This window comes from Callospermophilus lateralis, chromosome 2 (genome assembly GCF_048772815.1).
Source record: "Callospermophilus lateralis isolate mCalLat2 chromosome 2, mCalLat2.hap1, whole genome shotgun sequence".
Taxonomy (NCBI): domain Eukaryota; kingdom Metazoa; phylum Chordata; class Mammalia; order Rodentia; family Sciuridae; genus Callospermophilus; species Callospermophilus lateralis.
In genome coordinates this window covers 130,208,720-130,332,236 of record NC_135306.1, presented here as the reverse complement: position 1 = coordinate 130,332,236, position 123,517 = coordinate 130,208,720, and the positions used below count along the sequence as shown (strand labels likewise).

General features: G+C 36.4%; 1 protein-coding gene and 1 non-coding gene across 2 annotated transcripts; both read right to left on the bottom strand.

Annotated features, from left to right (window-relative positions):
• Positions 1–33,582: 33,582 nt before the first annotated feature.
• Positions 33,583–33,688, bottom strand: LOC143393340 (U6 spliceosomal RNA). Its single transcript, XR_013090627.1, has one exon. It is a non-coding gene; the product is annotated as a U6 spliceosomal RNA (small nuclear RNA).
• A 17,118-nt stretch (positions 33,689–50,806) lies between these two features.
• On the bottom strand, positions 50,807–116,916 carry Sesn3 (sestrin 3). Its single transcript, XM_076846508.2, has 10 exons — positions 116,599–116,916; positions 80,801–80,866; positions 77,837–78,034; positions 76,068–76,250; positions 72,122–72,358; positions 70,602–70,776; positions 64,337–64,455; positions 63,384–63,574; positions 60,586–60,730; positions 50,807–58,835 (listed from the first exon to the last, which is right to left on the bottom strand). Exons 1-10 carry the CDS (start codon positions 116,674–116,676, stop codon positions 58,749–58,751), a joined length of 1,479 nt encoding a protein of 492 aa, XP_076702623.1. The 5' UTR covers positions 116,677–116,916; the 3' UTR covers positions 50,807–58,748.
• Between the last annotated feature and the right edge of the window lie 6,601 nt (positions 116,917–123,517).

Sequence of the window (123,517 nt, the reverse complement as noted above, 5' to 3'; positions counted from 1 at the left end):
TTATGTAGCAAACATGTATTTAGTTATCAAGACTGTAGAGATTCATAATGCATGGATTACATCATTAAGGAGTTCAAATATGGTGGGAAGAATGCATGCTACAAACCATATTTGTGAAATATCTTGCTAAGTGCTACATTAAAGCTACTAGCAGCATGCCCCCTAGAGCACAGGAGGAAAAACTATAAAACCATGAAACTTAAGGAGAACTTTTCAGAGAGTATGATAGAAGTAACCTGACATTTTCAAGCTGTGTTCAATGCTGTACATCTTTCAGATGCTCAATAAAGTAACTATTGGTAACTCATTAGCAGTTCTGAAAGAAGAGAATCTAAATGGTTGAAATGAGGTTTGGGGATTATCTTCTGATTTTCAAATATTTTTGATCCATATTAACTCAAGCAATTCCTAGTCACATCTAGCTTTGTTCATTTTTAAAAACTATTGAGTCATACATGAGAAATAGAAGTTTTAATCAGTGAAACAGGGCTTAGAGCTACTTTTCAATGTTATTTGTGTCTTTCACAAATAAAGACCAAAGGCTTATTGCTTCATTGAGTCTGAATCACATAGAAGAGTATAGAAACACTCTAATTTATTGTATTTCCATTAAAAATCTCCCACAGTGTGAGAAATTACAAGCAGTCTCTGAAGGGAGGGCTGGTCGTCTTTGTCTTTGTGGCTTTTAGTGGGTGCCCCCTCTGGGTGAAGATGGCAGTAATTCCTGGCTGCCTGTCAGGTAAGTGTGTGTGAGCCATGTGGTGTTCAGCATTCTGCCTAAGTTCACCACCTATGTGTGTTTTTCCCAACAGCACACGGTAAGCAATAGCATGACCTGCTTGCCCTTCATAAGTGAGTTCTCAGGCTTCTCATTGGCTCTTTCTATAGGTATTTTCCTCAGATCATTGTTTGATCTCTAACAGTTTACACTCTAAACCAATTTTTAAGCTTCAATTTCAACAAAGAAAGCACTCATGCCCACTTGTCATTGATCCTTGGCTTATCGAGTGGGAGTACATAGTGAGCTGTTCTTAGGACGTGGACTTCCCAGAAGGTCACTCCTGGAGGCCAGTATTGCCTAATGGTTAAGAGCCCAAATCCCAGAGTCAAAACTACATAGGCTAGAATCCTGGCTTCCCAACTTAATAATTGCGGTCTCAGGATAGTTACTTACCTTGGCTTCTTTACCTATAAAATGGGACTATTTATGAATAATTTATCAGGAGGGTTGTTGTGAACATTAAAGGAGTTAATGAATAGAAAGTTTTCATTACTCTACCTGGTCCATGGAATTGATCAGCACATGGCAATTGTTATAGTCTAGCTGTTGTTGGCAGTAACATCCACATAGCTTGGGTGAAATTGGTTGAAAGTTGCCATAAAGGCCAGGATTTTCTAGATCAAAGCTAGAAGGGCCAGGGTCAAAGTACAGTCTGGGAGTCAAGGTCATGGATGAAAATGAAGGAAGCCAGGGCCTCATCAGAGTGTGGGTGACTTGGAGGATCAGGTGAGTGTTGGACCCTGGAGTCTGGGAAAAAGAGTGTCAGAACACAGGAGTGTAACGTGGTTCTGGCACTGCAGAGTAGAAGACATTTTCCCTTCAGGCTCCTGCTGCACTGAGTCCACACTTTTCTAAGTTCTGGCTTCCTCAGAACCCTATTACTTACAAGGGAGTGAACTATACATACAGTGTATATATATATATATTAGCTGCTAAAAAGGATGGTAGCTCTCATCGTAAATAGTCATTATTTTTCAGTCTCTTTGAGTTAAGGCTTTATGATTTATATCCCCAAAGATTAATTGATCCTGAAAAATTGATAACAGAGTATTTCTGGACCCCTATATTGGGACCCCTAGACCTATACTTGCATGATCACCTGCTTTCCCCACACCAATATGCACTCACCGGGTACAGTCTCCAAAAGGCTCTTCCTCTTCCTCAGTGTTGTGTCTTTCCACACACAGTGTCTACATCCACAGCATGTGCTAACAACATGTTGGAACATTGGAGGCCTGGGTTTGATACAAAACTACATGGAATCTCTGCAAATTTCATAATAACATGTCATTTTTAATGAGAAATTATTTTGTTTGATGAAGAAGAACCTTGACCTTTCAAGACTAGTCTTGCCTGTTTTATCTTGATAGAGTTACTACTCCCTAAAAAGATCATTTGATCATTTTTTCAATCCTGAGCCCCTTTCCATAGGGAAAGCTGCTCAGGCAGCCCCATCCATGAATGGTCTTACCTCACAAGCACCTTAAGCCCTCAGAAAGCTCTGGACAAGGGTAAAAAATTACAAGAGTAATAAGACTTTATCTATGCAACCACCTAAAGTTAAACTTAATGGTTTTAAAGGTATAGGAAAATGCATGTCATGTTTAGTGAGAGGGCTTATGAGAATTAATACAATAATTTGATGGGAGTTAAGAAGATGCCTGATGTCATGAATCAGCTCTCATTAGTTCTCATGTGTCTGTGAGCCCTTCCTAAATACAAACATATTGGACATTCCTTGCTCATTTAAAAAAGTATATTGATTTCCTTTTCATCTGAAGATGGCAGTCTCATCCACATAGAGTTTGCAAAAGTACTTGTACCTACAGGGTTTCATCTGATTTTTCCAACATTGCATAGAATGCAGTATTGGCTAACGCACTTATATCCATTCAGACTTTGACAGTAGGAGTCTAGAATTTGATTCTCTTTTGTGTAGGAAAAGGGCACACTTGCTAAGATAGACCAATGTGCAATAAAAAAATGGATTTCTAAAAAAAGTTTATGAATGCAAAGAGAAGTTCTGCCTAGTCCTCTGTTGATCAATACGACTTCCAATTTGGAGCATTACTATTTAGACCATCCTGTAAATCAGGAGAGGCCATTCCCCTAACAAAACCTTCCAGAATTTCTGGTATCTTTGGTAGGACAAAAAGGAGCTCAAAATCAAATTTGACATGTGTTCTGTACTAAGATGCTTGTATAAAGAACTATGGTATAGAGTTGGGGGTTTTGTTTTGTCTGTCTGTCTGTTTGTTCTTGAGCCCATATTTTGTATTCTGCAGTTTTAGTTCACTTAAGACACCTTTGGGAATCTCTAAACCTTTGCAACGTTTCTAGTTTCTATAAACTTATCTATAAAATAGGGCTAATAAAAATATCAACCTCATAGGGTTTTATAAAGATCAAATAATCTGCATTAAAACATGATAAAATATCACATAAATGTAAAGGTTCAATATTCTAGGAGACTCCAGGGTTTGTCCTATTTATTTAAAAATTGATGCAAAGTTCATTTTTTAAAAGGTGGTCAGATACCAGTGAAAAATATTTGTCCCAAAACCATAAAATGGCTTAGCCAAACATTGGATTTAACAATAAATGTTGAACATTAATGCCTTGAGAAGGCTCTAACTTAAGGTCCTGAGAATTCTGCCTCTTATCTATCCTTAAGTCTTTCTTTCTTAAAACTCAAAAAATTTCCCTCTGTGGTAAACTACTCCACACACTTCATGCCCATTTGCTGCTCTGCATGAGTCACCCAAGTCCCTTTCACTTACTTGAAATGAAAGACACCATATGAGTCATATAATAATAAGAGCTGCACAAGAAACAAGTGCCAGAGAATGCAAAGTCACAGGTGACTTTCAGAACTGGCAGAAGCCACCAGACTTCCTAGCAACCCATAAACTGCAGGCCAACGCAGGCCTGCCCCTGAGAACACCATACAGTAACTCCTGGGAGCATGTTCTGAAGGTGGTAGCAAGTGTGTGTTTCCCTAAGATAGTTGCTGATTAGGCCTATTCGGGCATATCCTGTTCACTGCATCCAGAAATAAAATTCCAGAAAAGTATGAGTCCCCAAAGTGAGTAATTAACAGACTGGTGGAAAGGGGAGGGTTCTGTTGGGAAACAGGATACCTGATTTTGCTTTCTGTGAATGGCTGCACCTTTTCCAGGGAACACTATTGGTATATTTACAAAAAAATAAGAGAGGATCAAGCAAGATCATCTCTAGGGCCTTGGAAAATTGTAGATAAAGAATTTTTCAATAAACATTTTCATATCATTGGGCCACAGAGATTCTGATTGAGCTTTATCCACTTATCTCCTATCTGAGGCTTACCAAAAGTCAGAGAAATCCCCTGGGACATTATTGGGAAAGACAATGACAGATTAGTTTTGGAAATATCATCACCATCATCATTATTATTATTATGGGTATTTCTTCTCTCCTGACTTACAGAATTAATTAGCAAGGTAATGTGAGCATTTAACCTGAGGGTATTTCAGAAATTCTGGTAATACTCCTTACTCCCCAATAACTCCCCCAGCAGCCTGCAGTGTTGCCAGAAATCTCACCACTTGGCACTCTTCCGGGAGGCTATGAAAACAAATAGAATGAGGAGAGTTAATATATTGTGTCAATACTAGCCACTTAGAGTAAATGATTTATTATGAAATCCTTCCCACTAGCTGGGAACAACTCCTACACACAAGCAATTGCTCTGAGAGGTAAGAGGTGTGGTGGGAACACTGCACTGAGATACAGGAGGTGCCTCTCTTAGATCAGCATCCCATGATTGTACATGGAATCTTCCTTACTAAGGCAAGCCTTTTATTAGGAGGGCTGGGAACCAAGTGTGAGGCCTTCTAATATCTTAGAATTAAGGCCACCAAATTGCCCTCTAAATGTCAAATATAAGATCATCCTCTAATGGACACACCTGAAAGAAACAGCAAGGCCGGAGTCACAGACAATAGTGCGCTGATAAATATTGAGCAACCAGCTTTCTGAGAGATGGGAAAAGCCTCAATTTGTAATATTGGCCAATTTCTGTTGTGTAAATGCTCCCACCATGGCTGATTTCAAGCTCCCAGTGTGGAATCACTGAAAGCAGAATTGGGATGATCTGTGAGCAATCTGGGTTCCTGAGCTGGTGGGAATTCCTGGGAATTGGCTTCCCCAACAATGACTTCATAATCCAATTGAGTATATTTAGATATAGATATATCAAAAATTTCCATTAGAAAGGAGTTGAAAAGCTAAAGTATAGCAAAGGAAGGAAAATCACTGAGAACCTTGCCACACCAATGAGAAATAATATTCAGAAGTGGGGTGTTTGGGGCAATTTGTTTTGAATATTTTCAAACTTGAAGGCTTCATCAGCTCTCCTATAAAAGGAATGCATCAATTTATTTTGGCTCAATGACATTAAATCACTATTTATCTAACACTTCTTTTAAAATCTATTCCAACCAATCATTTAACCATGACCTGGCTTTCTCTGTTGATTTGCTCTTATGCAGAGAGTACATTAAACACACAGATTTTAAACCTCCTTGACAATGCTTTATTACAGCAAAATTGAACAAAGTAGATTTTTATTGTGTTTCAACTTCCCACAGAGTGTAAGAACGTAATGTACTTAAAATGCTAATGAGAGTGTTCCTGTCTGTATATCAGTTATAATTTCCAATTTAAACTAATATCATTATAGCATTGCCTTCCATCTCTCATGGGTTTAGTCTAAATTTGTTTCTCAGAGCAGTTTCATTTCTTTGAAAGTTCATTAGAGTCCACATTTGAACTTTTGAATCTAAAAAGTACTATGTCATGGTGTCCAAATCAATAGAGAATTCTGTACACCCTTGGCTAACTTTCTCTTTCTCCATCTATCTTTCTCTACTGCCACATTTCTACCTCCCAAATCAGAACTTCTTCCTGGGAATCAGATATCATGAAAACTCTGCTGCCATTATATTTCAAGGTAATAGAATGCATTAATCAAGATTCTTTTGGATGCATGCAATAGAAATCCATCTCCCTCTAATCTAATTTGACATTTACTGGATCATTTAACAAATGCTTGGAAAGGCCCTGTTCGTATCAGGGACTCAAATGATCACAGAACCCTCTCCCCAACCCTGACCCAGTGTCAGGGTTGGGGAGAGGGTTCTGTGATCGTGCGGCCCGGTTTCAATCCTCCGCACCACATACAAACAAAGATGTTGTGTACAAACAAAGATGTTGTGTCTGCCGAAAAACTAAAAATATAAATATTAAAATTCTCTCTCTCTCCCCCGCCCCCCCCCCCCCCCGCCTCTCTCTTTCTTTAAACCATACTCTCCTTCCACTGGAAGCTTTATTTAATGCACTGGAGCTGAGTGGGCAAGGTGAGCACTCTGCAGTTTGTCATAGTCACCATCATGTCTCTGTTACTTCTCTGACCTAACCCACTTTGCTCATTTAATTTATTCCTATGGCTATTTGGACTTGCTGATTCCCAACATGATCTCATTCCTTTCACATGTGTCACTAATTGTCCCACTTTACATTTTAAACAAAGATTCAGAGACTCAACTGACCATCCTAGGTTGACATCCTAGGTGACACTCAGAAGCCAGATCTTAGAGATTGAGGCTGTTGTGTCCCACTGCACAAGGCTGTGCAGATCGTGCACAGGTTTCATGCTGTCTTCTGTGTGAACAGAGCCCTCCAGGGTTGTCTGATCAGCACTGTACCTGGAATCCCTGAGGCAATTTTTCCTTGCATTTCACTGTAGTTATAATATGGTCACAAATTTGGTTGAAATAATGCAATTCCTTCAAAATTCACTGTAGAAAAATGCTCGTGATTAAATGAAGCAATGAATGATCAAGTTGGAAAAATACCTCAGTTATTATGTCAGTAAATCCTACCATAGAGCTAGATATTTCCCCTGACTTATGGACAAGATACACTTAAATCTGCTATGAATAACTCACTCTCTAATGGCCACAATTATTGTAGTGGTAATTTCATTGTCTTGAAATTGCCCTTGCTCCACAAGTAATCCTAATCTCTCAGTTTCCATGATTAAAATGAGAGTTTTTGTCTTCAGCTTTTCTGTTAAGACAGTGATATTTAATCCTGGCTACATATTAGAATCACCAGGGAGATTTATTTTTAAATTGCTGTTTAGGCTTTATCTCCAGATTTTTGAATAGAAACTTTGCCAAAGAAGATATACACATAACAAAACAAACAAACAAACACACCTGTAAAGATGACCAGTATCATTAGTCATTAGGAAATTACAAATTCAAGTCACTATGAAATATAGTATTCCCTCATACACCTAAGAGTGGCAAGGATCTGGATCTCTCATTTACTGTTGGTGAAAATGTAAAATGTCACAACCCTTTGAAAAACTGGCACTCTACTTTTAGGTTTTTAACTCCAAAGAAAAGAAAGCATGCATCCATACAAACACTTGCATATTTAGAGCAGTTTTGTTTATGATAGCCCCCAAATAGATATAACTCAAATGTCCAGCAACAGGAGACAAACTATGGTGCATCCACACAATGGAATACTATTTAGTAATAAAAAGGAATTGACACATACAACCACACAGGTAAATCTTAAAGCAATTATGCCCATTAAAGAAGTTAGACAAGGGGCTGGGGATGTGGCTCAAGCAGTAGCACACTCGCCTGGCATGTGTAGGGCACTGGGTTCGATCCTCAGCACCACATACAAACAAAGATGTTGTGTCCACCGAAAACTAAAAAATAAATATTAAAAAAATTCTCTCTCTCTTAAAAAAAAGAAGTTAGACAAAAGAAAAACATACTTAAATTCTACAAAATGTAAATTAATTTATAGTTCAGAAATCAGATCAATGTTTGCCTGGTGGTAGGGATGGAGGATGTAGAAAAGGATTAAAAAGGGCAGAAGGAAACTTTTAGGACTGTATTCTATATGTTCATTATCTTTTTTTTTTTTTTTAAAAATAACCTATTGAAAAAAAAGTGAAACTATTTCTATCCTAGAAAATTTTAAAAAATTTAAATCTTATTCAGTATCTTGATTATAGTTATAAAGTAGGATGTATACTTTTGTTATCATTCATCAAATTGATTGTTAAATATGTGGAGTTTGATGCATACAGGTGTACCTCAATACAGATATAAAGAAATACTGATGCCAGGATCTCTCAGCCCCAAAGATTCTGATTTAATTGGTCTGGATTGGGCCCTAGAATCAGTGTGTGTATGTTAAAACATCACATATTATTTTTTTGGACAGACTGGGTTAGTTCTATAATTTTTAGATCTTACAGTTGCGCTGGGCTGGGTGGTTTGGGAAAGCCTTCCTACTTCGTGGATTAGAGCAGAAAGGAATGGCTCCACAACAGCTTGTCTTTATGAAAAAGTGTGTAAAATGTTCAAATCCATCACTCTCATGTCCAGTGGCTAGGTCTGGCTGCCTGAAAGCTGGGGCTACGTTTTGGCCTTTCATAAAACAGAAGCAACCTCCACCCTTGATACCTATTCATCTACTCCCGAAGGCCTGAGGCTTTCTTAAGACTTCACTGTCATTTCAAAACTGCCTTTCATGCATGTTGATGATATTTATCTAAAGACTTTAGTTGAAGGGCTCGAATATGTAGAAACAGTGTGACTTAATCCATTCAAACGATGTCAGTACAACCTTGGTCATGATGAGAAGCTGACATCAGATGATCAGGTTTCATAGCTAAGACAGCACACTATTCATCCATAATCCTTAAAGTTAGAGGAGAAATACTCCCAGGCCCAATTCTTCCTACGATGCCAGCAAAACCTGACCAATGTCACTGACCTTGGACCATGGCAGTCAGGAACTCCAATTGGAGGCTGCTCCTTTTTGCCAAAACTCTTTCTACTCAGCCCAGGGACATAAAAGATTCTGTTCCAAGTTTCACCCTGCCTCTTACTACTTTGAAAAAGTCAACCTCTCTTTGCTTTCATTTCCTCAGCTATAAAATTGAGATACCAAGATTATCTCTACTTACTGCAGCAAGGTTATTGTGAGGATCAAATAAAAAAAATGGATGTGATTATGATTTATAAATAGAAAGGCATTATTATTTACCTAGATTATGCCAATGTTTAATAGAAAGGAAATGGAAAGGCATAGGTTGGTAGGAAACTGGATGAGCCTCATGGGTCTGCAGGGGCCTAAGGAGTTCCTTCATTGCACAGTCTCTAGAAAACTGGACTTGCTGGGGTAATGACAATCAGAATGATAATAATAATAACAACAATGGCTATAATGTATTAAGAACTTATGTTCTAGACATTGTACTGAAATGAATATCTATTTTACTGAGTTTACAAAGTAAGGCATTGAGGCATCCCCTGGTATGAAACACCCCTTGTTGCAGACAGGTGTTCAATTCCCGGCTTCTCTGAGTATTCCAGACCCCATTTGAGTTGTTCAATCTCAGAAGCCTGTGAAGAGCTGTTTCCAGGAAAGTGAAGATCGAATAATGCTCATCACAAGTACTGTGCAAATCCTGAAAATACTGCATCTGGATGCCCTCTGAGAGAGGATTTGCCCAGGTAGCCTCAGAGGGTTTTATAGCCTTAGCAGTCTGACAGAAAAACAGTCTGGGAAAACTGTACAGTTTCTTGCTGAGACTGTTCCCAGTAGAGATCTAATCTTCCTGTGAGAAGGACCAGAACTTTGGCTTAGGTGGCAGCCTGAACTGCTTCCTGAAGCTCCTCTTGCTCACTTCAGCCTTGAGGCAGTTCAACCAACTGCCCAGAACCTGTCAGCTGAGCATACCCATATGTTGTTCTGCAGAGAGAAAATTGAGTTGGATAAAGCAGTCGTCCTTGAGGAACCTGTGATCAGGTCCCTCTGGTGAGTCAGTTTGTTTATTGTCCCTGCCTTTTAGCTTGCTTACTCTCACATTCCCAGAACAATGCAACCCCAGAGAATTGTGCATTTATGACTAGTTAGTTCATTATGTGGTGAGAAGTGAGAGGATATATGAAAAGTGCTTAGTTCATGACTGGATACATAAAAAGTGCTTCCTAAATAGCTGATGTCATACCAGCAGTTATTAGTGACCATCACCCTCCTTCCTGATTCCACTAGCAGCCTGTCCATGCAGGATGTGAAGTCCAGCTGCAGATTTCTGACACTGTCATGAATGCTCACGTCCCATAGCCCTTGGAGAAGAGTTGAACACTGCTCCAGCTCCAAGCTGTTGGGTTGGACAAGGAAGACAAGGAAGATGATCTGATCACCAATATACATTTCTCTCTAGTGCATTTACAAAAGGATTGAATCTCAGAATTACTCATGCTGAGAAATTAGATATTGTAGGTATTGTCTCTAAATGATAATATTATGCAAGGACATGACATTACTATTTTCACAAGGCAAAGGGAAAACAGTTTTCCATGTTAGCTCAGGTTGAGTCTTGTGAAAAGAGCACAGAAGTGATCAACCGTTAAATAATGAGAAATATGTCCATCTGCACTGAAGGAGACAGTGTTTGTATATAATAAAAACATAACTGATCAATGAAATGAAACTCAGGATCTATCTGGATTTTTCTAATTACTAAAAAATAAAAAATAAGTAGACCTTATACCTGGAATCTCTTTTATCCCTGACTTTCATCAGACAAATACCCTTTATCTCGAACCAATAGCATAATCAATCACTTGGACAATGTCCAAACACCGAGGGTTAGCTGGATGTAGGCAAATACTGTGAACATGGCTAAACTTAATCCCACTAATTAAATGACTTGAATAAAATTATAGAGCTCTCCTAAGGGCCTAAGTAAGTGATTTCCCAAAGCTGTGAGGTTCTGAGTGGACCTGCTGCTCTGACCTCAAAGCTTTGACCTGGGACCTGAGAAGCTGACTAGAACTTTTGATGTGGTTTCTCCTCCCTGCCCATAAAAGCACAGAAGCCTGACATGCTGCTGTTCTGATGGCTACTCTGCTGCCCTCAGCAATGTTGCATCTGAAGTATCGCTTGTCACGAGTGCTAATGAGTACTTTGGATCCAGTAACACATATCCCTAAAAGCAGCAGAAGCTCAGCATGGGATAAAGGTTGTGGACCACCATGTGAGCTGATGTTGGTATGAACTGCCTCAACCACTAAGCTGGCAAAGGAGGAAGCAGAAGATGATGGGGATTTGCCTGTGGGTTATAAAATGGGTGGGACACAGATGGACTCCTTTCAGATCAAGGCCAATAGAAGAAAGAATGGAGGCCTGTCCTTCCACAGGCATTCTCACCAGGACTCTGTGGATCCCTCTTTCTCTAGGAAGGCTGTCATGGTTTCCCAGGAGTGCTCAGCAAAACACCTCAGAGCCATCTTCTTGTGAAAGGTGGATCACAATCCTCTAGACACATGTTAATCCCAATGGGTTCCTGACTGTTTAGAAGCAGTGCAAAGTATGGGAGCACATCAACTCTTTACAGATGCACCTCTCCCTCAGAAAGCTGATCATGGCTTCCCGGGTCCACTGGACCTTCTCAAACTCTCTAGACACATCTTGAACCAGAAGGACTCCTTAGACACCTCCTTGTGACCCAGGAGAACCCGTCATGATTTCTCATCTTAGCTTCCAACATCTATCACTTTTCTAGTGAGATACTAGAAAGAGCCTCCAGCAAGTCTTTAAAGCAATGGAAGAGTGCCCAATGCTCCCATCAGTCACTCCCAAAGGAAAGCAAAGATAATTTGGACTGTCTTTGCCATGACAAAATAAGCAAGCAAAATCCCATTCTGGAGGTAAGACTACCTTCAGCATGACTTCAAAGGCTCTTTCCCCAGCCTTAGGAAATTTCAGAGAAGCTCTTCATCTAGGATCATACCTTGTACTCTACTTACTACAGAGAGCAGGTGTCTGATCAGACTCATCTCTTTGAGGAAAATACCTTGGTCATGGAGCTCTGATTCTGAAAATAGAGGACCAACTCTTTTGATTCCAGTCTGATCCCTTGCTAAATGGGTCAAGTTCCTGGAAATAAGGCTGATCTTAAGCCTTCTGGGGCCTAGACCGGGTTGGTATTGAGAGAACCTTGGAAGCTTAAGTGAGACAAAAGAAAAAAATGTCAAAACCATATTTTTAAGATAAATCTAGTCATATAAGGAACTTGGAATACGATTTTTTGGAGCAAAAGAGAAAAGCAGAGAAGTAGAGAAGTCTGCCCAGTGGGGAAAGGGGCTGGACCAGAACCAGTCAGAACAACAGAGTGTAAAGATGCAGAAGCTACCAGGCTGCTATGCTATTGAACACCTGAATGGAATGCTTAGAGAACTAGTGAAGGAGAGAGGGGGAGATCATGTGATTGAATACGTTAAGAAGAATAAGCCTAAGGAGAAGAGAGATATGAAGGTAAGGCCTCCTTGCAGTGGCCTGGCACCTCCTTCCAACAGACTCAATATCTGGCTGACCTATCACCAGGATGGAGTAAAAAGATCCAGTGTATTTGAGCCAAAGCATTGTGCAGACTTGCAGGCAAGAAGCAATGGAAGAAAATGCTGGAGTGTTGACTTTGGGTATGGTCATAGAGGGTTAGACATTCAGCTGCCACATCTGCCTTGGCTAACAATTGGGGTTCACCCAGACCAGCAGCAACTTGTTGGTCTTTGATGCTAGAAGAATTTGGAGCTGGAATTTCTACCTGAATTTCTCAGCTATTCCAATATAAAGGAAAATTGATTTTTCAGTAATCTTAGGACATCTAAAATTTGTTATGTTTAAGGTTTTTCTTTTTACTTTTAAAAATAATCAAATATCCACATTTATCAGAAAAGCAAAAAAGTCCCTGAACTTGTACTTCCAGCATTAAGAAGAGGGTAGATGTGAGACCACACTGGGAGAGAGGATTGTTTTCCTCCCTAGAGAGCAACCAGCAGCACAGACTGCATCTCTGGCAGTTGGCCGCAAAGACCATTGACATCAACAAGTTTTTATGTTTTATGAACAATAACTTGGGCTCATACAAATTCAAGTTTATAAAAACAATACCAAATTTGGCTCAGATAGAAGCCAAAAGAACTGAAGTCCAGCTAGTACTGAACAAGGTCAAGGTGGAGAAGGAGAAGTGAATGAAAATCAACTCTTTTAGGCTATAAAATAACCAAGCAGAGAAATTTGGAGACAAAGTGCAGAGCTTCTTTTTCTTCCAGATAGATCATTTAGAGATTTCTATGGGCACCAGGTACTGCCATTGCTTTATAGATGCATAGGAAAAGAGAACTGAACCCCTGAATAGGTGTTTAGAGTACCCACTAATGACCACAGAGTCCTACAAGATCATCATCTTGAAGGTGTGGAGCAGAGAGGCTGATGAGAAGTTTTGGACATTCTGGAACAGTTTTCCTCCAGTTCCATTTAAGAGGTAGGAGCTACTGCCGGATTTCCTGGTGTGAAGCAGTTCTACTCCTACTCATAAATAATTTCCCCCCTTGGCCAGCACTGCCCTGAATTTTACCTTCATCTTTGCAGGTGGTCCTGTACTCTCAGGCCCCTGGCCAATTCTGTTGCTTTTTCAGCTCTCCAGGTCTATTCCTGACACCAGAAATTTACCACCAAGTTCTGAGGTCTACTTTTTTTTGGGGGGGGGTGGGGGGTATCAGGCACTGGACCACTGAGCCACATGCCCAGAGGTATTTTGTATTTTATTTAGAGACAGGGTCTCACTGAGTTGCTTAGTGCCTTGCTTTTGCTGAGGCTGACTTTGAACCCGCGATCCTCCTGTCTCAGCCTTACAAACTGCTGGGATTACCTGAGGTCTACTCTTGGCTCCTGGGGTTCACCCTCTATCCGCTGGTGTTCACACCCTGGTCCAGAAGTCCATCCACCAACCACTGCAGTGCTCCTTAGACCACACAGGTCCTTAGCTTCTGGAATTCACTGCAACTTCTTAGTATCCCACCTACCCAAGAGTGCGTACCAATTCTCATCTCCCCAGTGAGGAGTTCTGGAACTTCAGAGGCCCCCACTTAACCTCTATAGCAGTTCCTGGAAACATTCCTCCCTCTTCCAAATAAAAGCTCTGTCCTTTCCCCGCCAAGTTTTTTGTTTGTTTTCTAATTTTCCATACTTTCTTCCGTAGAAAAGCTTTGTTGATTTTCTACAGGGAACTTCTTTATCTCTAGAAGTGAACAAATAAATTCTCCCTCCTCCTTCATGATACGACTATATGGTAACAATGAAAATGATAACAAATTGCTTAATGAAGAAGCCCTGTACTGTTTCATATAAACTATCATTACAGGCACCCAGAGAAACATGAACAGAAAAAAAACAAGAGAGAAAATTTTCAAATAAGAAGAGCATTAAAAAGGAAAAGAGATCCGACTTGTAGTTAAAGGAAAACTATAGAACAATGAAACAAACTTCTGTTGATTGGTGTGAACTTAGTCTGCTGGCAGCACCTTGTGAGTGATGGCTGGAACTCCTTAGTGGTCAGTTAGGCTGAGAATAAAGGGCCCATTCAGATGGAGCCTCCCTCTGCTCTGGGGTAACATCCTCTGTTTCTCAAAAGAAGCAAAGAACTTTCTCAAATGTAACACAGAGTTTAGGATCATCACTGAAGTTAAAATTCTAACCCCTATTTTTGTGTGAAACTCATGGTCTGTGAATCAAATTTAAAGATAATTTTAAGAAACTATAAAACAAGGCTCTGTGTGGGAAACAGTGATAGCCCGTAAACTGTAGCAGCTGTTAACCCTTGGCTGTAATGAACTCAAAGTGAACTCTTCAGGGTTTTTTAAAAAGCTGGTTTCACCTGCCTTTTAAAACCCCAGCCTATTAAAAACTTAAGTAGAGTCAGCTGGGAAACTTGAGAAACAAGCTTCTGCTGTTAATTTTCCTTGATGTAGTTGTTTGAAATAAAGTTGAATTAAAGGAATCTCTAGCATTTTTCTGAACCCATATATATCAGAGTACATTTTTGTGTTTGTGTATGTGGTATTCTTTCTTTCTTTCTTTTTCTTGTCCTTTTCCTTCTTCTTGTTTTGTTTGGGTTGTTCTAGGTGCTGAGGGGCTTGATGAATGAATTAACAATGATGAATTAACAAGACCTGGGAAGAGCTCTGAGGACACCAGAAACTGGTTGGCACTTGAGCAGAGATGAATAAATAGGTGACTTCAGGATATGGAAAAAGTAGCCCCAGAACTGTCACTCAAAATTCAGGTTAATACACAGGAAATATATCAGTAGTCTTCAGAGCACAGTAAGTTGAATAATCACAGCTGGCCCAACGTAAAATGACTCACTCCATTCCATGCTAGGGAAGTGTCTCTCTTCTCTGCATTCCTCTCTTGCTGCACATATAACTCCGTGCAGTAACTGTCCATATGTTTGCCTTGGCACTGGCCTGTGTCTTACTCATTTTTGTGTTCCACTTCTCGGCATTGCCATCTACCATACTTCCTGGCACAGAAAAGATATTGGTAAATAGTTGTGGGATTAAAGAAATAGTCAAGAAGGAATGTCATCACTGGGTGCAAGATTAAACTAGAAGAGCTCCAAAATTTTTTCCTACCTGGAGATTCTATAATTATATAAAGATCTGGCATGAGGCAGGTGTCCGTTAAATATTGAATAGAAGATGCTTCATTTGAGGGATTTTATACCTGTATTTTATTTTCTCCTCATAAAAATAGTTTACTTTTTTCAACAAGGGCAGTAATTAATTTGCATCTATCATCTCATTTAATTTTCACAACAACCCTAGGAGAAGGTAGGTTTTTTTCCTTTTTTTTTTTTTTTTTTTTTTTTTGTACTGGGAATTGAACTCAGGAGCACTTTATCCCCAAGCCACATCCCCAGCCCTATTTTGTATTTTATTTAGAGACAGGGTCTCAATGAGTTGCTTAGCACCTCACTGATTTTTTTTTTCCTGAGGCTGGCTCTGAACTGGCAATCCTCCTGCCTCAGCCATCTGAGCTGCTGGGATTACAGGTGTGCAGCACCGTGACCAGTGGAGATGGTGTTTTGGTTTGTATAACAAACCACCCTATAACTTAATGGCTCAAAACCAGTTTGTTGTCTGTCTTGGTTTGAGCCCATGGGCTCATCTAGATCATTTATAGGGGTCTTGTGGTATTACAGTTAAATGTTGGCTGAGGTCATAGTCATCTGAAGGCAATAAGGGGTTTGATGTTCAAGAGGGCTCACTTGCTTGGCTGGCAATTGATTCTGGCTGTCGACCGGCACTATTAACCACAGCACTTACACATGGTGTCACTGAGTGCTTAGATTGCTCAGAGCATGGTAGCTAGGTTACAGGAAGTAACCTAAAAGACCCAGACAAGGTCACTTACTTTGCGTTGGAAGACCTAGAACATTATTTCTGCCACATACCAATGGTCAAGCAAATCACTGGGGCTAGCCCAGACACAAGGGGGAGAGGGGAGAACTGGACTCCATCTATTGATGGAAAAATAGCAAGTTTATTTCTGAAGAGCAGCTGAGATGGGAAGAATTCTAAAGGCATTTATGGAAAATGCCATCTGCCACAAGTATCAATATCTCTACAGGTAAGAAAATTTCAAAATGACTTAGTTATGTTATATGGTTAATTTTCTTAATGGTTGTAACTATTATACTTTATGTAGGAGGATTGTATTCTAAAACTTTGACAGCAAAGGAGTCACCCTTTCCAAAGGTGCAACATTTTCAAGAATGTAAAAACCATAAATTATGGTAAAAATTGTGAAGTAGATATATAAATTTTAATAGCACTGGTTATGTTCAAGAAATATCATTGAAGGAGGAACCAGAACTGCTTCAGTGGTCCAGGTACTTGTATACTATATGTAAACTTGTTTAATCCTCACAAAAATCTTTTACCCCAGATGAAAATTCATACTTAGAAGAATTAAATAACTTACATCAAATCACATAGCCACTAAGCAACAGAGCTTGGATTTGAACCAAGCCTGTCTCAGTCCAGTCTGTGCACTTTACACCTAGCTCTATGTTGCTGGTGGGGATTCCTGGGAATCACTCTGAAATGAGATTAATATTAGGAGAAGTTAGTAGAAGTTTACAGAGTGCTTAGGGGTAAGTAACATCTCTGAGCAAGAAAAAGACACAGGTAAGTGGTAGGAGCCTGCTGGCTATTAAGACAGTGAGCTGTGATGCAGTCAAGCAAAGTACTCAGGAGACTTTTGGAAGCTCTGAACCTGGGGCAGCCCTTCAGAGTTGTCCCATGGCAGGCGCCACAGCAAATGCTTGCTGAATAAACAAGTGCATCAAGTGGCTGCTGGGGGTTGATTATAAAGGGATACAGCATTACAGAAAAGAGGCACCGTGACATGAAAAGCAGCCAGTCATAGCCCTGGCCAAGGACAGTCTTTCCTGCTGGAGACTAAAATAGTCAGAGCCCTAACTCCCAGACAATCCTCAAAAGGTGAAGTCAGGTCTCTCAGTCCTAATAAATAACTAAGATAAATGCTACAACTGCCTCCTTGCAACAGGCCCAAGGAGTCCTCAGCACAGTCTGGTTCATTTTTAATGCGTTGAATTCCAACATGGGCACCAAATTGAATCAACTTACAGTATCGAATTTGTTTACTCTCAGATTCCAAATGGTGACCAGACACCCAACGAATTCCAAAAAGTAAATAATTCAGGAGTGATTCACTCATAGAGGTAGGTAGTAGGAGCCTAATGGCTATTAAGACTGTAACAACCAATCACTGAAGTTATCTTCCAAAGGTCGAGTCCCAAGTAAGTGGAATAAAAGAAAGGAGACAGACCTTTTCCAGAACCCATTCTTCACGTCTGTGCCTGATCCCCCTTACCTTCAGCCTCTGGAGAACAGGAAGAAGCATAACAGATTTAGAAATCAACAGGGACGCAGGAAAAATGAAAAAGCTAATGGAAATGGAACTAATTTGTTGAATATGTGTTGGCTCACTTAATCCTTATTATAACTCTATGAATTGCTGTGATTGCAAATTTTCCAGGAAACTGAGATTCAAAAAGACTTATGGAGATCCCATGGGTATGGGAAGAAACAGGGAAGGGAAGAAAAACGGTTGAAAGGAGATGAGTCTGGGGCACATTGGTCAGAAAAGTGAACAATTTTTTAAATATTACTATAACACCATGCCCCAGAATGTGGGAAACCCAGAGGGAAATGAGCCCCTGGACACTCAGCCCTCATTCTCCTCTCTAAATATTTCCAGATCCTGCATGAGGTGACTAAAGACCTTTGACAGGCAGTCTTTCCAGGGGTTTCTAGATAACATGATCACAAAAGTCATTCCTGCCTTCATTTCTAATAGAATTTCAGCACTGAGATGAACATTTACTGAGCACTTCTTATACATCATGAACTTATATATTTCTGTTTTTGTGGAAGATGAATCTGAAGGTCAGAGAGGAAGAGTATATGGTCCTAAATCACACAGTATCAGAACCACTGATTTAAATCAGGTTGCAGCCTGCATACTTCTCACTTGCTCCTCAGGCCTCAAGGCTACTGAGGTTATGAGCCCCATAGACACTGCTCTGGCCTTGATTTTGGTTGACCTGAACATTCAAAGCCAAACAGGAATTACAAATTCTGCTCAATTGCTGAGTTAGCCAGTACTGGGAATTTAGTTTCTATTTAATTGTGTGTGTGTATGTGTTTGTGTATGTGGTTGTTGGTATCCATATATCATGCAGGCCTCCTTCAAATTAACTTCCATGTATTGAGCCATTTCACAAGCAGCAGCAGCCCACGGGCATAATAGGAGCAGCGCAGGAAAAGAGAGAAGAGGGAAAAGAATTTTGTAACATGAAGCTGTGAGTCCAAGTATCCCAAATTACCAATACCCCCATGCTGATATTCCTTCAAGAAGTAATTCAGTCACGTTGGTTTATGTTCCCCTGGTTATTTCACAACCAGCATCTACTGCCCTGAGCCCTAAGCAGTCATACTTGCACTGGAACCAGCTCTTGCCTATATGGATATTTATAGATGTTAATAGTCCTCAGAGTTGGTACCATTATCCATAGCACCCCTAAATTTCTGCAGGACAGATGGGAATGTCTGGACCTTCTCAAGTCCTGGAAGTAGGGCAGAAAGATTTTCCAGAGCATTGACAGAAGGCAGGTGAACCAGACCCTGAAAGGGAGGGACCATTCTACAAGCACATCCCTTCCAATCCCAGCACAGAGGAAAAGGGCATATGGGATCTGGCCCCAAAACACTCCAACTGGGATCCCAAAGGCTACCAAGCAACCAAGTTGGTGGGTGACAGATTGGCTGGGAAGATGCTATTTACTGTGGCACATGAAAGAACTGGAGCCAAGAAATACTAGCTACAGCTTTTGGAGGGGTGGTGGTGTTGGGAGGGTGGATTTGGGACAATGATGGGTTGGGGGCAATGTCTAAATGTGTCGACTTTGAATGGTGGAAAATGTCTGTCTGTCTGTCTATCTATTTATCATCTATCTATCATCTTCTCCAATTCAGACAGTGCTGGGTTTGTGACCCCCTCTGTCAATCACTGATTGCAGGACCTTGCACAAGATACATAATGTAACATAATGTAATGAGGGCCTGTCCCTTCTGGGAGGGCTACCAGGAAGGATTCCAGTGCTGGCACAAAATCAAAGTGCAGAAGTTCATCTCTTCTCTTCTCCTCCCTCAGGGGGTTAGAAAGAGAGACCTCAAAGAGGAGGGAGGCTTGTGGCTATCTTTGGAATCCTCTAGGGGGAAGGAGTCCCAGCACTGGAGGGGCGGGACCAGCCATGGCAGAGTTGAGGACAAAGGAACATTGTTTCTGGGGGCCCTGCTGCCGGATTGGGCGTGGGCGTTTGAGAGAAGTCCTTCATATTGGCCCAAGATGACCAATCCCAAACAATAGTTTTATCAAAATTCAAGAATGCAGGAGAATGTCAGCAACTGTCCCCCGGCCCACCCCCCCACTCCCTGGGTAGATGGGGAGAAAGCAGCTCTTTTTCCTGGTCTGGATGGAGTCAGCCCCACCTGTGGTGTGGTTTGTTGTGTGGAGTTGGGAGGACTTCAGGAAACTGCCAGGTGGCAGCACCGCCCCTTCCTCTTTAACTATGCCTCCAGCCTCTCTTAATTTGCGTCCTCTGTGCCCAAATTGCAGATGTTGATGGAGGTCAGAAATGAAAGGAGGATGAAAGAAATACCATGATAGACCTGGCACAGAGCAGGCCCGCCTCAAATGCAAGCTCTCCTCCTCGTTTCTCCCTGAATCCCACGCCCAGTACCGGGAGTGAGTGGATGCTCAGTTCCAAAAGTTAAGCTAGCAATCCTGTCATTGCAACAGCGTCAGGTGTCCATCTACAAAGAAACCTGGTAACTCCTTTGACAAACTACTCTGGGGTTCCAGGATGGGGGTGGTGCAAGACAGATTCTCAGCTTGGATACTAGCGACTGCCTCTTGGGTCCTCAGTGGGTGTCTGGGCCTCTCTTTCCAGGGCTCTGGCCCCAGAGCTCAGGGAAGGGGATGTTGAAACCTGGTGAGAGAATCAAGGTTTTCCAGTAGGTTTCCTGGGGGTCAGTGCATGCCCCCCAGCAGCTGGCCCTGGGCTGGCAAGGTCTGCTTATCAAACGGAAGTGGCCCTCACCTCTGTTCTGACACCTATGTCTCCCCCTGCCCCCCCTCCCCCGCATCTCTGGTGACTCTTGCTGCAGTGGAGACAGACTAAAGAGTAGACAGAGGTCGGGCAGGGTAGCCAAGGCTCCTTCCTGCTGGGTGGGTCTTTGTTCATCCTCCAGATGGGAGGCTTAGAGAATGGAGGGAAACCTTGAATCTGTCCAGAAAAAGAGATCTTTATCTACCTCGTCTCTGGCATTATCTTGTGGGGCTCTGGACCTGCTGAAGACTCTAGTGGGCCAGATCCCACCTGGAGGCCTCTGGGTTGGTTCACTCTCTCCTGTCCCTACTGGGGCAAGTGTGTGGGCAGGTCCAGGTAGTGCCAGGTAGCAGCAGATCTCAGAGGCCTCCCCCTGTGATTCCGGCTGCAGAATGGTCCCTTCTCTAGAAGCAAGCCCAGGGGTGGGAGGTGAGGGGACCCAGAGCAGAAGAAGTTGCGGGAAGACAGCCCACTCAGAGTAGAGCTAGTCAGATGTAGAGCTAGTCAGATGAATCCAAGGTGCTCCAACAGCCTGTTGCTGTATCTCAAGGTAACAAGCTGTGAGCTCCACAGGGCCCTCCTTTTTTGACGTATTATAAGGCATACCCCCTCTTTTGACGTATTATAATCAATGTTATAAATTTATTTTTGATGACAAATCATCATCTGTTAATAAATGCGATCACATTACAGTTTAGGCGACTATCTTGGCACACAGGTCTGTCTCTGCACTCTTCCTCTGGGAGCTCATTTCATAGCTTCACCTGTAGAGGGCAACCTTATTCCAAGTTCTTGAGCATCTCATCTCTCCCTACCTAACTGGTGCAGTGGGACTCAAGGATCTTTCCGATGCCAGGCCTTTCCTTCTCAGGGTTTCTCTCTCCTCCCGGTCTTAGGCATTGGATATATAAACCCAGTAGGTTGGGCTTCTCCTACACCCACATGAAGGTTTAGGGGAGAAAGTACTGCACTTTCTGACTCTGCAGAGCCAGTGTGAATGGAACTGGCTCTGTGAAGGTGATGTTCTTTCTTTTATCCCTCCTCCTGAAAATGGTTGTTTTAAGAAGCTGAAGAGTATGCATCATAAAGAAGTGAGCCCTGAGGGCTGGGATTGTGGCTCAGTGGCAGAGTGCTTAGAGTGCTTGCCTCATACATGTGAGGCACTGGGTTCGATCCTCAACACCACATAAAAATAAACAAAGATATTGTGTCAAAGTAAAACTAAAATAATATATATTTTTAAAAGAAGTGAGTTATGAAAAAACAGTGTGTGTGTGTGTGTGTGTGTGTGTGTGTGTGTGTGTGTGTTGTGTGCATATGGAGCACCTCTGAGCCTGGCACACTTTTATAGTTTTTTAATGGAACTCTGGGTTTGCAGCTGTAAGAACTAGTTGGAATTCTAGCTCTTCCATATGAATTTCCCTTTAGTTTCCTCTTATAGCAGTACATCCTTTTCATAGCAATTGAATGCTTATATAATCATTTATCATTTAATATATATTTATACAGTACCTACTATGTGCCATTAAGTTAACCTTTAATTGTCTAAGCAGACACATGTCTGGAGAGGGCTGGGCAGGAAATAGAAAAGTGAGGTTGACAGGGTACAAACAGACTAAAAACCATGGGACTGGAACAACTATTTAGAGAATGAGCAGAGACACAGGAGTCTAAGCCTGGAGCCCTGGGACCTCTTCTGCTGGACCACAATTCACATGATCCTCTCTCATTCACAGCTACATCTCAGTACCTGCTCAGAGAACATTAAATGAACAAATCCAACTTCTCTAACTTGTACTTTTGTTATATGAAAAATGAATATCAACTTGATCCCTTATAAGGTTGCTGTCAGGAGAAGTTAAATGAGGTAATGAAACTGAAAATGCATTATAAATAGTAGGCACTTGGTATGTTTCTAAAATATTGATTGGATTATCTCATTCTCTGCTCCCTTTTTTATACCTCAAACTTATTTGAACTCTACGGTTTATGTTACTTGATTATATCTCCATGGTTTCTGATGCGTGCATGGAAAACACTGTTATTCTCATATTATAGGTGAGAAAAGTAGGCTCAGTGAGGTAAAATAACTTCTTCTTTATTTATTTTTTTATTGGTTGTTCAAAACATTACAAAGCTCATGACATATCATCTTTCATACATTTGACTCAATTGGGTTATGAACTCCCATTTTTACCCCAAATACAAATTGCAGAATCATATTGGTTACACACTCACATTTTTACATAATGGCATATTAGTGACTACTGTATTCTGCTACCTTTCCTATCCCCTACTATCCCCCCTCCCCTCCCCTCCCATCTTCCCTCTCTACCTCATCTGCTGTTGTTCAATTCTCTCCCTTGTTTCCCGCCCCCTTTCCCCTCACAACCTCTTATATATAATTTTGTGTAACATTGAGGGTCTCCTACCATTTCCATATGCTTTCCCTTCTCTCTCCCTTTCTCTCCCCCCACTCATCTTTGTTTAATGTTAATCTTTTCCTCATGCTGTTCCTCCCTGTTCTGTTCTTAGTTGCTCTCTTTATATCAAAGAAGACATTTGGCATTTGTTTTTTAAGGATTGGCTAGCTTCGCTTAGCATAATCTGCTCTAATGCCATCCATTTCCCTGCAAATTCTATGATTTTGTCATTTTTTAGTGCTGCGTAATACTCCATGGTGTATAGATGCCACATTTTTTTTTATCCATTCATCTATTGAAGGGCATCTAGGTTGGTTCCACAGTCTAGCTATTGTGAATTGTGCCGCTATGATCATTGATGTGGCAGTATCCCTATAGTATGCTCTTTTAAGATCCTCAGGGAATAGTCCAAGAAGGGCGATAGCTGGGTCAAATGGTGGATCCATTCCCAGATTTCCCAGGAATCTCCATACTGCTTTCCAAATTGGCCTCATCAATTTGCAGTCCCACCAGCAGTGTACAAGTGTACCCTTTTCCCCACATCCTCGCCAACACTTATTGTTGTTTGACTTCATAATGGCTGCCAATCTGACTGGAGTGAGATGGTATCTTAGGGTGGTTTTGATTTGAATTTCTCTAACTGCTAGAGATGGTGAGCATTTTTTCATGTACTTGTTAATTGATTGTATGTCCTCCTCTGTGAAGTGTCTGTTCAGGTCCTTGGCCCATTTGTTGATAGGGTTATTTGTTATCTTATTGTTTAATTTTTTGAGTTCCTTGTATATTCTGGATATTAGGGCGCTATCTGAAGTGTGAGGGGTAAAAATTTGTTCCCAGAATGTAGGCTCCCTATTTACCTCTCTTATTGTTTCTCTTGCTGTGAAAAAAACTTTTTAGTTTAAGTAAGTCCCATTTGTTTATTCTTGTTATTAACTCTTGGGCTATGGGCGTCCTATTAAGGAATTTGGAGCCCGACCCCACAGTATGTAGATCGTAGCCAACTTTTTCTTCTATCAGACGCTGTGTCTCTGATTTGATATCTAGCTCCTTGATCCATTTTGAGTTAACTTTTGTGCATGGCGAGAGAAAGGGATTCAGTTTCATTTTGTTGCATATGGATTTCCAATTTTCCCAGCACCATTTGTTGAAGATGCTATCTGCCGCAGTCTGGCTGGGCACAATTCAGGAGCCACTTGTCAAAAGAAACTAACTTTATTTTTAGAACCACACACGATAAACAAAACAGCTCCTCAGGAAAAAACCCTCAGAGCCCAACTGCCACCACCGGCTTCCCACAAGCCACACACCCCAACAACCTCTTCCTCCCACAATCCTCCTGCTCTTGAGGCCGATTGGCTGGGTCGCATGGGCGGAGCCAAAAAAGTCCTCCAATGAGCAGCTCCGTGGTCTGAAAGGGCAGGGAAACAGCCCAATGAGCATCACCGCAGAGGAGCCAATCAGCTAGATGTTGCTGGGGCCGCTGTGAGCCAATCATCAGCTGGCAGTCTGAAAGTTTGCTGGGGCCCCTTCAGCTCATCAGCTGGCAGTCTGAAAGTTTGCTGGGGCCCCTTCGGCTGTGGCTCTCAACATCTCCCCCTCTCTGTTTAAACAACAAGCATGTGGCTTAGGGACCGTGCCTGCCTTAGGTTGTCCAATAGTACATATGGTCCTTACCCGTTATTGGATGAGCTGACCTCAAGGCGTCAGCCTCCTGTCTTAGGTTGGTACCATAGTAATTGGATCTTACCCGTCATTGACTACCAGTCCAGTATACAGCCACACCTGTGTAGAGGTCTTCGTACCAGCGGGGGGGTGAGGTTCTTTGCCTCACCTCTGTTGGCCCCCAAATTTTAGCTGAACGATCATGACAAACAGAAGGGAGGAAGATACACCAAGCCAGCTGACGGCTCCTTTTGGAAAAATTGTACCACCGATGACACCATCAGCATAAATACCCCAACACTACCAGAAGTTGCTGCACCAACAGATAGTTCACAATGCATACAAGTGAGTTCACAATGCATATAAGTGATACATAGTCCAGGCAAGTTCTGCAAGCAGTTCAGTGATGGCTATTGCAGAAGCTGTAGATTGGTTTTATCTTTGTCTTCATGCACTGGGATGAAGATAGGAATTCTGGCAATAATGGCTAAAGAAAAATTATATAACATTATATAACATTCCAGAAGGCACTAAAAGAAAACAATTTTCTTAACAATTTACATTGTCTTCACTGAAGATAGGAATTCTGGCAATAATGGCTAAAGAAAAAATTATGTAACATTCCAGAAGGCACTAAAAGAAAACAATTTTCTTAACAATTTACATTGTCTTCACCGGCACTGGGATGAAGATAGGAATTTTGGCAATAATGGCTAAAGAAAAAATTATGTAACGTTCCAGAAGGCATTAAAAGAAAACAATTTTCTTAACAATTTACATTATCTTTAAGAGAATTATTAAATATAATGAAAAGGAAAGGTGAAAGTAAACAAACTGATCTGTTAACCTCCTTTTTTGTTCACATTTTAAAACAATCTTCAACAGCTGTTTACCCAATTTAAATTAAACCATTTAAATCACGTGAATAAAAAAAAAATTATTTGGATCCATTTTTTCATGAGCGCTCATCATATATGACATATGGACATACGTACATTCAAACACAAAACACAAGTGTGCACACATAATACATACGACACATAACATAATAGTAAAGGCCTTAACTTTTTACAGGTGAAATCTCCATTGCAATGTTTAAAAACTCTATAGTCAAAAAATAGAACTGATCAGCAAAACATTAACCTAGGTCTGTATCAGCTCAAAAAAAATATGGGAAAGGGCAATAATAAAATAGATATTGAAAAAAGCATTCTGGTTCTGTCGCAGATGTAAGAATAACCAAACTGGAGTTCTGGATATCACATCTTCTTTTTGGTCTGTAGAAATCGCTTTAGTTAATCTGTCTGGAATCCAAATCAGCTGCTGTTCTCCCTGTGGAAACACATAAACAGACCCCCGATTCCAGGCAATCACTGGGTCAGGACCTTAGTTAATCTCTCTGGAATCCAAATCGGCTGCTGTTCTCCCTGTGGAAACACACAAACAGACCCCCGACTCCAGACAATTACTGGGTCAGGACCTTTCCATTGTCCTGTTAGAATATCCTTCCAAAGTACCTTGGGCTTATGTACATTTTTTGGACACATATGCCTTTCCGCAGCACTAAGCCCAGATGAATCCAAATTTAAAATGTTTAGAGTAAAAAGGGTTATTTTAAGTTTATCTTTGGGGAATATATACCCCTTCCCAATTCCTTCTTTTTGCTTTAATATGTACATTTTAATAGTTTGATGAGCTCTTTCAACTATGCCTTGTCCCTGTGGATTGTATGGGATTCCTGTTATATGAGTAATGCCAAATGATGAGCAAAATTGTTTAAAAGAGGTAGAAGTATAACCAGGGGCATTATCTGTTTTTAACTGTTTTGGAACGCCCACAGTGGCAAAATTTTGTAAGCAATGAGCTATAACATCTTTAGTTTTTTCTCCGGCATGAAGGGAGCCCATCAAAAATCCAGAAGAAGTATCAACTGTAACATGCAAATATTTTAATTTTCCAAATTCTGGCAAGTGTGTGACGTCCATCTGACAAATATGGTTAGGTATCAATCCTTTAGGATTGACTCCAAGATTAACTTGTGGTAAAAAGGTCACACAATTTTGACATTGTTTTATTATTTGTCTAGCTTGTTCCTTAGTTATTTTAAAATGCTTTTGTAAAGTATTAGCATTGACATGGAACTTTTTATGAAAATTTATAGCTTCTTCTAGTGTAGAGAAAATATGTATGTCATGTGTAGTTTTATCTGCTAAATCATTGCCCAAACTAAGGGCTCCAGGCAATCCTGTATGTGCCCTGATATGTCCTATAAAGAATGGATCTTTTCTGTCCCAGATTAGACTTTGTATAGTGGAAAGCAAAAAGAAAATAGTAGAGGAAGGGGAAATCCTACCAGCATCTTCAAGGGATACTATAGCATTAACTATATACTGACTATCGGAAAATAAATTAAATACAGAATTTTTAAACATCACAAAAGCCTGTAATACTGTCTTAAGCTCTACCTTTTGAGCTGATTGTTTGGGTACTAAAAATGTAAAAGATTGATCAGGTGTAACTATTGCTGCTGTACCATTATTTGATCCATCAGTGAATATATTTGGAGCATTCCCGATAGGTGTTTTTCTTGTCATTTTTGGAAAAATTACAGGATGCGATGACCAAAAAGACAATAAAGGATTAGATGGTAAGTGGTTATCAAATGAAACATTAGATTTGCACATGATTATTGCCCAAGTATTTAACTCATTAGCTAACTCATCAATTTGATTCATAGTATATGGAATAATAATTTTATTGGGAGAAATTCCAAACACTCCCTTTGCTGCTTTTATTCCTTTGAGTATTAATTGTCCTACAGCCTAAGGATACCTAGTAAGAATAGTGTTAGGAGAATAAGATAAATGTATCCATAATAATGGGCCTTCTTGCCAAAATACTCCTGTAGGAATATTTTTTGTTGGTAGTACAATAAATAATAAAGGCAAACTTATATCAATTCTATCCAAATGCATATTTTCCATATATGTTTCAATGATTTTTAATGCCTTTCTTGCTTCAGGCATTAACATTTGGGGTGAATTTGGATCTGATGGACCTTTTAGGATATCAAATAAAGGTCCCAACTCTCCTGTTGGTATACCTAGATAAGGCCTCATCCAATTTATGTCTCCTAATAACTTTTGAAAGTCATTAAGTGATTTGAGTTGATCTACTCGTATTTGAATTTTTGGTGGACGGACCATGGTTGAGGATAATAGTACTCCTAAATAATTAATTGGAAAATTTAATTGTAATTTATCTATTGCTCTCTAGATTATAATTTTTTAATAAGTTTGTAAGTGTGGCATAACAGTCTAGCAATGTGTTTTTAGCTTTGTGTGCTAATAATACATCATCCATATAGTGAAATATTTGTAGTTCAGGATTTTGATTTCTAAGTGGCTGGATTGCTTTGTTAACATAAATTTGACACATAGTTGGGCTGTTAGCCATCCCTTGAGGGAGTACTTTCCATTCATATCTCTGATCAGGACCTTCATGATTCAGTGCAGGGATAGTAAATGCAAAACGTGGACTATCCTCAGGATGAATTGGAATTGAAATAAAGCAATCTTTAATATCTATAACTAAAACATACCAAGTTTTTGGCAAAGCAGACAATTGAGGAATCCCCGATTGAGCAGGTCCCATAATAACCATCTCATTATTAATGGCTCTTAAATCTTGCAATAATCTCCATTTACCAGATTTCTTTTTGATGACAAAAATGGGAGTATTATGGGGAGATACAGAAGGTTGTATATGTCCTTCTGCTAATTGTTGTTTGACCAGATCATGGGCTGCTAGTATCTTTTCTTTATTCAGGGGCCACTGAGGAACCCATACTGGTCTTTCTGATTTCCAAGTAATTTTTATTGTCTCAGTGGCCCTTTCTGAAAATCCAACCCATGTCTGTCTGTTCCTTGATCTATTTGTATCAGTGCTGCTATACCTTGTTCTTGTTTTCCTAATCTTTTTCCTTTCCTAAAACCTTGTCTAGTCATAATAGTGGGTGCATTTTGGTTGATGTTATTTGTTAATGTCAAACCTAATTGATCTAGGACATCTCGTCCCCATAAATTTATAGGAAGATGATCCAATACATATGGCTGTATAGTTCCTTCACATCCTTCAGGATCCTTCCAATCTAATACCATTGCACTTCTATGGGGATTAGTCGCCACTCCTAGGCCTCGAAGCGTTTGAGTGGCTTGTTGTAATGGCCAATGTTTTGGCCATTCTTGACGAGAGATGATGCTAAGGTCTGCACCTGTATCCAGTAGCCCATTAAATTCATGTCCTTGAATATTTAGTTTTAGCATGGGGCGAGAATCTAAATTTAAAGACAGCATAGCCCATTCTACACCTGTGGAGCCTAATCCCTTGGAACCTCTTTCTATAGCACGACTGGAAAATTTATCATGTAGGCTTGGTATTATTAGTAACTGTGCTATTCTATCTCCTGGTGAAATTACTGATATACCATTTGGATAACTGGCTATAATTTTTATTTCACCTTCATAATCGGGATCAATTACCCCAGGACTTATCATAAGTCCTTTTAGAGTAGAAGAGCTGCGTCCCAATAATAAGCCTACTGTTCCTTTGGGAAGAGATCCTTTCACCCCTGTGGGAATGATTTGAACTCCCATCTCTGGAGTTAGTACTGATCTGGCGGAGGCGCAGATGTCCAACCCTGCGTTCCCTCTGTTTTGTCTGATGAGGGATCTGATGGACAATGTGTCCTGGGCACTACCCTGATGGGGTTGCTGGGTTCCTCCAGTGCTCCGTATATTTGTGGTTTTGGGCCCCAGAGCATTGGGCCCCCCTGTCCATTTTTTGGCAATGGAGCCCAATGCCTTTCTCCACGATATCGTGGATAAACACTTGGTCCTTGTTCGTTTTTTGATAATGGAGTACCCTCTATGGTGGTTTGAGAACAGCATTCATTAGCCCAATGTCTCCCTCTATGGCATCGTGGGCAAATACCCGGTATTCTACTCCTTTGATACCTAGTTTTGTTAAACCCTCCTCCTATGGGGCAATTCCTTTTAAAATGTCCTGTTTGTTCACAATTGTAGCATGTTCTTGGCCTGGAATCTAAAGCCTGTTTTACTGCAGCTGCCACAATTTTCCCTTGTTCATTAATGTCTCTGGCATCTAAAGCCTGTTTTATTGCAGCTGCCACAATTTTCCCTTGTTCATTAATGTCTCTGGCATCTAAAGCCTGTTTTACTGCAGCTGCCATGACTTGCTCTTGTTCATTAATGTCTCTACATAATTTAATATATGTGTTTAAATCTTCATGTTTCCATGGTCTAATGATATCTCTGCACCAACGATTCGCTTGGTCCTAAGCCAGTTGTTTTATTAATGGCATTGCTTGTTCTGTATTCCCCAAAACTCTGGTAGCTGTTTGAATAAGCCTATCTACAAATTCAGCATAAGATTCATTAGCTCCTTGTATTATCTTAGATAATTGACCTTGTAAACCTCCATGTCCTTGTAAAGTCTTCCATGCCTTAACTGCATCTACAGCAATTTGTAAATATACACCAGGATCATATGCAATTTGTTGCTGCTGATCCTCATAAGGTCCCTTTCCTAACAACATATCTAGATTTCTCTGAGGATAACCAGCTGCTGCATTTCGCCTAGCCGTCTCCTTGCAAAATTCCTCATTGGCAACCTTCCATAACAGGTATTGTCCTCCATTTAGCACAGCTTTACACATATTAGCCCAATCTGCTGGCGTCATGTTCAAGTTGGTAATGGATTCGACCAAGCTTACAGTGAAGGGTGCTTGAGGACCATAGGTTGTTACAGCCTCTTTTAGCTGCTTCACTGTTTTGAAATTTAAAGTATGATAAATTCGTTGCCCTCCTACCTCAAATACAGGGCATGTTAATACTTGAGATCCTGTCTCAGGATCTGAACTATCCACTGCGGGGGTTGGGGGCCTCTCAGCATATGGAGGTGGCCTTGTCAGTTGGACACTTACGTCCTCTGGTAATAGAAAGGTGTTAGTAGCAGTCTCCTGTTGAGGTGGTGCTGTTGGTTGGACACTTAAGCCCTCTGGTGATAGAAAGTTTTTAGTAGCAGTCTCCTTTTGTAACTTTCCCCCTGATGGCTTTTTCTGCTCTAAACGTTCTTTCTCTGTCTGATTAGCTCGAAAGACCTCTTTTACTTGAATCTTTTCCTCTTTCTGACTAACTTGAGAGACCTCCTCTTTTACTTGAATCAATATGTCTTCTCCTTCCTCTACCTTTGTCTGAATTGAAGGCTTTGGACTAAGAAAACCAGATACCAATGCCCACAATGCCAATGTGCCAGCTGGCAGAGTTCCTGGGCTGTTCTTTTCTATTCTTTTTAAATCTTCACCATGATGGTTCCATTGTGATATATTTAACAACTCCTCCTTAAAAAGCCATGGGCTACATTTTTGTATTGTATCAACGTATGCCCTGACTGTTCTTGATTTTACTGAGATGCCTTCTTCCTCTAACAATTTACTTAACACTCTTTCAGTTTGTTTTTTACTAGTTTCTGATCCCGTATTTCTACTATAATACAACCCAACAAGATAACACCAAACAAAACCGAGACAGAATGAAATAAAAATGGAACAACAAAAATTCATTATAGCCTTTCTATCCTCCTTACATGTGCATCCGTCCTTTCTCCCTATCTGTTCCTCAGACGTAAATAGTTTTTCCTCAGAAGTGAGCGGTTTTTCTTCCTTCTCACTCATCTCCAGGGACAGGCAACTTAAAACAAAAATGAAGCAAAACAAAAGAGGAATCTTAAAATGGCTCCCCATCCTCTCACCCTGCCCTCAGGGGCGAGCGGTTTACTTACCCTCAGTCGCTCCCCATGCGAGCCACCAAATGCCGCAGTCTGGCTGGGCACAATTCAGGAGCCACTTGTCAAAAGAAACTAACTTTATTTTTAGAACCACACACGATAAACAAAACAGCTCCTCAGGAAAAAACCCTCAGAGCCCAACTGCCACCACCGGCTTCCCACAAGCCACACACCCCAACAACCTCTTCCTCCCACAATCCTCCTGCTCTTGAGGCTGATTGGCTGGGTCGCATGGGCGGAGCCAAAAAAGTCCCCCAATGAGCAGCTCCGTGGTCTGAAAGGGCAGGGAAACAGCCCAATGAGCATCACCGCAGAGGAGCCAATCAGCTAGATGTTGCTGGGGCCACTGTGAGCCAATCATCAGCTGGCAGTCTGAAAGTTTGCTGGGGCCCCTTCGGCTGTGGCTCTCAACAGCTATCCTTCCTCCATTGCATGTTTTCAGCCCCTTTATCAAATATAAGAAAGTTGTAATTTTGTGGATTGGTCTCTGTGTCCTCTATTCTGTACCATTGGTCCTCCTGCCTGTTTTGGTACCAGTACCACGCTGTTTTTGTTACTATTGCTTTGTAGTACAGTTTGAACTCTGGTGTCACTATACCTCCAGATTCACACTTCCTGCTTAGAATTGCTTTTGCTATTCTGGGTCTTTTGTTTTTCCATATGAATTTCCATATGAATTTCATTTCCATATGAATTTTAAGAACGTTGCAGCTCTTGTTTGGTGCATACCAATTGATAATTGTTATGTCTTGTTGGTGGATGGTTCCTTTTAACAGTATATAGTGTCCTTCTTTATCCCTTTTGATTAACTTAGGTTTGAAGTTGATTTTATTCGATATGAGTATGGCCACTCCTGCTTGCTTCCGAGGGCCATGTGAGTGGTATGATTTTTCCCAATCTTTTACCTTCAGCCTGTGTATGTCTTTCCTATCATATGAGTCTCCTGAAGGCAGCATATTGTTGGATTTGTTTTTTTGATCCAGGTTACTAGCCTATGTCTCTTGATTGGTGAGTTTAGGCCATTAACATTTAAGGTTACAATTGAAATATGATTTGTACTTCCAGTCATATTTATTTATTTATTTATTTTAGTTTGGCTAGTTTTTACTTTTTGGTTATTTTCCTCCCTCTTTACTGAGATACCTCCCGCTGTTAGTTTTGGGCACTATTTTTCAATTCCTCTTCTTGCAGTATTTTGCTCAAAATGTTTTGCAGTGCTGGTTTTCTGGCTGCGAATTCTTTTAGCTTTTGTTTATCGTGAAAGATTTTAATTTCATTGTCAATCTGAAGCTCAATTTTGCTGGATACAGTATTCTTGGTTGGAATCCATTATTTTTCAGCGTTTGAAATACATTGTTCCAGGATCTTCTTGCTTTCAAGGTGTGTGATGAAAAATCAGTCGTTAACCTAATTGGTTTACCCCTGAATGTAATCTGCCTCCTTTCTCTTGCAGCTTTTAATATTCTCTCCTTGTTCTGTATGTTGGCTATCTTCATAATTATATATCTTGGAGTTGGTCTATTATGGTTTTGAATGTTTGGGGTCCTGTAGGCTTCCGGGATTTGGCAATCCATTCCATCTTTCATCTCTGGGAAGTTTTCTAGAATTATTTCATTTAATATATTGTCCATTCCTTTGGTTTGAATCTCTATGCCTTATTCTATCCCGATGACTCTCAAATTTTTTTTTTATGACATCCCATATCTCTTGAATAGATTGCTCGTGGGATTTAAGCATCTTTTCTGTGTTCACTATATTCTTTTCAAGTTGATAAACTTTGTCTTCATTATCTGATGTTCTGACTTCTACTTGATCTAGTCTATTTGTAATATTCTCGTTTGAGTTTTAACTTGGTTTATAGTTTCCTGCATTTCTAGGATTACTGTTTGATTTTTTTTAAGATCTCTATCTCCTGGTACAGCTCGTTCTTTGCCGTTTGAATTTGTTTGTTTAATTCATTTTCAAAATATACTTTGATTGCTTGGACTTGCTGTCTCATGTCTTCTCTAATATTCCTGTCCATCTGAATTAGGTATGCCTTGAGTTCTTTCCCTATCCATGTTTCTGATGCTTCTAGGTCCTCCTGTAGTATTAATTTGTCCTGCATTGTTTGTACTCCTTTTTTCCCTTGTTTTTTCATGATGTTCACGTTACTTTCCATCTCTATTTGATTGCTGTGTTTCTGCTCTCTTCTATAGATTTGTTTTGGTTTTGTATATCTCAAAAATATGGAACGCTTCACGAATTTGTGTGTCATCCTTGCTCAGGGCCATGCTAATCTTCTCTGTATCGTTCCAATTTTAGTATATGTGCTGCCGAAGCGAGCACTAAAATAACTTGTTGAAGGTGCATATCTAATGGTATATCAGTGACTAGCCTACACGAGCATATCTGTCAGGCATCATGTTAACGATTTTGCTTGTGTTATCTTGTGGCAATACTCTTTGGTGGTGGGCATTATTATCAGCACTTGCAAATTAAGCAATAAAAGCTTAGGGTGGCTGGTTTACTCAGCCACGGTTCTACAGTGGGTGGATGGCAGAACCTGGCTCATGAAGCATACATAGCTCCTCATCCTGACTTGAATGTTCTTTTCCTGACCTCATAGCTTCTCTTCCTCATTCTCCTGCTGGACTCCTGCCAGGACTGGGCCTCATCATTTTTTGTCTTGAAGTTGGCATTTTTTTTTTCTCTCCTCACACTTCCTTTCTATCAAGCCTACTGCAGGGTCCAAAAATTCAGTCACCCCTTGAGAACTTCCTGGAGCAAACTAGGTGAAAACATTTTAGATTGACGTTCCTTCCCTCTGGCATGCTCTTTCCTTTCTTCTCTGCTTGGCTAGCTCCTGTGTATTTTACCAAATCCTGGTAAACTTCTATGTGTCTTTCCAAATCCAATTCATATGTCAATTCATATGTGAAGCCTCCCCTGACAGCTTAGTTCACATGACACTTTGTACCTCTACAACAAGAAAAGGACCATTTTCTATGGATTTGACAGATGCCCCTGTACAACTGTTATATCTCCTAGGAAAGGTTTTTTTTACTGTTTTCATATCTTTGTATCCACTATGGTATTAAGTGACTTGCTCAAAGTCACTCAACTGATTAAATACTGAAGTCTGAGCTTCACAGAGGTAAGGAGATTGTATCTTATGAAATTTCCTGATAATTGGTGAAGCCCAGAGACTTCAAGCTTCAGTTTCCTCCTTTTTCCTCTGCCAACCAGGGTCCTGGAACCCTCCCTAAAATGATCCAGCAGGTGGCAATAGAGGCCAAGGAAGATGAAGAATTCTGTGGGGATCTCCAGGATGGGATATGAGAGGATGAGCCCCATAAAGACAGGGTCAAGGTGACTTAAAAAATTCAGGAAAGAGTGGAGTATTTTATGCATCTATCGTTTGTAACTAGAAAGAAACTCTTTAGATGTTTTAGTATGAGCACTGGTCTTTAAGTCAACATGAGGGAAAGAAAAGGCAGTCAACAGAAAAGGAGAGCAAGTAGCAAAATGCCTCATCTATGGATAGAAAAGCTACTGAATGTCCCAAATCACTGACTTAGAAAGTAGTAGGAATCTATCTTAGGGCCCACTGTATCTCTTGTCTGCAGAGCACAGAGGAAACAAGGTTAAGATATTGGTGCATTAGGTTGGACCTGGTGGGGTTTATTCTTGGGCTGATGGCTACTTGGAGGGTCAGAACTTCTAGCTTACTATGGGGCTTTATCCCCAGTCTGTCCTAATAGATATTTTTTTAGTGAAGCTCACTAAAAAAAAAAACAAACAAACAAACAAACAAAAAAAAACAGTGGAAAGGTCAGTACAGTTGCCAAGGACAGGAAGCTCTGAGTACTTGCAGTTGCCCATGCAGAAGTACATGGAATTGTACAAGGTCAAGCCCTGTGAGTCTGTGGGGAAATGGAAAAAGGTAGTATATGTTCAAAATAATTGGACAAGGCTAGCAAATAAGAGGCATGACTTAGGAGTGTGAGAAAAAGAATGGGGTTGGGCTTTTATTACAATCACTAACCTCTGTAAGGCATTTTTATCAACTCTTTATTCCTCACAACATACCAGTGGTGGTCATGGGGAAACCGTTCCCTAATTTGTGAATTGCACCTCTGTAATTCCAGAGTTACTTCTCTTTTTTTGGTAACAACTTGCATGTTCTGCCCATTCTTTTCCTTCAGAGCATCTCTCCCATACAAAAGCTATCCCCTCATTAGAGGAGTGCACCCCTCTTGTTCTGTAGCTACTGCACATTTTCTTCGTTTGATCTTACCCTAACTTTCCTCCCATTCAGTTATTTTATGTCACATGAATTAAGTTGCCAGATTTAGCAAAAAATAAAAACAGCATGCTCAGTTAAATTCAAATTTAGGAAAACAACAAGTTTTATAGTATGAGACATATTTATGTTGAAAATTATCTGTTGCTTGTACAAAACTTAAATTTTACTGGGTATCCTGTATTTTATATGGTAGCCCTGTATATCAGTAACTGTTCTGAGATATTTCCATCATGCTAAAAACATCCAGTAGTTTCTTGTCACTTATAAGGCTAGGGCCACATAATCAAATTCTTACAAGTAGGTAACATAAGTGTGTTGATTGGGTGATCAATAGGAAAAGTGGGCCAAAAGGTAAATTGGAAATTGAAGAGCAGATGTTTCCCCAGCCAGAAATCCAAATTTAGATTTCAAAAATAAATAATTAATGTAATGAAAGCAAACACACATTTGCGCATGCACACATGCTGTGGCTTCTAGTCTGAAGCCTGGGCTAAGCCAAACAACATGGTCCGGAATAAGAGGCCCCAGGTTGGACTTTCTGCTCTTGACACTTGCTGTGTCCCAACATGTGCTCTGTCCTCCCCTGCTCTCATTCTTCCTCCACTGTCTAATCATGGCCCAGTTCGCTATGGACATCTTCCCACCAGGCCAATCTCACTGCTCCTCAGATTCACAGTGGTATTTCCCTTCCTGTAGTCTATCTCTAGACGCCACATCATTTTTCTTTCCAATGGTCCTAAGAGAAGACAAGAAATGACATTGAGAGGCTCTTACCATGTGTTAAATGGGATTGTATGTGAGTTATACTATACTGCACCAAGTCCTCTGTGCAGATCTTTGCTTATTTTTCTCCCTTCTCTTCTTAGTGATTTGGCGAATTACTCATATACCTTCAAATGCCATAGTGAGTGTTGCTATAAAACACATGCTCAGTGTGTACTTAACCAGCAGGTCTAAGAATGTACAGATGCATGAACTCAATAACTGCAGACTGAAAGCAAAATCACAGGCCCGTGCTTCCCCTACCCCCACACTTCCTCACCACACCTCTGTCACCTCCCAGATAGATCTTCCTTCCAAGCATTTTTCAAGGCTGAGGCTTTAGCCCAAGTTTAAGCTTTGCCTTAAATAATCTATTTTTTACAGAAGTGAGTGGAACCTGAATTTGGAAGATGGTCTTTTTTTGACCTGTCTTGCTGGGTAGATTTGCTTTATTAGAAAATTAGAAATAGCACCTACAAAGCCCTCCTCTGGTGCATGTTGAACTAAGCTAGATGTTGAGCTTTAAAAAGAATGTCTTTTAATCTTGGCAAAATCCCACCTTTTATTTCTAAGGAAGAAAATGCCCAAGGAACACAGATGACTTGGGGATCATTTGTACCTAGGCCTGATTCACTGTTGATGGGGAGTCAGAATCTTATAAATACAGAGATTACACACTAGCTATGACGGAAGAAACAAGTACTGACCAGGAAACCTTCAGTTTTGATGACTCCAAAGATTTTTAAAATATCATACCCCTCTTCTGATTCCTTGGCCTGCCCAGCTATATTCTGGCTGAGATGTGGTGGGTGGGAGTGGGATGCTGGCTCTGGGTCTGGTTTGTAGCCAGCTGTGCCTTCAAAGAATCCTTCTTCAAGACTCCAACTTCAGATTCTACAGTTGCTTCCATGAGCTGTGGTTCCAGGGACAGACCTTCTAAAAGTCCCATTGTTTTTGAACTCTGTTATTCAAAAGGTCTCTTTCTTTCAGTGGGAAAAGGTGTCATAACAAATTCATGTCTCTGTTTTACCACTGGGCTCCAAACTTCTGCAAGGGAAAAGTGTGTGTGTGTGTGTGTGTGTGTGTGTGTGTGTGTGTAGTTTAATTGAATAAACTAGAAGTTCTTTATTATTCCTTAACTTCAAAGACACTACACTAGGCTCCTTGGACAGTACTACAGAGCAGAATTTCCCAATCGGAAATTATGACCAGAAACATGCAGAGACCATTTGAGGGACTTTTACTGAATTAGTGGTTTTCCTTAATTATCTAGTTAGTGTTTGGGAGGAGAGGAGGTTGAGTGTGCTTGTGTGCCAGGTGCTGGCAGTGCTGCAAGCTGGAGATGTAGAAATGGGTAAAATATAATCCCTGGCTCTCCCCATCTGGTAGGGGAGATAGAGTCAGCATCCTGTGAACAGGAGTAAGCAGTTTGGTGCAGTGGTTAGGAGCTCTTGTCTGGAGTCAGAGGGCATGGTTTGTGTACTGGCTGTGCCACTTATGGGCTGTGTGGCATTGAACATATTACTCAACTTCTCTTTGCCTTCTGTTTTGCATCCTAAAATGGTGTTAATTTTAAAACCCATGTTACAAGGTTCTTGTGATGATTTAGTGAATTAACATATTAAGCAAAGAATTTGGCACTTGCAAGTGTTTATCACTATCATTAAGGAGGTGTGGAGGAAGTGTGTGGGGGCACAGAGTAGGTGCAACTGGCTGCTTGGATGAGGCAAAGGAGGCTTCAAAGAGGAAGTGACCTTTGATTTGTACTCTGAAAGATGAGTAGGAGTAGACATGGGTGATATGAGGGAATCCAGGCACTGGGTGTGCGTTCAAAGGCAGAGGGGAGGAATGGCTATCAGGAGTGTCAGAGAGGCCCATATGGCTGTAGCCAGGGACATGGACTTGGCTGGGGAAGAGGAGTGAAAGCTTAAACTTGGAATCTGGCAGGGTGATTTCAGGGTAGATTGGGAATGACTTTGTGCCTTCTCACAATATTTAAGGCTGCTGCCTTAAAACAGTGCTTCCCATTTGCTTAGTTAAGTATATAAGAATTATACTATACTGTTTACTCTTTAAGAAATAAAATAAAGGAACCTAATAAAGCAGTGTGACATGGACTAAATACCATAGAATAAATACCAAATCTTAGGCTGGGGAATATTTCCTGAATGTATTAGGCTGGGATGTATTTTCTGGGTAGAAAATTCTCTGGCTGTATCCCCAAGGTTCAAGCCCCAGAAGTGTAGCCATCTGACAGGCTGGTGCCCCAGCACAAAAAAAAAAAAAAAAAAAAAAAAAAAAGAAAAGAAAAAAAAATCGCCATGGCAACCCCAGCTAGTATTTCTTTGGAGTCCACTTGGCTATGTGAGTGTTACCCAACACTTTCTAGGTAGCTTTGCTTTAACCAAGGCATCATTCCCTTAGGGGCCAGTCACAGACCAGGTTGAGCAGCTCTTCAGGCCTCAGAGAAGTGTCGAAACACCCTCCAACTGGACCAGGGTCTGTGATACCTCCTCTCCAACCCCCTCATGGGCTGAGCTTTTTTTTTGCCTGAGTGGATTCTGCAGCAACTCTCTCCTTGCTTCAGGAGACATTCACTGGTCAAAGCATTTAGTCCTGCACCTCCTGGAAGGTTTTGGGAAGGGAAGATCAAGGCCCCAGTAGGAAAGCAAACACAGGCGGTTCCTCCTGGAATTCCCCTTTCATAAACACTTCCCAGTTATTGTGTATTGGTGTCTTCAAGCCAGAGTTTAAGAAATCACATGGGCCCCCTGGGGCAGCTGTCCCTAATTAGCATCCCAGTGCAGACTGGCTGATCTGCAGAGAGCTCTTTCCTGACTCACAATTTATTCTTATTCCTTGACTTTCCCTTTGCTCCAATTTATAATTATTATAATTTTGTGGTTTTCTTACTTACTGTCTACCGACTTCACACCTTTCCCTGACCGTAAGCTCTATGCAGGCAGGGGCCACATGTATTTTATTTCCTGCTGTAGACAGCTCTGAAGGCAGGCTGGCATGTGTCTTTTCTCTGCATCATTTAACAATTTCATATCAGTCTTTTCACTGGTTCAGGGCATCCTCCTCCTCCTGACCTTTAAGTAGAGTTCCTCAAGACTGGCTCTTAGGTTACTTTCATCTCTCACTCTTTAGCCATTTCACCCATGTATAGAGCTTTAATTAGTCTACTTGACAAATCTGTATTTCTTAAATGCATCTCAAATTCCCAGCTACTAAGGCAACACACATTATCTTCTCACTAGAACTTGGAGTCTTTCCAGTGGGTTCTCTGAGTAAACAGTTTCACCAGACAGCAAAATGGGCAAGCCAAAAACTTAGGAGTCATCCTGATACCTCTGCAGTGTTTATCCTCCCCCAAGTCAATTACTCAGACACAGATTTTTTTTTTACCTCTTATACATCTCTCAAACCCAACTACTTCTCCCTATCTTTGTACTAACCACCTCTTTACCTGATTGGCTTACAACATAACTTCTTGCTTTATTCTGGTCCCCCCACCCCATGGTCCAGTCAGAGTGTCCTTGAAATGCAAATTTGATCATGTCACTATCATTACAGGGCATCTCCTCACCCCACCCCTGGGTGCACGCATGATTTAAAAGTCTTCTACAGCTTCCATTGCTCTTATGATAAAATCCAACATCTTTGCATGGATATTAAAGCCCTGAATAGTCTAAACCATACTGAATTGGAAGACATATGCTTTGGTGAATCTCCTGTGCTTCCCCCAGCCTTTGGCCTTTGTGTGCCTGTGTGTTGGGGGCCGGTGTCCCTTCAACAGGGCTCCACCTGATTACCTTCCAGGCCAAGGGTAGCCTCTCTTGGCCAACAGAAGGCTCAAACATTCTTGCTGTGCCAAATATTGAAGGGACAGTGGTTCTTGCTGCAGTGCTATTTTGAACAGGACCTGCCACTATGGGCAGCTTGTGCCACAGTTTGGCCTGTGTGCTTTCTTTTAGATCGAAGTTTTCCCCGATCCCTTGACCTTGGCCCACTCTTTTTGACCTCTTACCCTCTCATTCATACCCTGTACATATCGGGACATTAGCTCAGCTTCAGTCTACAGAGGTTTCTTCTGTAAGGGAAGACTCTGAAAGGCACCCCCAACCCTGGATGGAAGCAGGGGAGACCTCAGTGCTGCCACACTCTGGCCAGGTGGGACAGCCAAGCTTCTCAATCCCTTTGCTGCCATTAAGTAGTGAGAGTACTTACTTTCTTGCTCAGAAGCCCCTTGGCTGTCTTGGCCTTACCCCTCACTAAGTCTTGGTTTAGCAGGAGAGTATTCCTGCCTCATCTCATCAAAGCCAGCAATGAATGAATTAATGAAGAAGATGCAGTTTATCACAGTGTTGTGACTACAGAGGGGCAGCCTATGCACCTTGAAAGGGGTATAAATTGATACAGTCTTTCTGGAAAGTGACACAGAAGTATGTATCAAGAGCATTAAATGTGTTTTTGCCTTTTTGTTGAGAAATTCCATTTTAGGTATCTTCATTACAGAAGCAGTGTCTAATAGAGTCTTGTAATGGAGTTTATTTTCACCATGGGGAATGCATCTTTGATACTGCTTCTTTTGGTTTCTATTTGATTTGCTGTTTTAATAACATTTAAAACTTCTTCACTTTCACAGTTATATATGGAGCAAAGAGGGGAGGTGCAGGCAGTCAAGGTGAATTTAAAGCCATGTAACTCTGGATAATCTCATCTGAGAGATGATTCCCAAAAGACCTAGGGTTCCCAAAAGGTGACTAGCATGGTGCTGAGTGTGTAATACTTGTGGGGGAGCTAGTAGAAAGGAAACTGTGTGAGTCCTGCACCTCCCATTCTGATTCAGTGAGTCACAGTGATTTTCAGGAATTTCTGCTTTTAACAAGCTTTCCTCATTTTGATTCTCAGACAGAAGGTCTGATAGTCACAGTTTAGATTGTAATCTACCATAGTCCATTTAGGTTTTAAGGAATTCCCCTAGATCCTACTTCATTGAATATTGTGTGTCACCTGGGATCTATGCATTCACAAACTGTCTGCAATATCAGAGAAGGATTCTAGCATTCTTACCACAAAGTTAAGGGAGAAGTGTAATTATAAATAACAACAACAACAACAAAAATAATATAACCCATATACCACACTCATCCGTGCACACAATGCATATAGATATAGAGAAATCTAGAACGACTACAGTATGCACAAGTATTCTGCTCACTAGCAAGCAGGGGCACTTGATTTTTTTCTTCTAAGGGTCCTAGGAAATGGGTTTATTTCTCTTTCACCGTCCCAGCATTCCTGAGACTTCACCATAAGTAAATGGATGGTCTTAGAAAGAGCTGAAAATATTTTTGTATCTGTCTAAATCCAACTGTCTGTTCTCCATTTTGCCTGCAGGTTAGTTTGGTAAACTAGAGCTGTAAGTCTTTCTACTGTTAGGAAAATGTTTATTTGATGGGATTAATAGCTTAATTTTTACCAGTGGTTTTAAAAAATGTGCTGTACGTTAGAATCACCAGGAGAGCTTCTAAAAACCACATGTCCTAGATATACCTCAGAGGAAGTACATCAGTTCTCAAGGTGGGTGTAAGTTCTCAGTGTCAGTATTTTTAAAGTCCTCAGCTAGTTAGTTCTAGATGCAGCAAGGTTGGCAGCTATTAATTTGACCTACAGTCTATTTGAGGTAGCAATAAAAGTACAACAGATCCTTCATTGAAAAGTCAGGATAAAAAGATCTCTTTTCTTTGTGTTCTATATCCATTTATGACTTCATGATGACTTGGGTGTCTTGATGTGTCTGCTTGTCTTCTGTGCTTTTTTCTGGTTTGCTTTTTTTCCTCTTCACACCCTTCCATTGTCACTGTGTGTACCTGTACTGAAGTTTTATTATATTTAGGACTGGAAAACTCTATGATCTACCATTTTCCCTCAAAGCCTGATCATGTATCCCCCAATTACCCAGGATGCTTTTTAAAAGCAGAGGATCCTATACTCACCAAATCAGAATTTCTGCAGGTGCTTCTGTATATCTGAATTTTTTGATAAGTTCCTTAGTGTTTTAGTCAGTGTTGTTCAGAGAGGAAGAACTGATAGTGTGTGTAGAGAGATATGAAGGATCTATTAGAATAATTATCTCACTTGAATATAGAAGTTCAGAAGTTCTATGATTGGCCATCTGTGGAGGGGTCTGCTGGTGGTACTCCCAGTGTCCAAGTCCAGAGAACTTGGAGTTGTGATGTTCCAGGATAGAAGAAAAAGGGTAGCCCATCTCCAGAAGATAGAGCAAGAATTCTTCCTTCTTCTACTTTTTTGTCTTATGAGGACTCTCAGCTGATTGGATGGTACCCATCATAATGAAAGTGGATCTTCTTCATTTAAATTCTAATCAACTTAAATGCTAATCAATCTCAAGAAACACCCCAGAGATACACATGGGGTAGCCCAATCATTCTAATCAAATAACAAACCACCTGGATTTACCTTTTAGCAGAAGAGACTAGGGCTTAGTGCCCACTGAAGCATTGTGAATAATTCATGCTTTACCAGCTATCTGGGCAACACTTAATCCTGCCAAATTGACACCCCAAAGCACCATCATACTGTTGATACTTACATTCTAATGTTTCAGTGTTTATACTCTAAACTCATCAGTATGGAAACACTGATATGTAGAGACAAAAACATTGAGGATGAAGATCTATGAAGAAGCTTAACAGGGCTGTGATATATTTTAACCCTGTAAAGATGGACATTCTGAGGACAAGGAAAAACAAGGGCCTGATCATTAGTTACTAACTATATTGTCTCTGATTTAAGACTATTCAAGGCTGCTCCTCTTGCTAGACTGTGATATAAGGAAGAAATTTCCCAATCTAGATTCTTTAGATGAAGTATTGGCCACCTCCATCATTTACATTATATCAGTTATCTATTGCTACAGCAATACAATATGGCCTACAACCAGAAACCCCCAGTAGAGCATGAGTTTTGCTCATGTCGTGAGCTTGTGGGTCGGCTGGGTGTTTTAGCTGATTAGCACAGGGCACCTTCATGAGTTTTGCAGTCAGCTGTATGTAGGCTGGTTGACTTTACTGGTCTTGGATGGGCTTTCTCATATGTCTAAGATCTTGGACAGAACATCTAGGATAACTCAGTTACTTGAGGTGGCTAATTCTGTAGTGGATTTATTTAGATATGTCGAGGGGTATGTGTGTGTGTGTGTGTGTGTGAGAGAGAGAGAGAGAGAGAGAGAGAGGAAGAGAGAACGTGCAAACAAGTTATTTTAGAACCTAGATCGTAAAATGCTACTTCTGCTGCATTTTATTGGCCAACTCAAGACATAGGATGAGCCCAGATTCCAGGGAGTGAGAAAGAGAATACCTTTTGGCAAGAGAAGTTGTAAAGTGTAAGTAATATTCCATGGGTTGTGGATGCAGGAAGGACAATGATTGGAGCTATTTATGCAAACAATCATTGGGGTTATTTATTAAAACCATCAACTGCATCTATTAAAATTTATCTATTTTCTGAAGGCTGCCATATTGGTCCTGAGCATCAAAAGAGTTTAAAGTTGTATGTCAACTTAGAGTAAGAATCTTATACTTTCCCAATAATAGGCTTGTGTATATCACCAAGGGGGATGTTAAAAAGTAATCCGGAAAATTTTCAAGATATTCAGGAAATTCCCCTGTGCCTAAAGAAGGAATCGTGGCTACCTTGCAGATCTTGTTTGATTGCTGTCCTGAAATTCTTATCAGATTCTAATTATCAAGGAAATGCTATTCTTTCAAAATGGGACACATAATTGTATGAAAGACTCATTTAAATGACTTTCATGAATCTGTCTCAATCTGGATTTTACCTCCTTTTTAAAAAAGAATAAAAAAAATTTAACCCATAATCTTTTAGACCCTACAATCTGTCCAAATCACACTTTCTAAATTTATCTTCTGATGTAAAATCCCACACATATGCTCTCAATATCAAACGGTGAGTTTCTATTCCTTCTGTCCCTTCTACCTACAATATAATAGTCCAGAGTCTCTTCACATTTAAATCTTAGTAATCCTGTAAGTACTTGTTTAAATATTACTTGTTTTGAAAGCCTTCACTAACAACAACAAAGATGCACCATTTTCCTCTTTATGTGGAATAAAGGAAAAAGTATAGCAATGAAAGTCAGACAGACCTGAGTACAGTTCTGCCATTCACTTATTGCTTGACCTTAAACAAAGTGCTTAATTTTGCTAAGCTTATTTTTCTTAACTTTCCAAAGTGGGAATAATACTCACTTCCATAGTGATTATAATAAAATACTCTATTTAAACTTTCTAACATTTAGCAGGTTCTTGATAAGTGAGGGCTGTTTTTTTTTTTTTTAATCCTGTGTACAAACCATTACCTTATTATTTTCTTTGGTGTATGATACTTATCTCTCCTACCTGTACTTCCTCATTCTTAAGGACGAGGGTTATGTATGTCCTCTTTCTTATTACTGTCCTCCACATTTTATAGATGAGGCAACTGAGGAGTCACAAGATTAAGTAACTTGTTCAAGGCCAGATAATTAGCAAATGTAGACTTGAGATTTGAATTTATTCTAGGCTCTGTTTTTTAACCCCCTACCCTTACTGCTTTGTGTTAGTCTGAGGTCCCTGGCAAATGAAACCCAAGATCCAGGTTTATTTGGAGCCAAAAGGACAGGAGTGGAGGACAAGGGAGTGAAACTGGAATATGAAAGGAATGAAAATCTTAAGAATTGGACTGCTTTTCCATCCCACCAGGCCCTCTGAGTTCAAACTGTGGTTTAGGGGATGAAAGAAAGTAGTACTGTCATGGGATAATAAGTGTTAACTGCCTGTACTTTCAGTTGTGCATGCTTGGTGGAAAGACAGTACCCTCTGACATCCTACCACATGCAGGAAAGCCCAAGGCAGGAACCAAAAGTAAGCAATTCAGGGACATAAGAACTGTACTTGTGACAATATGACCTAAGCTGATGGGAGCTGGTTGCCACAGTACTGGAGAAGGAGGTAGAAATGGGCCATGGTGACTGGTAAGTGGCACACAGAAGGTATGTGCTACATGCATTTTAGTTAGTAAAGAAGAGAGTCAATGTGTGTAGAAAAGTACTGTAGCCACTTTTCTTGAATTTCAACATTGATGTGAAAATGACAGAATTGTTTAATTTTATGTTAGGAGTAGTTTAGTGAAAGAGGGAGCATTAAGAATTCTTGCCTCAAAAATTCAGAGTTTCATGGAAAATTTGATATTGATCTATAGTTTTCATCATTTGTTGTGCTCTTGTCAGGTTTTGGTAACAGTAACTCTGGCTCCATGCAATGAGTTTGGAAGGGTTCCCTTTCTTCTGATTCTATGGAATAGTGTGAAAAGCATTGGTACTAATTCCTCTAAAGAAGTTTGGTAAAATTTAGCAGTGAAGCCATGTGACTCTGGGCTTTTTTTGTTGTTGTTGGTAGATTTTTTATTGCTGATTCAATATCATTACTTGTTATTGATGTACTCAGGTTTTTTGCATCATCTTGGTGGTTCAGTTTTGATAGATCAAATATGTTTAGAAATTTTTCTACTTTTTCTACATTTTCTAACTGGTTAGCAAATAGTTTTCCAACTTAATCCTTTGAATTTCTTTGTTATCAGTGATAATATCTCACTTCTCACCTGTAATTTTATTTTTTTGTTTGTTTTTGGTTGATCTAGCTAAAGATTTATCCATTTTTTGACCTTTTCAAAGAAACAATTCTGTTTCATTGATCTGTTATATTATTTTTTAGACTATTTCATTTCTTTGTGCTTTGATCTTTATTATTTCTTTTCTTCTATTTTAAGGTATAGTTCTTTTCTAAGACTTTGATCTACATCATTACATTGTTTATTTGAGATCTATTTTTTTTTGATGTAGGCACTAGTTGCTATAAACTTCCCTTTTATTATTGCTTTTTCTGTATCCCAAGGGTTTGTTGTCTTTCCATTTCCTTTCGTTTTGAGGAATTTTTAAATTTCTCTCTTGACTTCCTTAATAACCTACTGTTCACTCAAAAGTGTGTTGTTTAGTATCCATCTGTTTATATAATTTCTAAAGTTGTTTTTGCTTTTGGTTTCTAGTTTCATTCTATTGTGCTCAGAAAGTATACAAGATATGATTTCATCTCTTTAAAAATTTTGTTGAGACATTTTGTGGCCTAATAAATGATCTACAATAGAGAAAGTTCCATGCACTGATTTATGTGTATTCTGTAGTTGATGGGTGGAATGTTCTGTAAATGTTAAGTCCATTTGATCTATTGTGTAGTTTAACTGTGAGTTTCTTTGTTGATTTTTGTCTGGATGATCTACCCATTGGTGGGAGTGGAATACCAAAATCTCCCTCTATTATTGTGTTAAAACTTATCTTTCCTTTTAGGTCTAGGAGTGCTTGTTTTATAAAACTGGATGCTCTGACATTAGGTAAATACAAATTTATAATTATTGGAGCTTCTTGATAGGTTGATCCCCTGATTATTATATAGTGACCTTCTTTTCTGTTCTCACTGTCTTTGTCTTAAAGTCTATTTTGTCAGATGTAACTATAGCCATATCTTCTTGTTTTCAGATTCCATTCTCTTGGAATATCATTTTCCATCCTTTCCCTGTCAGCCTATATATGTCCTTACTGATTATATGAATTTCTTGTAGGCAGGATATTTTTGAATAAATCCATTCAGCTGGCTTATGCCTTTAAATTTTATCATTAATGAAAAGTATGAAAATGCCTATTATGCTAATTATCTCCTAGTTGTTTTGAATATTTTTTATTCCTCTTTTATTCATTTTTTGTGGTTTGATGATTTACGGCATTGGTAATATTTATTTTCTATTTGTCATTTGTGTATCTATTCTTTTAGGGTGGTATATACTTTTATATGCTAGCATGATTATAGCTATCTTTCTTCAAATTCTGGATGCATAACTCTCTTAAGTATCTTTTGTGACACTGGCCAGGTAGTTATGACTACACGTAGTTTTTGCTTATCTTTGAAGGTGTTTATTTCTTCAATTCCGAATAGCTTTGTTGGATATAATAATAAGAATGTTGGTTGATAGTATCTTCTTTTAGAACTTGAACTACATCATTCCATGCCCTCACAGTATATAGGATTTCTTCTGAGAAATCTTCTATTAGTGTAATGGAATTGCCCTTAGTGAGTAGGCAATTTTGCAGATTTTAAAATTCTTTGTCCTGTACTTTGGACAGTTTTATAATATATCATGAGGAGGATCTTTTCTGAACATGTCTATTTGGGGTTCTATAAGCCTTGTGTACTTGAATGTTCATGTCTTTCCCAAGATTAGAGAAGTTTTCTGGTATTATTTCATTGAATATATTTTCTATACCCTCAATCTTTATTTCCTCTCCTTCAGGTATGCCAATGATGCAGACATTTGATCTTTTAATGGTGTCCCAAAGAGCTTATATTTTCTCTATTTTTATATTCTATCTGAATGTGATATTTTGAAAGACCTTGAGTTCCATTCTTTCTTCTGTGTCATCTACTATGTTCTTGAGGCTTTTAATTGAATTTTTATCTGACTTAAGCTTTCCATTATTAAGATTTCTGAAAAAATTTAATAAGATCTCTATTCTCTTTGATGAATTTCTCTTCTATGTGCTGCATTGTCTTCCTAATTTCATTTAAGTGATCTGTATTAACTTGGATGTCATTGAGCTTTTTAAAAATCATTCTTTTGAATTCATTTTTATACATTTTGATATCTTTGGAATATGTTACTACAGAGTTGTGATCTTTAAAAGGTGTTATATTGTCATATTTTTTCATATTTCTGTGTTTCTATGTTGAGATTTGTGCATCTAATGGAATGAATGGTTCTATCACTTATGAAATATACTTCCTAATGACTTTCTCCTAAAGATGTGTCTTGGGTATCAGTTTCTTGTGTAATGTTGAGTTTATTTACAGCTGTATTCTGTAGTGTATTCTCCCAGTAGCTTCTTTGGCTGTGATTAGTGAGTTTGACACAGTGTTTACCATATTGGAGTCAGAGAGATCCACTATCTCTATGGGTCAGCCAGTTGTTTGGACACTGTAGCTGTGAAGGCAGAGAGGCTGTAGACCACAGTATGTGGAATGCACAATGGGAGTTGTCAATAGACAATTGAGTGATGAGAGTTTCCTCAGGCACTGTTGATGTTGGCTCTGTTGCTTGGGAAGTTCTCTGGTACTAGGTGAAGCACTTATCCTGATTTGACACTAGTGTAGATCCAGGTGTTTCCTGGGAAGAGGTGGCTGATGGTATCACAATGTTCCCTCTGTGGCATTTACACTCATTCTTCTCTACAGTGCATGATCAGACAAGGGGTGAATGATGCAGGGGATCCATCATACAACAGCAAAATTGTGTTATTACTCTCTGTTGCTGCTGTGAACTTGCTTCCCCAGGATCAGGACTTCAGGACTCCTCCTTCCATTATGTGCATACTTGGGGATGGGGCTTTTCTTTCCGGTATTATCCAAACCATAGTGTCCACCAAGGATCAAGAAGTTCTATCACTTATGATAGTATGGGTCAGGGAAAATAGAACACAGTGAAATTCCTCTCAGCTGAGGCACTTATAGGAGTGGACAGGAGCAGAACACAGCTGGTGCCCATCAAATTTTCTTTCTGGACCTTCTTAGGCTGCATGCCAAGGTACAGATTGATGGTCTGTGGATTTTCTCCCCGTGATTTTTTTCAGTTGTAGTACCCATTAGGGTTGGTGCAAGAATGGATCACATCTAAAACAGCAAAATTCCACTTGGCAGAGGTACCTAGGGGAGTGAGTGGGAAAAGAACATGGCCAGCACCAGGCAAATTATCTCTAGACCCTCTCAGGCTTTGTGCCCTGGGGGTGGGGCAATGGTTGCCACCTCCCACTCCCCTTTGATTTTCTTAGTAGTAGTACCTGGCAGGGATCAAGTGGGAGTGGGTCATGTCTGGAGCCAGGCAAAATTCCTCTCAGTTGAGTGAGAGTGGAATGTGGCCAAACAGGGCAAGGTATCTCTCCAGTCTTCCTAGACTGTTCCCTGGGGCAGGCTATAGCTGGAGCTGCAATGGTATTGCTCCATCACACCTCTCTGTATGGGCAGAACAAACAGTAGAACCTTAGTTCTTTCTCTGCCTTTTTAGTGACAGGCACCCATGCATAACTCTGGGAAGTGTTAGAAGTGGCAGGAACCGTGGGGCAACTGCCCACTGTCCTGGCACTGTATGAAACCACAGGCAACTGGTCATACCCCTGGTCTTAGAGGCAGGTTTCTGATCCCCCAGTTCTTGAGGGCAGCACCTACTACTCCCATGTGTCACACCTCCCGAGTAGCACTCCACTGAGCCAGCTATCAGTTGAGTCACTGCTGTAGAAGGTCTGAGGGATCCCAGAGGTGGGAATATGAAGTAGCTGATGCCTGGAGCAGTCCAAATTCAGACAATAGGTTCTTTCTTAAGATGCCTCCTGGTTCCAGCCCTCTGGAAGTTCTATGGGAGTTGAAAGTGAATTCCTATTTTAGTCAGATGACTGTGAAGATTTCAGGCATTCTGTGTATTTAGGCTGTAAGTCTGTAAAGACCATGAAACTTCCTAATAGCTAAGATTGCCACTATCTCTGCTGTTAGAGGTTGCTAGGACTCTTTTTATCTTTGCCCCTCCTGAGGGGAGACTTCCCTTCCCTTCCGCTGTAGAAATAGGTAGTAGGTAATGGAATATTTTGTTTTTCTAGGCTCCTGTCCCAGGTTTCTGGATATTACAAGATTTCCATTCTTCTACTGTTGAATTCTGGTATTCTCTCAAGGTCATTGGACCTCCCCAGGTCATCCACCTGTTTGATTTTTCTTTGTTAAGAAGCAGGGGTGCTGGGTGCATCTATTCAAACCACCTTCTGACGCTACATAATTAATATATAAAGGAAACAATAATTAGTTTTTGAACTATAATAGTCCACTAATGCAATATCTAGTGATTTTTTAAAATGTCATAAGAAGCCAGGCGTAGTGGTGCACACCTATAAATCCAGCCACTGGGGAGGCTGAGACAGGAGAATATTGAGTTCAAAGCCAGACTCAGCAACTGCAAGGTGCTAAGCAACTCAGTGAGACTCTATCTCTGAGTAAAACACAAAATAGGACTGAGATGTGGCTCAGTGGTTGAGTGCCCCCGAATTCAATCACTTGTACTAAAAAAAAAAAGAAATGTCATAAGAAAAGTGTGGGTCAGGGAAAATAATGAGTCCTACAATTCTGATGTCTTTCAGAAGGCATGTTTCAATGATCAAGGAGAAACAAATCTAGGTGAAAATGCTACTTTAATAATATAAAGAAAGAAAGAAAATAATTGGGTTCAGTTTTGCCAATTTTATTGAACCAATAAAATTCCTACTAATAACAATGAAATAAATTTCTGCAAGTATAAATGTGATACAGTTTAACAAAACCCATTGTTCTGTACCTATAAATAGATTTTCAAAATGTCATAAAAAGTGCAGTTATGAATTGTTAACATGTTAATACACAATTCCTTTATTTCAAATGTGTTTGTCTTGACTCACTAACAGTTCCTTCCACATCTGTTCAAATAATATTACCCATCCCTCCAAAAACAAAAAATAAAAAAAACAAAAAGAGCCATTAAAGCACTAGAATATTATAAACTGACCCATTCAGGTCAGCTTTAGTCAGAACTGTAAAATCAGCAACATAAAAAAAATAAAACCTAGTTATACATACAAAAAGCTTTCATGGGTTCTAAAATCTCCTTAACTGCTGACTCATGTGGCATTTAAGAGTTGAAAAGGCTTATATGGTTAACTACCTTAGACTATATCTACAGCAGGGTCTGGTTTGCCAGAACAAGTTTAAAGTGGCTGTTTTATTAAATTTTCTATTTTCAGAATTGAAACTATAAATATAAGACTGCCATTTGACACTGAAACTTGCATGAATCCTAAACTGCATCAATGATCTATTTGATAAAAGCTTATTCTAATTTAAATCCTTATAGAGTAAGAGACTGATATATATATGTGTGTATATATATATTAGCAGTCTTAAAGATCATATCATCCGCCTTAACATTAGTCCAAAGTCACGTGCTTCGTAGAAAAAAAATTACAGTAACAAAGCACAGGACTACAAAGGCAAAACATCACAGCTTTTGATTACACTGAATAAAAAGTACCAAGGAACGCAAAGGATAATTCTGTATTAATACTGATGAATTAAAGAACTATAATAGACGTTTCACAGCATGCTACATATATCGCTCACAACTTAAGGATAAAATGATGCCTATAATTGAAAAGTCAAGAAGTTGGCAATCTGATTTCATGTGCAATTCAGCTACAAAGTCTTAATATATACATTCATTATGTAGCTCCCTTGCAAAATCAGGATTAATAAAAAGAGTTTTCAAGTTCAAATTCTATTTCATAAGTTAAAGGATACATCCAGTTCTTCCATGACCAGGAAAGTTGTTTTCAGGTTTGAAGGAACTAATCCAAGTGGCAAGGCCACATTCCAAGGTGACCTGACAGGGTTCTTGTTTACCTTGCTCAGACTGTGTGTGGATGTGTATATTCTATAAGCAGTGAGAAGATGCCAAACTGGCTTGTGATTTGCTTTCACTGTCTATCTTATTTGGGGTTAAAAGAGTTAATGTGAAGAGAAAGAGGAAGGGAAAAATTGTACTTTCTCTCCAGAGAAGACATATGAATGCAAAGGAAATATTTGCACTAGAAATAGAGTTTGGATCACTTTCCTTGGCGAACAAGGGTACCGTTTAACTCAGTTTTTATTTTAGAGAACCAGTAAAATTCATAAAGGAGAAAATAGTTTCTCAACTTTACAAAAGAAAATCCTTGGCCACCTAACTGATATATTTCCTTTATTCTATCTTTTGATTCTTATCAGAGTTGGGAGATCCAGTTGAAAATGGTGAAGATTGATTAAGAAAGAAATGTGTAATTAGTTTTATTCTATATCATAATGTATACACTTAATGATTTGGGATCCATGAAGAATATTTGAACATTAAAGACTGGAGATCCTCTCTCCTTCTTTAATAGTCTTTCTGTAGAAATTATACATTCATTTTTTTTAAGAGGCTAACTTGAGGGGTGCAAGAAAATAGACTGTTTTTAGCAAAATTTTACATACCAAAATTATATTTTATCATATTTAAGACTTACTAATGCTTGATGATGTCCTATGACTATAAAATGGAGTCTCTGTTCTAAAGGTTATTTTATGTTATACAATGCATTATTTTAGAGTGTTCCACAAGCACTCAAAAGAACTAGGTACTCTATTTTCCCCCCTATATAATTTTTTCTTTTTCAGTTCTGTACTTCATGGTGGTACAGTCATAGTTAGGTTAAAGCTAGAATGAACACTTTATGACACATGATTTAACAACTCTATCAGTCTCCAAGTTGTACTAGGTCACCAGTTCCCTCCTGGGTCCTTAGGGCATTTATTGGACACTGCTTCCAGGTTGGGCTATTTATGATTGAGATGGAAAACATCAAATACCACAAGAGAACATAATAATCTACACTTTCAAATAGGGTTCATCTTCAGATGAGATAAGCATCTGTAGATACACATGCCCCATGTTAGAAACTTGTTTCCTATATGTTAGAAACACACATTTTATAGTGTGAGCCATACTGAATGTACATGAACGGGAGGAGAATTTTCAGTTTCCTCCTCTCTGCATTTCCTCTTTTTTAAATTATATTATGAGAATTTGTATTTTCCCTCTCTCTGCATTTCCTCTTTTTTAAATGATAGGAATGGGGGATAGGATTAACGTAACCCAGTAAGTCCTGGTCAAACCCTCATGTGTCCAGTCTTGTGGGATTTTATCCACATTAAATCAAATGGTCTTCTGTGTTCCACTCAGACTGTATAAATACCTCTTTTCATATGTCCTTTTATGACAAATGTGTAAAGGCCCAAACACCACCAATAAAACAAATGTCTGAAAAACCACCCTATTTGTATGCCAGAAATTTCCTGTTCCACTAAAGGGTTACAGGTCAGTCTGGATTGCTAGATAATTTTAACTTTACATTCAAATAACTTGGACTAACATCAGTATTCATTATCTAATATAGATCCAAGTTTAGGATGGCAATTCGATCACTTTAAAATCCTGCTAAATGCTAAATTCTGCATGGTAGAAATAGTTCAATTTCTGTATCATGTATAAATATAAAGATTCCTACTCTGATAGAAGGCAAAAGTCTTTTATGATTTATTTAAAATATGGAAGTAGTATTACTGAACAACAGAGAGTGAACCCATGAAAAGGTTGGATACTCTAAATTTATAGGCTCTTTGGGGATGAGGTAGAGGAGAGCAAGATAGTTTGGCAGCTGGGAAAAGGGTAGAAACAGTATGGGTGGACAAGATTACACTTGATGCTGCATAACATCTGGTAGGGCATCTAGGGCAAAAGTTGGCCCAAGTATATATAGATGGATGGATGAGGGATTTAGAGGGAACTGAGACAGAGCCATTTTCTTGATGAATGAAGAAAAGTAACTCAGAAAAGTAAATGCTGGTGACTATCAGCAGGTGGCTGGTGATGTTTGGTTTGGATTGTGAAAGGCATTCAGACCAAGATAGGCTGAGGAGAGGGGAGCAGAGTGCATGTACAGAGGTTGAGGCACTTGGAGGATGAGAAAGCAGGCAGGAAAGGGTGGGCTAAATGCAGGTAGGAGCTCCATGTGGGAAATGTTTCCTTTGTATTAGGTACACAACACTGAGGACAGCCACAGTGTCAGCTTTATGTTCCATGTGATCTTTGAAAGCTATTCATTCCTCACAGGGTTCTGCCTCGACATATACCTCTCCCTCATAATCTACTTTGCCCCCGCTATTTTTGTTCTAGGTATCACCTGAGCAGATACTGCTGACTATGCCAAATTAGCACTGAAGTAAGCTCCACATACAGTGGGCATTTAAATTCTGTTGACTGAGATAAATACATTCAGGTTACAGTACTGCTTTGAGGAAAGACTACTTAATTTGATTCTCAGTCTCCACACAGGTATATTAGGGAAACACAGTTTAGGATGATGGCCACCTACAGTGGGTTCTGATTATACAAATTACATAATTTCAAACTCAATCTGGGGTGTGTGGCTCAGCAATAGAGTGCTTGCCTAGCCATATATGAGGTCCTGGGTTCAATCCCCAGCATCACAAAAACAAAAAAACAAAAATCCAAGATCAAAATCTTTAATCTAGGTCTAGGGATGTAGCTTCATGATAGGATACTTGTCTAGCATGTGCAAGTCAATGGTTCAATCCTCAGTAATAAAAAATTTTTTAAAAAAGCAGAAAACTTGATTTGAACAGGGAGCAGAGTAATCACATGTCTTTCAGTTTGGTGTTGAACTATGCTATTTGTACAGCATTACTATTGTGTGCTTTTTACTCCATGTAAGACCATTTCTTTGCATTTAAGATGAAAAAGACCTATGAGATAAAAAGAAGAATTTAAACTCTTGCTTTTTAGAAAAATTATATAGAATTCTTTTTAAAGCAATATAACACAAAACAAAAAGCCTCATATGCACTGAAATTTGTGATTTTCCCTGATGAATTGTCTTTAGTGTTTAAAAAGAATCTCACCATATTTGCATAGCACTTTCCACTAAAAATGGTGAACTATTTTAAGTTCAGATCTTTGTTTGCTGATAAATTTATTTTGCTGTGGCACCGAAATCTAAGTTTTTCATTTAAAAAACTTCACAATGTGGGAAAGGAAAAAGTTGCCCTACTAATATTAATTAGATTTTAGATGTATTTAAAGTCTTTAGGAGACATTAAAGCACAGATAAAATAGGGGCTCTGGTTCAAATTTTATATGATATTTTAAATAAACTTTACATTTGAGTTTTCTGTTCTAAAAACAGTCCTGTGTTGCTCTGCCATTATTTGGGTTTAAAACTGTAATTAAAAGCCAAGGAATTGTCCCAGATTCCTTGTTTGCCAACTTTGATTTAAAGAGTAGCCTATGTGGGACAAATTCTTCCTGAGATTGAGACAATATACTTAGCTCATAAAGGTGAAGCAGTCCCATCTCTAAAACCCATTTCCCTTTTATTGTCACAAGCCCACCTGAGGAAACCTAACCTGAAGGTTCTGAGGCACATGCCTGGACCTTTCCATAGTCAAGGGGTTAAATAACAGGTTTAATTTCACATGGGTGGAGGAGGGGGGCATTTTAATATTTCCTAAGGTGATCTGAAAAATTAAGAGTTACCATCAAAGCTGGAAAACTTGGAATTCCAAAGTAGATATTACTCAAGCACACACGAGTGGATTATTAGACTGATTTTAACATAATAAGCATGTAATTAAAGAATTCACATTCATATGTGCTTTTTTTCACATATATTTGCACATTTAAGTTTGGCACAATGTGAGCCCAAGGTGTAGATTAGCATATCAGATAATCACTTCGTTATACCAATTGAACCAGATATCTTTTTAAAAATATCACATTTTTAATATAAAAACTACACTATAAATTACTACATAGTAAATTCAATACTTTGAAAAAATACCACCCTGCAAAACCGCATCAGAATTTCAAGTTTGCAATGGATAAAGAGATGGACAGCAAACTCCTGGTCAGATGGGAGCCAAGCCTGGAATGCTGTGCATGCTGCATCCTAACAGGTGCTTTGGCACCTTCACTAGCCAATTCCTCTAGGCTGGTTCTTTGAGGTTTATTAATATATTATCTTATTTCTGTTTATAGTTCCAAGTCAACTTATTTTCCTGATTATTAATAAGACAGATCAATGTTGAGCTAAAAAGAAACTTTGCTAGGAAAAAGATCTATTAAAGGCACTAATATTTCTATAACCCAACCTCTAACTACTTATATTTCTGGGGAAAAAGTAAAAAGGAAAAATTAAGTGGCCATTTCAGTTATTTAAACTTTGTTTCCCCTTTTGGTCTAAAGCTCATCTGGTGTCCTGTGAGAATTTCTCTTTCTATTCAATACATAAAAATCATTTTTCTTCCTGTAATACAATTCACCTGCACAAAAATATAGGGCTATTATTTGAAAAGATTCTAAAAAGAAAACAAACACAAGAATAAAATATATCCTCAACTTGAAAATTCTAAGGTAAGGGAAATCTAATGAACATTTATGCTGCCATCTGTGTTTTGCCATTCTCCTATATACTTTCCTTGCAGCTAATATGTATCTATATAATTTGATATTGAAGAAAATCAACATATGGTATATGCAATAAACAAAACACAAGAGATCTGGTGTGAGTTCTTTGAATAGTCTCTTTAAATAAACCACCCTGTCTTCAAAAATATTAGTAACTTTTTTTCCTCACATGGAAGATTTCAAATAAGATCCTGGAATCCAAAAATGCAAACTATCTTATATGTTAACAGGTGTATAGTCATCTTTGTTGTCTTATCTGGAACAAAAGCTAAAGCAAAGCAACTTAATGTACTATACCAGAGAAGGATGGCAAATGGAATGGGAAAGTGACTTAACAAAACACTACCCCATGATCCTTTCGTGAAAGAAAAAAGTAGGTCCTATATAATAAGTAAGTATATATAAACTGAAATCTTTGTGGGAAATATAACGGAAAATTTTAGCTATATTATTTACTATTAAAAATGAATATGTTTTTTTAAAAACTAATATGTATGTGTAAAATTCAAGTCACCCTTAATTAACCAAAAAGTGTTTAAGCAGTGCAGTTGTGTCCTACTGGATAGTTGTAAGCATCTCTTTAGGCACTTCACTGGTTCATTAACATAATACAAATTAAAGCTATAAACACATAATGTTGTGCTCTCTGAAGATAGTCTAATAAGCAACATAAACCAATGCAAAAATGTGACTTTTTGGCTGCTTATTCCTCCCCTATGACTTGACATCTTTTTTTAACCAGTTGTCCAAAGAGATTTTTCTGGGGAAGAGAAATGCTTTGGCATTATGAAAAGAACATTTTGAACCCCAGTAAGGTAAAATTGAAAAAAGCCTAGTTCAATAAAGAAATTTACACAAAATTTCTTTATGGCTCTGTTTAAAAGGACACTTCTGCAGTGACTTAATAGGGGGAAGTTGAGTATTTCTTAGAACATATTGCACTCATTTTTTGTTGTTGTTTAATCACATTAATGCATAGAAACACAATTTTTAACCTTTGAATAATAATATGTTTAATCTATTATAGGAAGAAAATCATGGAAACAATTTCTAAAAGCCTAATTGGAAAAATATAGGCATGTAACCTTCTTTTGCTTACCATAATATAGAAAAAACTATAAGAAAGGAAAATGTGCAAAGAAAATTTTTGGTCAGTCTTGTGTGGGTACAGGTTTATATGTGCCAACTGAAAGAACTGTGAGTAGCACTGTGAGCACTGATTATTTAAGGTGACTGAGAAGTACTGTCAGTGATAGGAAGGATTGTGTATAATTCTGCTTTTCATATATACATCTGATATGGAAAACTGAAACTTCCGGTTTAGAAGAGAAAGAAAATTGCTAAATTTGGCATTTCAGTAGCATGCGATAGAATTCATCATGATTAACTTCACATTAAATTATGGACAATGGCTGTATCACATTTCACGTTATCGCCAATAGCAGGAGAAAAAAAAAAAAAACCAAACCCCAAAACAAACAAACAAATAAACAAAAACACAGTGCCTGACAAATAATTTCCTGGGGACACAAATTTGTGTCCATTGAGCAGCTTGGTTCAACAGCGCATGCTTTTCCTCCACCAGACTTAGGACCCAACATGAAAATTTTAGAATGGCCAGAGGTCATTCTTTGCTGAATTCCAATATCTGAAAAAAAATTAGCTTGACCAGATTGTAAGCGCTTTTCCTTATTTAAAATAATGGGGGGCAAAGAAAAAAGTATACATACACACAAACCCCTAAGCATTGAAGTTAAGCATTAACAAACCAGGTTCATGATTTATGATCAGTATCCAAAAATCCAACTATAAACAATGCAAAGTAGTGCTCCTCAGTATTATTTTTGCAATTGTTAGTAATGTTAAGCATCAAGAAAAATAAAACACATCATTGCACATTACAGCCGGAAAAAGAAAAACAACATCAACAACAACAACAACAAAAAAAAAAAACCAACGACTAATCTTTGACACTAGAGAATTGGATAATTTTTGATGCTATATCACAAATAGTTTCTGATGTAAATCATATGTGAAAAGGTCTTTACACACATGCCATTCTCCCTGGTCAATGGTTCAGGTCAAATGCCGAGTTATAGCCCGAAGGGCATAAAGCAGTTCAGCTTGCATCCTTGCTTCCATTAAAAGTAGATTTACGTGAACCTGGAAAGGAAAATGTTATCAGGTTAGTGAACATAATACACAAAGGGAAAATCTTTAAGGTTTTTCCCACATATAACATTTACAAACATTCTTTATGTGTATAGAGATTATATACAAACATACATGCCTGGGTATATCTATGCATATACAAATGTAACATTCAAATGTGTATTTATAAAGATAGTTCTGCAAGTTGTAAAAACAACCCATAATGTCTACAAAATTCTATAATCTTGTTAAGACTATACATTATGTAAAGCCAATTAACCTTTTCAATTGCAAAACTAATTTTTATAAATTATAATTTTCCTACAAATTATACTTCCTAGTCATAAAATTTGACATGGCTAAAAATTAACCCTACATTTCTCACATCATATATCTATCTATATATATGATGTTTGTACATATTATATATGCATATATATATATATTTATACACACACATACACACAAACACACACACACCATGAAAAGCTTTTCAAAATTTTACTAGTATTTACTTTTAAAGTGAAACTATGATGCTGGACACTTTTTCTATGTAATGTCTGTTATTTATTAGCTATGCATAGTTTCCTTAGAGTCTTTCAGGTAAAATTGTGAAAAACACTTTTTTTTAGGAATACTTGTCAGCTGACAGTTAAAATGAATACATGCAAGTTTTCAAAATGTACTATAAGAAAATATAATGTTTTGATATCTTTCTACCAGTTGAATATATTGTTGGATATAGTTTCCTGATGAGTAAAGAAAATTTCTAGATAGAATCTAGAAAAGGAGAAAAAGCTATTGCAAACATATAAACAGGGCATAAAGATCCACCAAGAGATGCTGAAGATAAAATGGGCAATTAACTGAGTGTGACTGGCTTTATGACTTCAAAAAAATCTGTCAGATACTGAGATCATAGCATTTCTTTGCCAACGTCATAACAGCTAATTAGTGTCTGTTGGAACCCTAGAAATATTTCTTATTCTCAAGCGTAGATATAAATGAGACTCTTGGATTTAAGGATTAAAAGGCCTAATACTTACAGCTAGCTTTTTATATTTTAATGTTGGTTAAAAATCCTTAACATTTATTAGCTTTTAACTTAAATATGATTCCTATATATTTCCTGCAAAAAATATTCTTATATAATAATATATTTGTCTAAAAGGTCCTATATTATATTATCAAAACACCAGATTATATGGGCTGGGATGTAGCTCAGTGGTAGAGTGCTTGCCTAGCATGTGTGAGGCACTGGGTTCGATTCTCAGCACAACATATAAATAAATAAAAAATAAATAAGGGTCTATCTGTAACTTAAATACCAGTTATTAAATTGAGATGATAAACTATTGTTCTAATAATTCTTGTGGCTAGCTAAAGAATCTTTAAATGGATATGCTTTTGAGTCAAGATACAATTATACCACTAAAACTTATTAGTAGGTTTGGTTTTTATTGAAAGTTAGAATGGTAGATAGTTTCTCATATTTTAAAGACATTAAAGACACTATTTGAAAGACACTCTATCACAGACTGATGCTAACATTTACTTTAGACACTATGATAGACAAAGCATACAATTAAAATTTAGTTAATAGTCAATAACTCTGAATTTAAAAACATAAAATGCTAGATAATTCCACTTCAATTTCAAAAGCACAAATTTATTAGTACAGCACTTGCATCATTTTTTCATAATCATTACTTATTATACTGAATATCTGTCTATGGTATAATGCTTTGTCATGAAACTTTACCTTTTCTGAGTGTTTGAACTGCCGCCAGTAACTATCATACATGCGCTTTGTAGTTCTCTCAGGATAGCAGGTTACTGTCTTAATGTAAACCTTCAGGCTTCGTTCAAGTAATTGGTTAACTTCCCCATAGTCATAATCATCATACCTATGAGCAACAGGACAACAGCTTTATTATGATACAATTAAAATTTTTAATTTCCAATGTTGTAGAAAGATTGTCTAATAACTATTTACCACTAAGCTCATTAATTAATTAATTCAACAAATATTTGCCGAGTGACTTCTATATGCCCTGCACCTTTCTAGGTACTGGGGATTCGCTGATGAACGTAGAAAAAAATCAATCAAAGATCAATCCCTGATCTCATTGACTTTAAATTCTACATGGAGGAAAAAATTTAAAAGATAAAGTATGTAGTATACAGATGGTGATAACTGCTAGGCAGAGAAAATGAAATCTGTGGTCTAGGAGGAAAGAAGTTATGATTTTAAATAGGGTGGCCAGGATGGCTTCTCTGAGAGATTGACATTTGAACAAATACCATAAGGTGGAGAAGGAGCAAGCATAAAGGCCCTAAGGCTGGAGTCAAGTGTTTTAAGGATGACAGAGTCATCATGTATCTAATATGCTGCTGAACAATCAGATAAATAATAATTGCAGACTGACCACGGGAAGTAGCTAGCAGAAGTTATTGGTAACCTCAATAAGCACAGTTTTGTAGGCATGGTAGGAGAAAAAGCCTAACTTTGTAAGTTCAAGAGAGAATGAGATATGAGAAAATGGTGACAGTAAATGCAATTTTTTTTTCAAAGAAATCTGCTATGCATAGGAGTAGAAAAATGAGGTAGCAGCCAGAAGGAAAAGGAGGATGAAAGAATTTTCTTTAGTGATGGGAGAAATAATAGCATGTTCCATACTGCTGGAAAAGATACAGGAAAGTAAAGCTGACTATGTGGGAGAGAGGAGGGAGAAGTGAGGACAGAGATCTTCAGAAGTGAGAGGATGTGGGAGTTTGTGTCTAAGTGCACAGCAGCATAGACAGGTCATCCAGAAGAGAGAGAGCAGAAAGAATAGGCACAGGCACAGATAGGAGGGGGTCTGTGGTCCTGGAAGCTTTTGCAATTTATCTCCTATATTTTTAAATCCAAAGTATTGCTTTAAATAAATGATATCTTGATGATTTCATAAAAACTTTATTTAGTAGCATCTAATGGATTAAATATGATTACAACATTTGTTACTTATTTCCTTGTATACTATCAATATTTACTGGGCTTAAATTTTATTAGTGTTTATTTTTCTTAACTGTGTAACTATAATGTGTGTGTGTGTGTATGTATGTTTTATATAACATCAATAATCATTGGAGATAGGATAGAATTAAGACTAAATTTGAGAATCCTTCCTGGAAAATGGATTAGTTAAAAAAAAAAGTATATTGTGCCCCTTTATATATTACATATGCTTTATATACACATATTATGTGTGTATATATATAAATTATATACACTATATGTATATATATATACACTATACTCTTCCACATAATAGTGTACATTATATATACACTATAGTATATTTTTATATGTGTGTGTGTGTGTGTGTATATATATATATATATATATATATATATATGATATATGTTTAAACATACGATAATTCTTTGATAATTTATTGTTCAGGATAGTCAATGGACAAATAGCATAATTATTATATACCATCATAATGCAGGATGAGAATCTCTGCTCCAAAATGACTGGGATCAGAAATGTTTCAGAGTTCTAAGTTTTTTAGATGTTGATATACTTGCATAGACTTTATCAAACATTCCTAATCAGAAAATCTGAAATCTCAATTTCTCTAAAACCCCCCAAATTTTAATAAGATGAAAAGTTTAGGATTTTAAAGTATTTTGATGTCAAATTTTCAGATTTAGGATGCTCAACCTGTAGTGGTTTTCTTTTGTTTGTTTGTTTGTTTACATAGAATGTTTCATTATTAGTTGATTAATCGGGAAATTTTGTGATCCTTTAGCTAAAATTACAGAAAATACTCTGCTTAACAAATTGAATTCTAATTTCATTCCATAAAGGCTTTCACATAATATATAAGAAAAGATACACTATACAGTCAAGTTAAATGTATTCATAACTGCAATTTTTTTCTGCAAATCTATTCCATAAAAAGCCTTCCAAACTCAGCCCCCAAAAGCACTTCTCCAAAAAAGAGCTTTCTTGATTAGCCCATTCAATCTCCTTTCCTCATTTACTCACTATCTTCTCAATGCTAATTTCCTAAACTTAGAAGCCTTAATTTATATTGACTGATGTTTCATTTCAGTATTCTTATGTGAGCTTACATAAGCTTTATGAGGACAGAATCTATTCTAGTTTTGCTTATCCCCAATTACCATTCCTTCAAAAATAAATTAAAAAAAACAGAATTTATTACAGTGATCTAAAGGGACACAATACACATTTTTTAAAAAACTAATCAATTTTCCAGGAAGGATTCTCAACAAGGATTCTGATTCCATCCTATCCCAGTGATTACTGATGCTGTTTCTCCTTTCCTCAGTAAATTCTTCCTGCTGCTCTTATATGTACATCATTGTTAAGATTTGCAACACTTAAATGAAGAAAAATGCTCTCTATAAAACAGAATTTTTTTTAAATCAGAAGTTCACATATATTATTCTCTCCCCAGAATCCTATAATTACAAAGTGGGATATAAAAAAGACTCATGTCAGAATTTTCACTTAAAAATAGTATAAAACTGTATGCACATAGAACATACCTGATTCCAAACATACAGTGAACATAGTTAAATAAAGCTCTGCGCAGTGTGGTTGTGTCAACATCCTCATGGGTGGCCATAGTGTTATAGGTGAGATTGTAGACCATTCTAAACTTCTCATCAAGAAGATGTCCAATGTCTGAATAAAGTCTGTTCACCAGGGAGAACCCATGATTTTCCCAGGTGTAGTCCTAAGTGAACAAAATGTATCCAATATGTTTTTATTGAATTAAACTACTGAAGCTAGTAGCATACTTCTAATTCAGTTCTAAGTTTGCAGCTTCACTATGGCTTTAACAAGAACCCTTCACAACGGTTTACAGATTGGAGTGCCAGAATGTTTGCCCAGTGTTTGAAATGTTAGTAATGAACTCTGGCCACCTCTGATGATCAGGTACTATGCACACTTTACCTGAATCTGAAAGGAACCTTGAAGATCTCGGAATATCCCTATGTCACCAAACTGTTACATGGACTGTTAGCATAGAAATCATCTAAAATAGGCATAAAAGAATCTGTGTAATTCAAACCTACACTCTCTTTAGGACTCACCTAACTATAGTTGGCTACATTTTCAGGAGTGGGAGGGTGCCCTTAAGCCCATGCCTGCTGGTATATGATCTTATTACAAAATACCTTTTTACATATAAACATGACCATACCATTTGATTTCCTTTCTGCTTCCTTTAGAAAAACACATGAACAATGTACAACTACCATGTAATAATAAAAGTAACTAAATAAAGCAGATAGTTTCCTTTTGCCTTCTTAGGGGGGAAATGCTAAAATAACTATTCACTTATTGGGATACCAAATTATATGAGACTGAAAAGGAGGATAAATGCCAAGATTTATAGATACTATCAAATGACCAATTTATTTAGAAGTCAATTTATTTATATTTCAATAGTTAATAGTTAAAGTGGCTTCTCTGAATTAAAGACATCTTATACCTGAGCTCGGAATGTTGGCAAATGTTCTTCTCCTCGTCTCGCAAAGTCTTCATACCCAAAACCAGGGTCTTCAATGTATCGTGAGACATCAGATGTTACAATCATGTCATCTTCAAAATCTAGAGAAAATAATGAACAATCCAGTTCATAACGATATTGTACCTGGATAAGATAATAAAACTGAACCCCATTTTCCACTACTTTTTAGCTTTATCATTAATTTATGATGTAACAATATTGACTATGTGGCTTAAATTCATATAAAATATCTGTTGCTGAAGTTTTGAATATAATTTAATTTCTAAATTCTGGGAATTAAATTTAACTCTAGTTATCCAGACAAAAAATCGACTAAATTTAAAAAGTCTAAACAATAGTAGCAAAAGACTAATACGCTAATTTTACTAATTAAGAAATGGAAGATAGGATGGGCCTGTGAATATAAAGTTTAAACATCCGTTTGTTCTCTCCAGGTGATAAAGGGGATGTGACGAAGGAGAGGAGATGAATGTACAAGACCATTTTAGATTTAAGATAAACTGTGCTTAAATTACATATTGTTTCATCTTGACCTATTCACAGTAAAAATCAGTTTAATAAAGTTTGTTTTTAAGCTTACAATGTGGTATGTTATAAGGAAAAGGGTCAGGAAAGAAGCTCCAGGGAGGGGAGAGTGGACTTTTGAATGACACTATCATTCTTTTTATTCAAATGGGTGCTAAACAGGAGGGGTTCAGTTTGTGAACATTCATTGAGTTTGACACGTAATGTGTGTTCATTTTTCTGAGCACATGAAAATAAAAACATACATGCGAAGTAAACAACTTGCTAATAAGACTGTGAGTAGACTAATACCAAACTGGCAGTCAGAAAGATAGAAAGACAATAATAACATTTTAAGACAGGTGACAACTACATAGTTGATGATATTAAAAATTTACCACTGGAAAAATTTAAATGTTCAATGCATATTAATTTAGCTTGAAGATAATTATCTTCTAATTCACTGTTTTTTTAAATATTTATTTTTCAGTTTTCGGTGGACACAACATCTTTATTTTATTTTATGTGGTCTGAGGATCAAACCCAGCGCCCCACACATGCCAGGCAAGTGTGTTACTGCTTGAGCCACATCCCCAGTCCCTAATTCACTGTTTTTTTTTTTTTTTTTTTTTACTTTAGTCTGTATTTTTAATTACTTTTTCCTGATTTCAACCATTAAAATGGAATGCATGAGCTTCATTTTCTTCTTTTTGCTCTAGAAAATAAATATATATTTCCCCAAATTAAAGAAAAAAAATTAGCTCCTATGTAAGCATATATTCTTAAATAGTATTTTAATTAATATTAAATATTTTTCGTATGTAATAAGTAATAAATTTTAAATACAGTTAATAAAAAGTTTTGAAGCATAGTAAAAACAAAGTTTTGAAGCATAGTAAAAACTATAACTCTTATCTAGTCAAAATTTGGGGAAGTTTAAAAAATAAGTGCAATTATAGTAATTCTTCTGAAACATTGTTAGACTAATGAATAGGACACTTCATTATGTTTAATATTTGCTATTTCACAACAATCCCAACAATAAGTATTCTTTCTTCCTAAGTTTTTAACTTTCTTTAGGTTGCTGTCATAGAATTATTGGAGTTCTTTTTTTTTTTTTTTTTTTCCACTAAGGAATGAACCCAGGAGCTCTTTACCCCTCTGGGCTACATCCCCAGTCCTTTTTACTCTTTATTTTGAGATAAGGATTCACAAAGTTGCTGAGGCTTGGCCTTGACCTTGCAATTTTCCTGTCTCGGCTTCCCAAATTGCTGGGATTACAGGTGTGCACCACCACCATGCCCAGCCAGTGTGTTTCATAATAGTAGGAAAGGCTATTCAACTTTAGATATATCTTGTTAAAAAGGACTTATAATCAGCACACTATGGTGACATGACCCCATCCATGTTTATAGCAGCTCAATTCACAATAGCTAAGCTATGGAACCAACTTAGGTGTCTGCCTTTCAACAGATAAATGAATTAAAACTTTTTTTTGGCATATATACACAATGGAGTACTGCTCAGTCATAAAGAAGAAGGACATTATGGCATTTGCTGGTGAATGGATGGAACTGGAGACTATCATGCTAAGTGAAATAAGCCAATCCCAAAAAACCAAAGGCCGAATGTTTCTCTGACATGTGGATACTAACACATGGGGGGTGGGGGGGAATAGAAGATTACTGGATTAAACAAAGGGGAATGAGGAAAGGGGAATGACGAAAGGGAGAGGCCTGTGAATAGAAAAGACAATAGAATGACTTGGACATAACTTTCCTATGTTCACATATGAATACACACCAGTATCAAACTCCACAATCATGTACAACCATAAGAATGAGAAGTTACACTCCATGTATGTATAATATGTCAAAATACAGTCTATGTCTGTAAATCTCAAAAGGACAAATAAAAAAATTTAATGCCAAAAAATTCTCATTAAAATAAGAATTTTAAAACTTCTTTATTACACATAAAGAGAATAAACTTTGTTGAGTAATTACTAGAATGCCAGTTATTATACTATACTCTTAATACCTATTTTTGCTTCATTAATACAAAAACAAATGTCAACTAAAGAAATGAATAAATTTATTCATAATAAACTTACTATAAGTTGTTAATAATCCTGTTAATACTAAATGTGAGAAATTCAATGTGAATTAGTATATGATGATGTGGAAAAGTAGTTTAATGTCTAAACTTAAACTACTTAAATTGACCTGAAGTTTTTAAGTGGCTTTCAGTTCTCTAAAAAGAAATTTTAGGCTTATTCCCACCCCAAACCCATAACCACTTTGTATTCTCCTTGTGCTTCAGCACTCTGTTAAAATGAATAGAAACACTACCAATAGCATTTTCAATGCATTATCTCTTAATGTAAAAGTCTCTTATTTTTCCAAGTAAATTTCATAATTGCATTTTTTATTTCTATAAGGAATGACGTTGGGATTTTAATTGGAATCAGATTGAATCTGTATAGTGCTTTGGGTAGTATGGCCATTTTGACAGTATTAATTTTGGCTATCCAAAAGCATGGGAGATCTTTTCATCTTCTAAGGCCTTCTTCAATTTCTTTAATGTTCTGTAGCTTTCATTGTAGAGATCTTTCACCTCTTTTGTTGATTCCCAAGTATGTTTTTAAGGCTATTTTAAATAGGATTAGTTTTCCTAATTTCTCTTTCAGCAGATTCATCACTGATGTATAGAAATGTATTTGATTTATGGGTACTGATTTTATATCCTAATTTTTTGTTTTGTTTTGTTTGTTTTTTTATTGGTTATTCAAAACATTACAAAACTCTTGACATATCATTTTTCATACATTCGATTCAAGTGGGTTTTATATCCTAATTAATTCAGCTACTTTGCTGAATTAATTCTAGAAGTTTTCTGGTGGAGTTTTTTGGATCCTCTAAGTATAGAATCATGTCATTAGCAAATAATGATAGTTTCAGTTCTTTTTTTCCTATGTGTATCCCTTTAATTTCTTTCATCTATCTAACTGCTCTGGCTAAAGTTTCAAGGACTATGTTGAATAGAAATGGTGAAAGAGGGCATCCCTGTTTTGTTCCAGTTTTTAGAGGGAATGCTTCCAATTTTTTGCCATTTAGAATGATGTTGGCCTTGGGTAAGCTCTAGTTATCTTAAAGAAGTTCTTAAAAACTAATGTCTGAAAGCAAACAGATATTACTAATCTTAATAAGAATGTTTACATTTCAAAATACTGGCTTATCAGAAGGTTCATCCCAACTTCATTATTTTCCTTTGTCTCTGCTTGTTCTCCCTGGATTTCTATAATCAACTTTGATTTTAGCCCTGAGTTATATGCTGATAATTTCCAAAAATTCTCATGAAGGTTGTAACCCTCTCCTCATCTCCTGTGCTATTTCAAGTGCAGTTTACAGACTGGTAGCACTGACATCACTCCCGGGCTTCATGGAAATGTGGTCTCTTGGGCCACCCAGACTGACTGAAAACATCTGCAACCCAAAGATACCCAGTGACTCTTGAGCACACTGCAGTTGAAGAAACACTGCTGGATGTCTCTAGAGTGGATGTTTTACAAACATGTCAGGTCAAAATGTCCAAACATGAAAGCTTACATGCTCAAGATTAGAAAGGCCATTATGATAAGGCTGATATCTACCTAACCAACTTCCTCTTCTTACTGCCTACCTCATGATTTATGTCCTAAAAATATAAAAGTACTGTTCCCATATGCTGCATCCTGTTTCCTTATCATCATGCCTTTCCTCAGGTCTGGATGTTATTGACCTCAGGGGTCCTCTTGTGCCCCTGCCACACTCAGCCACTGCTTGGCTTCCTCACACTCAACTCCCTAAGACATCTAAGAGTCAAGAGAACTACTACTCTTTCTCCTCTAGATTCTCATTAGTCCATGCCCTTTCCCTACCATGTTTGGGTTCATCGCTCTCTTCTATGCCCAGATTTTTCACATTCTACTATGTATTATAATTATTTCTCCTTTTCTCACTAGCACAAAAGTTCCCTGAGGCAGGAATCATGTCTTATTTAGTCTTAAAACCTTAGTTCCTACCATAGCACTGAGACTATGTGGGGTACTCAACAAATAAATATTAAACCAAAACAATAGGTTTCTTTTTTGGGGATTTCCTGTTGAGTAAAGGTCTGATTTACAGTTATAGTAGTCTTCAATGGAGTAAATGAATTAAAATGGCTATCCAATAGGGTAGATAAAAATATCTCATGAAAAAAGATCATTAGTGTTTTTTTTTGTTTGTTTGTTTGTTTGTTTGTTTAACACTAGGGAACGAATCCAGGAATATTCTACTCCTGAACTTTTTTTTTTTTTTTTTTTAGGGGAAATGATGAAAAGGGTTCTTGTTCTTTCTGTAAACTTTTCAAAGTTATTGATCAATGCTATTTTTGGCAGTAACAAGTTAAAGCCAAAACAATTCTCCAAAATTAAGATTGACAAGCCTAGCCTTAACACAGTAATTTCTATTTTAAAAAGAAATGTTATGAAGAATGATAACTTCAAAGAGTTTCAGCTTTGGGTTGAGAGTTTATGGTATTTTAATAAAATTTACTATGTGGTGTTCAATATCCTTTGGAGTTAAAATTGAAAAGTTTCCTTTCTATTTCAAAGTCTCATAGAGTATTAGAAAAAGTGCATTTTTAAGACTGAAATTCTAGCTTTCAATACAAAATGAATATTTTTTCAATACAAAGTGCATTTTTAAGACAGGAATTCTAGCTTTCAATACAAAATAAATTCTTCCAAATTCAATATAAGACAATGACCTAAAAAATACATTTTTAAAAAATTCCAAAGAATGCAAGTATAATGTAATTTTAGAACTAATCTGGAAAAGTAACTGATAGAATGATCCTCCCCCACATATGCCACCCACAAAAATGGCAATGAATTTTTAAAACATTTACCTATTAAAACAGAATTTCATTTATTTTTTTAAGTCACAAAAGTACAATGAATTAAATATTCCTATCTAACTTTATAAATGATTGGTTTGCTTTAAATAATATTTTATCCAAGATAGAATGCAGACAACAAGCCTAGAAGTTTGTCCCAACTGAATCTGAAATATAGTCCCAATGCTTCATGGTAAGATTTTTGTCAAGGATGTATTACATTTACAAAGGTGACACCATAAGATTATAATGGAGCTGACTGCCTTTTGATATAGTTATGGCAATACTGGAGTGCATTTCTGACGTTTGTGGTGATGCTGATGTAAACAAATCCACTGTACTGCCAGTCATATAAAAGTACAGCAAATACACAATTATGTATGGGTTATACACTACACTGTGTTTTTTGTTACTTTTGAGTATACTCCTACTTGTAAAAAGAACTTACTACAAAACAGTATGCCATGTTATGCTGGTAGTAACTTCATACATTTCATGTTTACTGTTATGACTTGTTTGCATTAAGAGGCCATCTCAAGGGACTGACCTACACCACCTAGGTTTACGTAGGTATACTCTACAATGTTCCCTCAATGCATATCAAAACATATTGTCATTCTAAAGTGATACATAACTATACATTCAAAGATGCACCGCCTAAAAGGGCAAAGAATAGGCAAAGTAGAAGAGCAAAAGATGGTAACAGTTATTTTTACATACTCATATGAAAAATACTAAAGATCATTCAGTAAGGTTCTACAAACAACTAAAAATAAAAGACAGTGGTGGTGGGGAGAAGCACCTGAATGAGGAAATGAATGAAAAGTATCTCCAGAGACCACAAAAAGACTTTCTTTCTTCTCCTTCTCAAATCGCGTGGTCATTTCTTCCTGAGATGCCTCTTCATCTTCCCTTTCTTCTTGAAGCCTTTTCATCCTTTCCATTAAGGCTTCTAGCTCACTTAGAGAATCCACAATCTGGAACCACATAAGATAATGTCAGATGCTATTAATATGAAAAATTGTTCTGGTAAACATCTTCAACTTCCAGTCACTCTATTATGTGTAGTGGGTCAGGCACACTTATTAAGATTGTAGGAGAGATGTTTGTCAAATTATAAGTAATCACAGTTAGATACATTTTTAAAAGTGTGTCTAGAATTGGAAAATATGTAGTGACAGAATATAGATAAGTAGTTGCCAGGGGCTCAGAATTAGGGAAGGATGGGACAGAGGAGAGAAATGGGATATGACTACTAATGGTTATGGAATTTCTTTTTTATTTTTTATTTGTTCTAATTAGTTACACATGACAGCAGAATGCATTTTGATTTACTGTACATAAATGGAGCACAACTTTTCATTTCTCTGGCTGTACATGATGTAGAATCGCACCATAAGAGTAGCCATACATTTTCTAAGGGTAATGATGTTCATCTCATTCTACCATCTCTCCTGCCCCCATGACCCCTCCCCTTCCTTCCCTCCCCTGGAATTTCTTTTTTATGTTATAGTAATATTCTAAAATTTATTATGGTGGTGGATGTACAACTCTAATCACACTAAGCCCTACTGGATTACTTTAAATAGGTGAAATGGATGATATATGAATTATTTTTTATTAAAATTATTTTTAAAAAGTCATAAGTGAGTTTTTCACTAACTACAAAGAGAAACACATGACGGATTCAGTTAAAAAGTTTACAAGTACATATATACATGTGCATATGGATATATATTTTTAAATGTAGAATTATAGCATTTGGTATATATGAAATTATATTATAATTTATTGAAAAATGAGGCATCCTTAAATTTTCTACTTTCTGCTCTCATATATTTACTGTTAACTGTTCCAGCATCTTATAGAAACAGATACATTGTTTTGAAATTGGGCATGTAAAGGATCTAAATTAAAAGCCTGTGATTAGGGGCTGGGGTTGTGGCTCAGTGGTGGAGTGCTTGCCTAACATGTGTGAGGCACTGGGTTCAATCCTCAGCACCACATACAAATAAATAAATACATAAATAAAATAAAGGTGATGTGTCCATCTACAACTAAAGATATTTTTTTAAAAAGCCTATAATCTCTAGAATTCATCAGTGTTTAGTTTTTATGATTTTTAATCTTATCTATTTGCTTTAAAAAGGCTCTTGAAGACAAATCAGAACTTTAGGTATTAAAGTTTTATAGTAATAAAATTTATGCAAAAATATTTCAAGTATATGATATCCTATTTAGTCAGAAAATATCTCTAGATATTTTTAACATTAAAAAAATTTAAAGCAAAAATGGTAAAGAAACGTAATTAAGAAAACTAACCCCAAAGTTGTTGCCTGTAAGGGATGCGTTTTCTATGTTGTTGTCATTAGCAAGATCACAAACACAGAAATTGTTGACTGATATTAGCCTGAATCCATTGGAGATTTCTGGATCTCTTTCTGGATTGATGCCACTACCAAAAACAAAGCTTGCCAAAGCATGATAATGTGCCAATAGGACCACAGCATGTACCAGCTCAGGCAGAGACCAATTATTTTCTCCAGTTTTGACAAGTTTCTGAAATGAGAAAGCAAATCAGAGTAAATATGAAAATTATAGAATGCTACAAAGCAATTTTAAAAAGCACAGACAATCTAACAGGTTTCATATACCTATTTATAGTAATATATTTAAAACTCAATTTAAAAATTTTCACAGGCTCTAGATTCAGCTTTGGTCAAACAATGTTACATTAATAACTATCGTACATAATAATATAATTATGTTGTAGCTTCTTCTAAATGCCTTATTACATGATGCATCTACTGCTTCCAAAGCCTTTTATACCTATATTATTTTAATGAGATATTTCAGGGAATCAAAGAACATTACAGTTAGAAGAAACTTTAAAGATCTTATAGCAAAACCATTCACTTTTTGAGGTTTTGGAAACTATATCCCACAAAATCACCTGAAAAATCCAACTTAGCAAGTCAGCTTTTAGATATCCTTTGGATACCCTCCAATAAAGATTCTATAGCCAATGATAGACTGTAGAATACTCCCTTACATTTGAATAAGAGCATATGCTTTTTTACTCAATGCTCCACCTGAATGATAAATTAAAGCCATTAAAAATAGTAATTCCTTTCCCCCGCTCATTTTCTCTAGGAATGAATTCCATCAGTAAATCCACCAGGGATTCTTTCCCATCAGTTCACCCATTCACTCACATGTATGCCTCCTCCCACCCCGTGTGTGTGTGTTTGTGTGGGTTTCCTTTTCCTTTCTTTCACTTTCATTTGGCTCATTTCACTGCTAAATCAGAAAAAAAAAAAAAACAAAACAAAAAAAAAAAAAACAAAAACTGCTTTCTTTTGCTTTGCTCTCTATTGTTCAACAAAATACACACATACACACACACACACACATGATTTAATATATTATTAAAAGCTCAGGAGAAATGGAAAAGATCAGTTAAATTCTTAAAATTCTACCAAACTTTTACTTTTTTAAAAGTCATTATTAAAGTTAAAACTATAAACATCTATTTCTATGCTTTTCAAATCTGATATTTTGACATGTTGATTTTTCATGGAGCTACAATGTCATATGAGTTTTTAAGTCTATGCCTACATGATACATGAAAACATATACATGACTATTTCTCCATTCCTGTACTATTAGTTAAATTGCTTCAATTTTTTTCTATAATAAATAGTTTCCTCATGCTACACTTTTGTTCATGTTTTGGAAACATTTCCTAATAGGATTTTTAGGATAAAGAGTATTAATATTTTTATGATATTTTTATAATACTGCCAAGAACTTTCGAAAATCACTGGTAGAATTTACAGTGCTTTGGCCAATCTTTGCAGGATTATCATTAAACCAGAAAAAATAGCCAACATTCATCATCTGTAATTTCTCACTTCCTCACATTCATTTCTATTTTATAAATTCACTATAATCTGATTTTTTTCCAACAAACTTCTAAAATTACATTTACTAAAGTCATACATGATGACCTTTCAAATGGCCCAATCTATTTCATTTTAGTCTGTGCCCTGTTTGGTCTTTGCAGAGTTTACTTTGTTCACTTCCTCCCTTCCTGAAATTCATCTCCTGACTACAATAATTATACCTTTTCTACCCTGAGATGGATCTTTCTCTCACTCACAGCCAGCCCTCATTGTTATTACTTGCCTTCAAAATGTTGGCTTGCCCTGGTCCATCCACAATCTTCTTTCCTTGTACAGTATCTTAAGACCTGAATGGACAGTTCATAACTATTGGATTTTACTTCTAATCCACCCTTTTTTATCTTGAACTATAGACCTGTATTTCCTTTACTAACTGGACATGACCTTGTGGGTGTTAATAATCTTCTCGGTCCTATAAATGCTCATTTCATGAACCTCAGAGTCATTTTCCTCCCCTACCCCCTTCCTCCATCTTCATATTCTGCCAGTTACCAGGTCTTGCTTATTTTCATGTAGAATAATTACTACAGTCTTGTTCCTTCTCTTTATCTTAACATGTCTTTTTTTAAAAAAAGTCAGCTCTTAAGTATAGTACTGAGTAGTCAGCTTCTAGTCTGTTACCACCTGTAATTTACCTTCTACATCACCAGATAAATTTATATTATAACTTGGAACAAATACCTTTAATGATCTCAATTGTCTAATACAGTGATCTCTTTTGATCATATACATTTCTGACAGTGACAATTAAAGGGTCCAACCCCTAATTTTATATATAAATATATACTTATAAATTATATTTTATTTGGAACAGATACATATATGCACTGTAATAATAGTACAAAATACACAGTGACATCTTTTAAAGATAACAATATATGCACACACATATTTTCTAATATTTTGAAGGATTGTCTCCCTACCCCATGAGGTACTGTAACATAACTTTGAAGACCATAACTTTCTGAGGATAAAAACACAAATTCTATAATAATATAGAATTTACTGGGTCATACAATATTACCCCAATTCTTCCCATTTCCCATCCCTTACTTTACATATATATCCCTATACTTCAGTAACCTGAATGTATTAGCTATTCTTCTCACAAATCATACATGCATACTCTACTTGAAAACCTCCACTTTTTTGAGACCTAGCTCAAATGTCACCTATTTTAAGAAACATTCTGATCCTATTCTCTTTATCCATATATTTGAACATGATTTTGGTAAGATTATTGTCATTACCCTCTGACTCTTCTCCCCTGGACTCCAAGCACATCCAGGGGCAAAGTCTTTATCTTCTTAGCCCTCCAAAGTATTTCACACAAAGTAAGATATAACATAAGAACAATGGTTAATTAATTTCCTAACGTGCTATCAAATCAGAACATAAACCTTAGGATAGCATTGTGTTCACAGATTCCCAGAAAGATCCTCAGAATCTAAGAGTACACAGATTGACATACGCTACATTTGGTTAAATAACTGGGCAAATAACCAATAAAAATATGGTTCAATAGAATAACACACACAAAAAGAACATTTTAATGCATTAGAAACAGGGGTTTAAATAACTAATGCTTCTACTGCTAATAATTTAAATGACAACTCCTATTTATTGAATAATTACCATGTACCAAGCATAGTGCTAAATATACTGTATAATGACCTCACCCTGTTGGCCTTTGATGGAAGCTCCTTTTGAAATTCAAGTGCTCTTATTCAATCACAACAACTCTATTTCTCATCTAGGCTCTAGTTTCTGGAGGCATTTAAGTATTCACACACCAGCTGGCAAATCATTTTTTATTTGCAAAATTATTTTTTGTGAATCTTAAAATGATGAAATGTTACTACTACTAGAAAGAATTTAGAATTATTTAATCTAGACCCCTCACATTACCAAAAGGGGAGAACTGAGGTCTATAGAAATTGCTAAAGGGTATAAACTTATGAATAACAAAGACCCTAGAACCCAGGCATCCTGTCATGATTCTATAGTTTCTTTGTTCTATCTACTGCTTGAAAATACAGCCAACTTTTCTCCTACTGCTCACCAAAGTTCTAGTACAAGCTAATTAGTCACTACTTAAGGAGGATAAGTATTCATTTGTACTTAAAGTAAACCCACTGACTTCCTAAATTTACCACTGCTTCACAGATTAATTTATTGGGGTTTTTCTTTTCAAGTTCCTAATATGCAAGTGTTAAAATTAAGTCTTAAGAAAAAACTCAACCAAAAAATTAACTCAGAATCATTAGTAAACTTCCTTTTTATTTCAAAGAAATGCTCAGTACCTGAATGTGCTCTTTTGTGATCAGCCAGGGTCGGTGTGCTAGCAGCTTATTTATCTCATTAAGATTTTTCAGTCTTTGTGGTACATATTCCAAACCATTCAACCATTCAGCAATACCTCCAGTCTTTAAAAATTCATCCACATGCATGTTTATTAAGTAAGAACACTGATGTCTAGCTGCAGCCTAAAGCACAAAGAAAAGAATTTGATGTTAAAAAAAATCAAAATAGAGTCTCATTCAACTATTTATGAACAACTCAGATGGAGTTAATGGTTTTTATAGCTAACAACTCTTTTATTACAGAATCTTCTTTCAGAATGTTTATCATACTGCTGCAATAGATTCTTGAATCAATACATGAAGCTGATATGTACTTGTAAAAGCAAATAATTATCACATGAAGCCAATTACTTCTTCATCTAGAAGTTTATATAGATTAACCCAGAGCCCACTTTCTAGCTATTTTAAGGAAATACATACCCATTTCAGTATAAGCATATACTGTATTCTTATTTAAAACACCATAACATTTTATTAACTTATATTCTAAAAATTCAGAATTCATACTAATTGAGTACTTCTCTTATTCACTTTATGATAACTGTGAGCTAAGCGCAGTGGTGCATGCTTACAGTCCCAGCTATTTGGGAGTCTAAGGCAGGAGGGCTGGTTGAACCAAGGAGTTTTGAAACTAGCCTATATAAGACAGTGCTCAAGTCAGAAAACACACACACACACACACACACACACACACACACAGCTATAATATCAGTCACATCTATCTACACTGTCCTACTCAGATGACACTGAACTTGCTGATTGTTTCCTTTCTATGTAGTCAAAATCAGTCTCAGTGGCCACCAACTTAGTATAATTCATGTAAATCAGACTTTTGACTTCTCTTTGCCTTAGGGCTACTTCTCAGTAAAATAGTATTTTTTTTTTTTTTTTAGTATTGTTTTTTTCTTTCCATTTTCTATGTCTGGGTTCTCTCTTAGTTTGTGAGTATTCTAAGTCTGCTTTTTCAGCCTTAATGTCACCAAAGCTGAAAAATTAAAATTATCATCTTAGTCAAGTTCATTATTCAATAAAACACAGAATGCTTTTTGTTATTGTTCAAAACTTCAGTGAGAATATAAAAAAGATAATCAAATCAAACTTGGTAAACACTAATCTACTAAATCCTGGCTAGCTCTGCTATTTCTGTCAGCCCAGCTGTTCCCCTAACCTCTCCAAACATATAAAACTTGCATTATGTTCTCCTTTTTCTCCATTAGCAGTCCAACTATAGATTATTCTTTCTACTTTTCTCATTCTTAATGCTTGTCATCCAAATTTATAATTCTCTTCCATGACACCCATCACCTGCCAATAACATTAGCTAGTTAACTAGTGTATAACAAGAACTATAGAAGTGTCATCATTCATTTAAAAACAAAACTTATGAGATATTATTTTAGACTCTAGGAACATCTTGAACAATAAGAGATTAAATATGTAAAATAATTTTACTGAAAATTAAATGAAAAACATTCAATATATTAAGTGGTTTAAAGTACCCCAAATGTATCCAAAGGACGTGGTGTTCAGAAAGCAATAGGCATCTTCAATTTTTATGTTCATAAAGTTATATTTAGTTTTCTGCATATATATGAAGTGTGTACACTCATGCACATGTACACACAAACACAGATATGCTTTTAGAAGGTAGGAAGAAAAGGGGAAGATGTCACATGAAAATAGGAAAAACCAGGAAAATGGGCACTTACCATTATGGCGATGTAGTGCCTGTATGGTAGAGGAAGGGGACCATCCATGCGCAACATGTAAAACTGGCTCCGCAAGAAAGACTCCAGGTACTGAGTGTGTAAACTCATGACCTGAGTAATGTTGTCCAAACGACCAGATGTAGAATATTCTTCCACAAGAAAGTTTGTTCGTTCATCCACTGTGTTTGCTTGGACAACCTATAACAAAGAAAACCACAAAACAAAATAGCTATTGTGATGTAAACACGTCCTTGGTTTATATAAATTTTTCCACTATTGAAGCAAATGAATATTCATTTACTATTTTCAGACAGAAAAATTATGCAGTTGCTCATCATAGCATTTTTTTAAAAGTTCCATTCATTTTTGGCTCTGGTGCCACAATTTATTAAACAACAAATGTTAAATCATCAAACATTAAATACACAGCTATAAAATTGAAGAAAAAGCTTCCATCTGCTTTGCTAGGCATATATTAGGCAGATTTTCAGAGCCCACTTGCCTGGCCATTATCACACCAATTTATGGTGAGGCAAAGGGAGCAGCATTTGACTACATAAATTTATAATTTAATTTCATCAGCTTGTGAAGACAATTACATTATTATTTTTTGTGTGTGTGTTGGGGGGTGGGTAACCAGGGATTAAACTCAGAGTTACTCAACCACTGAGACACATCCCCAGCTCTATTTTGCATTTATTTAGAGATAGGGTCTCACTGAATTGTTTAGTGCCTTGCTGTTGCTCAGGCTGGCTTTGTACTAGCAATCCTCCTGTCTCCACACTCCGAGCAGCAGGGACCCTGCTTACTTTTAAACAAATGATTTTAAATCATTCTTTGCTTGTTTTTGTTATTTAACATTTTAAAAGTTTTCTGAAGTCTTTTAGGGGCATAAAAACATATGATAATTTCTAGGAAAGTGTTAATAAAAGTTAGTAAGGTCATAAGAATTCTCTTGTTGGTAGTTTGAGCCTAAAATATTAATTACTAAAAACAAGTTTAAGTTAGTAAAATGGACATCCTTTATCTTAATGAATCCAAAGAGCTTTCTGAAAAGTAGATTACTTATATATAGTTTTATACACAATAACAGTTTGGGCATTACACCAAGAACTGGCTCTGAAGGCATGAATAGCTTATTAATACCTTGTGGAAAGATGACTCATTCTCAGAACTGATGAATATATAATGCATAATTCTAGTATTGGTTCATTGTTTATATGTATTTAGAATTACAGTTCTAGACTTTTTCTAGACTTAAGATGAATATGTTTCTTATTTTAGAGATAAGGAAACAGAGTCTAGATGAAATTCAAGTTCATGCACCTAGTTAAAAGCAAAATCTGGTTTGGAATCTAGGTCTCCTAGAGATCAAAATAATAGTCTTTTCAAAGATTCACACTGTTATCAAGAAACTCTGCTTACTCTTCAGAGCTAGCTTCACATAATTTTTTCTTAAAAATAAGAACAAATTATACGGAGGTACTAATGACTGAGGGAAATTAAAAATCAAAGGACTGTGTTTGAAAAGTACTAATTTACTATGTTAAAAAAAAAAAGGCAGTTTCACTGAAGCTCAGTTAACCTTCAACTGCCCACTTTCTCCTACTCTGTCAACTACAGGAATCAAGATGATAGTTAAAAATGTAAAAAGATCTAGATGAACCATAAATAGTTAGGGATAGAATATTTGTTTTTTAGTTTGCTTTCTCCAGTAGACATTTCTTAAGTCTAACTGGATGCCTAAGATACATTAATAATTTGATGTGATGCAATAGATCCTGAAAAACCAGAATAGCTTCAAATATATACTGTGAAAATGTGCTTTGGAAGCATTTTATATGTATTAAGCAATCTTTGGACATGAGGAAAACAGGAATACACATGGCAGCCTGGCCAATCTAGGTGGTAGCCAACCTATAGACAAGGCTGGCTACCACCTAGATTGGCTATTGTCACCAAGCTCTGGAAAGTTTACTGTTACTTTAAATTTTCATTCAATGAGAAGGTCACTAAAAAAGTGAGAAGAAGATAAAGAACTGCTGACTCTGGCAATGATCTGGTTTTATTTTAATTCTATTCGTCTCTTTAAAACAATTTCTGGCATATAATAGGTACTCCTTATTTGTTGACTAATTTCAGAACAATAAAGGAATAATCCTATTGCTTTAAGATAAAATATGTCTATGCAAATAATAAACAGTGAACCTGTATATATGATAATTATATTTGGTATGCATGAATAACTCCTTAAAGCAGAGAAAAACTCCTTTATCAATGATTTTAAACTGTTCTTAGCCTAAGTATATCTAAGAGTGATCTAGGAATCTAGAGAGTCCTGCAGATGGTTGTTATTTTTAAGAGATCAATACCAACAAAATAGGCACCGACTTTGTATTGATTGTAATCTCCTTTATATCATTTTAACCCTCTTCCTTGCATTTACCATCTTGACTCCCCACCTACTAAAGGTACACAATTGTTTGGAGATACTGTGACATGTTGTCCAATCAAAGAACAAAATGAAAATAGAAGTGCTAGTAATGTATCTTATTTTAGACTTTTAGTTAGGAAACTCATTTTTTCATTTCAAAATATCTTTTCTAAACATTGTTTCATAGTGAGTATAGTTTACATCAAACAATGAACTTTTTAAAACCAAAAACCTTCAATTTAGTATTAAATTTTATTATTCTTAGCTACTTTTCTCAGAAAACCTATACATCAAATAAAATATTGTTAATTTTTTTTTGTCTTTTTAACTTTTCAGTACTCCTTAACTTCAATAAGTCACACTTAGATTTCTAAGTGAAGTTGAAAAGAACATCGCTGTGGTTTTCTGACATAGGAATAAAAAGCTCAAGAGTGAAACACATTTTTATCTCCATATTGAGAATAGATATTCTTTGATAAAATGAAGTTACTTTAAATGACATTTCATGAATTTTAAACAGATAAACTTACTTCTTTCTCTGGAATAAAGGCACTTGGTCCTCTTGACAAGGGTTGAGATACTCTTATTCTTTTATCCTGTAAGAAAAGTTTAATGTATTAATATTGACTTTTTCTAAGAAATGTTAAGTTGATACATATTTATTCTTAAGGTATTAAAATAAATAAATAAACAAGTAAATAGAATAATGTGGAATCAGAATAAGTTTTTGGTCCCGATTAAGAAAATCCAGAGAGACATTATGTGGATAAGGTAATAGGACCACAGTGCTGGGTGCATGGTAAGACTCAGCAAAATAACATTTACCCCAGTCATATTCTACATCCATATATTTTTAGCCCATATTTTACATCACTGAAAATTCATTAACCTCCATAATAAAATAGTATCTGATAGTATCCCAGTACAAGAGTATTCTGTTAGATATTAATCTGAAAGCTAAAGAACATGTTTAAACTCAGAGGATTGCAAGCAAATTGCCAAAGCAATCACCTGACTTATGGGGTTTTTTTCTGAATAAGATATCAAGGAACATATCAATATAAATTTATTGAACTTTAAGAAAAAATGTAAAACTTGGGTAAAGCAGAGATTAATTGGATTTAAGAAATGAAGAATACTATAATTCTTATTGTTCTACTTGCTTGTCAACTGTCAAATGTCTAAGTGGTAGATTTTTTTTTAAGTTTTAAATTTTTTTTCTAAAGTTTTAAATTTGAAAATGTTTTGGTGTCCTCATTTAAATTATATACAAAATACATAATTATATACAAGCCATGAAAATTCCAATCAAAGAATTGCTTCCTTTTCCACAGGCATGTTTTAAAGAAGGGATAGTCTGAGGAAGCCTATGATATTTTGAATTCCTTCTTAGCCAGGTGAAGAAAGAGGGGGAAAGACTATTTAATTATTTGAAAAAACCTCATCAAATTGTATATTTATTTTTAGGTGGTGCTGAAAATGAAACCCAGTGCCTCACACATGCCAGGCAAGCGCTCTACCACTGAGCCACAACTCCAACCCAACCACTTAATTTTTTTTTTTTTTTTAGTTGTGGATGGACATGATACCTTTATTTTATTTATTTTTATGTGGTGCTGAGGATCAAACCCAGTGCCTTATACATGCTGGGCAAGCACTCTATCACTGAGCCACAGCCACAGCCCCCTAACCACTTAATTTTTTAACAATAAAATATCCTAAGGTTTTGAAAAAGAAGTCCTACAAAGCTAAGAACTATGCCATGGTTTATAAAGATAATAAAGACTGAGTGGGAAAAACTGAGGAATAACGGAGCACATATCTATTAGAAAATAGTGTATAAAGCTTCAGATATCACCAAATCCTCCCAAGGAAACTTCTAAGCTGAAAATAACTCAGATATTTTCTTATCTGAAAATGCAATATCTTTTTCACTTGAACTTGTCTCCCAGCCACATCTGACCAGAGCAAGATCCCTACCAGTCAAAATAGAAGCTGATCTGCAGCCCATGGAACCTTGATGTAAAAGTTCTGCCTAGAGTTGACAGTACTTAGCAGAATAATTCTCCTCTTAGGACTATGTACTAGAGTTATGTGAAAGCAATGTCATCTTACAGAAGAGAAACAAAATAGTACTCAGAAGCAGAGGCAGAGAGGAATAAATGAAAAACACCAGGGAGGTATCAAGAGATACCTGCTTCTACGGAGGGAAAAGCACCAGTTTCTATGGGTTCCTAGAAAAAGTAAAACTTAGTCATGGTCATTTATATTCATGCTTCCTTTTCTACTGGTAGGTAACTTAAGTCTTTTTTGTTCCTTACAAATCAAAGAGACTACCAAAGACAAAGTAGTTATTTAAACACTGAAAATCCCTTACAGCAGTTACAAAACAAACTAACAAAGTAAGACATTCAATAATTTTTTTGAGAGTGATAGACTTTGAGGATATTTGGTAAGGAGGAAATACATGGTCTCATTCCTCGTGAGTTTAGCACATACTCTTCATATATTTTCAGGGTTCAACTGAAATAAATGAATAGATTACATAATGACAACCTTAAATGGCTTATGTTTTAGAAAAAAATATGGCATCTAGATTATAAAGTGATGATAATAAGTCTCAATTTACTGGTCAAGCATGCTAGAGGTCTATATGTAAAATGGATTCAGAATTTCCAGTATTGGCACTTCTTGTCTAAGTTAACCATAAAATAGATTGATCCAGAAAAAGAACTTATAAGAGGATAATAGATTTCTTTTCTTTGCTTCCCTATAGAAAATAAAATTTCAGACATTCTCTACTACTATGTGAAAAGCAATTTCCTGGGCATATTTTATGGTGTTTAAAATTGTTTCTTTAGAAAGATTCCCAGAAGCAGATTTAACTAGGGTTTAAGTTTTAAGTATCTTTAACCTTCGTGTTGTTTATTGCCAATGTACTAACAAAAATGTTTTAACAATTTTGTTTTCATCAGTTCTCTTCACCTACTAATTTCAAAAGTGTGATTGAAAACTTTTATTATATGTTGATTTGTAGTAAAAAATTCTTAAGCAGAGATGTGATTTAGATTTGTGTTTTTAGTAATACAATTCTAGGGGTGAGGTAGTACATGGGCCACAGACCAAAAAACCAGCTGGGAAGCTATGGTAACAGTCCAGGAGGAAAACCATGCAGACTGACCTAAGAGAACTGTTTACTCATTAACTAGAAAATTAATTTTAAAGTTTTTCATCATGTATGGTTCCTTAATTGTATTTTTCAATGGCATCAATTTTTAAATAATCAGCCTGGTTTTTACATCTGTACATGATGGATGGCTATTTTGTATATTCATAATGATGAAAAACATTTTTTAAATGATCAAAGCAATTCATGAATTCTACTCTCAACTCATTGTACTTTGAAAAGAAATTTTGCCAACCTCTATCTGTGTATGTTTTTAACGTTCATTAGTTCAAACACAAAAGAAATATAACATCACAATATCCAAAAGATTCATTTTAAACCACAAACTGGGGATCCAGTCATACCCTTTTCTTAACTTTTCATTCAAATCCCATGCCAAGGACTGCATTCCTACTTCATTTACACTCTGATGAATTTTCTTGAAGTCTCTAGACCCGTGTTGCTCAATATGAGAGCCATGAGCCACATATGATAAAATTTAAATTAAAATTAAATAAAGTTTCTCAGTTTCATTAGTCATACTTCAGGTTTTCAACAACCACCTGTGGTGACAGCTCCCACAGGATGGTGCTGACATCTCTATCTGCCTCTGCAAAGTGCTCTACTGGACAGTGCTGCTCCGGAATCTTCCTTTGGTTTTTCTTTTTTCTTAAATCACATCTTCAGGCATGTTTATGCCTCTTGAAATGATAAACTATAGCTCTACAGAGTTATGGTCATGCCTATTCAATCCCAGGATCAAGAACTTTAGCATAATTGTAGAAATGTTCTGGACCAAATCAAGAGTAAACCCAGATAGTGCCAAATTGGGAAAAGAAAAGAAAAGGAAAAATCCACCAGTTCCCAGGATCTTTGTTTCAATTCCTGTTCATACTACAGTCTCCAGGAAAGTATCAAGGACTCTTTCTTTATCTTTCTATAAAAAAAAACACATGAGATCTACCCTTTAACAAGTGAGCATACAATACAGTGATGTTAATTTTAAGTACTTTATTGTATAGCAGATCTCTAGGGCTTTTTCATCCTGCATAACTGAAACTTTACACTATTTAACAGCAATTCCCTATCTCCCCTCACCTTCACCTATGGGTACCACCATTCTATTTCTGCTTTTTATGTAAGCACATTCTTCAGATTATAGCTGAGTTTCTCACAGGCTTCTATTCTTGAACAATTCAGATCACCACCTTCTGTGCAATGCTCCCTGTGTTCAGCTTCCACATGAACCATCCAACCAACTAACCTGTTTGAGAGCTTACCATTATAATTTTTCTTTGTCACATTTCTTCCCCCTATGTTCACTCTTTCAAGTAAGCTTCTCTTTCATGGCTTGCATCATTATACAAACAAAATTTCTACTGAAATTTGTTACAGTTATAGTACTGGGAAGATGGTGGAGACGATGAGGGGAAAATAAGGGCTTGAAATATGAAAATGAATATGCCATGTGACTTCTGAAATTTCCTATATTTGCCCAACAAGCTAGCCTTTTTCTGCCCATAAGTCTTGTCTTTGGGGCATTTTGTGACATCCATCTGGATAAAACATCAGCACCTTAAAATCAGGCTTAAACCAATCTTTTCCTCTAAACTAGTTGTTGTTCTTCACTTTCCTTTACAGGTTATAAAGTCACCATATTCAGCAGTAACCCTGGCTCAGACTCACAGGATTATCTCTGGATCTTATATCTAAGAAGCTTGATATAGCAGACAAACCTTGTAATCACCTTTTTCCAACTGAATTTCCCTTGCTCCCCATGCCCCAGTACAGGAGATTGAACCTGGGGGGTGCTTTACCATTGAGCTGCATCTTCGGCCCTTTTTTAAAAAATTTTGAAACAGGGTCTTGCTAAATTTCCTAGGCTGACTTCAGACTTCTGACCCTCCCAACTCAATGTCCCAAGTTGCTGGGATTACAGGCGTGCACCACTGCACCCGGCTCCCAACTAAATCTTTTAAGTCATCCTTTTATAGCCCCTTCTCAATGTAAGAATTTCTCTCATGCTGAGAAGTATTTTTCTCCTCACAATGTCAATTCTGGGCCTCAGCTTTCCCCATTTAGAAGATTTGAGAAAACCTAAAAAATGTAAAAACTACAAAGCACAATACAAAATAAAGTACGTTTTATTTTTCCTTCTGCCCATTTCCCCCAATGTCAAACACACGCGCGCGCGCACACACACACACACACACACACACACAAGAAAGTCAAACTAGAATAGCTGTACTTTCTCAACATGAATACAAAAATTTAAGGGTGTTTTGAAGCCATGCTAACTTCAAGGGGGGGAAAAAAACATCATGGCTCCTTTTCTTTAAGTATCTGAGATAAAGCTAATATTTTTATCTAGGGAATAAAAGACTCAGACCATATTAGTGAATTTTACACAATGGCCTTTAAATCTGTGAAAACAACGACCAACAAATAAGCCCTTGAGTTTCTTTAGCTATACTGTCATTATAGTAGCTACTAGCCGCATGTGACTACTACTTTAGTTTATGAACATTAAATAAGTGAGAAATTCAGAACCTCAACTGCGCTAACCACATATCCAGCATTAAAAGCCAAGATGGACTGTGGGAACCATAGAAAACAATACAAATTTCATCTATTTTAATCACTGCTAAAGGTTCAGCCTGCTGCATAGCATTTTTCAGTAACCAGGATAATGTAAAGAAAGAAAACGGCTGCAAATTCAGGGAGGTAAGCATAATACACAAGTATTAAGATACCTTTGTAGAAAAGAAAAATTGATTTGAATGTTAAAACTGTAAAAAAAACTGATAAAACCAAAAAATAACCTACAACAATAAAAAAGTTAGAAACTACCATTCTTTGCTCTTAATTTGAATGCAACCTTGATATCACTATCTAGAAAGAAATTATATAAAATATTGACTCCAGTGTTAAAAATAAGGAGTATAAAAGTATTTGAAAAACTTTAAACAGTGATAACTTTAATTGTGATCCGTTTTCAAATAAGTTAGACAACTCATATTTTGCTTTTTTCCCCATAAAATCCCACCATTTCAATCAAGATACACTAGTTATAAAATACTTTCTATGTGTCATTTCTATGTTCTAAAAGATTATTTTCCCAGACTTGTGATCTTAATAATGCTAACAAAGAAGTTTTTTTCAGATACAGCTGAAATAATCAGTTGAGAATGTGTATTCAGTAATTATCTGCTGGGGAAACAAAAAACACTGAAAAGGATAGAGTTCAATTATATTTAGAAAATTACTTATTTTGACAATAGTTGAATAGTTTACTAGATCACTTTATGTAAATTAATCCCAATAGAAATGAAGAAACTTAGAAGTTAGGAACTCTTAAAATTATGAGTCTTTAGGAATAATCAGCAATTACTTGCCCCTAAAGGGTGACTGCCAATTAGAATTAGTTGCTGCATTTTTAAACTACATAATGCTTTAAAATAAATTATTAAATGTAATGTTTACTTTACTTTTCTTCAGTTTATTCCACTAGGAACTGGAAAAGCAAAAAGTGTGCATTTGTATACATTAAAATGTAAAAGCTGCTTATGTATTTATCTCCATAGGAGAAAAGAATACTAATAGTAAAATGTGTAATTAATTTTCCATAGAGACATTTAAAGAAGAAACTTAAAAAAATTCTGGCAAAGTGTAATCTGACTAGTCTGAACATATTAACCTCACAATTTTTAAAGACATCCTTAAGAGATAGTTTAAATAACCTCAACATTTGAATATACCATAATGACAAAATATCTTCAACATGAAACATATAGACCAAACAAAAATTTTGGTTGTAAATGTAAAGAAAGCCAGTTGTAATTGTAAATACAAATAGTATATTTTAGTTGTTGACTCTACTTTGTTGTTTGTAGATGTTCCATTTTGTCAGAAAATACTGAAAAAGGAACAGAGATGTTGGCTCAATGCTATGAAATAATGCAGGTGCCATGTCATTTATTCCTTGGCAAATAATTTCAAGTAGTAGAACTTTTTGTAGAAATTAATGATACTGCAAGGGAAAGAGCAAATGGAAAAGAACACAAAAAATTGCTTTAAAAACTCTCTAACCCTAAAGGAGAAAAGAACAGTTTTTAATTTTTTTTATTATTAGTTGTTCAAAACATTACAAACCTCTTGACATATCATATTTCATACATTTGATTCAAGCAGATTATGAACTCCCATTTTTACCCCGTATACATATTGCAGATTCACATCGGTTCCACATCCACTTTTTTACATACTGCCATACTAGTGTCTGTTGTATTCTGCTGCCCTTCCTATCTTCTACTATCCCCGCTCCCCTCCCCTCCCCTCTCCTCCCATCTTCTCTCTCTACCCCATCTACTGTAATTCATTTCAGTTTTTAAATTAGATTAATTGTAATGGAGTGTAATTTTATAAGAAACTCAACTTTAAATGTCATCATTACCTGGAACATACAATTGTTTCTCCCATCCCTAAGGATTATTTTTTTAAATTGTGACATCCCATGCTGGATTAAAACATGTATTGTAATTTGCAGTATTATTAAAAACTAAGATCCAAGGTCATTTGGCAAGAAAAGATCTCGAAACATAAAATGGCAATGGCACTGAGGCTGAGTATCTTCCAAATCACACCAATATCTTTCTTCTTATTTGGAGATAGAGTGGTTCAAGGAACCACTCAGTATCAGGAGCTCAGAGAGGCACTACAGAGAGTGGAAGTTCACTAATACCTCAAAGAGCACTCGAAATTTCCCTTCATACTGGGAATCCCATCTCATTCTTAGAGCTTGAGACTCAGGAATAGACTGCTTTTAATTGAGTTATTAAAACCAAGGCTATCAAGTCATTCCTTCTGGGCAGAGTAACTTGAGTATCACAAAAATTCTGTTAACTTACAGTGTAAAATTTAGCCTTCTTCAACAATACATATGGATTGTCAAAAATCTCAAACATTTCCACTCAAAAGCATTTTCTTTATTAGAACTGTAGCCAGCAATTTCTTTATCTTCTCTCTCCCCTATTAAGCCAATTCCTAACAGACTGGAATAGTCCTTTGTTCATCTTTGTGTGCTTCAACCTTAGTATGGCAGATAGTGGAAATTAGTAGTGTTTCTTGTAGAAGCAGTAAAATATTCAAAGATGAATGGGACTCATCTCAGAACTAAAAGGATTAAATTGTACAAAGAATTAAAAATGTATATCCATATAGCAAAAGGTAGCTAATGAATTAAGTATGCACCACAGTATAGCTAAGTTTCTAAACAAGCTTTCCCTTGGCTAGTAACAAAATCCCTTAAAAATTACTTAGTAGAAAACTGAACCTGTTCAAAGTACAGTCAAGTTTTCATATTTAGTGGATGCTCCACATTTTACAATGGTTCAACTTATAATTTCTTTTTTAATTTATGTTGGTACAAAAAGCAATAAGCATTCAGTAGAAATCATACTTTCATGTTAACCATACATTAATGGTGAATATCTATACAACTATTCTAATTTTTGCTTCATTATAGTTCTCAATAAATCACGAGATATTCAACATTTGACCTTAATATATCAATTTCTAACACAGTATCTGTAGTGTCATAGCACAACAAAGTAAAAATAATAGAATCTCAAATATTTATTGAATTGGATTAAAAAGTCTGGCTATAGCCCCTAGCATCCTTTTTTCTTTTCTTTAAACAGAATAAGAGCAATTTTTTGAAATTAAGGAAGTTCTCTTATTATTAGAAACATGAATAAATTAAACTACTAAGTTAAACATAGTACTGGACATCAATCTACTTTTCATGGATTCTTTCTTTAGTTTCTTACATGTTAAAACAAATAGTACCTGAAGTTTCCCATATTTGTACAATTTTCTTAGGAATCAGTAATAAAATTGAAACCTGTGACACTAATCTTGGGCAACAAAGGCTCCTACACAAGCTTTTAAATATTTGGCACTTTGGAGATGTAGAACTACAAAACATAATTGTTGAATATGTTATTAAAATTTTGAACTAAAGCCCAAGAAAATGAGAAGAGAACTACAAGTCTTACACCTGAGATAATGTAAGCTCATAATAACCACCTACCTCAATGCTTCCCTATTAACACATAAACAATATACTTTAATACTACTAATTATAAGATCAAATCCCATAGAAATATTAAAGAGTTTGCTTTCACACAGTTTCTTAAAGTTTCTGTACCATGTAATAAAACTTCACCCTGAGTTTTAGAAAGCATTACCTACTAAAATTGTACCCAAATTAGATTAAGAATTAAATTAAAATTGAGAGTTTTAGAAAGTAAAATTCCTATTAGAGGCAATTTCAGTTACATAACATTCTAATATTGCTCCATAGATGCTTGATAGCTACTAGTCTTTTTTGAGAAACAAACAAACAAAAATATGCTGTGAATGTAGTTATCTTGGTATGAGGGAAAAGCAGAGTTTTAAATTAAGCCTTCATATACAGCATCTACTAGCTTGACTATAAAAACAATTAAAGGGCTTAGATTATTCCAATGGAAAACAGAATGACAGAATAGTTTTAAGGTCTTTTTAAACACAATGATGACAAAATACAAGTCATAAAGGAGAAAAGCAAGTACTGTAATTCATATATCACATTGGTATGAATCCAAGTTAGGCAGTGTACTTACTCAGAGTTTAAGGGAACATGTAGTTTCAAAATGGTTATAAATGGTTATAAGAATGCAAAACTAAACACCCCTATGGAGAGGAATTTGAAAGTTTAGTAAAATCGCCTATGTATTTTTCCTTTGAGTCTGTAATCCCACGTAACAGGAATCCATTCCATCAATTTAAAATACCATAAAAAGGATGAGGAAAATATCTATACTCCAAAAAACAAACAAACAAAAAACCTTGAACATGAATCTAATCAGACCTTTAATATTAACTTTGAACGAAAAGGAAATACTGGGTTTAGAAGAGTAAATTGAATGTCAACACAAAGCAGAATTTAAAAAGTATGAAATTTAATACTATAACTCTTATAAGAAGAACTATTGATTCACTCAAAAGATTTTTTAAGGCTATTATGGACAAAATATTTGTTTACGCCCCCTCCCCCAATTTATAAATTAAAACTCTAACTCCCAGCATGATGATATTAGGAGTGGAGCCTTTGGGAGATGATTAGGTCATAAAGCTGGAGCCCTAGGGATGGGAATAGTGCCCTTACAAAAGAGAACACAGGGATCTCCAGACACAGTTAAGACAGTTCTTCACAATGAACCAAAAAGTGGGCCCTCATCAGACACCAAACCTGTTGGCACCAGGACTTCTTAGCCACCAGAACTGTAGAAATAAAAATGTTGTTTCACTCACCCAATCTTTGATTGTCATAGCAACCTTAATGGAATAGGCTTATTACCTGTAAGATCTTGAGCTAAGTACTAGAAGTTCAAAGATAAATAAAGCATATGTGCTAACCTCAAGGAAACATCAAGTAAAATTCCTTGACACTAATCTTGGGCAACAAAGTCTCCTACACAAGCTTTTAAATATTTGGCACTTTCTTTGGAGATGTAGAGCTACAAAACATAATTGTTGAATATGCTATTAAAATTTTGAAATAAAGCCCAAGAAAATGAGAAGAGAATAAATATGAATGCACAATTATAATACATATTAGGAACTATAACAGCTGTGGCCAAAATAGGAATGCCTAACTTCGCCTGAAGGACTTCAGATCAAAAAAACCTTCCAGATAAGAGAGAATTTTAAGAAGGAATGTGTCAGGCTACTTAGAAAAGTATAGATAGGTCTAAGTATGCACAACATGTCAGGCAAAAGGAAAAGCAAATAAAAGGTATGACACACTTTGGGAACTATATGTTATATATGACCCCTGAAAATTTGTCACAGAATAAAACTAGAGACATAGGCAAGAGTTATATCATAAATGCCATACTAAAGAGGTTTCAGGTCATATATAAACAATGGGTAAAGTAAAATGACTGTCTTTTAGGAAAATATTTCTGACATCTGTTAAAAAATGGACTGGGTTGTGGGACTCAGAAGGAAACAGATCTATTAGGTAGACTACTACAGTTATCTAGGAAAGAGAAGATTTGGGTTACCTAGGCAGTATAGATTTAGGAAAGAAACTGTTGAAAACTACTTGGGAAACAAAAAACACAATTGAGTGACTGACTGGATGTGAAGGTACTAAAGCAATGAGAGAAGTTTAGAGTGCTTTACAGAATCCTGCATTGGATGACTGTGTGGGTGAATAATGGAGTCACCGACATAAAATAAGTCATCACAATGAGGTAGTATTGAAGTTGATTCTAATAATCCTGCGATATATGTTTGTAAAGCAGGAATATAGGTAGATATGAGTTTCAAGGAGATGGAAGTGCTGACAAGAGTCAAATATTTAATTAATTTGTATTTAAAGACCTAAACATTTAACACTCTATAATGACAACTTCACATTTAGGTTATCTTGCCACTTGCTCACAATTTTTTTTCAATGACTCAGTATGCTTTCTAACCACCACTACTCCCATTATTCTATCATTTTATCCTCAGAAATGGGGGTTAGAGTTGGATAGGACAGGGGTTATAAAAAAGGTAAGATTTCAACATTTTGTCACCTAACCTAGCTTTCCAACTTTTGTTTCTCAAGTGTTCCTCATATGAGCACTTCACTTCAGCTACTGAGATCTGTTGACTCCCTAACATTCCTTTACATTCCTGTGTCTTAGTTCCTTTTTTCTTGAATTCCTCTGTGGAATGGCAAATCTCTTCATATTTATTGCAATATTACCAACTCATCAACATGAGGCTTAACTCAGTTCTTGCATGCTCTATGAGTCGTGCGAACCAATAGTGAGTTTTCCCCTCTTGTAGTTTCTCATTTATATGACACCTAGTTATTGTTTTATAATCAAATTAGTGTTCTAAATGAGTATTATCAGGTCAGTTGCTCAATAAATGTTGATTGATAGCATGCTATTTCTATATATTACTGAGCCTATTATACATTTAATGATATGAATAACTATTTTTGGACAAAAACCACCTTGAAATTATTTTGGCACACAGGACTCTTGCCATTCCTAAAATACACACACACACACACACACACACACACACACACACACACACACACATTAAATAAAATTATTTTATAACATCTGAAGATACTGAATTCATGTTTTGACAACAAAATTCTCAGAATATAGTTTTTGATTGAGTGAGCTGTTATGCTACAATTAAGATCTGTGAAAGTAATTATCTTCTAATAATTATAAGGACTTTCTTTAATTTGTCATTTTCCTTACATCTTCTCCCATTTTCCAGACTGGGTTGCACACAGGTGTGATTTAGGTACTTCATTCTATTTTAACCAACTTATTTTAATTAAGGATAATAGGCTTTGCTCTATTTAGCCTATACTTAAGCCTTGAATGTTAGCATACTAAATCCTTAATTTTTTAGTTAACATACAACAAATAAGATCATTGATATGATCTAAGCATTACTAACTTTTAAGCAATAAAAGGACATCTAATGGGGACCAGAGCCTTGCACTAGGCATTCTAATTTAAAAACATACTTTCATATCAACGGAAGCAACTAACCAGTATATACAAACTGAATTTTTCATTGTTAAGCAGTTTATATAGAGACTGGTATTAAGAAAGACCATGCAAAGTATAAAGGGACATACAAACTAGTTGGTATAATTAGACATAGATATCCAAACAATAATAATCAGAATGTCATATGACTCAATGCTAAGTGACATAATGAAAAGAGTACTAATAATCAGAGTTCTTTTCCCTTATTGAACATTGAAAGACCTTGATTAGTTTCCAGGGCATCAATTTTTCTCATCTGAAAAGTGAAAAAGACAATCCCTGAGAGTCTTTTTGCACTAACATTATATGGTTATACAGAATGCTATGAGAAATTCTAAATGTTACAGAAAGATTTCAGAAACAAAATACATAATATTTTAAAAATTACTTCCCCACTATTTTTACTAGTTTAAAATAAATATTTTATTATTTTAAAAAAACATTTTATTTAATCTACTAATAAATTGATAAGCCTTAGAGTTCTGGAATTTGATAAAATGAAGATTAAGAAAAAAACCTTATATTACAGATACAAAGATTATATTACAGATACAAAGCAATTTTGAAAATTATATATTTACTTATTTTAATAAAAGAATCACTTTAATTTTAAATATATCTAAGATTCTTTTCAATGTTCTATACTCTGTTCTCTATAAATGATCCAGTCAAGAAAATATACCACTCTAAAAAAATTAAAAATAAAAATATATTGTCAGGATTTATGATGCTTAGTGATTTTCTTCTTTCTTTAGTTTTTTTTTCCCAAATAAATCCAATGATTACAATAAGAAATCTTATATGTGATGAAGGTTGTTTTTAAAATAATCTTTTTAAGATGAATAATCTTTGTTACTTTACAATCCTTATAATATACAACATATTACAAATAAAAATTTTTGAAATTCTTTTACAAAATAATGAATGGACTTGTCATTCTCAGATATTTCTATTAAAAATTACGGAATTTTAACTTTAGCATTCAAGATTAAGATGGCCTGATATATGGAGTTTTAACTTTTCAAGCTTTTGTTAGGGAGTTCATATAATGCTACCAGGCCTTTAAATACAGCTGCTCTTTCCCTAGAATAAAATTTCCAAAAATACATTTTTCTCTTCTAAAAGAAGAACTAGATGATCATCAGTGTGCCAAGCATGTTCACAGCTATTGAGGCATATGGGTTGGCCGGTAGGTTGAAATGCTTCCTTCCAATGCTGGCAGCCGGTACTGGCTGCTGGTGGGAGTGCCTTGCTTCTCCTTCACAAGGACTGCTATTGCTTTCTCAGAACTTGGGAGCGTGGGTCCAAACAGAAGCACCCAAAAGGGCAAAGGCTGAAGCTACAAATCTTCCTTCTGAGTTTTTACCATTAGCCCTTCAAAAGCTAATTCTATTTTGTAATGCAAAGAATTTTAGTTTCCTTAGTTGTACCCCAAATTATCAATTCCTCTAAGATGAGTGTATCACACTGGGAACAACTATGACATTTTTCAGCACAGTTACATGAGTGGTAACAAATCCTAAGAATTAAGTTCCATTGATAAAGTTCATTTCCAAGCCAATAAACCTAGTCGAATGATAGTTTTTAGAAGCCTCAGACTAATCATGATGACTTGACTTTATAATCAACAGCAGTGAATTTACCAAAGTTAAGTCACTCTTACCTTTAATGTGAATAAAATTATTTTTAAAACGGTTTGCATAGGCATACACGATGATTTAATCTTCTGAATTTAGTAGGCATATGTTTTAAATACACACCAAGATGTCTGTATTTCATATAGCACATATACTTTTGTATTTTGTTAATGTTAATTGATTTCTTAGAGAAAGGCATGAAAATATATAACAGGTTGATTTCATTAATAAGTAAAATTTATTTCTGTATTGGAAAAACATGAAATAGAGATACATAAATCTTGAGTGGCAATATTCCATAAAGTTAAAAAGCAATACTTTACCACAAAAGGTAACAACTTTTTTTCCCTAGAAAATATGTGCTTCTTCTAACTTAAGAGAATAAGATGGCTGTTTTCTCCTTATTACAAATAAAAAAACAAGTGAAATGCTCCCCAAATACACATTTTCCCAGAGAAAAAGAAAAGTATTATGGTATGATTATATTAGTGCAACATCCAACCTGTAGGTAAATATTTAATCTCTTTAAATGTTAATGTATTCTTTCATGCAGTAGGGATGATATCTCAACTTCACAAGATTGTTATGTGAATTAAATAAAACAAGGTATAAAGAAAAGAATCTAGTGCTCTGTCAAGAATATAGTAACCACAAAATGAAATATAGCTGTATGTTCAAATTTTAGATAGAACTATACCTGGCAAGATTTATTAATTTCCCCTCAATACAGATTGTATTTTTCCAAGAGCTTCATTAAGAAATAAATTAAAATATTATATCTCCCCAACATCTATTTGTGTACACTATCTCTCTCTGTAGTTTTTCTTTTTCTTTTTTTTTTTTCTTGACTATAAAACTTTGTCCAGGTGGTATAAATAAACAAATAAAAATCCTTTATAATATCAACATACAAAAATAACCACTGTTGGGCTGGGGATAATAGCTCAGCTTGTAGAGTGTTTGCCTTACTTGCACAAGGTGCTGGGTTCAATACCCAGCACCACAAAACAACAACAACAACTGTTAACATGGTTTATTTTATCTTTCCAAGGTGTGTAGGTACACACACACACACACACACACACACACACATATTTAATAAAAAATGCTAGAGATCATAATGTGAAATTTTTATGCTTTTTCTCCATAATATCCCCCTGAAGCAAAATTTTAATAATTTCACAATAATCAACAGTGCTTTTGTTATACATTGGTGAAGTTCCATACTGTGCCCTCACAGGTGTTAAAGGTTGAAGACATCTGTGTTCTAAAGTGATTCAATTAAAAGAAAAAAAGAAACCACTGAATTCCTATACCTAATTTTTACATTTATAATTAGTACAGATTATCCTGAATTAATCATATTATTATAATAAAATTAACTAAAATCCAAAGATAAATTTTAAAATGAAGATAACATTTTTAATTATAATCATTCTGCTGTAACACAACATGTTGGGCCTAAAAACAAACAAAAATCCCTGCAAAAAATAATGCAATAAAAACCACAGTACTTACAGGGAAAATGAAGTTGAGGGCATGACACACACGAACGCGCACACACACACACACACTCACACAAAATATCACTTATAGATTTTTTTAAAGGAATATACTAAAAATGGCACCAGGGTTTTATGTAGGTTAAGTGGTTTAAAAAACCTGACAGAAATATATGTCACTTTATATTGAAAAAGGCCTGAGGTTACTTAAAAAAGTGTGTGTTGGAAGGGATACAGCTTGAAAGTTTTTCAGCTGAGAAGGGAGGATATCTGAAATTGAATGAACTGTTGTGATAGCAGATGTAGATGGACAGAGCTAATAATAGACTTGCAGAATAATATAAAAATTCACTGTTTTGCTAAAACTATTTCCTAATCTATATAATGAAACAAACTGCATAAATGTTAAAGCAGAACTGACATGATGCTTTCTACCACTACATCACCTAAGCATAGTTCTTACTAAAACAAAAAGGAAGGCAAAAGAAACTTATTATCCCAATACACTAGATTCATGAGTCTTTACTAAATAAAGGTGCAAATTGTTCTTATTTTCAAAAATTTAATTTGACAAAGTTCACAGGCAAGGTGAAAGAAATGAAGAAAACCCAAATGTATAAAATCTACTTTATGACATACACTTAATTATAAGCCTTGTATCAAGGCTTTGGCCATGCTTTAAAAAAATTAAAATCAAAAGCAGAATTAGTTGAAGCATCTTATTATTACATTTTCATTATTTGAAAACCAAATTCACACACACACAAAATATCCAATTTTATCAAGAGAAGGATGAGCTGCTCTGACATAATTAGAGTGAAAGGAAGTCCATCCCAGATAATCATCAACTACTTCCTGGTGTATAGAAAAGAATATTTTTAAAACAATAATGACAAATCAACTCAGACGGACATTCTCAATATCTAAAAAGGAAAGCATATGAAAATTCAAAGTTTTACCTCCATTTCTATCTTATTAATAGAAGTTAATTATCTTACTATTTATTATCAATTGCCAAGGCGTTTTCATCCAAGAGCCTGATGATTCTATCTCCTTTCCATTCATAACTCTGTGTATCTGATATCCTCATCTATAAAATGGAGGACAATAATAATACATATCTTATAGGGTAGCGTGGTATAAAGCCTAAAATTAGAGCTCAATATTATGTGCTGCCTTGACATCTGGTAATATCATAAGGACCTGAAATCACCTAACTGCAAGATCTCTTCCCCACTCTACTCATGTAGTTAAGGTCCCCTGGTCAAATATCCTCCTAATCAAGTGAACTAGGTATAATTCCTACTTATTCCTCAGTAACAGGCTTCAGAGTTCACTGCCAGCCCATGGAATTATTCAAACAAGCCAATCACAGATTCCTGCAGAAACCAGGGAGCTCTTCATCCTTTTGATTCTACAAAGCTTGCTTCCCAATGCTCCTGGCTGCTCACTCTGTATCCAAGTACACTTTCCATGTGGCCTTGCATGGATGAAATGTCCTCCTCCCCTGGGCTGTGAGTATATATGACTAATAAATTGCTGTTGATCTCATCTGTCCAGTGATGGGTGTTGCATGTTCAGTCACCCTCATGATTTAAGGTTGGGAATCCTTCCCTCACCAATGGAATGAATAGGAAGGCTAACAAAACAGACAGTGGAAATAGTATGTGAATAAATACCTGTAAAGCTCTTAAAATAGTGTGATTTTATCTACTGCATAAACATTTGCTATCAGAAATATGCCATACTGAGTACATAAAGTACAATATAACTAAATTGAAATGTTTAAAGATCATCTAACAAATAAATGATTTATAAAATGGACTTGGTTTAGAAAAATTATTTGGCTCACAGGAATCCCTTGATTCATTATCTTGCTCAACAAATGATTCAAAGTGTTAAAAATGGAAAAGAAAGACACTTAAGAAACACTCATTTATAAAATAACAGATTAAAGCAAATCTATAATATTACCTATAACATTAATTTTTCCATTTTCAAGAATTAAAATTTAGATTTTAAAAAGTTATTAAGAATAAAGAATGTCATCAAAAGCACATCTTTCTCCCTTGAAAACTAGAACAAGTATTTAACTACCCTTCTTTACCACATTGTAACATCCTGGGATGATTGAATTTTTCCCATGCCTTCACAATTGTTGATGATAAATAATAATCTATGAATATCTATAAAGGGGGTTGCTGGATTTGTGGCTCAGTGGTGGAGCACTTGCCTAGTATATGTGAGGCATCGGATTTGATTCTTAGCATCACATAAAAATAAATAAATATAAATAAAGGTTCATCCACAACTAAATATATGCCAAAAGAGTATATTTTTCCATTTTTACCTCTCTTTATAGTTATTTATAGAAACATCTTTCTCTCCAACCACACAATAAGCTCTCTAAAATCAAGGTCAGATTCTGGATACATTTTATTCTTTTAAAAAACCTTAGAACATACATAGCATTGAACAACTCTCTAAATTTTTATAAAATAACTATATTTTTCTATCTTCAGGTCTAGATAACATCTCTACATTCAATTACATATTGGATGTTTCTAAAATTTGTGCTTAAAAGAGAATAAAATTATGGCATTTGCAGGTAAATGGATGGAGTTAGAGAATATCATGCTAAGCTAAGTAAGCCAATGCCAAAACACCAAAGGCCTAATGTTCTCACTGATAAGTGGATGCTGATCCATAATGGGGCGGGGCAGGGGGAGCTGAGGAAAATGAAGGAAGTTTGATGGGGCAAAGGGGAGGGAGGTGGGAGTGGGTATTGGGGAAGGAAAGATGGTAGAATGAGATGAACATTATTACCCTAGGTATATGTATGACTACACATATGGTGCCACGTTACATCGTGTACAATCAGAGAAATGAAAAGTTGTGCTGAAATTGTGTACAATGAATCAAAATGCATTCTGCTGTCATGTACACCTAATTAAAATAAATTAATTTTAAAAAATAAAATTTGTGCAATGTCTTGTTAACTACCACATTGCTATAAAAATAGAGCAATATGACTGCAGCTATCTTTTAAATTGGAAATTAAGGAGAAATACTGATTTTCTGATGAAATATTAGTAAATATTTCAGGTTCCTGAAGAAAAATCCTAGCACAACTGATATGACAGCATAAAGGAATATGCTATATAGACAGCCACAATAACTTCATTCAGTTTATAATATATATCAAAGTTTACATATGAGTTCTTATTAGTCACATATACATGTACTATTATTCCCTTGGTGTTTTACTCAAAGCTACTATGAACTTTTGTTTTCATCCAAATATAAATGCATCTTAAATTTAAATTTATCATCTCATTTGAATTTCCTCTCTTCCCTATCCTTCAGTTACGTTATTTGTTCTTCTCTATTATTTAAAACAGTAATAGCCTTTAAATTTTTTTAAAAAATACATGTTTAACGTTAAAAACAAAATAAAAAGATAATGAAGAGAAGTAGATGGTAAAAATAATCTCTTACAATCCTTTTCACTAAGAAATCAATACTGTTAATTTTTTACTCCATCCTTCTGTATTCTTTTTTTAAAAATAAAAATAAAAAACTTCATATACTTTCAAAACCAGCCTTTTCCACTCAATAACCTACTAGATATTTGTCTACTTCTACACATAGATCTACATCCTGAAAGTTGCCCAGTTTTGCACTGTATTTATGACACGTAAATTGTTCAACCAATTCCCTCCTTAAGAGCAACCTTAGAGGGTTGGGGTTGTGGCTCAGTGGTAGAGTGCTCCTAGCATGCATGAGGCACTGGGTTTGATCCTCAGCACCACATAAATATAAAATAAAGATATCGGGTCTATCTAAAACTAAAAAATAAATTAAAAAAAGAGTAACCTCAGAGTGTTCAGTATTTATAAGTGATCCTTTAAAGATGAAAACTGATTCAACTAGAAACATTATAATTCTATACTGAAATAAGGCTTAGTCAAAGAGGAATCAACTATAAAAATGGAAAAAACAAAGATTATAAATGATAATATGGTCTTACTTTCTAGCCTCTAGTCTAGAGGACCCTCACCGATCTTTACGGGAGGGAAGATGACCCAACTACTAGAATCAAAGAGCTCTGCTTCTTCAGTGGGTGTGGATACAAAAGAAAACAAGGGAGGCAGATTGCCAGTGGAATAGGATAAGTGATCTGTATACCCCAAACTGTAGGAACTGTTTAAATACAATATATAGAATTCTGTTTAAATATAATCTAGAATGACCATAATTTAGTCAGTATTTACTCTTTAGAAGAATAAAATTCTTTAGAAGGATAAAATTACAATCAATGCAAAGCAACCTTTCTTTCTCAGGCATGGGCCCCAATTCTAAGCTTATTTCTGAGCTTCTTTAGTTTCTTATCAGTCTCAAGACAGCATTTATCATTCATTAATTAAGAGAAGGAATGGTATAGCATTTCAAAATGCTCAGATGAAGTGCTATGTTAAAAAAGAAAAGAGATGTTCTGCTAGCTTAATCAGTCATGCAATAACTGACAGGAAATATTCTCATACCTTACTTTTTGCCATACTGCTATTTTAGACCATGAAAATGCTTTTATAAATTTCCTTTTTTATGAGACTCAAAGTCAAAAGCTGACTGCCCATTGCCATGGAAACAGTTCTATTTAAGGTACTGTATTAGTCCTTTCCTCACAGAAGATAGAAAAATGGTCAATAGAAAAGCATCATTCTTCACAGTTTAGAATTAAGTAACTGCATACACTTCTGATGCAGCTACTACACAAGAGAACTTGGAAGTATGGTGGGGGCAATTTAATAGAACCCATTATTTTTCCTAAATAAGATCAATACAGGCTAAATTTTAGTACTAAATTAGAGACAATATGAGGAAAACAGCCATTACCTCAAAATTAGATGCAAGCAAACAACAAATATAATTATAGTCACTGTCCTAGATAGAACTGAAAATAAGTGAGACAATTTTTTTCCTTTTCAAAGAACAACCTTCTATTTGTCTAGGGTCCATGTATGATATATATATATATGTATCCTAGATATGTTGTCTTTTAATTTGTAGACTTCCTGATGTAACTTTCTGATATACCATTTGTAATTAAAAAGCAAACTACTATGATTGAAAAAGAATAGCCATAATATATAAAGAATAACCATAATATTCATATGTACATACATGTGTGTGTGTATACACACACACACACACACACACACATATATGTGTGCACCTGTGCTCTTGTCTAAAGATTCAAAATAATTTTAAAAAATGAATAAATCCTAAATCTGTCTTTAGGACAAATGTTATAATTTCTTCTTTGATTTAAGAAAATAAGTCCTTTTCTTCACAAAAGCTTAGATTGATAAATCTCCTTTGAAATAAAAATAATCTAAGATAGAAAGACCCACCAGAGTCTACCAATGTTAGTATTGAAGCACTAATTTTTATGTAAGCAAGAAATGTCAAGAGATATTTTCACTTGATTTTAGTCATAAATAAGTTTTAAAACCCAATTCTTTTTCTTCTTAAGCCAAAGTTCAGAATCTAGTAACAATAGGGTATTTTTTATAAGATAAAAGCAGATTATACCTGAAAGTTTTAAATCGGTGACCTTTTTTAAAATAAGCAAAACAACTGTTAATCCACATTAAAGATGAAATGAATGTAAATAATTTCCATTTGTAGAAGCATTTGATTTAGTAATCCTAGATGAGTGGTTCTCAGTTCTCAGAGTGCATCAGAATCACACGATAGAATTATTAAATACAGATGGTTGGTTCTCACCCCCAAAATTTCTGATAGAGCAGATTCAGGGGTGGTGTCCTAGGAACCTAACAAATTCCCAAGTGATGCTGATGTTGCTGGTTCCAGAAACACACTTCAGAACCTTGTCCTAGACAAGCTTATTAGCCAATGGAATTGTTAATCTCTGTTAACAAATAGTTTAATCACCCCAATCACCCACCCAATGGAAGTTTTAGTTGGAGTGGGAAAGCATAATGACAATCATAGGAACTTAGAAAGGATCTTTAATTCAGTCAAGAAGCTGAGACTATAGCTCAGTGAAGAGTATATGCTTAGCATACATGAGGCCCAGAGCTCAACCAGCAGCACCAAAAAAAAAAAAAAAAAAAAAAAAGGAAAAAGGTAAAAAACACCTTAACTTAGTCAAGACCTACTTAATTCCTACAAATTGCTGTCCAATGTTTTGCAAACTGCTGTGAGTTATAATGACATTAAGAATAAAACCCTGCTGAGTAGTAAATATCTCTGTCACCTATGAGTTCAATTGACCTTGAAAAACAAACATCTACTATAAAATGGTGAAGAGGAACTTAGTATTTGTATGTAAATTTTTCTTAGATATAATTGTAAACCAGCTATGTTTTACATATGTTCCAGAAAAGATATGTATCGGGTTTCTATGAGTCCAATCTAGCTTTTCCACTTACATCTTCATTTTAAAAATCCTTTATCTTGGATTATCTATAATAAACAGCACCTTACATTTTAGTTTTCAAGTGCTCCATAGTTTCTGCCAAACAGTTCATTGTTTGTGAAGATTAAAATGATGAAGATATAGGTATAATAAAAGGGAATGGGCTTTATGTAAAAATGTAGCCCTCTCCTCTTTTTAAAAAATGTTTTTTATTATTGCACTATAGTTACATGTAATAGTGAGGTTCATTTTGACATATGAATACAGGCATGGAATATAATTTGCTCCTTTGCAACACCTAGTACTTCTATTTTACCTCCCCTCTTCCCTCCCCCTGCTCTCCTTCCTCTTTTCTACTGGTCTTCCTTCTATTCATTTATTGTTTTTTAAAAATTGGTGCTTTATAAAGTTGGAATTCACTGTGACACACTTATATATTTACGTAGCAGAATTTGGTCAATTTCATTCCACAGTTCTTCCCTTTCCCCATCCCTCCTCCTTCCCTCTCAATCCCATTCTTCTACTCAACTGATCTCCCTTTTATTTTCTTGGGATCCCCCATTTTTTATGTTTTCTTATTTCTCTCTATTTTCTGCATATGAGATCTTTGACCTTCTGCGTCTGGCTTATTTCACTTAGCATGGTATTCTTCAGTTCCAGCCATTTACAAGCAAATATCATAAATTCATTCTTCTCTATGACTGGTAAAACTTCATTGCATATATATATACCACTTTCTTCATCCATTCTTCTGTTGGTTGGTATCAGAGTTGTTCCATAACTTGGTTGTTGTGAATTGTGCTATCAATATTGATATGCCTGTATCACTGGGGCATGCTGATTTTAATTTTTTTGGATAAATACTAAGGAGTAGCATAACAGGATCCTATGGTGGTTCCATTTCTAGTTCTTCGCTTTTTGTTTATTTTTTTTAAAACCAGGGATGAAACTGGGGGGCACTTAATCACTGACCCACATCCCCAGTACTTTTTATTTTTATTTTGAGATAGGGTCTCACTATGTTGCTCAGAGCTTCTCTTGAGTTTCTGAGGCTGATTTTGAACTTCTAATCCTCTTGCTTCAGCCTTTCAAGCCCATTCCTAGTCTTCTGAGGAATCTATGTTTTAATCCATTTTGTTGTTGTTGTTGCTATGACCAAAAGAACAGTGTAGAGGAGGAAAAGTTAATTTTGCCTCATGGTTTCAGAGGTCTCAGTCCATAGGTCTGGGCCCAAGGTAAAGCAGAACATCATGGAAGAAGTACATGGTGGAGCAGCTCAGGACATGTCAACAAGTAAGCATAGTTCCATTCACCAAAGACAAAATATAAACTCCAGTCATGACCCCAGTGACCTATTTTCTCTAGTCACCTTACTTGCCTAGAGTTACCACCCAACTAATCCATCAGTGGCTTAATCCACTGATCAGATCACACAGTTCATAAACTTATTTCATCTCTGAACCTTCTTTTTTGTTTCACACATGAGCTTTGGGGGGAGAACCTCATATCTAAACCATAAAACTCCATACTGCTTTCCAAAGTGGTTGTACTAGTTGGATTTCCAACATCATATGAGTGTAACTTTTCCCTCACTTCCTCACCAGCATTTATTATTTGTATTCCTGATGTTTGCCATTCCAACTAGGGTGTGATGAAATGTCAAGGTAGTTTTGATTTGCATTTCCCTTATTGCTAAGGATGTTGAACATTTTTCCATATATTTTTTGGCCATTTGTATTTTCTTCTTTTGAGAAATGTCCATTTAGTTTTTTGCCCATTTACTGATGAGTTATTCAAGGTTTCTTTTTTTTTTTTTTTTTTTTGTGGTGTTTTTATTCTTTATACATTCTGGATATTAATCCCCTGTTGCAAGAGTAGCTGACAAAGATTCCCTCTCATTCTGTAGGTTCTCTATTCATTTTGTTTGTTTGTTTGTTTCCTTTGCTGTGCAGAAAAGCTTTTTAATTTGAAACCATCTACTTATTGATTCTTGTTTTCATTTCTTGAGCTTTCTTGTTAAGGAAGTTGGTGTCTGTGTAAGTACATTGAAGAACCAATTTTCTATGAGCCAAATCTAGCTTTTCCACTGACTTACATCTTCATTTTAGAAATTCTTTTATCTTGAATTGATTGACCTACAATAAACAGTGCCTTACATTTTAGTTTTCTAGTGGTGTACAGCTTCTGCCAGTTAATGGACTGTTAATGAAGCAGGAATATTAAAATGATGTTGAAGATAAAGGTAGAATAAAAGGAAATGGGCTTTATATAACAATACATTCCTCTATTTTTTTTTTCCTAGTATGGGGATTGAACCCAGGAGTTCACATATCCTAGGTAAGTGCTCCACCCCCTGAGCAACACACCCAATTCTTTTTTATTTAGAGACATGATCTTGCTAAGGCATCCATCCATGCTGGCCTCAACTTTCAATCCTCCTGCCTCAGCCTCCCAAGTAGCTGGGATTACAGGTGTGTGCTTCCATGCCTGGCTTCTCTCCCTCTTTTCTCATTATGTAATGAATACCTGCCACTGAAAAAAAGGTTGGACAAGTTAGGAGTTAGAATACAGATCACATTTCATTTTTATGACATCAGAGTATTTTTTATGAACAGAACAGTAGTTTTTTAAAGGCATGCTGCTACAGTTCATTTGAATTTTAGTAGCAATCTAAAATGGAAGCGGGAATACCCTGTAGCACATTCATAGCAATATGCAAGTTAGTTACTTGGTATTTTAAAAATCTAGTTGCTGGATTTGTACCCCACAAAAAAAAATTGAATTGTTTCTATAAGTATCTAAAGTTAAATAAGTTATATCAAGGTAAATATTAATTATAAATTTCTTCCATTTTCCACTGTGATAAATATGTTCGCTGTAATCCTCTAATAAAGATTTAGTCATCAGTATACATCAGTATAATTTTTTTTCATGCTCATATATAATGGGATTTTTTTTAAACCAGAAGCATCAGATTAGAGATTACTTCTTAAGATAAAAGAGAACAGAAAGATAACCACATGAGCATATGGTCTCCCATAGATAATCCTAACAAGAACTAGTCAAAGAACTTCCCACTAGATTTAACTGGAGATCAGACCCAGAATGCTTTACAGGAGCTATATCCCCCCCATCCTTTGAGATAGTTTTACATTGAGTTGCCCAGGCTGCTCTAAAACTTGCAATGCTCCTGCCTTAGTCTTCCAAGTAGCTGGAATTATTGGTGTTTGCCACTGTGCCTAGCTATTTTCCATCATTTTCAAGAGCACCAAATATTAAGTAGCCTCCTATAAAATAAAAAGAATATCCACTATTTCATGCTATTTCTAGGTGTTCAACAATACACTTTGCCTAAGGAATGTGTGAATCTACAACTTATGTTTAACAGCTACACATGTATTTCATGAGATTATTAATGGTGTATTTCAAAATCTACTAAATCAATAAAACTATAATGCAAATAGGTATTCCAAACCCCGAGAATTTAATCTTAATATTCAAAAATTTATGATAAGAGAATTAGAATTTTTATACCCAAATTATTACCCTATTAATGTAGAATGAACAAGGTAGAAAAGACAGCTTCAAGTGAAGCAGTTATTTAGATTTGGGGATGTACTTTCCTTTTAAAACAATGTTACAGCAGCTAGGTTTCCAGGCTAATCAGTAAATGTTAGATGTTAGATTTATTATAATCAGTAAATGCTGGATATATCTCTAATATTACTCTGGAACTTAACTACATATCTTACTGTGCTTCTATGGAAAACTCAAGAGTTGTAATCCATAAATAACAGCCCTACATCTGCCATAATTTCCTCTCTCCAAAACAAATCTTTTGTAAGACTGGAAATTCTTCTGTAGAGGTAGAATTTTTTTGTAAGGAATGTGAATAGGAAAAAAAAAAAAAAAAAGGAGGGAAAGGATGCCCATTGTAGGGTTTTTGCTTTGTTTTGCTCCCATAACTAACATTTTTGCCTTATACAGAAAGCCAAAGTGAATGGTGGAAATGAGCACTAATGTTATTTTTTATTTTCATAAATAACCATGAAAAATTTACCACAAAAAATGTAACAAAAAGAAAATATTTCTTAGAAGTCCTATTCAAGAAACACAATACTCAATGTTTATAGGGGATAGGGTTGTAGATCAGTGGTAGAGCACTTGCCTAGCACATGTGAGGCATGTGAGGCACAGGGTTGGATCCTCAGCACCACGTAAAAAATAAATAAAATAAAGGTATTGTGTCCATCTACATCTAAAAATATATTTTTTTAAATGTTTCTAGACACTGTTGTCAAAAGTACTACAGCAGTACTGAATAATTCAGTGCCACTGAAATGATGAATGACTAGTTGGTAGGAAGTGATGTGCAAAATATGCTAGGAAGTTAGGGGAAAAATTATGAAAGAATGCTCACATAATAGTGGATTTATGGAGATAAAAGAGAAAAGTCCAAGAGATTAAAACTCTTCAATACGATTGTTTCATTTTTAATGAGAAAATAATAGAATACATCTCAATGAGGAACTTTAGTCCTTTTACACAATTTTATACTTGATAAATCATCTGCATAAAGAAAAATATAAGACAACACAGTGCTTATATCTGAATAATATGTTAATCTTCAGAGTTCAAACTGTTTTCAATCCTGAGTCTATCATTTATTGGTACTCTAACCTTTAGTAAGTTACTAAAGCCCTCTGAGCCAGGTTCTTCATCCATAAAGCGTGAGTAATGGTTCCTCATCATTTATTATGATACTTAAATATGGTAGAATATGTAGAACTTAAAAATAGCACAGACCAAGGGCTGTGTGTGGTGGTGCACACCAGTAATCCCAGCAGCTTGGGAAGTGTTAAACAACTCAGTAAGACCCTGTCTCTAAATAAAATACAAAATAAGGTTGGGGATGTGGTTCAGTGATTAAGTGACCAAATTCAATCCCCAGTACCACCACTGCAAAAAAATAGTACAGACTATGGTGTACAGGCAGTATTCAATAGAAGCTACTGTTATTGATGTTACAAAATATATCCTGAAACTAAGAGTCAGTCTCAGATAATTATAATGATCTCCCACAAAATCCACCTTTAGTTACTCATGAGGTATATTTAATCTTTCTAAATATTCAGTATGTATCTATAATTGGAAAGATAAATTTCTTTGACCATCTTTACGGTACAGTAAGATGTGAAAATAAAATAGACATCTAGAAATAAGATGGTATTTCTTCATTACAAGTAGTATTAATTAGCAGAGAAAAAAGTGAAAGTATGTCTTACTAGCCATATTTTATATTTGCTCATTCTTCTTTATGACACTTTCAATATTGTCTTTAAGACACATAATGTAAAAACGCCAGTCATACCTTATCATAAGTTTTGAGCAGGAAAATGCAAGGTTTTTCTGCCCAACATAAGGGTAAAATATGTCATAATATTTATATCCATAATATTCATAATATCCCCTCAAGGGGCAGCCAATATCCTGGCCCACAGACCAATGAATGACTCACTTCTGGGTGGATCTAAAAAATAAAGGCTAGTTATAGGGTAGTCCAAGCCTAAGAACAATTCTGTTTCATAGTTACCAAGGGAGTGCCTGCTGGCCAAGGGGATTGCAGCTGGCTTGGGAGATTTCCAAGGTAAAGGGCTGGGGGTATGTGGGGGAGGAAAAAGTTTAATCAGAATTCTATAGTCAACCTGGAACTTTAGGAGGTAGCTTACAGAGAATCTTGGAAGTTTGAAGATATGCCCTTAAACACTTTAAACTAGCCAATTCCCAACAGAACTCAAGCAGATTCCAAGAGGTAGAACATGTGTCCACATGAAAACAATGGCCCCTTTACATTTCTGAGAAAGACCAACAGTTATGGCTAGTGTCCTGATGCCTCTCTTGGTGGGCAAATATTCTAACTCCCTGTCAAAATTCCCTTCAAAAAGTAGTATGATAGTTAACTGAAACATTCTTACAATCACAAAGACAATGAAACAAAAACAAAAAACCCAGGCACCAGTGCACTTTTTTTTCTCAAATAATCCTTACTATTGCACTTCTGAAAGTGTTCCTTAAAATGACAACAAAATAGGACTGTAAAGAGCAAACACTTTGGGGCTGGAGTTGTAGCTCAGCAGTAGAGTCCTAGCCTAGCATGTGTGATGCACTGGGTTCGATCCTAAGCACCATATAAAAAAAGTAAATAGACAAAATAAAGGTGTCCTGTCCATTTATAACTAAAAAATTTAGGGATTTCATATCCTAAAAAAAATATCTAACTTATTGTAGAAAATGAGAAATTTTCATTGTATTAGCTCAACTATATTGTACCCAATATAAAAATACCACCAGTATTTGTCTTTAAATCAAAGTCCCACTTTGCTAAAAAATATTCTCCATTAACCAGATCTCAAATAAGACAATTTATGTTACGGAAAAAAAAGTGTTAACTTGTTAGTTATAATTTAATATGACAATTCATCATTAATGCTAGTTACAACTAAATTATTATTGTTATTATATACCAATAAATACAGTATAATTGGATGGCACTGCAATCTAGAGGATAAGCAGAAGGGGGAAGAAAGTTGGAAGATTAGGAAAGGCTTTGGGGAGTTATCACAAGTGTTTTGAAAAAAATAACTGAAGAACAAGTAAAAATTCCATACATGAACTGTGGATATATTTTTTAAAATAGTTTATAGCCAACCTACTGATGGGTTTAAGGAAACTGTCATGGGAAACGTAACTAAATGTCTGATAACATATTTTACTGTATATAGCAAATTTCACTTCCTTCCCCATCCTCATTCCCATTGCAGTGATGTCTAAGGGATAGGTTAGATATTGGTAGTCATAAGGTCTCACCAAATCTAAACAGATAGAATAAATGAACCTTTATCCTCACCTTCAAGACCACACTGCAGGCAGTTATAGGCTGCCATAGCTTTTGTGTAGAGTGTACAAACCTGATACACACACTTCACACTGGAAAGTTCCCTATAGCTTTGAGAAAGATGATTAGGGACTATCATATTCAGAGCTATCCTATCTTTTGTCTATACTGAGGATTTTGCTTTTGTGATAACAATGCTTGTTATCAGTAGAGTATATTGACACTTTTGTCTGATTGTATTTTGTCCCTTCCACTGCTGTTTCTCCCACATTTCTCAGCTTTTAGCTGTACTACTCAGGGTCTTTCTCTCCTTTGCAGCCAAGCATCAATCATTGGAGCATAATGTTTAAATCTGACATTTCTTCAGTTATTGCACAGTACTAGGGAGAACAGTCCTTCAGATCCAAAAGATTCCCCACCATCCATTTCTTCCAGGTAAAGAGATGTTTATAAAAATCAAAGAATATCATCTCTAGTTAGCCAACACGTAACTGTGGTAATAGAGAAGCTTCTAGGATGTCACTGAAAAGGTGCTAGGCAATGTCTACAAGTGATTCCCACACAGCACAGAAGCGGGTTGGTCTTACCCACATTTTTTATCAGTGCTATAGCATTTTCTTTTTATTTTCTCCATAGAATCACATTTATATTTACCATTCTCTACTGTCAGTAAACTCTGACTTAGCCATTCTCAAAGGTTTTGGTCTCAGATTTCTCTGTACACTCAAAAAATTGAGGACACCAAAAAAGTTTTACTTATGTGTGGGTTACTAATAGAAATTAAAGTTGAGAAAAGTTTACATGTTGAATTCACTGAAAATAATAACATCCACTACATGCTAACACAAGTCACATATTTTTATGGAAATAACTTTATTTCCCAAAACAAAATAGATTGACATTTACATTTTTTTACAAATCTCTTTAATGTGTGTTTATTACAAGACAACTGGATTTTCTCCATTCATCCATTGTGATATGTTTTGACTGAAGTATGTGAGGGAAATCTAGCCTGACACAGACATGTAGTTGAAAAAAGTAGATGATGATGATTACTCTTTGATACAACAGAACTTGATAACTATACCTTCTGCAAGGCTAATTGCAATATGGAATGTGAAACCACATCTGTGAACTTAACATTCTATATTACATTAATATCATTTAGTTCATCTTGCATTTTGAACGGCTCTTTTACTCATATATGATTTTGGTAAACATCTAAAAAATGAGTAATGTGATCCTGAAAATTCAAGGACAACAAATGACAATATGCACTGCCAGGGATAAAAAGAATGGCTAGATTTAAGATTTTGTGTCCATTATGCTTTAACTGGTTGTTTGCTGGTGAAAAAAATGAAAAGCCCTGAGTATCAATGACTTTATACAGGGGTCATTTAGAAAATACTGATTCAATGAGTTGTACAGATCTTCCAAATGTTGACACATTTTATTACACAATATCAAAAAATCACATTTATTGATAACATCCTTGATCTCAAGGGGAGCACCTTTAAGAACGGGGAAGGTTTCTAGCTTAATGAAGGCAGATATATGTTCTCCAAACTTAGTTTTTCCTTGCATGCTGAGCTTTATCACTAACAACAAATATTGTCAATTATTTTCCTTTAACTTTCAGTTCAAATTACTCATCTTTAAGATAAAAAGTTTATTAAATACCCAAGTCTTAGTAACCAGTTTGTTTGTAAAAATGGGGTTCCGTGAAAAAGTGGCTAGTTCAGCTTGTAACTAAAATAACTGCCCAAGTTTGCCCAGGAGACAACCAGTTTGATATGCAATAGAAGCACTTTATGAACTTCCTATTTCATCAACAGGTAAAAAGATGTGAGTACTCAATAGTCAGGATTTAAACAAAATTTAAGTTTTCACTGTCCTCCAAGGACATTCTTCAGAGAAAGTGACAATTTTTTCCCCCAGTGTTGTGTGGTGAAGGAAACAGTGATGACTATTTTGGGCCACTATCTTGATTTACATTAAGGGGCCAGCATAGTTATACCCCCATTGCTTTGTACACAGAAAATGACAAAAAAAAAATTATGAACATAAGTTTGATCTCCTAGGATCTCTGAAAGAGTCTTGGATACCCACAGGGGTCTAAGGACCATATTTTGAGAACTATTACACTGTCTTATTAAAAAAATTAACCAAACAACTGCTAGACATATAATAAAAGTAGCCAGCTTACTCTACTCTCCTTCTCCTCCAATTGATCTGCAATAGTATATTAAAAAGTGGCTAATTTTCAATTACCAATCATTATTATCTGCAGAATTTTAGGTACCTATGGGTACTCCACAGATGCTACGATATTCCACAGAAACCTTAATACTGCAGGAGACAATTTGGATAGTTTATTACAGAGACAGCATTAGATTTAAGTGGACTTCCTGGTTGTATGTCAGAGATAATGTAAAAGTACTCTTAAAGTTGTGAAGATCATTACAAACCTAAGTTGTTAGAATCCAATCTTTCCAAGGGAGAAAATGAAAAGAACAGAGATGGGAAGAAAAGATTAAGACTTTTAGTTTTATAACTCTTCTCCTGAACTAATTAAAAAATCTGTATTTTATGCTAAGTTTACCCCCATCCTTTATTAAGCACAAACATCCTTAACTCTTAATCTTTTTGCACTAAAAAGCAATTTCCCTTATATGCTGAAGTATCAGAGGTAATTTAATTATTTGAAAATCCAAAAACAATGCACTGCATTACCATTTAACTAAGGGGTATGTGGAGTGAGAGAATTGAAATATGGAAATAAAAATATGCAAAATGATCATTCTAACTAAAAGCATAATCTTTAACTCTCATGCAGGCAACAAATTGAAGAGAAAAGTGAACATTAACCAAATTACTCAGCATGTACTGAACAACACAAAAAGAACTTAGATGTTCTGGAAAAAGTATAAATATATAGTCTTTTCCTTTCCTTTTTGTGTTTATAGTTGTACTTCGTGATTTACAAAGTACTTAAGACACATTATCTTCCTTGAGCTATGAAGCAACCTGTGGAGCAGGTAGACATTATCCACATTTTCCAAAGAAAACTAGGTTTTAAGGACATTGGCTATTTTGCTCAAAATTAAAAGACCTGTTATAAGATTCAATTGTAAACATATCTTTATGGCTTCCAGTATCACTACATTAGCAGGTATGCCTTTTTTAATTTTGGTGGTAGGGAGCTGGGGGAAGTAGCAGAATTGCTTTTATAAATTAAATCTCATATTGAACTTAAATTATGAAGCATATAAATATACAAAAAAATTGATACATATTTTAGTTATAAAGAACAATTACTGATAACAGTATTTGTGTTCTCACAGAAATTTAACATGAGCAGATATGTACAGGAATTTTTTTTTAAAGGCCAATGCCTTCATAATTAATGAGACTCTTTCCTGTAGATAACAGCAGCAAAAAAGTTTAAATATATGTACAAAGATAACAGAACAAGTTTGATTTAAAGGCCTGCATAAGAATAATCTTGTAACAAAAGATAACTGTGGTATGCTCCAATGTGGTGGATTATGTATACATGTTATAAGCAGCTGTATTCCTAAATTTTTTAAATAATTTAAAAGATACTTAAAATTTCAATCCAATTTAAGTATTTTAAAACCCTGAAGCGTCTTATAAAGTAGTTTGAAAACCACTGCATAAAACTTTGCTGTCATAAATTCATTATTTGATTTCCTCTTAGGTTATTTAAGATAAAAATCAAGTAAAAAACTGCTTTTGACAATCAAAACTGTATAACACAAGAAACCTGATTAACCAAAGTAGAATAAATTACTAGTCCATAGTATAAGTAAACCCATTCTATTGGTTGAAATACATAAAAGTATTAATATTTAATAAACTTCCTAATCTAAAATTTTCAAATTTGACAGTATCTATGCTTACAAAACATTAAAGTATTGTCAAAATTTGTGATTTTATAAAGAAAATTAAAAAGCATAATAACCACACAAAGATATATCACTAGAACTCCTACACATACCAACAAATTTAAATGTTAGAGTAATAATAAGAGTTCAATACTCAAAATACATTGTAATATACCAACTTTTCTTTACTGGAAGATGACTGGACTGACAATTACCTACCTTCCTTAGTTTCACATTCCACTTTTCAAATTAAAGGATCAGATTCATCTCAGTGTCACTGGAATTTCTTCAAGTAAAATATGTCACATTTCAAAACTTGTTAACCTTACAAAGTAAATAGAAGAATTTCCTGTTTCATTAAAAACTTTATTATACTGTGTGACAATGGAGTAAGTTAGACTTAATAGGAATTTTGAATATGATGATAGTTTGTTCATTTGTTCCTAGAGATAAGTTAGTACCTAAGTTATAAATTTGGTACATTTAATATTTAAGAAGATACTGAATCAAATTTGAAAGGACACTTCTATGAATAAATGATTCTCATCCAATATAAAATTGAATATTTAAGTACTGGATGATTAAAACAAATAGGTTTACTTGACTGTGAATTCAGTTCTTTTTAATGTTTCTCCCAAATTAAACATATTGCCAGAAATTTTTGTCATATAAAAAGGTGACCTTTCCCTCATCATTACTGAGGGTTTATAACAGCAAAGTATAATTTACACTAGATACACATGATTTTCATTCTTCCATTGTAAGCTACACTGAACTAAAATTCAAAGCACTATGATCCATTTGTTTATTAGTGTACACTACATTAGTGGAAAACACAAGATAAACTCACAGAATCACATTTTTTTGAAAGTGATAGATGAATTTTACTTACATTCTAACAAAAAGAAAAATATGTCCTTATTAGAAATAAACCCTTACATGCTATTCTTAGAATGATGAAAAATTTAAATTGCTAGACACTGATTTAAGAGCACTTAAGAAAGGCAATCTTAAAAAGCTACAAATGTTGCCAAGTCATGTCATAACTGGCACAAACAATTCTATTTCCATCTAAATTCATTTCATGCTACTACACGAATCAACATTAAATACCTTGTAGTTACTAAAAACTGGAGTATTGGCAGAGATGTGCATAGCAATTATAAAATATAAAAATGTTCACATCCATTTTTCATATTTTCTCAATAATGTCTAAAAATGAAGATATTCTTTTTAGGTAAACAAATACTAGATTTTAACAAACCAAGAGAAATAAATAAAGATGTTTTAACTAGTAAAATACCATGGATCCATAGCCACAGTTTTCTCAAAAGAAAAATAAAATAGTTTGAAGCCCAATATCACCTTCAAAGCTTTTGTTAGCCTAACAAATTGCCATAGGCATTAAAAAATCTTTTTTCAGTCAATAACAGCACATCTTTTTCTTATTTGATTAAAAAAAACTTGCTGTCATTTTAACTAAGCTTAAGTTTAATCAAAATATGTCTTAAAGACATATTTTTTATGTCAAAGACAACCTTTCACTTTTAAAGTAAGGGAATAATATTTTTTAAGAACTAAATTCAGATGACAACTGGCCCTGCAGTGAAAGAGTTAACATTCAACTAACCTGATCTGCACTTCTGATCCATTACATTTCTCACAAGCTGCCCTACAATGAGCTGAGCAAGTATCAACTGTAATTTGATCCCGAAGTTTATGGAAAAAAATAACTGCACATACTCAACATGCACATTTAATAAAAATCTGTTTCAAGAGAAACATATCCAATAAACACAATTTAAGGCATATTTAATTCTTTGATTAACTTCAAATCTGCAATCTCTTTGCTTTCCTCAAGCTCTCAAATAAAATAGGAGGAAAAAAAAAAAAAAAAAAGCAGCAGCCCTACTGCAGGGAAAAGAGGCTTGAAAAACAACTTTGATTGGCACTTGGCCTGACCCACAGAGGAAGAAAAACAGTTTTTGGACAAAGAGCGCAAATATTTGAGCTTGCTTACTTATGTGCTTTCTTGCTTGCTTTCTTTCATATATAAAGAACAATCCCAAAGTGACTGTATATAGAGAAATTGTGTGTGTGTGTGGCAGGGGGGAAGGGTACCATATTCATTTTAGCTCTCAGACCCGGTGCATTTGCACAGCTCAGCAATTTTAATTCATTTGTAGTGGACAAACAGAAACACCTCATCTAAGGTTTCCACTTAATGCAATGCAAAAAATAAGAGTTTGGAGAAGAATAAACTGATTATAATATTACTCGTGGAGGCAGTTAAAATCTAATTTTAAAACTCTTCTCAGTCTAAAGAGAGTTTTTCATCTCCTTCTTCCATCCTATCCTCCCCATCCCCCACGGAGTGATTAAGCCAAGTAAGCTAAACAATACTGGAGTAAACTTTCTATCAGTCCCTATGGGAAGCATTAAGCTGATGGTGCGTCTGATTTTTCTGGATCAACACGGGGTGGAGGTGCTAAGGAGGGAGACAACCCATGTCCATCTCGGTCTTCTCCTGTAACCCCACCAGAGGAACTGTAAGGTCGAACAGCATTTCCCATGGGCATAAAGTTCAAGATGCCTTAATAGTTCCTTCGTGACTGAACTATAGACACAAGACTACCATCAAAAGAATGTGAAAAGGGGGAGTCCGGCATGGCGCGCAAAGCAAAGGCAGCAGAATAAACAAAAACAGCACCCATCAGAGTTAGCCAAAGCAGAGAGGGAGCCAGGGTTCCTCAAGACCAGACCAGGCTGCTCTGATTTCATCCCAACCTCCATCTACGGCTAAACTGCACAGGGAGGAGGCTCCAACCAGTCCCTCCCTCAATCTGACCGAGGAGCAGACCGGGGATAGCTAGGTACCAAGGCGAGCTGAAAACAGACCACAGGCATTCCCCCACCCCCAAATCCCAACCCCTCGGGACTAGCTTCTGTCCCGGCGGAGATAAAAAGCAGCAAACGCCCGAACCCTCCACCCTAAACTCACGCCCCCTGTTTCTGTCTCCGTGCTTGAACCAAGCCAGGGATCTTTTTGAGCCTCGCAGGGACGATGCCAGGGATCCCTTCGAGCCTCGCCCCGAGCAGCCCGACCCCGGCCGGCAGGCGCCCATCTCCGGCCGGACCTCAGGCTAAGCCCGTACCTTCCGCAGCACTTTCCGGCAGTTGGTACAGAGCAGGTAGTTGGCGGCGGCCGACGGACTGCTGCCGCCTCGGTTCATGGTGGCTGCGGGCGCCGAGGGTGAAGGCTAGGGCGGGCGGCGGGTCGGGCCGGGCTGTCACTGCCGCCAGTCGCGCAGATGCAGGGCCGGACCGTCCCCCGGCCGAGCTTCAGCCTCAGCTTCCTCCGGGCGGGATGTCGAGATGGAAGGCAGCGGCCCCAAAGCAAGCCGGGGTGCGTGAGGCGACCACCGGCGACAACTGTCGAAGCGACGGCGGAGACGGCGGCGGCTGCTCCTCACCGGCCCGTTGTTCCTCCCGCCCCCATCCTCAGACCCCCGCCCCCGCCAGCCTAGGACGAGCAGCCGCCACCACAGCCGCCGCCGCCGCCGCCGCAGCGCCTCAGTGCGGGCCCCGCCCCCGCCGTCCCACCACCTTCACCACCTCCACACTCCGGTACCGCCCCCTCCCGCTAATCGGACAGCTCTAGCCACGCCCCCAGAGCGCTTGGCCGCAGCCAATGAGCTTCTAGGGCTCGGCTGAGAGCCTCACCGGCCAATCGCAGAGGCCGAAAATGCCTTGAATCTCCGGGCAAGTTAAGTTTATCTCCGAGGCTCAGAACCGAAGGGAGATGGCGGGTTAGGTAGTGGTGTGGGAGGGAATACAATGTGCACGGCTCCGCCAATAAGAAAAAGAGGGTGTGTTATATGCAAATAACACTGGCAGATCAGCTCCACCCCCAAATCAAGCCACGCCCCTCTCCTAGGTCCCTACAGAAATGGTGAGGAAAGTGAGATAAATAGCTGGAAGCTAGAGCTCGCTAGAGGGTCTACGAATGAGCTAAACATTTTCTGATTTCTGGAGAAAGGGGTGGTGTGGGGGTGAGAGAAGGGTAGAGATTAAAACGTTCCTTCCTTCGGGGCAGTGGTGGGCTTTCCCTCAGCCAAAAATCTAAGCTTAGCTCTAAAGGAGGCTGCAGTCTTGATGCACTTTGCATCCAAAGATCTCAAAGAACTTTATGCGTCATTTATTGTGGGACTTGTGTAAAAGACTAGTTCGTTACCTGAGGCTTGAGAATAGGATGGGGGTAGATGTCTGAGGCATATTTATACAATAATCCAGTTGGTGGGGGAGGGGGGGAGACATCTCTGGTTTAGCAGTTTCCGCTTCTTCTCTGAAGCACCTTCTCACAGTACTCTTAGCAGTTAAAACACGAAATGGCCAAAGAGAGGTTTTTCTTCTTACTCCAAAGTCCATTCTTAAGCAGCTGGTCAGATACATGCAGAGCACAGAGCCCAGCCTGGGAAGGTAGCTTCGGAGAACAAATTGCCACCTAAAACGATTGGGCAGGACCAGCTTCTCCCAAAGCTAAAAATGGTGAGTCAGGGGTTTTACGTCCACTCTGAGGCAAGAAGGCAGATGGAACAGCTGAAAGCTCTGGCTGACAAGGTGCGGAGGGACAAACAAATGCGGATGCGCAGCGCGCGTGCGGGCAGAATGCGTATTGCGGTTGATAGACGCCCGAAACCTGCTCCCCAGTGAGAACAAAGGCAGGAGCTGAGCAAGAACCTGATTGGTGCAGGGTGCTCACCGGTGACCGCAGGGCCCCGGAGATAACTCGCATTGCCGGCTGGCGCAGAGCGCGGTGCTCTTTGGAGCCGCAGCTCCCCACGCGACCTTGGCAGTAATCACACAGGAGTGTGCCTTATGACATCACCTGTTTTCGGTTTTTAGAACCTGATCAGTATTCTTGGCTTCTCCTCTTTTAAAGGTCTCTAGTGTACCAGGATTTGTGCAGGCCTGCAGTACGTAGAATGAATCTGTTGGAGATGATTTAAAAGAACCGTTCCACTGGTTTGCATTTCTTTTTATTTTTAATTTTAAAAATCTATCGTGGCTTCCTTTGGGATTCGGTGTGTTGTGATGCAAAATCAGGAAGGTACACTTGGAGGAGCTAGCAAGTTTAGCATATCAAAGCTATTAGACCAAATTGCGTGTTTATAACTGCCAATCTCCTCATTTCTCAACAGCTGTCTCCACTCTCCCTTTTAGAGACTAACACGTTAAACCAAGTCTACACAAGGAACAAAGGAAATGAAAATCTGCTGGTGTCAGGTTTATATAGATTAAATTAGACTGGAAAATCCCCAAACGGTCTAAGTTTTGTGGTTGGGTAAATGTCTCGATCCATTTAGTTAGTGATTGCTGAAGGTTGCTTGATGATTGTGTAGACCTACATAACCTAGAATAGCAATGGTGTGGGAAAGGTGCTTAACATTCAGTTAGAAGAAGAAACTGTAAAAGCAAGAAAATTTATCGGAGGGAGAAATTACCACATGCCCTTCAGTGCAGAGAACCAAGAAATCCAGGCAAAAAGTCAGCAAGGCACAGTTTTTCCAAGAACTAAAACACATATGTGTCCTCATTTAGTGGTAAATTTCTTGGGCTATATTCCTGGCTTGTTCTGTCTTTTAAAGCATATTTTATATGAGTACATTTTAGAAGGAAGGAGAGTTGATGGATGAAGTGAATTTTTGTACACAGTTTGAATTTTCTCAAGTGTTTTAACCTCAAATTATTTTCTAATATGTTCTTTTTATAAGGTTTTTTTTCGCCTAACAGCTCAAACCCTTTTGCAAAGAGGTCTTTTAAGTTCTACAATAACTAAATTCCCAATAAATGATAGGCAAGAGGGCCAGTCCTGCACAATTATGCCCTCTAACAAAGATGACCAAAAGGGAAGTTTTAGGGCCTGAATATCTTCAGTGATACCTGGTCAGATACCTGAGGGGCTCTGTCCACCACAAGGCTCCTCCAAACTTTAATAACATCTTTTTAGTGCTCTTCATTTGGCTATTAATCAGGTAGTGCATCAGGACAGTTCTTAATTTCCATCCTTTCAATTCTCAATGCTGGTAACTCATTCTCAGTACACAGCAGCTACCATTTCTGGTCTTCACACCCTCAATTCTCACTCCCATCATAATTGTTCCCTCTCCTGGGAGAATCCAGTGTCTGGACACTTCCTCACCTGGTCTTCTTTCAGGTCCTGGCCAGCATGGATACAATCATGAGAATGTGACTTAGTAAATGATTTGCCCCAAGTCAGGATCATTGATAAGAGGAAAAGAATTGAAAGTAAATTCCTTTGATTTCACACAAAACAAAGAGAAACTCCTCCCATTTCATTTTTCTGGTATGTCTAAAATAAGGAAGAACTTTAGAAAAATAGGATAAGGGTGAAAATTATAAACAAGGTTGAGAGCTTTTTGTTTTTATTACAATTAGGATGACACTTCATGAAACATTTTACATCATTTTGAAATGTATTTCATATTCATTTTTGCTTGTTTTGAAATATTATTTCAAACTGTGATTTTTTTTTTTTTTAATGAGGAATACATAAAACCGCTTGATGATTGTGTAGACCTATGGCTTGGACATACCATAAGTTTGTTTAACCATTACTCATTGATGAACATGGGGATTGTTTCTGACTATAATAATGCTGTGATACACTTCCTCATATATAAATTTCTGGCAGCATCTCTGATTCCTAGACTTGCAATTTCTGAGTAAAAAGGTATGAATATATTTTAAGGCTCTTGGGTGACTTGCTAAAAATATTTTGTGAAATGGTTTGAAAAAGAACATAGGAAAAAGAAATCATTTGAAAGCACAAATTTTATCTGTCATTCTCCTGCATAAGGTCATTAATATTCCACCTACCTCTGCCTCTAATGCCTTTCCCCTCCTTCTGCTTGGTAATTGATTTTCTTTTGCTGTTCAATGATTTCCTGATAGAGTCAAGCATCAGTCCAAGTATCCATGGAGAGCCATGCTTCTTCTTTACCAACAAACTCACTACCAAAATGATTGGTGTAAACTGTTTTCTCTTTAGGCTTTGAACCCCTGGAGGGCAGGGAAGGAGTTACATTTAGTTTGTATGCTTGGCTTCTAACTCAGCCTGCAGCTAAGTCTTTAAAAATGGATAAAATTATGAATTAGCGCTCTTACTTTTCTAAAAAAAACCATACATTCTTTCAGGGTCTCTCTAATAACAGATATTGGATCTTATAAAATGATTCTGATAAACATTTATGAATAGAATTGTTTATAAAAACTGCTTCTGTGGAGCAGAAAGATTGAGTTAATGTCTTTGTCACTGATGCTCTTTGTTACATTAAATATTGGTGATTATGGCTTGTGGCTTACTATCTCTTTTTTAAAATGAAGTTCTTGGCACAAATTAGGGATATAGGGAGGACTGAGGGAAAACTTTTAAGTTCAGCTCTTTTGAAAGAAGATATCCAGTCAATCATTTACTGTGACTAAGGATTTTAATTGTTTACTTTCTGGACACTCTCATTCTATTGACCTAAAAACTGGGACCCCCTATATTTCCTAAGAATTTAATGGAGAAAATCAATTACTAAAGATACTTTTAAAATTTCATTTCTTGGGACAATAGGTTATTTTCCTAGCATTTTGCTTTTTCAAATTTGTTTTTATTTTTCTGGGGAAACTCAATACATTCAGGAAAAAGTGCTATATTGTTTACAAATTTGCAAATACTGTAATTTATTTCTTGCCCAAAGGAATTTGCACTTCACACAATTGTAAATTGATTGCTACCTTAGAGCTGTTAATTAGGTTCTTGCTATTTTTCCTTATGGTCCAAGACCAATACTACTCCAAAGGGGGAAAGAAGAGGATCAGCTCCAAAAAGGCCACTGGTTTATTTAGTTCCCATTCCCATTCCACCCCTCAATCATCCACCTCTACCACATAAATTATTCTAACCAAAGTACATTTTTCAAAAAACAAATATTTCACTAAGATCCAAATTCTTTTCAGTCTTTTTAACCTGCCATCTCAGATTTTTCTGACTTCACCCATTATAAGACAGGCTACAAATAAAAGTCCTACAGATGTGAAGTTTGTTTGTTTGTTTGTTTGGCTTGCAGTGTCAGCTGGTTTAGAGCTTTTTGAAAATGAACTGCTTTAATATGGAGATTCCTTGGAAATCTGGGAATAGAACCACCATTTGACCCAAGCTATCCCTCTCCTCAGTCTATACCCAAAGGACTTAAAAACAGCATACTACAGGGACACAGCCACATCAATGTTTATAGCAGCACAATTTACAATAGCTAAACTGTGGAGCCAACCTAGATGCCCTTCAGTGGATGAATGAATAATAAAAAAAAATGTGGCATATACACACAATGGAATTTTACTCAGCAATAAAAGAGAATAAAATTATGGCATTTGCAGGTAAATGGATGGCATTGGAGAAGATAATGCTAAGTGAAGCCAGCCAATTCAAAAAAAAACAAATGCTGAATGTTTCCTCTGATATAAGGAGGCTGACTCATAGTAGGGTAGGGAGGGGGAGCATGGGAGGAATAGATGAATTCTAGGTAGAGCAGAGGGGTGGGAGGGAAAGGGAGGGGGCAGGGGGTTAGCAAGGATGGTGGAATGTGATGAACATCATTATTCAAAGTACATGTATGAAGACACGAATTGGTGTCAACATACTTTAATTACAACCAGAGATATGAAAAATTGTGCTGTATATGTGTAATAAGAATTGTAATGCATTCTGCTGTCATTTATTTTTTAAATCAATTTAAAAAGCAAAAAAAATAAAATAAAAATGAACTGCTTTAAAATATTTACAATTTAGGAGATATGCTTATACCAAAAATCTAGATTTTTTTTAAATTGTCAGATCTAGTCATCCTGGGTTCATATTCCCATCTGGCAACCCTTTGTTGCGCTCAGAATCTGCTATTTGGTTTGGATGTGCACTTTCTACTTAATATTATCCCTGACACACCCTGGCATTACATTCTTGCTATTTTATTTGTATTATTTTCCCTAACCTTAGTATGGATTTGAGTTTGTTACTTCTATAAACTTTCCCCAGTATCTAAATTACATATCTATTCATATTTATTCATAATTTTATCATAGAACATAAATTAAAAATGAATTTGTAATCTCTTGACCATTGCAAAAGTTGAAGAAGGGGGTCAAGTGAAAGGAACATTATGGTATATGATGATGGCAGGTGCCCTGATTTTAGGTATACACAGTATGTATATCAGAATTGCCAGGACAGAGCCTACTATTCTTTATGCTGCTATCCCCATTCCTGAGCCTAACCCTGTCCACATGCCCATTCCAATTGTTGCTTTAAAAGAAAGAAACCATAGGGAATGGATGTGGCAATAGTGGAAGGTCAAGGAAACCATGGCAGGTGCATTGAGGATATATATATATATATATATATATATATATATATATATATATATATTTTTTTTTTTTTTTTGGATGGGCAGTATCACATAGAAGCTAAGAGCCCAGACTTTTTGCCCCTTACTTACTTAAAATGACTAAATATACTTAAATTTCTTCAACTGCAAGATAAGAGTCATGCTACATATCTCAAAGGGTGATTGTAAAGATAGAATAATATAATGAATTGTAATGCTTGGCAAAGTGACTGTAACACTGTAAGCACTCAATAAATGTTTGCTGCAAGCTGCCACAAAACAAAGAATGTCATGCTTTCCCCACACTGTGTGAACTCAGTCTGTATGCTTCACCATTTAAAAAAAAAATATTTTTTAGTTGGAGGTGGACACAATACCTTTATTTATTTTTAAGTGGTTCTGAGGATCAAAGGACCCAGTGCCTCACATGTACTAGACAAGCGCTCTATCACTAAGCCATAACTCTAGCCTTGCTTCACCTTTTGTTTCAACTTTCATTATCTGAAAAATGAAGATAATATGATTAGCTTAGTCATGAAATTGTTTTGAAGATTGAGTTCTATGTAAGCACTTTAAAACAACCACTAGCATATAAGAAATGCTATATAAGTCCTATTATTAT

Coding starts and splice junctions, on each gene's coding strand:
- Sesn3 (XM_076846508.2), bottom strand. CDS start 116,676: ATGAACCGAGGCGGCAGCAGTCCGTCGGCCGCCGCCAACTACCTGCTC. Junction 76,251..77,836: donor GGCACTACATCGCCATAATG/GTAAGTGCCCAT, acceptor TTTGTGCTTTAG/GCTGCAGCTAGACATCAGTG. Junction 72,359..76,067: donor TCACAAAAGAGCACATTCAG/GTACTGAGCATT, acceptor TTCTCATTTCAG/AAACTTGTCAAAACTGGAGA.